The following is a 144,179-nucleotide window of genomic DNA, read 5'->3' as shown; positions in this document are numbered from 1 at the left end:
GGACCAAAAGTTTGCTGCTAACCCTAAACAGTACATAGGGGCCCCTTTTAACACCTACTCTGAGCAGGTACTAAAAGTGCTGAAAAAAATGGCGCATAGAAATCTCTTAGATTTCTTTGCACCATTTTCTCCGGTTGGGAATGCCCCCTTTGCATAAATTATGCCTGGCACAGACATAATGTAGCGTAAAGGGTTACAAAGTGGTACACTGCATGTATTGCTCCACTTTGTGAATATGGCGCAGGGGATAAGGCCACAAAGCGCCGCCTTAGCGTAAAAAAAAAAGGTTGCTGAGGCAGTAATAAACTGGTGTCATGCCCTCTTAAATTAGGGCCTTAATATGACATTTCCACTACAGGCTTGCTCTTTCCATTGGCTATTCTTGTGCATGACTCATAACCACTATCAGTGTTCTCTGCTGTCTTTTCTATGTTGGTCTTTGTCTTTTTTCTTTTCTATATAATACCTTTTTTAGAGCTACTTCACCATCTTAACTTCGTCCTTACTTTCTCATTTTATGGACTATGATTGCTTTTCCTTCTTCCTTTTCTTGTTCTGTTTACAGTTATGGATATTCCAACTGGATTAAATCTGTTTCTCTTAATTTTAAACATGTATATCATCCAGTTAAACATGTGAACATTTTAGATTACTTAGCTAGACATAAAGCTGATATTTGTTTCCTTCAAGAAACCAATGTTGACCACAAACTTTTATCATACATGCATAAGAAATGGGTAGGTCGCATTCCTTCCTCTCGAGACTTAAGTAAAATAATGAAGTGGCAATTTTATTTTCCAAAAACGTTTGTATACAGATAATGGTTAAGCATTCTGATACAGATGGTAGATATTTATTTGCTAAAATCAGAATGTATACTATTATATTGCATTTAATCAGTATTTATAGTCCAACAGTTGATGGTGCCATTTTTGGGATAATATCTCATCAGAAATTGTTAGATTGAACAATGTTCTGCTTATTGCTGATGGTGACTTTAACTTTATATGCAAACCTCTATCAGATAGTCTCCTTCACTAATTGTAGACAACCCAAAGATTTATGTTGACTAAAAACTTTGTTTAACATTACTAAGCTTGTTGATATATGGCACTTGCATTTCACAACTCATGAAAATGTTATCTTTATCTCTAGTCCTCATAACCCATTTTCACAAATTGTTTATTTATTATCTTCAAGATCATTAGTCCATTTCATCACTGAACACATAATTGGCAATATTGACAAATCGGACAAATCTATGAAGCATATTGTCTTTTCAACCCCGATGGTTTAACATCTGATGTAATATGATGGGATGCTTTGAAAGCTTTCATTAGGGGAGTAACAATTTTTATAATGGCACACAAAAGAATGTCCTTTTAGGCAAAACTATTTGGAAGCACAAATAGCTATGTTTGAATGCCTGTTTCTCACATCCAATAACAACTCTTTTTGTTATGAATGTGATTCTTTGTTAAGTAAAAGAGTTGAAGTGCAGGTTTCAAATAAAAAAGCTAAATTACATTTGAATGCCAATGAATCTTGGAAATTACGAGTAAATTGTCTTTGCATTTAAAAATACAGAACTAAACTTCATGCTATTCATGGGAATGATATCAAAACTGCATTATCCATTACTGATAATATTAATGAATGTCTGGAATTTTACTCATGTTTATATTGCAAACCTGATCCCATTGATAACCACCTTATAGATGTGTTTATGAAATCTTGTAAACTTCCATTAATTTCTCAATCTGACAGATCCAAATTAGACCTTCCCATTTCTAGTAAAGAAGTTACATTAGCTAATAATTATTTACAACCATGTAAATACCTATGGCCAGATGATGTTCCTGTGGAATTTTATAAAGCATTTTCTCATCAGTTCACCACTTACTTGTTTTAGTTATTTACTAAATTTAGCAACACTGGTATAGTTTTGGGTTGTTTACTAAAGCATTGATTACAGTCCTTCCTAAACCAGATAAAGACCATACCAATGATTTCAATTAATGCCCTATCTCCTTAATCAATCAAGACTGTAAACTTTATGAAAACATCCTTGCTACTAGAATATCCCAGCTTTTATCAACTATCATTCATAGAGATCAAACAGGTTTTATGAAAGATAGACATTTTGTTAATAATACAAGGATTTTGTTCAAAGTTATTGATGCTATTCCATCTTTATCTTAACCCTCTGGCCTTTTAGCACTTGATGCTGAGAAAGCTTTTGACTATGTTCATTGGTAATTTATATTTTGCACTCTCCATACATGTAATTGTGTTGAACATTTATGAAAAGGATATCTGCTCTATACTCAGACCCCTTTGCCAGAATCTTTATCAACTGACACTTTTCCAATTATTTTCATCTTGTTTTGGGCACTAGAGAAGACTGCCCATTTCACCTTTTTATTTTTTACTGGCTCTGGAACCTTTACTTTCTCGTATCGGAAATTCAACTGGAATCCATGGTCTCACCATTAAAAACATACAGATGAGGTTTCACCTTTTACTAGTGTTCCAAAAATTCCCTATACCTAATATTCTCACTCTCATTTAGTGACTACAGGGAGTGCAGAATTATTAGGCAAGTAGTATTTTTGAGGATTAATTTTATTATTGAACAACAACCATGTTCTCAATGAACCCAAAAAACTCATTAATATCAAAGCTGAATATTTTTGGAAGTAGTTTGTAGTTTGTTTTTAGTTTTAGCTATGTTAGGGGGATATCTGTGTGTGCAGGTGACTATTACTGTGCATAATTATTAGGCAACTTAACAAAAAAAAATATATACCCATTTCAATTATTTATTATTACCAGTGAAACCAATATAACATCTCAACATTCACAAATATACATTTCTGACATTCAAAAACAAAACAAAAACAAATCAGTGACCAATATAGCCACCTTTCTTTGCAAGGACACTCAAAAGCCTGCCATCCATGGATTCTGTCAGTGTTTTGATCTGTTCACCATCAACATTGCGTGCAGCAGCAACCACAGCCTCCCAGACACTGTTCAGAGAGGTGTACTGTTTTCCCTCCTTGTAAATCTCACATTTGAGGATGGACCACAGGTTCTCAATGGGGTTCAGATCAGGTGAACAAGGAGGCCATGTCATTAGATTTCCTTCTTTCATACCCTTTCTTGCCAGCCACGCTGTGGAGTACTTGGACGCGTGTGATGGAGCATTGTCCTGCATGAAAATCATGTTTTTCTTGAAGGATGCAGACTTCTTCCTGTACCACTGCTTGAAGAAGGTGTCTTCCAGGAACTGGCAGTAGGACTGGGAGTTGAGCTTGACTCCATCCTCAACCCGAAAAGGCCCCACAAGCTCATCTTTGATGATACCAGCCCAAACCAGTACTCCACCTCCACCTTGCTGGCGTCTGAGTCGGACTGGAGCTCTCTGCCCTTTACCAATCCAGCCACGGGCCCATCCATCTGGCCCATCAAGACTCACTCTCATTTCATCAGTCCATAAAACCTTAGAAAAATCAGTCTTGAGATATTTCTTGGCCCAGTCTTGACGTTTCAGCTTGTGTGTCTTGTTCAGTGGTGGTCGTCTTTCAGCCTTTCTTACCTTGGCCATGTCTCTGAGTATTGCACACCTTGTGCTTTTGGGCACTCCAGTGATGTTGCAGCTCTGAAATATGGCCAAACTGGTGGCAAGTGGCATCGTGGCAGCTGCACGCTTGACTTTTCTCAGTTCATGGGCAGTTATTTTGCGCCTTGGTTTTTCCACACGCTTCTTGCCACCCTGTTGACTATTTTGAATGAAACGCTTGATTGTTCGATGATCACGCTTCAGAAGCTTTGCAATTTTAAGAGTGCTGCATCCCTCTGCAAGATATCTCACTATTTTTGACTTTTCTGAGCCTGTCAAGTCATTCTTTTGACCCATTTTGCCAAAGGAAAGGAAGTTGCCTAATAATTATGCACACCTGATATAGGGTGTTGATGTCATTAGACCACACCCCTTCTCATTACAGAGATGCACATCACCTAATATGCTTAATTGGTAGTAGGCTTTCGAGCCTATACAGCTTGGAGTAAGACAACATGCATAAAGAGGATGATGTGGTCAAAATACTCATTTGCCTAATAATTCTGCACTCCCTGTATTTGTTTGCTTCTGCACTAATAAGACTTAAAATGTACATTGTACCCATATATGCTAAACAATACAGACATCAAAAGGCAAAAAGAGAAAATAAACTATTTAGATATCCAATTTTCACAATCTATTAAACAATCAATTTCATTAAACTGTGAATACTTTCTTTCAAGAATTACAGAGAAATTTCATAATTGGTCTTTATTACTTCTCTTGTGGTGGGGAAAAATTAAATCCATTAAAATGTTTATTGCTCCTCAAATATTTGATGTCCTATCTATGATTCCAATATATTTACCTATCACATTTTATAAAAATTTAGATAGAACTTTATTTGCAATAATGAAACCCCATGGTTAGTGTATGTTAAACGCTAACAAGCCAAAGATAATGGAGGTCTTGGTTCGCCAGATTTTCAAACATATCACAAAGCTTTCATTTTACAAGATTCTCAAAGGTTTTAACAGATAGACTCACCTCATTCAGCCAAATGGGTCCAAGTTAAATGAACTCTCCCTTCATTATAATCCATGTCTAACTCCAATATTATAGTCAAATCCTCGATCATTATTAAATCCACTGAATCAATTCTACAGCATTTTGACGCCTTATTTCAGTCAACTATTTTGGATTCTCTAAAATGTACTCATAGCTTTAAATTCTGGAAATCATGGCTTAATGCTGATATTTTCTATAACAGTGGTGTTTGTGAAAATGATATCTTTTAATCCTTTTTGGAATTACAACATAAGTTTTCATTACCTTCTATTAATAATTCTAAATATGTTTTTTATGTAACTCTATTCCTGGTTGTTTTTCTACTAATTTACCAGTTATCAAAATTACTGATTTAGAGATGTGCATCAATACTTTCATTGCTTTCAATTCTTCTTCACATACGGTCTCCAAATTCTATAAAAACGTACACATGTGAGACCAATGTACTTTTTATTAGTAAATTTAAAAAAAAAACAGCAATGTTTGCCAACAAAGTGGTTGGCAAACGTTGCTGGTTGGCTCCCTGCTAGCCTACATCAAACAAATACTTTCCTCTTATTTATCTGTCTATGAACACCATGTAAATTATTTAAAACCAAACTACTAGACTCTCCATTGTTTTGGCATTGCAATGTAATTGATAGGTCATTGAAACATGTATTGTTTGAATGTACTATGATTCCAGATATTTGGAAAGATTTATGAGTTATTATTATAATAATTATTTCTGATAATCTGCCCTATGACATTCTTATCTGTTAATCCTTTTCTCTGAATTCTACATTATTTGTTATACATAACACATTGTTTAACTTTCTGTTACATTCAGCTATCAAAACAACTACAACTAATTGGAAAGGTTTATCTTTATTATCAATTCACACTTGGTGGTCCTGGATTACATTTACACAAGAAGGAGCCCATTTATCTATCGAGGGTTTTGAATAGGTTGTTTCTCATTATCTTCCTTCAAAATGAACCTTTTTCTGTATTCTTTTATGTATTATCTGTTTCACTTTGAAGATGTTAATAAATTTTTTTGAACAAGAGAACAGACTCCTCCCACCTTCCCTGAAAGACAGCTAAATCACACTCTCTTCACCCCCTGTGAAAAATACCAATATCAGACTCTGATGTGATGGCAGATACTGCCCATTACACATATTACACCTCACTCACCTATATCCTGACATATCTTGGAATTGACTGGCTTGACAGTCTTCAGAAATAAGGTGAAATTTAACACCCCAGTCGAGTGTTGTGAGGACAAGATGAGGTATGGAAACCTTTGTACAATGTCACTGTCTAAACTGGGGTTCTCCAATAGCCAGGCTGGTAAGTCACCTTAAACTTGAATTCCTCAAATAACAAGCACGACCAAAGCTGTGTTGTCACTAGCCAGCATGTAGATTTAAAAAAAAGTCAACATGTAGATTTAAAGAATTGCAGGCTACAATGATCAGGTAACACTGCAACCGATGTGCTCAGCCCAGTAGAAGAGGTTTCCATTCAACAAAGGATTCTTTTACAGCAAGCAACGTCTTATCAGCAGTTGTATAGTTTACTTCAAAGGAGGATAATTTGTAAGAATAAAAAGCCACAGGATAAAGTGGTGCCATGGTGCCATACAGCTGTATCATTGCAGCCTCAATCGTTACTGTAAATATATCTGCTTCTGCGAGGAATGGCTGTTTCTCGTCTGAATGGGGCAGCACAGGGGTTCTTGTTAACCATTTGGTGCTATTGATGTGACCTCCACTTTTGTTGACGTGGCGGTCACATTAAAGCAGCCAAGGCAGGTAATCCCTCTTATGTTGGCACTAGAGATATTGCCTTTACAGGTCTCAGCTACCAGACAGTGTATGTACAGTCTGTTGTTAGATGTAGTGTCAGCTTACAGTCCATTTTACCATTGATTGACTTGCTAGCCTTTGTGAGCTTTACTTCCTCTTCGTATGTTTGTCCTCCTGCAGAATAGAATTATTACTTGATTACCTGTGTCTTTCCACTGCTTACTTTTCATGCACTACATTTTCTTATTGCTTAAGCTTAAGCACTCAACAAAAGTGCATGTGTTTTCCAACTGCCTCCCTTATGTACTTCACCCATCTGCTGTGTCTCATTTCACTGCCTGTGTGCTTCCCTCTATGCCTCCCCACCCATGCTGCTTTCTTGCTCTTGTGCTTCTCCCACATTGTGGTCTCTATTATCCAATTCCTTTTCCCATCTCCAAAGTCCTCTCTCTCTGTTTGCTTACCTTCCTGCACAATCATTGTTGCTTATCCCCCAAGCCTGTGTTGCTTCTACGTGCCTTCGATATTGCTACCACCTTGCCCACCTGTTGCTTTCCCACACTTGCCCTCCATTATTCCACCCCCTTGATGTTGCTTCCCCCTTCTGCATCCCTTTCCCTCCACCAGAGTTCCATCTCCCATCCTCAAACACCACAGGTTTTGGTGCAGATTATGTAGCTGGGTAACTCGTAATGACCAGTGCCCAGTACATCCCTTTTCACTTGCAATATCTCGTAATCAAACTATAAATCACAAGGGCATATCTGCTCATGCAAATATGTCCTCATATAAAATATAATGCATCCTGCCTTAGGGCTCTAAGACCTACTGTAAAGGTGACATAGTATATGTAGTGACTCTGGCATGGCACACGAGTGTGCCATGTCGTGTTTTCACTCATGGTTTGCACCATGTCACGCAGCCTGCAATGGTAGTCTGCATGCACTTTGTGGGGGGTCTCTTAGGGTGGCATAATACATGCTGCAGCCCTAAGGGACTCTCTTTAGTACCCATGCCCTAGGTACCAGGGGTACCATGAAATAGGGACTTACAGGGGTGCTGAAGTGTGTGCCAACTGTACACAATTGTTAGTGTACCTCATTTTAGGGAAAAAGTACTGGCACTGGGGACCTGGTTAGCAGGAATCTAGTGCACCTTGAGTCACAAAACTTCAGTACCAGTGACAAAAAGAGGGGGTGACCCTGTGAAAAAGGACACTCTCCTACACTGAACTGAGCCCAAAATCCACATCTCCTCACATTGCAAAAAAGGATAGGTTTGGATATGAAAATTTTACCTCGCTATCTTGCATTTTGGGGGCCTTCTCTTTCACAGGCACTAGGCTCACCTGCACAAATGGGGTACTGTGTTTATTGGGAAATGTGTGGGAATGGAGGGTGGTAGGAATTTTGAGGATCTCCAGAGACTTAAGCACATTCTCTCACAGAACTGTGAGCAAAATAGGTGCTTTTTGCCCAGGTTTGAGGTGTGCAGTGCACTGTGGGTGAAAAACGTTGGTGGGATTCATGCAAGCCAGACCACCTGGACACCTGGGGTGTCTAGTTTTCAGAATTGCTTGTGTTTGGAAGATTTCTCTAGATGGCAGCTGAGCCCAGGCCTAAAATCTACAGCTACCTACATTCCAAAAAAGTGTTGGTTTTTATTGGGACAATTTGATCTCACTGTGTAGTAGGAGAAAAATGCACATTTTAGTTTGAGGTTTGAAGACCATTGTGGGTAAGAAAAGGTAGTGTGACCTATGCAAGCCAGACCACCTGGGACTTCCCTGTGGGTCTAGTTTTCAGAAATGTCTAGGTTCAATAGAGTTCCCTGAGTAGCGGCAGAGTCTAGGCTGAAAATCCACGGCTACCCACATCACAAAAAACACTGATTTCTATTGGAAAAATGTCAAGTTGCATTTTGGGACCTTTCCTGTGTCAGGTAGAAGGCGCACCCAAACAAGCAAGGATCTGTGATGAGAATATGTGTGGGAATGCTTGGTGGTAGGACTTTTTTGAATCTCCCTAGGTTCTGTAACTTTATCTGATAGAAATGTGACGAAAATGCATGTTTTAGACAACTTTTGAGGTTTTCAGAGCATTAAGGGTGAGAGGACTTCTCTAGGTGTCTGGTTTTCAGAAATGTCTTGGTTTGATAGGATTCCGTGGTTTACATCTGAGCATGGGGCCCAAATTCCCCTGCTATTGTGATTGCCATAAAAGGGTTGTTTTTGATCCAGAAAACTTGATCTCTCCACATTGCATTTTGGGATCTTTTCTGTTGCAGGCTCTAGCCCCACTCACACAAGTGAGGTAAAGTTTTTATTGAAAGCATGTGAACACAGAATAGTTGAACATTTGCTATTACCAATTAGACTCCTTTCCATTGTAGCTTCCAAAATATAAGCCAGCGTGCAAAGAACAACACATTTGCGAAATGAAATGCCTTCTGGATCTCATGATAGTATTGGTAACACCAAATTTACACTGGTCTTAAATGCAGTAGCTTATGCACATTTCATAAATGCATAGGTTTTCTTCATACTCCTTTTTCATTCATTAGATCTTGCAATATGAAATGCTGCATGGTTGGTACACCATGGAAAATTATTACAGGCTGCAGCTCAGTTGTTGGCTCTGCATATTGCATGTTTGATGGACAAAAACCATATACACCTGTCACCAGAAGGGTTTAACAGATGCAATGGTTTGTTACTTTTGCAAAGCAGCCACTGGGGCAAAAAAATACAGATGAAAACATTGTCACCAATTGCTCTTTTTCCATACTAATTTTTATTTTATAAAAATTCTATATTTAGTTTATTTTGGTAAATAATGTGCAGTCCACACAAATGACCCCTTGCTGAATTCAAAATTTTGTCTAGTTTTTCAGAAATGTACCTATGGGTTTGACACCTGTTTTCACCACAAACCGCAAGGACTGAAATCACATTAAATAGAAAAAATGTACTACCGGTTGGAAAAATACAAAATCTGTAGTAATTTCTTTTTTTTTTAAACTACGCTCATTCCTGAAGTCTGAGAAGATGGTGTTCAGCAAACCTTTCATTGATGCCATTGGAAAAAAAATGCATACACTTACTTGCACAGCTCTTTTCCCATTTAAAAAAAAAAAACAAGATGGAGCTATATTTTGGCTACTTTCTCAGTTCCCTCCCTGTGAATCCATAAACCCTGGGTATCTTTAGAATCCCTAAGATGTGAAAAAATGGAAGACCGAGGTGGGATCTTAGCAGTCAAGAAGTTAACGCTGTTTGTAAAGAGACAGATGATGTTCAGCCTCCAAGATCCACCTTTATTATTATACAGATTAGTAATACGGTCTTCAACCCTGGAGCATTCTGCAATGAGGCAGCAGCAGAAACTTGCAGAACCTAAGTAACCATTAACTGTTCTGCAAAGTCTTTGGTGAAGGTCTGTTTTCACTTTTCTAAATTCATACGGATCCTCCCAGGGGCAAGGATAAACCCCAAGAATTCTACTGAGTGCACGTGGAAGATACATTTGCTCAGTTTTGGGAACTTGTAGTTTTCTAACAACTTTTTAATTCACTCTTGCTGTAAATGCCCTTCCTAATAAGAAAGGACCAATGTATGATCTAGATAGATAATTTTAGCTGTATCCAAGGACTTTTGCAAAGCTTTGATGATACAAAACTGACGCAGCCATGGTATTACATACACTAAAGGGCATCAGACTGTACTCGTACAACCTTAAACAAACCAGTAGGCTTCTGGTCACTCATCACCTATTCAGATTACTAGAAAAATTATTAGAAGTGCCCAATAAACTCAGACTTAACCTTAACTTCTATGCATGCCTATAAATCGAGGTTTCCTGCTTCTGGGAGGACATGTCCCTGTCGACACAGAAAGAGGGGCTCTGACACTAGATCTACCTGGAAAATTAATACTTTGTGATGAGGTAATGTCTCTGCATTATATTTAAGTAAGACTATAGAGAAACCAAGGAATGTCCAGTTCTGGCCCCCCAGTCTGACATGGCAAAGTAACTGAGAAAACAAGCTACCGATTTCTACTTGTGACTGTATATACTGGGTTGAGATGTTTCAGAAAATATTATTTTGGGATGATGTACCCCAGCCTCCTTAATAAACACAATCTGGTTAGGTCACATCAAAGTTATAAGAGAATATCTGCTGAACCAGTGGACGCTATGGTACAATCGACATGCACTTCCCCAGAGGATCGTGTGCCAAGTACAAACAGCATCACACTGTCATCTTGTGCTACAGGCTCCGTTTTTCCGTCACTTGGGTCAGAGCTGACACCAGAATTTTTTGAAGTCTCCGAAAAAGTTACAGATTTCTCCTGTTTGTTTGACACAGCTCCAGGGGTAATTGTACTTTGTACTGGAGGAATTTCTATTGAAGTTATAATTATCAGTCAAATATGGACATGTCTGTTCAATTTTATAACTTTGTATTTCTTTTCTAACCTTATTGTTTTTTTGTATAGTTTGATATGATTGTATTCTGATATAGTTTTCTCTACGTTTTCAGTACTGGTTTTGGCATTAGATTAAAACTGATTCCGTGATCTATTTTTCCACATCAAACAAGCTGAGCCTTTAGTAATAGAGGACAGCATGTTTTTCTGGAGAGGGCCAATTATGACCACCCAAAAGAGGCAGGGAAAAAGCAATAGGTCGGAGATGGTTTAAAAATACACCAGAGGACGAACAAACACGCTACACATATTATCAATGGGAACCGCCCCAAGACCAACTGACCCACAAACTAACCCCATTTTTGTTTATCATCCCACATCCTTTGTACAACTAAAATGCCTTTATTGGGTTAAGTACCTACATTTGTCACAACTGAGAGGACCAATTGTTTGGAATGTCAAACTGGATTTCCAAGATTCTTAGGAAAGTTCAATTGAAGGCCTTCTTTAAAGGCAGTACTGTTACATCGAAGACATCACACTGTACGAGTTCCTTTTATGAGGCAAGTATACTTTTATTGTATACACGACCCTGGCCCGGCTGTCACCTACTCCAACCGCTTCTCTTCAATCCCCCACATTCCAGAACTCCCACTGTTGCTGGGAGACAACCGGAATCCAGATGACACATCACCTTAAGAATATAACACATCTCCAATCCTAAATATAATAAATATATGCTAACTTTTACTAATAAGCCTAATGCTAATATATACATGTACATATTATTATTATTCTTTTTTTTAATGCAACATATTCCGACTATATCACACTAACCGCACACAAAATCCCTAAGTAACCTTGACAGCTCCTTCACTCTAGCACTGGATCTTTTGTACACATTTATTTCTTTCTCCGAACGTACCTCATTATCCATGTCACCCAATCGTGCCTCATTCCTTTCCTTTCCCATGAAACCATCCCTTTCATTCTTCTTCTTTAACCATTCATTTATTTCCTCCTCCGAACACTTCACTACCCTCCTTGCATTCCACCAATTACCATCTGATAACTTGACACAATTTCCTCTTACGTCTAACACACTCTTCGGCTCCGACAACTTGGATTCCCCTTTCCTTGCCGCATTACCTACCATCACTCTCAACCACACGCCCTTCTCATATATCTTCTGTCTTCTTATAACCTTACTGTTGTGTCTCGATACATATTGCTGCTGATACGTCTTTACCCTTTCCCTGACCTGTTCATGATTAACCACTATTTCTTTATGTCTTCCCATCCATGCTGGCACAGCCATAGTACATGGCCTCCTTCCCTTCAATAATAAAAATGGAGACTCGCCTGTCACACTATGTGGTGTTATTCTGTAATTCCACAGCGTGTCCCTAATTTGAGACTTCCAAGAGAAGTTGTTGTACAAGGCTAATTGAATATTCTCTCCCACTACTCAATTAAACCTTTCAACCATGCCATTTCCTCTTGGATGGTAAACTGGTATCCTACAATGTTTGATTCCCCAAATCTTGAGGAAGCTCATAAATTCACCCGAAGTGAATTGTGGTCCATTATCACTAACCATTTCTCCGGGACACCCTTCTCTTCTAAATATTTCTTCACAAAATGCAATAACATTACTTTTCTTCACCTCCCTTACAAATGCCACCTCAGGCCACTTGGAATAATAGTACATCATGACAATGGCAAATCTCTCCTGGCCACCCAAATACTCAAACGGCCCACATATATCTATAGCTACCCTCTCACATGCTCTCACCGGCATTTCTTGCGAATCAATCTTCGTTTCCAACAACACATGCGACTTGTCACTACACGAACACGCAATGCAATTCCTTACATATCTTTCCACATATTTGTCCATACCCGGCCACCAGTAATCTGCACAAGCCTTTTTTTTCATTGCAGATATGCCCCCATGTCCTTCATGCATTAACTTTAGCACTCTCTCTTTCAACCTCTTCGGTACCACTAATCTGTCACCTCTCCTCAGCACACCATCCATAACTGACAATTCTTCCCACACCTGCTTAAATTCACTAATATCAGCATCTATATGTTTTTTTTCCACTTCACCCATCTTCGGTATTGCTTTCACAATTTTACTCAGCAACACATCCTCCCGAACAGCAGTTACCCACTCTTCTTGATTAATGGACCTCCAAGTTCCTGAGTTGTCTGCCACCACCCATTCATCTTCAACAAATTCATCCTCATCATCCACAGGTAGTCTTGACATGCAATCTGCGTTAATATTTTTTATGCCTGGTACATATTTCATCTTAAATGTGTATTCCTGTAATCTATACATCCACTTTGCCACTCTTGGAGTTGCTTTTCAGGCCCCTTTGGTAGTGAACATGTCTATTAAGGGTTTGTGATCTGTCCTCAATTCAAATACCGTGCCCCACACATATGTTCGAAAATGCTGTACACTCCACCAGCATGCTAATGCTTCCTTTTCCACTGTAGAATATGTTGGCTCTGCTCCTTTCAATGTTCGTGACGCAAATGCCACCACTCTTTCATTTCCTCTATGTTTTTGCAACAATGCCGCTCCCAATCCGTAATTGCTAGCATCCGTTACAATTATCGTCTCATCCTCTGGATCATATGGTTTAAGTGGAATGGCTTGAACTATGGCTTCCTTAACTACCTCAAATGCCTCCTGACACTCCTTGGACCATTGAAAACGGCTTCCCTTCTTCAGGAGAGATTTGCCATTGTCATGATGTACTATTATTCCAAGTGGCCTGAGGTGGCATTTGTAAGGGAGGTGAAGACAAGTAATGTTATTGCATTTTGTGAAGAAATATTTAGAAGAGAAGGGTGTCCCGGAGAAATGGTTAGTGATAATGGACCACAATTCACTTCGGGTGAATTTATGAGCTTCCTCAAGATTTGGGGAATCAAACATTGTAGGATACCAGTTTACCATCCGAGAGGAAATGGCATGGTTGAAAGGTTTAATCGAGTATTGGGAGAGAATATTCAATTAGCCTTGTACAACAACTTCTCTTGGAAGTCTCAAATTAGGGACATGCTGTGGAATTACAGAATAACACCACATAGTGTGAGAGGCGAGTCTCCATTTTTATTATTGAAGGGAAGGAGGCCATGTACTGTATTATGGCTGTGCCAGCATGGATGGGAAGACATAAAGAAATAGTGGTTAATCATGAACAGGTCAGGGAAAGGGTAAAGATGTATCAGCAGCAATATGTATCAAGATACAACAGTAAGGTTATAAGAAAACAGAAGATATATGAGAAGGGCGTGTGAGTGAGAGTGATGGTAGGTAATGCGGCAAGGAAAGGGGAATCCAAGTTGTCGGAGCCGAAGAGTGTGTTAGACGTAAGAGGAAATTGCGTCAAGTTATCAGATGGTAATTGGTGGAATGCAAGGAGGGTAGTGAAGTGTTTGGAGGTGGAAATAAATGAATGGTTAAAGAAGAAGAATGAAAGGGATGGTTTCATGGGAAAGGAAAGGAATGAGGCACGATTGGGTGACATGGATAATGAGGTACGTTCGGAGAAGGAAAAAATGTGTACAAAAGATCCAGTGCTAGAGTGAAGGACCCGTCAAGGTTACTTAGGGATTTTGTGTGCGGTTAGTGTGATAGTCGGAATATGTTGCATTAAAAAAATATATATATAATAATAATAATATGTACATGTATATATTAGCATTAGGCTTATTAGTAAAAGTAAGCATATATTTATTATATATAGGATTGGGGATGTGTTATATTCTTAAGGCGATGTGTCATCTGGATTCCGGTTGTCTCCCAGCAACAGTGGGAGTTCTGGAATGTGGGGGATTGAAGAGAAGCGGTTGGAGTGGGTGACAGCCGGGCCAGGGTCGTGTATACAATAAAACGATACTTGCCTCATAAAAGGAACTCGTACCGTGTGATGTCTTCGATTGTATACATGACCCTGGCCCGGCTGTCACCCACTCCAACCGCTTCTCTTCAATCCCCCACACTCCAGAACTCCCACTGTTGCTGGGAGACAACCGGAATCCAGATGACACATCACCTTAAGAATATAACAAGTACCTCCAAGTCCTAGTCTGGAACAGGTGACTTACAACCACCATCGTCCAGTAAGATCCCAGCAGAAATATTGACGCTTGAGACACTGGTACTAAAAGACTTTACTGACCTCCAACAAAAAGTATTTTTACCACTTACAATATTTCAGTACAGCAACGTTGTGCATTCCACACACACGGAACACATCAATCATCATAAATCCTGCAGACTAAGGAGGTGACGTAGTCTTAAAGGACAGAGAAACTTAAAAATCAGAAATACATTAGCAACTCTTCAACTCTGAGCACTATATCAAGCTCAATAGGGACCCTACAAAAAAAATCTAATTGGAAATCCTTACATTAACCACTGCAGCAAAAAATGACAACCCATCTGAGTACTACCAAATTGCACATTTGAATGTAAAAATCCCAGAATGCCTGTCATCTACACCATCCCTAAAATACATAAATATCTCAACATCCCTTCGGCAGACCAGAAGTTTCAGGGTGTGGTTCTATATTGGAGCCAATAAAACATTATGGCCCTCATTATGACCTTGGCGGTTGTGTAAGCGCCACCCCAGTGATGGCGGTAGTACCGTCGCCTGGCCAGCGGTAATGACCGCCAAATAATGACCATGGTGGTGATCCCTCCCATAGACAGCCAATGTACCACACCAACCACCAGTGCGGTACAAACACTGAACACGGCGGTAGCAACTTCCAGGCAGGCGGAAGACAAGGGTCCGCCCACCATATTATGACATAGCACACTGCCAGAATTTCCGGGGCGGTAGCAACGCCACCGAAAGCCTGGTGGAAACACATCATATAAAAGGAGACACTCACCTCCAGGGACACAGAGGAATCAGCAGCCGCCATGGAACCTGAACTGCAAGTCTTCCCGATGCTGTACCACGCCATTCCCATCCGGGAGCACCAACGCCGATGAAGAAGATGACGGTGAGTACAGCAGCCTAGCACACAAGAGAAGGAGGGAGGGAGACAGGGGAGAGTTACACACACACGCACAACACACACCATTCATACTCACCACACACCCAGAACCATCTGCAGAGTTAAACAACAGTAAAAGAACCCAGGAACAAAGAAAGCCAGGACACATACCTCTGTTCCAACCACTGTAATCCTGTTGGATGAAGAGCCCAAAATATATACAGCAATGCATATTCACATGCAGGGCCAATGGCCAGTCCAAAGTTTGAATAAGCCCACAGGGCAAAGCCCAAGCCCCACTTTGACTCCTGACAACATCAGGACTTCATTGTGCAGGGTCACACGTGCAGCTACATCGCATTCCCACAGGTAGATGAATTGCCCACTGTGAAGGCTGGATTCTATGCAATGAGACACATACCACATGTGATTGGGGCCACTGACGGGACACATATTGCCTTAGTCTCCAACCCCCTCTCCCCCGGGTCAATGAACAGGTGTGTAGGAATAGGAAGAGTTTCCACTCACTCAATTTCCAGATGGTGTGCCTTGCTGACCAGTACATCTCCCATGTCACTGGCAAGTATCCTGGGTCGGTGCATGATGCCTTTGTCCTGAGGAATAGCAGCATCCCACAGCTGATGGCACAACTACAGAGACACAGAGTGTGGCTTATAGATGAGCCTGAGTCCCCACCCAATGTATGTCAGTGTATGCCTTCAGGAGTCATACCCCATGCCACTGTGCAAGGCTAATGTGTGTCCCTCACTTCTTACAGGTGACTCCAGCTACCCAAACCAGTCCTGGTTCTTGAACCCTGTAAGGAATCTAGTACATTGGCTCATTGGTCGCCGGAAGGCCAGGTTCAGGCTTCCTCTATCCCATGCTACTCCTCTGAGAAGGTCTGCAAGGTTATTGTTGTGTGCTGCATGTTGCACAATTTTGCCCTCAGACACCATGTGCCCTATCTGCAGAAGGATGGGGTGACAATGCACCTGTGGCAGCAGTGGACACTGAGGACAGTGAGAAGGAGGAAGAGGAGGAGGATGTGGACAACAGAATGCAAATGATACTGCAATACTTCCACTGACACTCAGGTAAGTCTGTTGAACTATTTATTACACCTCTAAGTTTCATGCTTTGTAGCTGTAGCATAATGCCAGCCACTAACTTTGCATCCCACCTGACTGACACCTATGCCTTCCCTTATTGCAGATGTTGGTGTGGTTTCAACAGTGTAATGCTGTGATGTGTACAGACTGTTGAGACACATATGTAGTATGTATCAACACATCACTGGACATTTGCTCAGGATCATGCAGTTCAATACAGTCCAATACATTGTACATTTCCTTCAGATAAAGCACTATTACTCAAGTTGTGTCCAAGGGTGTTTATATGAATTTTTTCTAAACTACGCAAGTGCAATGGAGTAGGGTGATGGTTGGGAATAGTCCAGTGTAGTGGGCCAGTCTGTTGTAGCACTGGTCCAGTGTCCAAGAGGCCATAGGAAGGGAAGCAATGGCAGTTCAAAGTGGACAAGATGACACAGTGGAACAGGAGGGGCTCATTTCCTGGAGGTGGTCTTGGCAACTGTCTCTGGTGTCTGTCTGGGTCGCAGGGAACGTTTGCAGGGTGGTTCACCTTCTGCAGGGGGAAGGGTGCTGGTGGCTGTGGGTCCTGTGGCAGGGCCTCTTGTCCACTAGCTGCAGCAGATGTGGAGGGCTGCCGGGTGGAGGGGCTAATGGAAGGGGCTCGCTGGTGTTCTCTGTCCTCCCGCATGGTTTTGGCAATGTCACCCAGCACCCCTACAATGGAGGCCATGTTGGCATTTATGCCCTGTAACTGCTGCATGACCTCTTGGTGGTGTACCCCCTGCAGCCGCTGGTTCTCCTGCATGATGGTGATCACCTGACCCATCCTGTCCTGGGATTGTTGGTATGCCCCCAGGACATTTGTAAGTGCCTTCTGGGCAGTTGGTTCCCAGGGTCTGTCCTCCCCCTGGTGCACAGCTGTCCTCCGAGTGTCGCTGGCCCCTTGTGCCTGTGTCCCCTGAACAGTGTTCCCACTCCCACTGACACCAGGACCCTCATTGTTGTGCCTGTGTATTATGGACTCGGGTCCCTGTAGAGGTGGGCACACTACTTGATTGACGTGCCCTGGTGACAGAGGTGTTGGGGTGTTGGCTGGCTGCTGTGATGTTAGATTCAGAGTGGGGGGCTGAGGTGGACTGGATGTGGGATTGGGTAGCCAACTGACCAGTGGTCCCAGATGGGCCAGGGAGTTCATCCAGATCCAGAGCTCCTGAGTTGCTGTCATCACTGGGGGCATCTTCTGGCGGGGGACTGGGTAGCCGTGGCACCTCCTCGCTGCTGATATTGGCTGGGGCATCTATGGGGATGTAAGTGATGTGTTATGGTACATGTCAGTGACATATTTAGCATTACTAGCTTTGCTATGTGATTGCTGTTGTCCTCCCATCTTTGGTTGTGTATGGTGATGGGTTGTGGGATTGTTAGTTCTCCATGCTCTGCATGCATTGGTGGTGGGTGTGCATACAGAGCTGGGAGGGATGTGCATGCAGTGGGTATGGCATGCAGGGCATGCACTGTGTGGGATGGAGTGGGGTGATGGGAGTCAGTATGAGGGGTCAAGATGGCATGCAGGCATGGGGATGATAGGTAGTAAAATGTTGACTCACCAGTGTCCAGTCTTCCGGCTACTCCAGTGAATCCTTCAGGATGCAAGATTTCCAAGACTTGCTCCTCCCATGCTATCAGCTGTGGGGGAGGAGGTGGGGGTCCACCGCCAGTCCTCTCGATGGCGAGCTGGTGCCTTGCTGTAATGGAATGCACCTTCCCCCATAGGTCGTTCCACCTCTTCCTTATGTCGTCCCTTGTGCGTGGATGTAGTCCCACGGCGTTCACCCTGTCCACGATCCTCCGCCAAAGCTCCATCTTCCTGGCAATGGATATCTGCTGGACCTGTGCTCGAAACAGCTGTGGCTCTACCCTGCTTCCTCAACCAGGGCCTGGAACTCCTCATCTGTGAACCGGGGTGCCTTTGTGAGAACATGGGAGTTGTGTGGTTGTGTATGTTGTGCAGAGTGTTATGTGTGAAGTGGTGGGGTGTGTGGTGTATGGTGCGTGACGGATGATTAGGTATTTGTGATATGTGCATGCAGTTCTCTTTAGGATTGGCGTAGCAAAGTGTACCCATCTTCTTGTGTTTGCAAAGGATTGTGGGTGATGTGGGGGGTGTTTTATAGGGCTGTTTGTGGGTGTGTAGGGTGTGTGTATTTGTGTCAGGTGTGTTTTTTTTGTTCTGGCCAATGTTGTCTTGTTTTGTATTTGGGTGGCCATTTCCGCTGCGGCGGAAGGCGCCGCCAATGGTTTACCACCGTTGAATGTCCGCTGTGATGATTCGTGGGTCATTATTTGGAAGGCGTTGTATTGGTGGCATAACAGTATGGGTTACCACGTTCAGTGGGTCTGCCGGATTTGTGCTTGTGGCTTTTTTCTGTCAGTTTTGTATGTATGTGTCATAATCTGGCGGACGGATGTCCGCCTCCGTGGCAGTATGCTGGCAGCATTCAGCACGGCGGTATTCGGTATTTACTGCCAATGTCATATTGAGGGCCTATGTTATTTCATTAAACCTTACTACTCTCTTAGAGTGCTACATTTGCAATAGTATGAATTTCATAAATTTGACTGAAAATATGCTCTTCTCACTCTGGACATAGAGTTCCTCATTACGTGTATGGCGGTCCTGGGACCACCAGACTTGCGGTGGAGGTCGGACGGCCACGAAAGCAGCGGTCCGGCCTCCACATTACGACCCTGGCGGATCCGCCACAATCTGTCTGCCAGCGCTACCCTGGGAATTACGGGTCCCCCCTATCCGTCGGCTTTTGCATGGCGGTCCCACTGCCATGCAAAGGCTGGTGGAGATGTGGTGCTGGGGGCCCCATGGGGCCCCTGCACTGCTGATGCACTTGGCATGGGCAGTGCAGGGGCCCCCATGGACAGCCCCATCACGTTTTTCACTGCCCGAATCACAGGCAGTGAAAAGTGCGACGGGTGCTGTCACACTTGACCAACACAACACTGCAGCCGGCTCGATTATGAGCCGGCATCAATGTTATGGCCTGTTTCCCACTGGGGAAGAAATGCTGTTTCCACCCGCTGGCCCAGCAGGAAACTCGTAATAAGACCAGCAGGTGCAAAAATGGATTGGCCTCCGCTGCCCGCCAAACTCATAATGCGGGACAGAGTCTTTGTATACTAATATACAATGGACTGATGGTGTCAGTGTTATATACAATCCTCTTAACACTAGGTCAATACCACATCAAGTGCCCAGATTATTTATCATTTCCTTTCTCAGTCTTGAATTCACACAGATTTTTTCCAGTTTGACAAGGAGTTCTTTCTTCAGACACGAGCACATTCATGTGCATGGTTTTCACTCTCAATTTTGTGACTACCAACTACACTCCATTGCCTCCATCTGTTTCTACACCCTCTGAATCCTCCGGAAGATTTTCAGATGGATCCCAAGCGACCTCCGCAAGACTGTGACACACTCTGATCACAAGCAGTCTTGACTACGGCAACGTCCTCTATGCAGGAACCACGAAGAAGAATCTGAGCATGCTACAACAAATCCAGAACGCCTCCGTCAGACTTATCCTGAACATCACCTGCCAAGAACACATCAAAGGGCACCTGAGAGACCTCCACTGGCTCCCAGTCGAGAAAGGGATCCACTTAAAGCTCCTCATACACTTTTACAGGGCACTCCACAACCTCGGACCCAGCTGCCTCAATCACTGCATCACTTTTTACCCCCCTGCCAGACGGCTTTGCTCCTCCTATCAGTCTCTCGCCACCGTACCCTGAATAAGGAAGCCCTTAGCTACAGGAAGATCTTTCACCTACCTTGAGATAAAATGTTGGAACACCTTGCCCCTCCACCTCAGGCAATCACCATCGCTACCTCAATTCAGGAAGGACCTTAAGACCTGGCTCTTCTAATGAATCTTGAGGACCTACCTTACAGCGCCTTCAGACCATATGGGTGAGTAGCGCGCTTTAAAAAAGTTGATTGATTGATTGTGATACTGTACATGGACAACCTTAAACAGACCAATATTCTTGCCCCCCACCAACCCTTTCGCAAACACATTTTATTCTGGAAAAGATATATTGCTGACATTTTTCACATATGGTAGAGGACTCATCCCCTCTTTATTCAGTTCCAGAACTGGCTGAATCAAAACTGCAAAGAAACAACATTTTCTATGCTCTGCCACAGTACTGAGATCTCCTTTTTGGACCTACTGACTTTTTTTTCATAGAGGAAGAAATGCTCACTGACAAATTTTTATAATGGGATATTGTTGTAACAAGACTGTTGAATTTTGTCAGGCAGCACCTTCGAGCCTAGGGGACTGAGTCCGATCCCACACTGTGTGACAGCTGTCAGCCTAAACCTTTCCAGCTAGTTCGCAGCACCTCACGAGTACCTGAGGTAGAAGTGATTTGTGGCAGCCCATCGCACTACACTCAGACTCCTCAGGGAAGTTGTGGTGGATCTTACCTTTTTCTCAGTTACACAAGTCTCATACATGCAAGGACAAAACAGAAGCAGGATCTTGTTCAATGGGCTTCAGTGAAGCAACTGCATACTGTGTAAAAAAACATGAATTGCAATTATGAGGATAGTGAAACACAGCATCCTTACTGCAGTGACCAAAAGAGTGAAACACAAGAAGAGTCCCAACATACTGTCATTATAGTGTGCCTAACATTCCTACCTACACTTCTAGTTTCTACACAAGAGCAGGTAGTAGTGGTAGCCCTAATCTACCCTTCTGGTACCCAGAAGGAAGCCTAACTCCCACACCTGTGCAGAGGTAAAAAAAAGAGGTCTGTTGATCTGCTGAGGGTTCTCCCATGTAGATGAGGGGGAACCAAAAGGTTTCGGCAGAAACTGAGACAACATCATGAGATGGCAAATTAGCTGGAATGTCCCCTCTAAGATAATGTGGGCAGTGTGATGTTTTGGAATCATATATCTGTTATTCTAAGAACTGCCTCGATATGCCAACATGTATTTTTCTGTGTAGTCTAGACAATGTTCCCTTTGGGACAGCAATACCCAGCAAACATTGTGTACATCCTTGAGTTGAGCACATGATAAAAATGTTGTGCAAAGAAATGAATAACAGATTCTGCTAGCAAGGACAACTGATTTAAGGAATAAAACACATCTCCACTAAAATGAAGCTTTGCTAAAATAATAAAAGGAATAAAAGTGACATGTAACTAGGTAAAAGGAGACACAGGCATCAGGCCCAGAGCTAAATAATGTGCCAGTGTAAAATGCTAAAATAACCTCTCGACAGGGGTTACCCAGACGCTAGGAAAAACACTTTCAGAAAAGAGCATGGTATTGTCCTAGAGACATATTAACACCACAAGCCAAATAAAAACCACATAGATTAGAATATGCAACAATATTAACGCCAGCATCCAATTTTATATCAGAATCTAGTAAGAAAAACTGAAATGTGCTATCATGTGGGGATCTTTCATTTGACCCTCCTATGTTTGTGGACAAAAAAGGCAAACATTTGAAAGACCAACTTTTTCACTCAGCAGTCGCCCAGGACCTCGAAAAGACCTTGGTCACCCTTATGGATCACTCGGGCAGCTTATCCTCAATGGGACAATACAATGTGGACACAGCAGTGTATGTCAATTCACAATTCAATCTTAACAGTACCATTTAACATATGCTCAAACTGCAACACAAGTAATACAGTGAATGCCATATTTTGCCCATGTTAGCTACTCTACATTGGCCAGACAACTTAAAAAATAAATAGCCGCCTAGGCTCAGATGCAGGGTCCCAACCTCCCCATTATTCGCACACTTTATTAAATGCAAACATTTAGAGGATGACATAAGATGGTAGGTTATCTCTGGGATGTACATTCCAGATATAGGGGGCCATCTGGAACAGCTTCTGAACAGAGAGGAGCTCAAGTGGATCATTAAAATGGATAGGATGAAATCTGAACTGAACCAGCAAGAAGACTGAACCAAATACTACTCTACTGCGGTCCCCACAAAGATAACTGAACTGTTTTGTATTTCCCACCTGCATTTCTCTTTTAGTGCCTACAATGAATATGGACCACATATATCTCCAGAGAAACCATTAGACTACTTTGTTACTCAAATTGACATTACGGCCCTCATTACAAGTGTGGTGGTCTGAAGACCGTCACACTCGTGGTGGCGGTCTTACTGCCACTGCTGCAGATTGGCCAAAGCCAAACCGCCACAATGCCGCCAATTCCGCCAGGGCGGTTGGACAGCTGGGCCGGAGGTGAGTATCACGGGCCCGGCGGCAACCGTAAGACCGCCGACGGCATTACAAGTTGGCACACCACCAGGCTTTTAGTGGATGTTGCACCACAACGAAAACCCTGGCGGTAATGCAACTGGCGACAGGAATCTCCCCCACCACTCATCCGCACTCCGTCATACACGACCCCCACTCATCCGCACACCTTCATACATGCACCCCCACTCATCAACACACCTTCATACACGCATCCTCACTCAACACACCTTCATACACGCACCTCCACTCATAAACACACTCCCTGACATACACCCACACTCGCTCGCACGCACCCATCCAAAGACCCTTACACGCACCCATACAAACACACACCTACTCCCTCGCAGCCTGACACCCCTTCCCCTCCACTTCCATTCAGACACACACAGCCTCCACGTACACTTACATACACGCACGCACACCTGTAACGCTACACATACACGCACACACCACACACATGCACACAACCCCTGTCCGGACGAGGTGGAACTCCAAGAGGGGATGGATGTTGGCGTTGCCACCGCCAGTGCTGCACCACCATGCAGGAACTGCTGTGCTGTATTACGTCTCGTAATACGGCGGGCGGAATCCTTGTGCCGGTGCTGGGGGTGGAACCGCCTCTCATCCGCCATCAATCAGACCAACGGTATCCGATTTCTGTCCTTAAAGGAGTCCTAATACGGCAGTCTTTGGGTGCCCGCTACATCGGCGGTCTTTCCAAAAGACCGCCAAAGTCTTAATGAGGGCCTAAGGGTAAGTTCCCAATCACATATGGCTTTTGTTTTCGACATTTCATGCATACAATGGATTTTGTACATTTGCAATCTTGCATCAAATGATGTATTTTGTGTAGACTAAACCTATACATGTGCTGTCTCCTTTATTGTTTATCTAGCTTCCACTTTCTTTGCTACCTTCATACCTCCTTGCCCTATATGTATTGACTCAATACCACTATCAAGGCCTGTGGGATCCCACTGTTTGCGATCTGTTCACAGACTTCATGGACATCACTCCAACGGCCTTAATACAATGAGCACCAGCTACATCTTGGTTTCTACTGGTGTTCCCAACAAGCACACATGCTGAAGTTGAGCACTTCAGGCCTCCTCCATTCACAAGGTGTTTTCCATCCCTGCCTACATCTTACAACTGAGCCAAAGAATGCACACTGATATGCACCTTCAGTGTTCTGCTATTAGTCTATGCTTTCCAAGTGCAATAGTCTAAAGCTCCATGCTTCAAGAAATCATTCTCTAATTGTCACCCCTCAGGCCTCACCGCCATTATTCCATACAAAATTATTGTAGCATCCTCCTGCTCTTGCCCAACTGGCACTAGGCATTCCCCCAAGTGAGCTTCTTGCAATTTTACGTGTCCACACCAAGGGTTCTTCGCATTAATCTAATTTTCTTTTTTTCTTCTTTTTTCTTTCCTTTATGCCACACAGTCTTAAATATACCCTCTTATTAAAACTGTAATTTGATTTTGATTATTATGTTGAATTGTTGTATTAGGGACCATTGTTATTTTGTTTACTTAATTATCCCAGATCCTCAGTAATTCTCAGGTTCCTCTTGTATTATGAAAACTACTTTTGTATCCCTATAGCAGCAGTAGGATAGCCAAATGAGCCTCAGGTAGCAGTTGTAGACTGTGGGTGCAAGTGGAAATCGGAAGTCCTTTAGTCTTCTTTCTCAAGCTGTCAAGCAGAATTTCCTTTCTTCCTTCTGATGTTTCTCTAGGGCTAGAAATATTCTACAGAGGTAGTGGTGAGTGCCAGTCTCATCTGTGCAGTAGACAGTGGTTGAAGAATTACATATACCCAATCCTGGAAAATTTCCCACTGAAAACCAACCCTCTTTTGCAGCACTTCCTTTCTCAGCATACTGTAAATCTTCCCAAAGTCCCACATTCAGGCTAACACTAGCCTGCTTTCCCCTGTAGAAACAACTTAATGACCCTACCATCCATCACCACTGCGCTATGAAATTGAGGCAATATCGCCTCTATCTTTCCTGGAACCAACTTTTCCTCCTGCTGTGGACACAAATGAATATCTGAACTGAATTGTTTCACTCACCTGGATCAAACATTAGGAATTTCCACTTAAATCAGGAGGTTATTGTAACAGGAATTTGTGGTTTTTGGACCCACCCAAATAATGCATCCCTGATATGCAATCAGTGTTGACACTACTTCAGACTTCCTGTTCTCAAAAGTAGCTGTATTGTCCTCGGTGGGGGGAGGGGAAGGAGGTGGCATCTGTAACACTAATTGCAATAACTCAAGCCCTGTTTTAATTCCAGCTTGTTCTTGGGCGGCACAAAGTACATGTTTTAAATGTTACATTTCCACTACATTACGTTACAATTGAAACTGCTCTCAGAATGGACACCCACTTACAAAACAACACTACATTGGCTAATACGAAAAACACCCACCTGACATTCATATACACACCACACCACACCCACCCACAGCACTATAAAAAACACACCCACAGTACCCACAACCCTTTACGAACAACAGTTACTGCCAGGAGATTGACACGAACAGCACAGAGAAAAGTAGACACACACACCACATACACCCATACATCCCTCACGCACCCCACATCCACACCCCACCACATTACTCATCACACTCTCACCAACACACACCACACAACACCCATGTCCCCACAAAGGAGCTATGGTGGAGAATCATGGACAGGGTGAATGCCGTGGGACAGCAGCCAAGAACAAGGGACGACATCAGGAAGAGATGGAACGACCTACGGGAAAAGGTACGTTCCGTGGCAGCAAGGCACCAGCTCGCCATACAGAGGACTGGCGGTGGACCCCCACCTCCTCCCCCACAGTCCACAGCATGGGAGGAGCAAGTCTTGGCACTAATGCATCTTGAGTAACTCTCTGGAGTAGCCAGAGGACTGGACACTGGTAAGTCAACATTTACCACTTATCACCTCCTATACATGCATGCCATCACACCCCCTCACCCTCACTCCCATCACTCCACTCCATCCCACACACTGCACCTACACATCTGACTAACCCCAATGCTTAGCCCTACATGCCATACCAATTCATGGACACCCTTCCCAGCCCTGCATGGACACCCATCGCCAAAGCATGCACAGCATAGGGAAATTAAGAATCACACAATACATCACCATACACAAGCAAAAGGTGGCAGGGCAACACCAACGATAGAGGGGAAGCCAGGGATGTACAATATGTCACAGATATGAAGCATAATACATCACTTACATCCCCACAGGTACCCCAGCCAATGTCAGCGGAGAGGAGGTGCCACGACAAACCAGTCCCCCAACAGAAGATGCACCCAGTGATGACAGTAACCTGGACTTCTGGATTTGGACCAACAACCTGGCCCATCAGGGACCTCTGGACAGTCGGTCACCCAAGCCCACTCACAGTCCACCACAGAGCCTCCCCCATCAGTATCCAACACCACAGTACCCACCCAGCATACCCACACCTCTGTGCCCACCCGTAGAGGGACCCCACCTCATATCCGAGACAATCAGGGACCTGGGGTCAGTGGCAGTGGGCACACCATTCAGGGGACAGAGGCACAGGCCAACAGGGACACTGGGAGGATCGCTGTGCACCAGAGGAGGACAGGCCCAAGGAACTGACTCTCCAGGAGGCACTCACTGAGATCCTAGGAGCCTACCAACATTCCCAGGACACGATGGGCCAGATCCTTGACAATGTGCAGGAAAACAGGCGGCTGCAGGAGGGACAGTATCAGGGGATGAGGGAGGACTTGCAGGCCACTAACACCACCTTTATCTCCATAGCAGGGGTGCTGGCAGACATGGCCAACATCATGAGGGAGGCATCAGCACAATAGCGGCCCCCTACCACTAGCCAGTTCATTGACCAGTCCTCCACCTCCGCTGCAGCTAGTGGGCAGGAGGCCCCGCCACAGGACCCACAGGCCACCAGCACCCTTCCCCCTGCAGAAGGTGAACCACCCCGCAAATGTTCCCTGCGAGACAGACAGAAGCCAGAGACACTTGCCAAGACCACCACCAGGAAATTAGACTCTTCTGATTGTCCCCCTTGTGTCCTACCCTGTCACCTTGTCCACTTTGAACTGCTTTTGCTCCCCTACCCATGGCCCCTTGGACACTGTACCTGTGCTACAAACAGACTGGAACAATACCCTGGACCTTCCTCCATCATCACCCCATTCCATTGCACTAATACCCTTGAACACAACTTGACTACTAGTGCATTTATGGAAACAGTCACATCTAGTGCAAATGATCTGAACACTGTGGGAGCATAGAAATAAGGACCTGTAGCTGTCTGTAGTCAGCACATCAGTACACAGTTGTGATGTCACCAACATCTGGAAAATGACAAGCCATAGGTGACAATAAGTTGAGATGCAAAGTAAGTTAATGCCATCATGCTACAGCCACACAGAATACAGCAATAAAGGAATGGTCAGTTGCACTGTCTCAACTGTGTGTCATTGGAAGTACTGACGGATAACTGATGTTCTGTTGTCCTCATCCTCAGCCTCAGCCTCTTCATCCTCACTGTCCTCAGGGTCTACTGCTGCCACAGGGGCATCTCCAGTCTCCTCCTCCTTCAGAAATGGTACATGCCGTCTCAGGGCCAGGTTGTGCAACATGCAGCATGCCACCACTATCTGGCAGACCTTCCCGGGTGAGTAGCCAGGCCGAAGGTCCTCTCGATGATCCTTCTGGTTCACCCATGTGCCTTATTATAACATTCCTCTGCCCCTGTCCTTGCATTCCTCACAGGGGTCAGCAGCCACAATAGGTTTGGGTAGCCAGAGTCACCTGCAAGTATTGAGGGACAACATTTAGCCACACACAATGCTATAGGGATGACACCTGAAGGCATACACTAACATACAGTGGGTAGGGACCATGGCTCACCTATTAGCCACACCCTGTGCCTCTGTAGTTGGGCCATCACATTTGGGATGCTGCTATTCCTCAGAACAAAGGCGTCATGCACTGACCAAGGATACTTATCATTGATGTAGGAGATGTACTGGTTCGCCAGGCACACCATTTTCACATTCAATGAGTGGAAACTCTTACGATTCCTAAACACCTGTTCATTCTGGTGGGGGGGGGAGGCAAACGCAATATGTGTTCCAATTATATTGGGGATATGTCCCATTGCATAGAATCTGACCTTCACCGTGGCCAAATCTTCCACCTGGGGGAAAGCTATGTAGCTGCACAAGTGTTTTATCAGGGCAGACAGCACTCTTGCCAGCACGCTTGAGAACATTGGCTGTGACATTCCTGCTGCCAAGCCCACTGTCACTTAGAAAGAACCTGTTGCCAGGAAATGGTGCACTGATAGCACTTGCACAAGAGAGGGGATCCCAGTGGGATGATGGATAGCAGATATCAGGTCAGGCTCCAATTGGGCACACAGCTCAGTTATTGTGGCTTTGTCCAGTCTATAGGTGAGTATAATGTGCCTGTCCTCCAGTGTAGCCAAGTCCACAAGGGGTCTGTACACGGGGGTATGTCTCCTCCTCCTATTCATCCGCAGCAGTAGGTATCTAAGGGACACAAGAGTGAGTAGGCTGTCATAATTTGAACAATGGAACCACACCTTCAGTGTACATAGTGCATTTATGTGATGGGACAGTGCGAATGGCGAGGTATGTGCTAATCTAGGCTGTGACACCGTTAAGGTTGATATGGCCATTGTCTGCCACCATGAAATGGCGACCGCCTGTCCTGTATGTAGGAAGAGGTGGAAGTGAGGTAACTCCGCCGACGGGTGTTGTGGCAGAAGGCAGTCTTGCACTGCCGTGCAATCCCTCATTGGATAATATGGGGCTCTATGGAGTACAGTGGCCAATGGGGATCTGCGTTGGTGGTAACAGTGTACACCACCGCAGACGTGACTGCCATTTGCTATCTGATTCCTCACTTGTTTCGTGACCTTCAACAGGAGAACATCTACACTGAGTGTGCTGCTGTGACCTGTGTCTGGAACCTACCATGGCCCGTGTGACAGGGGAAATGGCCCTTGCCTTCACTTCGGAGGAGTTGGAGCAATTGGTGGATCGGGTCCTACCCCAGTACGGACTGGTGTATGGGCCTCGAGACCAACAGGTGAGTACACTTTGGGCACGATGCATGTGGGAAGCATGCATGGCGATGTGTTTGCTAGCATTGTGTCATCAGGGGGGAATGTTTTGTGGTGGTGTACATGGTGTGCGCCGCCCGATGTGTGTGCCAATGGTGACGGAAACAGGATTGGTGGGCCATATGTGTGAAAGGCTGGATTTTATGGTTAACGGTGTTCTCCTGTCTGTATTACCTCTGCAGGTCAGCGCCCATCAAAAGAAGGGATTATGCCACGCCATCGCCAAGGATTACGGACCCTGGGGGTCTATGGCAGGCGGAGCACCCAGTGTCTGAAACGGTGGGAGGACCTGAGACGCTGGGCACGGAAGAGTGCGGAGGCCCAGCTGGGGATGGCCTCCCAATGAGGAAGGGGTACCCGTCGGAACCTGACCCCCCTGATGGCCCGCATACTGGCGGTGGCCTACCCAGAGCTGGATGGGCGCTTGAAGGAATCACAGCAGCCACAAGGGGGTGAGTACAGTGGGCATTATTAAAATATTTGGTAGGTGGCATAGGATCCGGGTGGTGAATGTGAGTTAATGGGTGCCCCTAAGGCCAGGCCAGACATTGCAGCGTAAGTCAACTCTAGGGTAATGGGTGTATGGCAAATGCAGGTAACCTAGCTTGTTAGCATTCCATGTCAGTCAGGGCTTTGTGGGTACCAGGAGGAGTGCAGTTGGTGGTGTGTGGCCCTCATCTTGCCGTGGCATCTAGCCAAATCACTGGCAGTGCAATGCAAGACAACAACCAAGAGTTGCACAGTCAAACACAGGCACCACACATCATCCCACAAGCACTCGCAAAAACACCAGACATTTGCAGACACAACCATATCCACTGCCTCCACTGTCTCCCCCTCCTCCTCCACCACCCTCACCATCTCGCCCACACTCACACCTGCCTGCACTGCATCACCATCCACCACCAGCATCACCACACCAAGCAGCACACACACCTCACTAGCAGACACCTCCACAACATCCATGCATGTGTCCCCTGTGTCCTCTCCCTCCCTGTCTGTCCCCCCTCCCAAAGGACACATACGCAAGCACTCATACACCCAACAGCCATCCACCTCACATCAGCACAATGTCAGGGTGACACCACCACCAGTGGTCACGGGGACACCACCACCAGCTGAGGAAGTGCATCCCTCACCACCAGCAGACGCTGCCCAGGAGGCATCTCCACCTGCCACCACAGTTGGTGTAGATGAGCATCGGGGAGACTTGCAGTTCCGGTTCCATGGCAGCGTTGTCCTTCCCTGTGTCTCCGATGGTGGGTCTTTGCTCTTCTGTGATGCGTTTCCGCCAGGCTTTTGATGACGTTGGTATCATCCCGGAAAACGTGGCGGATTGATGGGTTAAAATATGGTGGGCGGTACTTTGTCTTCTGCCTGGCTGTTGACGGCTACCGCTGTGGTGAGTGTTGTTTCCGCCCTGGAGGTTGGTGTGGTACATTGGCTGTCTATAGGAGTTATCACTGCCATGGTCATAATTTGGCGGTAAGCACCACCAGCCTGTTGGAGATATTACCGCCACTTTATCCCTCACTGCCAGGGTTATAGTGAGGGCCTATATGTTTATTAATGAATCAGAGGACAAAAAAAACAAAAGGAAAAATAACTTTAAATGAAGTGTGTGCTATTTTCTCACACAAAGTTACAAAAATAGGCTTTTATTTATTACTACTCCTTCTGAGAGAGGAAGGTAACTTGGCCTAAGCATTGAAGACAGTTTTTGGCAACTTTTCACTGTGGGGACAATTGTTTCTTTAATATTTTGTTTGTACCATTTGTATACAGTAAGGCCCTCATTATGACAGTGACGGTAAGTGCCGCTTACCGCCATGCTGACTGCCACCAATATACCATAACCGCGGAGGTATACCCCTACGGGTATTATGACCCACACATAGAAATCCCCCAGTATACAGACACACACACAAGTCCGCCAGCCCAAAGGTCAGTGATAAACTGGAGGTACCAAAACCCACACCGTTACGCCAACAGAAATCCGCCCTCAGCATTATGACCCACGAACTACCGCAGCGGACATTCAACTGCGGTAAACCATTGGCGGTACATACCGCTGTGCTCAAAATACACACACACTAACAAAACTACACCACATTGGACAATTCACACTACACACACCTGACACACATACACAGACCACACCCACAAACCACTATAAAACACACACGCACATTACCCACAACCCTTTACCACTACAAACAATTTACAATAGAGGGAGAGAGACACGCCAGGAGCACCCACAGAACGAGAGCCACAGAACACCATCACCCATACACCATCCCCACACCTCACAGCACACACCCCAACACATCACCCCACACACCCTCATACACACCACTTACACTACACCCATGGCACCACAAAAACACCCCAGGTTCTCTGAGGAGGAGCTAAGGGTCGTGGTGGAGGAAATCATCCGGGTACAGCCAAAGCTATTTTGAGCACAGGTACAGCAGACATCCATTGCTAGGAAGATGGAGCTGTGGCGGAGAGTCGTGGACAGGCTCAACGCCGTGGGACAGCACACCAGAACAAGGGATGACATCAGGAAGAGGTAGAACGACCTAAGGGGGAAGGTGCATGCCGTAGTTGCAAGACACAAGATAGCTGTACAGAGGACTGGCGGTGGACCCCCACCTCCTCCCCCACAACTAACAACATGGGAGGAGCAAGTCTTGGCAATCATGCATCCAGAGGGCCTGGCAGGAGTAGCAGGAGGACTACTCTCTGGTAAGTCAAATCTTTACTACTTTCACCCCCCCACCTGCATGCCATCAAATACCCCCTACCCTCACCACTATCACCCCACCACAGCCCACCCATCCCAGTAACCAGCACTGCATGCACCACCAATGCATGGACACCACTCACAGCTCTGCATGGACACCCATCACCACAGCATATACACTAGTGACAATCACTTAGCCAACCAAATCACAAGTTACACATGCCAAAGCTGCCTTGGTAATAACAACCATGGGGGAAACATACCCATGCACAAGATGTCACACGCAGTAACAATAACACTGCTTTCACATACCCACAGGACCTCCACACAACGTCACCGGAGAGGAGGTGCCAGCAACATCCAGCCCCCCCCCCAGTGGAGGCCCACAGTGATGACAGCAGCTCTGCATGCCTGGATCTGGATGACCAACCTGGCCCATCAGGGACCTCTGGACAGTCGGTGACCCAGGCACAGTCCCATACCAATACAGAGCCTCCCCCTCAGGAAACACCACCATAGCACCCACCCAGCGGGCCCATCCCTCTGTCCCCAGGATACGTCAATCAGCAGTATGTCCACCACTACAGGGAACCCAGGCAACCCCACAAACACAGGACGATCAGGGACCTGGGGTCAGTGGCAGTGGGCACACGGTTCAGGGGACAGAGGCACAGGACAACAGGGAAGCTGGGAGTACTGCTGTGCGTCAGGGGGTGGACAGGCCCAGGGAACCGACTCTCCACGAAGTGTTTAACCTAAAAGAAAAAGTAGTGCTTGAAAACAAGCCATGGAAGCATACAAGCCAGCCAATCAAACGTCATGGTAAAGAGTTAATGCTAAATGGGAGGGACGAACACAAGACTGACACAATGGGGCACAAATAAGAAGCAGGCAAATAGTAATGGGAGCTCCAACCAATGTTAAGAAATGGGCAGACTGTATGTTCTTGGTAAGCTTGCAATATGTCTTGTAACAGACAACACATGTGCTATCTAGTATGCAAGACCTGACACACCTTGCTGTAAATAAGCTCTTCCCAGACAGGAACTAATGCAGCCTATGCAACACTCCTATGAACAGAATGTTTCAGTTTCCATACAGATTGCTGATGTATCAGGAATTATTATGACCTGTGATTCCTATGGGAAGGCTCAACCCATGTTATGAGATCTCATTCCTGTCTTTCATTATTGCTGTAAAAAAGAAACATTCACAAGCACAAACATACACCCTGGCGGAAGGCGGAGAAGCAGCCGTAAGACCGCCAACAGGCTGGCAGTCTTTTTTTGGGAATTATGACTGTTAGAAATGGGGTCTCTGATTGACAGTCAGGTTACCCCCTGTTCAAGCAAGGACCCTCACTCTAGTTAGGATAAAAGAGAATCACCCTCAGCTAACCCCTGCTTACCCCCTTGGTAGCTTGGCAGAGCAGTAGGCTTAACCTCAGAGTGCTGGGCGTAAAGTATTTGTACCAACACACACAGTAACTTAATGAAAACACTACAAAATGACACAACACCAGTTTAGAAAAATAGGAAATATTTATCTAGGCAAAACAAGACCAAAACGACAAAAATCCAACATACACAAGTCAAGTTATGATTTTTTAAAGGTTTAAAATAAAAAGAGTCTTTAGGTAGTTGTAACACCACACTAGCGCTGCTAGCGTGAAAATGTACCTGGTTTGCGTCAAAAATAACCCCGCACGGGCGGTGTGCGTCGAAAGTAACCCTGCACGGCTGTGTGCGTCGAAAACAATTCGGCACGGCGGTGCGCGTTGAAAAAGCCAGCCACACGACGATCCGAAAGTCCCGCGGCGCAGGGTGCGATCTCTCAGCCTCCGTCAGCGATGCTGCGTGTCGTTTCTCCTGCTCCGGGCGTCGGTTTTTCGGTCGCGTTTCCTGCGGCGTCGTTTCTCAGCTGCGGAACCGGCGTCGCGTCGTTTTCTCAGCCGCGATCGGATTCGCGTCGATCTTTTCTCCGCACGGTGCTCGGTGCGTGTATTTTTGTCCTTAGGCTGCCAGCCTCTCCTTTCAGGGTCCCAGGAACTGGAAGGGCACCACAGAGCAGAGTAGGGGTCTCTCCAGAGACTCCAGGTGCTGGCAGGAAGAAGTCTTTGCTATCCCTGAGACTTCAACAACAGGAGGCAAGCTCTACATCAAGCCCTTGGAGATTTCTTCTTCAAGATGGAAGGCACACAAAGTCCAGTCTTTGCCCTCTTACTCAGGCAGAAGCAGCACTGCAGGAAAGCTCCACAAAGCACAGTCACAGGCAGGGCAGCACTTGTTCCTCAGCGATCAGCTCTTCTCCAGGCAGAGGTTCCTCTTGACTCCAGAAGTGTTTCTAAAGTTTGTAAGTTTGGGTGCCCTTCTTATACCCATTTTAGTCTTTGAAGTCACCTTTCTTCAAAGGGGACTCACACCTTCTTGTGAAATCCTGCCTTGCCCAGGCAAGGCCTCAGACACACACCAGGGGGTTGGAGACAGCATTGTCAGAGGCAGGCACAGTCCTTTCAGATGAGAGTGACCACTCCACCCCTCCCTCCTAGCAGAGATGGCTAATCAGGAAATGCAGATTACACCCCAGCTCCCTTTGTGTCACTGTCTGGTGTGAGGTGAAAAACAACCCAACTGTCAAACTGACCCAGACAGGGAATCCACAAACAAGGCAGAGTCACAGAATGGTTTAAGCAAGAAAATGCTCACTTTCTAAAAGTGGCATTTCCAAACTCACAATCTTAAAATCAACTTTACTAAAAGATGTATTTTTAAATTGTGAGTTCAGGGATCCCAAACTCCACATGTCCATCTACTCTCTAGGGGAATCTACACTTTAATCATATTTAAAGGTAGCCCCCATATTATCCTATGAGAGAGAGACAGACCTTGCAACAGTGAAAACGAAATTGGCAGTATTTCACTGTCAGGACATATAAACCACATTACTATATGTCCTACCTTATCCATACACTGCACCCTGCCCTTGGGGCTACCTAGGGCCTACCTTAGGGGTGCCTTACATGTAAGGAAGGGGAAGGTTTAGGCCTGGCAAGTGGGTACACTTGCCAAGTCGAATTTACAGTGTAAAAATACACATACAGACACTGCAGTGGCAGGTCTGAGACATGATTACAGAGCTACTTATGTGGGTGGCACAACCAGTGCTGCAGGCCCACTAGTAGCGTTTGATTTACAGGCCCTGGCACCTCTAGTGCACCTTACTAGGGACTTACTAGTAATTCAAATATGCCAATCATGGATAAACCACTTACATACAATTTAAACAGGAGAGCATATGCACTTTAGCACTGGTTAGCAGTGGTAAAGTGCTCAGAGTTGAAAAGCCAACAGCAACAGGTCCGAAAAAAATAGGAGGCAGGAGGCAAAAAAGACTGGGGATGACCCTGCATAAGCAAAAGTCCAACACGACCCCCTACCAGCCTAAAGCCAGGGGAGAACAATCAATACCTTGATGTACTTCCCTGATTGGGGCGATAGAACAGGGACCCAGGCCCACAACAGCAGGGGCATGTTCCAGTTCTACGCCTTCCTGACTCCAGTTGGATCCCTCTGTCCATACTCTCAGGGCCCACTAAGCTAACCCAGGGGGAACCCTTCTCCACATCTACAGACACCATCTGTGTAACACCTAACTTTACTTTGCTCACAGATGTATTGCAATGGGCAGATAGTACCACCAGGGCCAACACAGTGGTGTTGCCCACTCCACCCCCGGGGTGTGACTCTCGTCCTCCCCCCCCCAGGGGCAACTCTGTCCACCAGGACAGCAAGCCACAGTGGCCCCAGACAACTGTCAGGGATGAAAGCCCGACCTCAGGCCTCTCTAACCACTGTGACTGTGGAGAGTGGGGGGTGGTAGCCCCAGGTGCCTGGCACCCTTTGACCACTCTCTCTTCCACCAGGTCAGGGATGTTAACCTGACCCTGGTCCTCTCCTCTGGGGCTCTGTACCCTTCCTGCAGAAGCGGCACCCCCAGAGTCAAAAACTGTCAGGGTGCTTGTAGAAGCAGTCCTGCACAATTCTTCCATCAGTGCAGGGATGTTAACCTGCAACTGATCCTCCAACCTGGGGTCTGTACCTTCAGGTTGGACCAGGGCCAGGGGTGAGGCTTCCCTCCCCCTGCCCTCTCTTCTGGGGTCCTGAACCACCCAACTAGGAGTGGCCCCCCCAGAAGACAACATGGTAGGGGCACTGTTAGCAGTAGCCCCTTCCTCCAGGTCAGGGGGGACACCCTTAACCTGGCCTCCCAATCCAGGGTCTGTACCCACAGACTGGATCACTGCCTGGCAAACCAGGGCTTCCTGGGGGGCATACCTACCCCCTACCAGGTCAGAGTTTACCCTCTGAACCTGGTCATCCAACCCAGGGTCACCACCCGGCGGTTGAACCACTGCCTGGCACACCAGGACTTCCTTGGGAGCACACTTACCCCCCATCAGGTCAGAGTTTACCCCCTGAACCTGATCATTCAACCCAGAGTCACCACCCTGCGGTTGAACCATTGCCTGGCACACCAGGACTTCCAGGGGGGCACACTTACCCTCCTCAAGGGACACACTGTCCCGAAGGGCCACACAAGAGTCTGGCTGGCGCAGGTCTCCTGACCTCTGCCCATGTGACAGAGTCTGGATTCCCCCCAGCCCAGAAATGGTCTCACCAAGGTCATTCATGGGGGGCTCTGCTCTCAGAGCTGACCCCTGACCCTCCAGGTTCTCCACTGGGGTCCGCAACCCCCTCTCAACCCTCTGTCTGGACTTCTGCACCCCCTCACTAGGAGTGGTACTGCCAGACACCAGAACTGGTGGGACGCTGGCTACAGCCGCCCCCCCAAGTTCTCCTGACACTGTGGGGTCTCCCTCAACAGATGGCCCTATGGTACAGGCTAGGCTCCCCTCCTGGTGTTCCCGCAGGGAACCCTCCAGGACCTGGGACCGGATCTCGGGCACCTTGGGCCTCAACCCATCCCCATTCCCTCTCCTCTGAGACTGGACATGGGGTCCCTCACCCATCCCACTACACTGGGACCTACCTGGGACACTACAATCCTTCCCTACCTCACCTGGTTGGGAACTACCTAGACCACTCCTCTCAGGAGCACCCCCAAATGCCTCTTCAGACTCTCTGGTACTCACCCAGAAGTCTGCCTCCATTGTAAGCTCCCTGGGGTCAGAGAACTCACACTCCACCTGGTGTTGGCATAGCTCTGGAAAATAAGGACTAGACATATGCTCTCCAGCAATTACATCACTCAGCCCCTCACATGAATTAACCAAAGTACCCTTCACCCAACCATCCAGTGACTCTGCTTTGAAAAAGCACCCCACATCACCCTCCTGAGACTGGTGAGACAGTACCTGACTGTCCCTGACACTCAACCCACACTCTTCTGAGATGTTTTCACACTCCATAACCAGGACTTCTACCTGGGGGGAACCCCTCTCCCTGTCACTCTCACCTAGAGTCAGTAGAGTGTCCCTCCCACCAGTAGGAATATGACTCCCCATGCCAGTTCCCCAATCCACCTCAGGGACCCTGTGCATCACTGGAGCTACCTCATACCCCTGAACCTCCTGGCGTGTGTTAACTCCCTCCTTCAAGTAGGGCACCACCTCTCTGGGCATGTGCACTTCTGCAGCATCACTGGATATACAATTGTTGCTGCCACCATTCCAGCTGGACTCAGCCCTCATGACTTCCAGCTCTTTCAATTTAAGCTCGTAAGCATAAATCATTTTTTTAATCTCTAAGTTCCTCCTCCTTTCTTCCAACTCCCAATCGAGCTTTTTCAGCTCCCATTGGTACTCCCTCTCTGCCTGTCTGTCCTGTAACTCTTCAGGAGTCAGACCCTTGGGTGACACCCTGCCACCCCTCCTGGGGACCCTCCCCCCAGGCGTAACAGGTTCCTCCACTACACCACTGTGTATCCTCTGCACTTCCCCCCCCATATTCTCCTCCTCTGTGTGCCTTCCAGCCTTCTTGATTGTCACCCAGGCCCTCTGTGCCTGTTGCAGCTCCCCCTCCCTGGTGGAGCTCTCAGTGGGACAGTCAAGATCTTTAAGGAACTGTTTCAATTGAGCAACTGAGTACTCCTTCAGTTTCTCCATTTCAAACACAGCTCCAGCTGTTGCATCTCCAGATTGAGACATGATGGTCACAAGTGCAAAGTTCCAAAAGGCAGAAAAAAATAATTTCCCAATGAAGTAAAAAGAATCAGTCAAGGGATCAGCAAAATCATGGGAGTAGAATAAAAAGAGTCCTTAAGAGAAAAATCAAAAGATCACCAAACAAGTAGTATGTGGTCACGTAGTGGTCTGAGATCAAAACAGTAGTGTACACTTAATTACTGTATGTCAAGTACAAATACAAGTCCAATCCCGACCGCTGGTCACCAATGTTAGAAATGGGGTCTCTGATTGACAGTCAGGTTACCCCCTGTTCAAGCAAGGACCCTCACTCTAGTTAGGATAAAAGAGAATCACCCTCAGCTAACCCCTGCTTACCCCCTTGGTAGCTTGGCAGAGCAGTAGGCTTAACCTCAGAGTGCTGGGCGTAAAGTATTTGTACCAACACACACAGTAACTTAATGAAAACACTACAAAATGACACAACACCAGTTTAGAAAAATAGGAAATATTTATCTAGGCAAAACAAGACCAAAACGACAAAAATCCAACATACACAAGTCAAGTTATGATTTTTTAAAGGTTTAAAATAAAAAGAGTCTTTAGGTAGTTGTAACACCACACTAGCGCTGCTAGCGTGAAAATGTACCTGGTTTGCGTCAAAAATAACCCCGCACGGGCGGTGTGCGTCGAAAGTAACCCTGCACGGCTGTGTGCGTCGAAAACAATTCGGCACGGCGGTGCGCGTTGAAAAAGCCAGCCACACGACGATCCGAAAGTCCCGCGGCGCAGGGTGCGATCTCTCAGCCTCCGTCAGCGATGCTGCGCGTCGTTTCTCCTGCTCCGGGCGTCGGTTTTTCGGTCGCGTTTCCTGCGGCGTCGTTTCTCAGCTGCGGAACCGGCGTCGCGTCGTTTTCTCAGCCGCGATCGGATTCGCGTCGATCTTTTCTCCGCACGGTGCTCGGTGCGTGTATTTTTGTCCTTAGGCTGCCAGCCTCTCCTTTCAGGGTCCCAGGAACTGGAAGGGCACCACAGAGCAGAGTAGGGGTCTCTCCAGAGACTCCAGGTGCTGGCAGGAAGAAGTCTTTGCTATCCCTGAGACTTCAACAACAGGAGGCAAGCTCTACATCAAGCCCTTGGAGATTTCTTCTTCAAGATGGAAGGCACACAAAGTCCAGTCTTTGCCCTCTTACTCAGGCAGAAGCAGCACTGCAGGAAAGCTCCACAAAGCACAGTCACAGGCAGGGCAGCACTTGTTCCTCAGCGATCAGCTCTTCTCCAGGCAGAGGTTCCTCTTGACTCCAGAAGTGTTTCTAAAGTTTGTAAGTTTGGGTGCCCTTCTTATACCCATTTTAGTCTTTGAAGTCACCTTTCTTCAAAGGGGACTCACACCTTCTTGTGAAATCCTGCCTTGCCCAGGCAAGGCCTCAGACACACACCAGGGGGTTGGAGACAGCATTGTCAGAGGCAGGCACAGTCCTTTCAGATGAGAGTGACCACTCCACCCCTCCCTCCTAGCAGAGATGGCTAATCAGGAAATGCAGATTACACCCCAGCTCCCTTTGTGTCACTGTCTGGTGTGAGGTGAAAAACAACCCAACTGTCAAACTGACCCAGACAGGGAATCCACAAACAAGGCAGAGTCACAGAATGGTTTAAGCAAGAAAATGCTCACTTTCTAAAAGTGGCATTTCCAAACTCACAATCTTAAAATCAACTTTACTAAAAGATGTATTTTTAAATTGTGAGTTCAGGGATCCCAAACTCCACATGTCCATCTACTCTCTAGGGGAATCTACACTTTAATCATATTTAAAGGTAGCCCCCATATTATCCTATGAGAGAGAGACAGACCTTGCAACAGTGAAAACGAAATTGGCAGTATTTCACTGTCAGGACATATAAACCACATTACTATATGTCCTACCTTATCCATACACTGCACCCTGCCCTTGGGGCTACCTAGGGCCTACCTTAGGGGTGCCTTACATGTAAGGAAGGGGAAGGTTTAGGCCTGGCAAGTGGGTACACTTGCCAAGTCGAATTTACAGTGTAAAAATACACATACAGACACTGCAGTGGCAGGTCTGAGACATGATTACAGAGCTACTTATGTGGGTGGCACAACCAGTGCTGCAGGCCCACTAGTAGCGTTTGATTTACAGGCCCTGGCACCTCTAGTGCACCTTACTAGGGACTTACTAGTAATTCAAATATGCCAATCATGGATAAACCACTTACATACAATTTAAACAGGAGAGCATATGCACTTTAGCACTGGTTAGCAGTGGTAAAGTGCTCAGAGTTGAAAAGCCAACAGCAACAGGTCCGAAAAAAATAGGAGGCAGGAGGCAAAAAAGACTGGGGATGACCCTGCATAAGCAAAAGTCCAACACGACCCCCTACCAGCCTAAAGCCAGGGGAGAACAATCAATACCTTGATGTACTTCCCTGATTGGGGCGATAGAACAGGGACCCAGGCCCACAACAGCAGGGGCATGTTCCAGTTCTACGCCTTCCTGACTCCAGTTGGATCCCTCTGTCCATACTCTCAGGGCCCACTAAGCTAACCCAGGGGGAACCCTTCTCCACATCTACAGACACCATCTGTGTAACACCTAACTTTACTTTGCTCACAGATGTATTGCAATGGGCAGATAGTACCACCAGGGCCAACACAGTGGTGTTGCCCACTCCACCCCCGGGGTGTGACTCTCGTCCTCCCCCCCCCAGGGGCAACTCTGTCCACCAGGACAGCAAGCCACAGTGGCCCCAGACAACTGTCAGGGATGAAAGCCCGACCTCAGGCCTCTCTAACCACTGTGACTGTGGAGAGTGGGGGGTGGTAGCCCCAGGTGCCTGGCACCCTTTGACCACTCTCTCTTCCACCAGGTCAGGGATGTTAACCTGACCCTGGTCCTCTCCTCTGGGGCTCTGTACCCTTCCTGCAGAAGCGGCACCCCCAGAGTCAAAAACTGTCAGGGTGCTTGTAGAAGCAGTCCTGCACAATTCTTCCATCAGTGCAGGGATGTTAACCTGCAACTGATCCTCCAACCTGGGGTCTGTACCTTCAGGTTGGACCAGGGCCAGGGGTGAGGCTTCCCTCCCCCTGCCCTCTCTTCTGGGGTCCTGAACCACCCAACTAGGAGTGGCCCCCCCAGAAGACAACATGGTAGGGGCACTGTTAGCAGTAGCCCCTTCCTCCAGGTCAGGGGGGACACCCTTAACCTGGCCTCCCAATCCAGGGTCTGTACCCACAGACTGGATCACTGCCTGGCAAACCAGGGCTTCCTGGGGGGCATACCTACCCCCTACCAGGTCAGAGTTTACCCTCTGAACCTGGTCATCCAACCCAGGGTCACCACCCGGCGGTTGAACCACTGCCTGGCACACCAGGACTTCCTTGGGAGCACACTTACCCCCCATCAGGTCAGAGTTTACCCCCTGAACCTGATCATTCAACCCAGAGTCACCACCCTGCGGTTGAACCATTGCCTGGCACACCAGGACTTCCAGGGGGGCACACTTACCCTCCTCAAGGGACACACTGTCCCGAAGGGCCACACAAGAGTCTGGCTGGCGCAGGTCTCCTGACCTCTGCCCATGTGACAGAGTCTGGATTCCCCCCAGCCCAGAAATGGTCTCACCAAGGTCATTCATGGGGGGCTCTGCTCTCAGAGCTGACCCCTGACCCTCCAGGTTCTCCACTGGGGTCCGCAACCCCCTCTCAACCCTCTGTCTGGACTTCTGCACCCCCTCACTAGGAGTGGTACTGCCAGACACCAGAACTGGTGGGACGCTGGCTACAGCCGCCCCCCCAAGTTCTCCTGACACTGTGGGGTCTCCCTCAACAGATGGCCCTATGGTACAGGCTAGGCTCCCCTCCTGGTGTTCCCGCAGGGAACCCTCCAGGACCTGGGACCGGATCTCGGGCACCTTGGGCCTCAACCCATCCCCATTCCCTCTCCTCTGAGACTGGACATGGGGTCCCTCACCCATCCCACTACACTGGGACCTACCTGGGACACTACAATCCTTCCCTACCTCACCTGGTTGGGAACTACCTAGACCACTCCTCTCAGGAGCACCCCCAAATGCCTCTTCAGACTCTCTGGTACTCACCCAGAAGTCTGCCTCCATTGTAAGCTCCCTGGGGTCAGAGAACTCACACTCCACCTGGTGTTGGCATAGCTCTGGAAAATAAGGACTAGACATATGCTCTCCAGCAATTACATCACTCAGCCCCTCACATGAATTAACCAAAGTACCCTTCACCCAACCATCCAGTGACTCTGCTTTGAAAAAGCACCCCACATCACCCTCCTGAGACTGGTGAGACAGTACCTGACTGTCCCTGACACTCAACCCACACTCTTCTGAGATGTTTTCACACTCCATAACCAGGACTTCTACCTGGGGGGAACCCCTCTCCCTGTCACTCTCACCTAGAGTCAGTAGAGTGTCCCTCCCACCAGTAGGAATATGACTCCCCATGCCAGTTCCCCAATCCACCTCAGGGACCCTGTGCATCACTGGAGCTACCTCATACCCCTGAACCTCCTGGCGTGTGTTAACTCCCTCCTTCAAGTAGGGCACCACCTCTCTGGGCATGTGCACTTCTGCAGCATCACTGGATATACAATTGTTGCTGCCACCATTCCAGCTGGACTCAGCCCTCATGACTTCCAGCTCTTTCAATTTAAGCTCGTAAGCATAAATCATTTTTTTAATCTCTAAGTTCCTCCTCCTTTCTTCCAACTCCCAATCGAGCTTTTTCAGCTCCCATTGGTACTCCCTCTCTGCCTGTCTGTCCTGTAACTCTTCAGGAGTCAGACCCTTGGGTGACACCCTGCCACCCCTCCTGGGGACCCTCCCCCCAGGCGTAACAGGTTCCTCCACTACACCACTGTGTATCCTCTGCACTTCCCCCCCCATATTCTCCTCCTCTGTGTGCCTTCCAGCCTTCTTGATTGTCACCCAGGCCCTCTGTGCCTGTTGCAGCTCCCCCTCCCTGGTGGAGCTCTCAGTGGGACAGTCAAGATCTTTAAGGAACTGTTTCAATTGAGCAACTGAGTACTCCTTCAGTTTCTCCATTTCAAACACAGCTCCAGCTGTTGCATCTCCAGATTGAGACATGATGGTCACAAGTGCAAAGTTCCAAAAGGCAGAAAAAAATAATTTCCCAATGAAGTAAAAAGAATCAGTCAAGGGATCAGCAAAATCATGGGAGTAGAATAAAAAGAGTCCTTAAGAGAAAAATCAAAAGATCACCAAACAAGTAGTATGTGGTCACGTAGTGGTCTGAGATCAAAACAGTAGTGTACACTTAATTACTGTATGTCAAGTACAAATACAAGTCCAATCCCGACCGCTGGTCACCAATGTTAGAAATGGGGTCTCTGATTGACAGTCAGGTTACCCCCTGTTCAAGCAAGGACCCTCACTCTAGTTAGGATAAAAGAGAATCACCCTCAGCTAACCCCTGCTTACCCCCTTGGTAGCTTGGCAGAGCAGTAGGCTTAACCTCAGAGTGCTGGGCGTAAAGTATTTGTACCAACACACACAGTAACTTAATGAAAACACTACAAAATGACACAACACCAGTTTAGAAAAATAGGAAATATTTATCTAGGCAAAACAAGACCAAAACGACAAAAATCCAACATACACAAGTCAAGTTATGATTTTTTAAAGGTTTAAAATAAAAAGAGTCTTTAGGTAGTTGTAACACCACACTAGCGCTGCTAGCGTGAAAATGTACCTGGTTTGCGTCAAAAATAACCCCGCACGGGCGGTGTGCGTCGAAAGTAACCCTGCACGGCTGTGTGCGTCGAAAACAATTCGGCACGGCGGTGCGCGTTGAAAAAGCCAGCCACACGACGATCCGAAAGTCCCGCGGCGCAGGGTGCGATCTCTCAGCCTCCGTCAGCGATGCTGCGCGTCGTTTCTCCTGCTCCGGGCGTCGGTTTTTCGGTCGCGTTTCCTGCGGCGTCGTTTCTCAGCTGCGGAACCGGCGTCGCGTCGTTTTCTCAGCCGCGATCGGATTCGCGTCGATCTTTTCTCCGCACGGTGCTCGGTGCGTGTATTTTTGTCCTTAGGCTGCCAGCCTCTCCTTTCAGGGTCCCAGGAACTGGAAGGGCACCACAGAGCAGAGTAGGGGTCTCTCCAGAGACTCCAGGTGCTGGCAGGAAGAAGTCTTTGCTATCCCTGAGACTTCAACAACAGGAGGCAAGCTCTACATCAAGCCCTTGGAGATTTCTTCTTCAAGATGGAAGGCACACAAAGTCCAGTCTTTGCCCTCTTACTCAGGCAGAAGCAGCACTGCAGGAAAGCTCCACAAAGCACAGTCACAGGCAGGGCAGCACTTGTTCCTCAGCGATCAGCTCTTCTCCAGGCAGAGGTTCCTCTTGACTCCAGAAGTGTTTCTAAAGTTTGTAAGTTTGGGTGCCCTTCTTATACCCATTTTAGTCTTTGAAGTCACCTTTCTTCAAAGGGGACTCACACCTTCTTGTGAAATCCTGCCTTGCCCAGGCAAGGCCTCAGACACACACCAGGGGGTTGGAGACAGCATTGTCAGAGGCAGGCACAGTCCTTTCAGATGAGAGTGACCACTCCACCCCTCCCTCCTAGCAGAGATGGCTAATCAGGAAATGCAGATTACACCCCAGCTCCCTTTGTGTCACTGTCTGGTGTGAGGTGAAAAACAACCCAACTGTCAAACTGACCCAGACAGGGAATCCACAAACAAGGCAGAGTCACAGAATGGTTTAAGCAAGAAAATGCTCACTTTCTAAAAGTGGCATTTCCAAACTCACAATCTTAAAATCAACTTTACTAAAAGATGTATTTTTAAATTGTGAGTTCAGGGATCCCAAACTCCACATGTCCATCTACTCTCTAGGGGAATCTACACTTTAATCATATTTAAAGGTAGCCCCCATATTATCCTATGAGAGAGAGACAGACCTTGCAACAGTGAAAACGAAATTGGCAGTATTTCACTGTCAGGACATATAAACCACATTACTATATGTCCTACCTTATCCATACACTGCACCCTGCCCTTGGGGCTACCTAGGGCCTACCTTAGGGGTGCCTTACATGTAAGGAAGGGGAAGGTTTAGGCCTGGCAAGTGGGTACACTTGCCAAGTCGAATTTACAGTGTAAAAATACACATACAGACACTGCAGTGGCAGGTCTGAGACATGATTACAGAGCTACTTATGTGGGTGGCACAACCAGTGCTGCAGGCCCACTAGTAGCGTTTGATTTACAGGCCCTGGCACCTCTAGTGCACCTTACTAGGGACTTACTAGTAATTCAAATATGCCAATCATGGATAAACCACTTACATACAATTTAAACAGGAGAGCATATGCACTTTAGCACTGGTTAGCAGTGGTAAAGTGCTCAGAGTTGAAAAGCCAACAGCAACAGGTCCGAAAAAAATAGGAGGCAGGAGGCAAAAAAGACTGGGGATGACCCTGCATAAGCAAAAGTCCAACACGACCCCCTACCAGCCTAAAGCCAGGGGAGAACAATCAATACCTTGATGTACTTCCCTGATTGGGGCGATAGAACAGGGACCCAGGCCCACAACAGCAGGGGCATGTTCCAGTTCTACGCCTTCCTGACTCCAGTTGGATCCCTCTGTCCATACTCTCAGGGCCCACTAAGCTAACCCAGGGGGAACCCTTCTCCACATCTACAGACACCATCTGTGTAACACCTAACTTTACTTTGCTCACAGATGTATTGCAATGGGCAGATAGTACCACCAGGGCCAACACAGTGGTGTTGCCCACTCCACCCCCGGGGTGTGACTCTCGTCCTCCCCCCCCCAGGGGCAACTCTGTCCACCAGGACAGCAAGCCACAGTGGCCCCAGACAACTGTCAGGGATGAAAGCCCGACCTCAGGCCTCTCTAACCACTGTGACTGTGGAGAGTGGGGGGTGGTAGCCCCAGGTGCCTGGCACCCTTTGACCACTCTCTCTTCCACCAGGTCAGGGATGTTAACCTGACCCTGGTCCTCTCCTCTGGGGCTCTGTACCCTTCCTGCAGAAGCGGCACCCCCAGAGTCAAAAACTGTCAGGGTGCTTGTAGAAGCAGTCCTGCACAATTCTTCCATCAGTGCAGGGATGTTAACCTGCAACTGATCCTCCAACCTGGGGTCTGTACCTTCAGGTTGGACCAGGGCCAGGGGTGAGGCTTCCCTCCCCCTGCCCTCTCTTCTGGGGTCCTGAACCACCCAACTAGGAGTGGCCCCCCCAGAAGACAACATGGTAGGGGCACTGTTAGCAGTAGCCCCTTCCTCCAGGTCAGGGGGGACACCCTTAACCTGGCCTCCCAATCCAGGGTCTGTACCCACAGACTGGATCACTGCCTGGCAAACCAGGGCTTCCTGGGGGGCATACCTACCCCCTACCAGGTCAGAGTTTACCCTCTGAACCTGGTCATCCAACCCAGGGTCACCACCCGGCGGTTGAACCACTGCCTGGCACACCAGGACTTCCTTGGGAGCACACTTACCCCCCATCAGGTCAGAGTTTACCCCCTGAACCTGATCATTCAACCCAGAGTCACCACCCTGCGGTTGAACCATTGCCTGGCACACCAGGACTTCCAGGGGGGCACACTTACCCTCCTCAAGGGACACACTGTCCCGAAGGGCCACACAAGAGTCTGGCTGGCGCAGGTCTCCTGACCTCTGCCCATGTGACAGAGTCTGGATTCCCCCCAGCCCAGAAATGGTCTCACCAAGGTCATTCATGGGGGGCTCTGCTCTCAGAGCTGACCCCTGACCCTCCAGGTTCTCCACTGGGGTCCGCAACCCCCTCTCAACCCTCTGTCTGGACTTCTGCACCCCCTCACTAGGAGTGGTACTGCCAGACACCAGAACTGGTGGGACGCTGGCTACAGCCGCCCCCCCAAGTTCTCCTGACACTGTGGGGTCTCCCTCAACAGATGGCCCTATGGTACAGGCTAGGCTCCCCTCCTGGTGTTCCCGCAGGGAACCCTCCAGGACCTGGGACCGGATCTCGGGCACCTTGGGCCTCAACCCATCCCCATTCCCTCTCCTCTGAGACTGGACATGGGGTCCCTCACCCATCCCACTACACTGGGACCTACCTGGGACACTACAATCCTTCCCTACCTCACCTGGTTGGGAACTACCTAGACCACTCCTCTCAGGAGCACCCCCAAATGCCTCTTCAGACTCTCTGGTACTCACCCAGAAGTCTGCCTCCATTGTAAGCTCCCTGGGGTCAGAGAACTCACACTCCACCTGGTGTTGGCATAGCTCTGGAAAATAAGGACTAGACATATGCTCTCCAGCAATTACATCACTCAGCCCCTCACATGAATTAACCAAAGTACCCTTCACCCAACCATCCAGTGACTCTGCTTTGAAAAAGCACCCCACATCACCCTCCTGAGACTGGTGAGACAGTACCTGACTGTCCCTGACACTCAACCCACACTCTTCTGAGATGTTTTCACACTCCATAACCAGGACTTCTACCTGGGGGGAACCCCTCTCCCTGTCACTCTCACCTAGAGTCAGTAGAGTGTCCCTCCCACCAGTAGGAATATGACTCCCCATGCCAGTTCCCCAATCCACCTCAGGGACCCTGTGCATCACTGGAGCTACCTCATACCCCTGAACCTCCTGGCGTGTGTTAACTCCCTCCTTCAAGTAGGGCACCACCTCTCTGGGCATGTGCACTTCTGCAGCATCACTGGATATACAATTGTTGCTGCCACCATTCCAGCTGGACTCAGCCCTCATGACTTCCAGCTCTTTCAATTTAAGCTCGTAAGCATAAATCATTTTTTTAATCTCTAAGTTCCTCCTCCTTTCTTCCAACTCCCAATCGAGCTTTTTCAGCTCCCATTGGTACTCCCTCTCTGCCTGTCTGTCCTGTAACTCTTCAGGAGTCAGACCCTTGGGTGACACCCTGCCACCCCTCCTGGGGACCCTCCCCCCAGGCGTAACAGGTTCCTCCACTACACCACTGTGTATCCTCTGCACTTCCCCCCCCATATTCTCCTCCTCTGTGTGCCTTCCAGCCTTCTTGATTGTCACCCAGGCCCTCTGTGCCTGTTGCAGCTCCCCCTCCCTGGTGGAGCTCTCAGTGGGACAGTCAAGATCTTTAAGGAACTGTTTCAATTGAGCAACTGAGTACTCCTTCAGTTTCTCCATTTCAAACACAGCTCCAGCTGTTGCATCTCCAGATTGAGACATGATGGTCACAAGTGCAAAGTTCCAAAAGGCAGAAAAAAATAATTTCCCAATGAAGTAAAAAGAATCAGTCAAGGGATCAGCAAAATCATGGGAGTAGAATAAAAAGAGTCCTTAAGAGAAAAATCAAAAGATCACCAAACAAGTAGTATGTGGTCACGTAGTGGTCTGAGATCAAAACAGTAGTGTACACTTAATTACTGTATGTCAAGTACAAATACAAGTCCAATCCCGACCGCTGGTCACCAATGTTAGAAATGGGGTCTCTGATTGACAGTCAGGTTACCCCCTGTTCAAGCAAGGACCCTCACTCTAGTTAGGATAAAAGAGAATCACCCTCAGCTAACCCCTGCTTACCCCCTTGGTAGCTTGGCAGAGCAGTAGGCTTAACCTCAGAGTGCTGGGCGTAAAGTATTTGTACCAACACACACAGTAACTTAATGAAAACACTACAAAATGACACAACACCAGTTTAGAAAAATAGGAAATATTTATCTAGGCAAAACAAGACCAAAACGACAAAAATCCAACATACACAAGTCAAGTTATGATTTTTTAAAGGTTTAAAATAAAAAGAGTCTTTAGGTAGTTGTAACACCACACTAGCGCTGCTAGCGTGAAAATGTACCTGGTTTGCGTCAAAAATAACCCCGCACGGGCGGTGTGCGTCGAAAGTAACCCTGCACGGCTGTGTGCGTCGAAAACAATTCGGCACGGCGGTGCGCGTTGAAAAAGCCAGCCACACGACGATCCGAAAGTCCCGCGGCGCAGGGTGCGATCTCTCAGCCTCCGTCAGCGATGCTGCGCGTCGTTTCTCCTGCTCCGGGCGTCGGTTTTTCGGTCGCGTTTCCTGCGGCGTCGTTTCTCAGCTGCGGAACCGGCGTCGCGTCGTTTTCTCAGCCGCGATCGGATTCGCGTCGATCTTTTCTCCGCACGGTGCTCGGTGCGTGTATTTTTGTCCTTAGGCTGCCAGCCTCTCCTTTCAGGGTCCCAGGAACTGGAAGGGCACCACAGAGCAGAGTAGGGGTCTCTCCAGAGACTCCAGGTGCTGGCAGGAAGAAGTCTTTGCTATCCCTGAGACTTCAACAACAGGAGGCAAGCTCTACATCAAGCCCTTGGAGATTTCTTCTTCAAGATGGAAGGCACACAAAGTCCAGTCTTTGCCCTCTTACTCAGGCAGAAGCAGCACTGCAGGAAAGCTCCACAAAGCACAGTCACAGGCAGGGCAGCACTTGTTCCTCAGCGATCAGCTCTTCTCCAGGCAGAGGTTCCTCTTGACTCCAGAAGTGTTTCTAAAGTTTGTAAGTTTGGGTGCCCTTCTTATACCCATTTTAGTCTTTGAAGTCACCTTTCTTCAAAGGGGACTCACACCTTCTTGTGAAATCCTGCCTTGCCCAGGCAAGGCCTCAGACACACACCAGGGGGTTGGAGACAGCATTGTCAGAGGCAGGCACAGTCCTTTCAGATGAGAGTGACCACTCCACCCCTCCCTCCTAGCAGAGATGGCTAATCAGGAAATGCAGATTACACCCCAGCTCCCTTTGTGTCACTGTCTGGTGTGAGGTGAAAAACAACCCAACTGTCAAACTGACCCAGACAGGGAATCCACAAACAAGGCAGAGTCACAGAATGGTTTAAGCAAGAAAATGCTCACTTTCTAAAAGTGGCATTTCCAAACTCACAATCTTAAAATCAACTTTACTAAAAGATGTATTTTTAAATTGTGAGTTCAGGGATCCCAAACTCCACATGTCCATCTACTCTCTAGGGGAATCTACACTTTAATCATATTTAAAGGTAGCCCCCATATTATCCTATGAGAGAGAGACAGACCTTGCAACAGTGAAAACGAAATTGGCAGTATTTCACTGTCAGGACATATAAACCACATTACTATATGTCCTACCTTATCCATACACTGCACCCTGCCCTTGGGGCTACCTAGGGCCTACCTTAGGGGTGCCTTACATGTAAGGAAGGGGAAGGTTTAGGCCTGGCAAGTGGGTACACTTGCCAAGTCGAATTTACAGTGTAAAAATACACATACAGACACTGCAGTGGCAGGTCTGAGACATGATTACAGAGCTACTTATGTGGGTGGCACAACCAGTGCTGCAGGCCCACTAGTAACGTTTGATTTACAGGCCCTGGCACCTTACTAGGGACTTACTAGTAATTCAAATATGCCAATCATGGATAAACCACTTACATACAATTTAAACAGGAGAGCATATGCACTTTAGCACTGGTTAGCAGTGGTAAAGTGCTCAGAGTTGAAAAGCCAACAGCAACAGGTCCGAAAAAAATAGGAGGCAGGAGGCAAAAAAGACTGGGGATGACCCTGCATAAGCAAAAGTCCAACAATGACCATGGCGGTTTCCTCCCCTAATGGACGATTGACTTACCTGGTCCGTCGATCCACCGGGAGGGTACGGGATCCATGGGGGCTGCTCCGCTGACACCACACCGTCAACAGAACACCGCCACGCCGAATCACAGGACGTGATTCGTTGGGGGGTGTTCTGTTGACGTGGAGGTGGAGCAAACTCCACTTCCCCGCCGCCCGCCAGTATGGCTGTTGGCGGCTCTCCGTCCGAAAAAGGACGGAGAGCTGCCAACGGTCATAATACGCCGAGCGGCAAACCGCCACCACTGGCGGTCTTCCACACGGCGGTCCCTCGGTGGTCTTGGAAAAAGACCGCCGAGGTCAAAATGACCCCCATAGACTTTTGAAATAATATAGCACCTCTTCTGACAAGTGTTGAACTTGATTTGCAGTTCCTCATTGCTGCTTATCTGGTTTGGCTCAAATCTCTAGTATATTTTACAACAGTGATACTGAAAGTCCGGCCTGGGGGCCGCATGCGGCCCTCTAGATCTTTGCATGCGGACCCCTGGTCAATAGCCGCACTTGGCTGCTTTTTACCCGACTGAGCACTAACATTTAAAGAAATGTTAACTAAACAGGTGTTTATTTACAAGTTAATTGCAGTTAAAAAACGGATATAACTAGGTGGTCCTGCACCACTCAACTTTTGGAACACTCATTTTTAAAGACTTGCAGCAAAAAAAGTAAAAATATGATATGTCGCTTCAGAACTCAAAAAGTGTATTTTATTCACATGCCGAACCGTTTTACCTTAGTAAATCGGATTATATCAGTACATTGAAAAATGAGAAGTTTTTTTTTTTTTTAAGTGATATATTTTTTTAAATATGAACCTAGAAACATGCATTCTTCTCCTACCCTGGCAACAATGACAATAGTGAACTAAGAGGCAAGTCAGTTATGTGGCCCTTTAAGTGGCCTAGGTTTGCGTTATACATGAACAACAATATTGTTTATTAAATCAAACACAGGAGAAAGTTTCATACACCACTCATCCTGAAGTCCTGTATTTTGAGTCCTTTTATATGTGAGAATGGAGGGAAAGTGGAATAAAACAAATTGCATAGGATCACATAATTTGGTGACATGGGGAAGCCAGGATTAATCCCTAGTTTTCTGGTTTCCCTTTGTGCAATTCAGCCACTAGAGTTTTATGCTTTACACCCCTAGTTGGCCCCTTGGAAAATCTTTGCGAGTACCCATGTTTTCCAATCATTTTTACAAATATTGATGGAGGGGTATCCTGAGTTATAGCAGCTTCAAGTTCTGGCACGACACCGTTTTGCCTGTGCCATTATTCTTCTAAAATGGTGCAAAATAAATTGCGATCACAAACAATAAAAACATTTTTTCCTTAAAGTCTTTTACAAATACTCGAGGTGTAGCTGTTTAATTTTCAATACCCATATACTGTATTCCGAAGGGTTGCCTGTGTTCTGGATCAGGGAGGACCTGGCCTGGCAGTTTGGACTGAGCTGTTCCTATTAGAGCAGTGTCAAGAGTAGTTTGTATATGGCTGGGTCCAAACTGAGGAGCCATGGTGGGTAAAATACCGATGGTTTGGAATGCTACCCCAAGAGATTGTCATTCCACGCATGATCTGCAATGATATTCCTCCATCTATCAGGACAGTCCCAACACTTCTCAAATTTAGGAATGAGGGACAGGGACATTTCTATAAATAACACAACAAAGTAAAAGTCCACCTTCAGTCTCAGAACCCAGCCTCCCCGTCAATCACTTTTGATTACATTCTTATCTTTGTCTAAGTTTGTACTATACAAATACCACACAAATCCAGGCCTACTTTGAAGGTCATAGATGGAGCAGCATTCAAATACAGATTTCACGGCAAGTGCATAGAAATTACTCATGAATCTAATTCAGAGTCCCATAATCATTTATTTGATAATAACGGTCCCTAAATGAAGAAAATATAATTATGTGAGCTAGCCAATACGGTTCATCTTCATGGCATTATCAAATCAAAATACCAGTGACCATTAATCGTGGAAAGTAACCTCAAAAACTGCCAAGAGGTTCCAGAATGTGGCTTGGAAACCAGATGCAAAGTAATTAACTGTATTCTTTTAAAAAAAGGATCCCCAAGAAACTATTAAAACATTGAGAAAGGACACCGCATTCATTCTTTGGCAACCAGCAAATAACATTTCAGGCCAAGACATTAGTGAATGGGCTGGTTGATGGCATGGACGCCAGCGGTTCTGTAGATTGCGTGCCCCAGTCTGCGGACTTGCTTCTGTCTGGTTGCAACGGTGGTTGCCATGCCTGTTTTTGTAAACTCTTAATGATTTTCAAGTTGTTTTCTGTGGTTACTGGTGACAATTATTTTGCCTAGATAAAGTTCTCCAGATCAGACATGCGTCAGCAGATTTGCATCATATAGGGGGTCATTATGAGTTTGGCAGACGGAAAAGGCCGCCCGCCAAACTTTCTTGGTCAGGTTGCCGCCAATGCGCCCGCCTTCCCGCGGGACCCATTAGGAGTTCCCTGCTGGCCCAGCGGGTGGAATGGAAACAGCCCACAACATTGATGCCGGCTCATAATTGAGTCGCCGGCAATGCTGCGGTGCGTAGGGTGCAGCAGCACCCATCGCGCTGTTAGTTCGGCAAAGCAGACAAGTGTCTTTTGTATGTATGTACTAGATTTTAATGCTATATATGAGTGCTGTCCCTATCTATGACTATTAATGCATTTATGTGGTATTTATACAGTACAAATCTAGAAAAGGGAGCACAGTATACCGACAGAAACAAGCATACAGTCAGAAAGTGATTGGGACTTTTTAACATATTCCCTAACCATGATTTCCTCTTGCCGTACCTGAATCACTTCTTCTGTTTTTTTATGAAACATTACGTTTTTATAGCACTTTTGTAACCAGCGGCCATCGCTCCAAATCTCAATGGGGGGCGGACGAAGGTTACGGGGAAAGAACAAAAAACAAAAACTACAAAAAAAAGACACTTACCTTCTACTATGGCCATCTCCTGCCACCCCGCCCTCGCTCCTCTTCTTGTGGTGTCCAGCATTCACTGGAACCCCAGCACAGACTCCCCAGCAATCCTGGCACTGCTTTCATGCCGCTCAGACACAGCCCTGGGGTCTGTGCAGTTTCTCCAGTCCAGCTGTTAAACACAGCCAGGCTGGAGAAAAATAAGTCTGCATGTGTGTTTGGCCAGCTTGAGACGGCGGGTCAAACACACATGCGCACTTAGATGCACTCTCTCCTCCTCCTCACACCCACCTCCTGTGGCCCAGCCCCACCTCTCCCTGAACTGCTGCCTGAGCTAGCCGATGAAAAATAAAATGATAGTGGAACTATTGTTTCATTTTTCATCTCCGGAATCTTGGCCAGGGGGGCGACACTTCTCCGCCATTGTGGAGGAGCCGCCCATGTCTGTAACACATAACCCAATTGCTCTAAGGTAAGAAGTCACGTCTGGTTAACCTAGGTCTGATGCAAATTCACCAACACCTCTTATGCAGATTCTGGCAGCCGGAACGAGGTGATTCAACTAGGCATAGCGAAGAGCTGACAGGCTTATTTTTATGGAAAACCCTTGTTGCACCACAGGAGTCCTTACATGATCTTATTCATTATACATTGCCCATGCAAAATATCACTCTGCATTAATATGCAGATGCCATGCAGCTGTATTGGAAGGTATTTTCCAGAACTTCGATCCAGTGCCTAGGAAACTGCTTGGACACAAAGCACTCATGAATAGCCGGAACCTGGCAGTCCTGTAAAAGGAATACATTTCGATGCATGGGTTGCAAATTTTATGCCACACTTGCCTATACATTTTTTGCAACTTACACTTTTTTTCCCCAAGGTGAAATCAACAGTCTGTGAGCATACTGAATGTGCATCATGTTGTTCCACTCTTTGGCAACCAAAAGAGGTTTGCTCTGCTGCCAATGGGTCAACCAAAGTGAGCCCCGACCTGAATGAGGGTAACTTATGTCCTTACTTCCCAGTAAATGTTGAGACTGGTGATTCTGGCCATCTTGTTCTAATCCAAGAGCACATTTTTATACTGAACAGGCACAGGTAACTGCACTCTCAATCACAATTGCTTTGGACACTGAGGACCTCATTTATGAGGATTTGGCATAGGGCAGTACAGAAAGTCACCTTTCTGCCCTGCCCTATGCCAAAGTGAAAGGGTAGGTATGCATTTGTAATACATTGCATTGCTGTCCTTTTCCCCTGCACTGGTGTTGTTTTCGCAGCCTAGCGCCAATGCAGGCACGCTTGCAGTCGGCAGGATTGTTTTTGTGCAGGAAGGGACACCTCAGGAGATGTAAAGTTTTGTTACGTTCACAGGTTTACATGGTTTTGTAAATCTGGGGAAATGTCAAATTCCATGGCCGTTGCATGGCAACACCCACCATAACACCCATGGAATGCTTCCTGAATGCAGAGTAAGGCAATGCAGTGATTTGTGCTGCCTTACTCCATATCTGTGAGGCCATGCAAAGTGGCTTTGCGTGGCCTCATAGATATGATTTTGTTGTTTGCACAGCTGGAGCATAAAAAAAAGTGGTGCTAACATGGCGCCATGGGCTCATAAATTTGACTCCTGAGACTCTGAAGGAACTCTGAATAATATCAGAGACTATAATCATGGGGACCCTTTTTTGGGGTGGCTGTAGTTTAGAATCAGAGTTTTAACTTTTGTGACAGGAAATTCAGAGACTGTGGCTAAGGCTCATTCCCAACACAACTATTATCTAATCAGGTTTACAGTTAGAGATCACTATTGCACACCTCTTGGCTTGCATAAACCTCAAACTCCTGTCCATAACCTCCAAACCTATCTTCAAAGTTTTACACACCAACAAATCTATTAGAAATGGGGTATCTAATTGGCAGTTAGTTTGCACCCTGTCCAAGTAAGGACCCTCACTCTAGTCAGGGTAAGGGAGATACACAGCTCAGATAACCCCTGCTCACCCCCTTGCTAGCTTGGCACAAACAGTCACGCTTATCTCAGAGGCAATGTGTAAAGTATTTGCACAAACACACATAATAACACATTGAAAACACAAGAAAAGGACTCCACACTAGTTTAGATAAATTGCCAATATTTATCTAAATCAAACAAGACCAAAACAACAAACATCCAACATAAACAAGCAAAGATATGAATTTTTAAAGCAAAAAGAGTCTTAATCTATAGAAATCAATGGATGCATTGTTTTAGCACAAAGTACCTGTTATGCGTCAAACATAAATCCTCATGGACGTGCGTGCATCGGAAAAGCACGCAATGCGTCGATTCCTTACTCGCAAGTGAGGCCGTTTGTTGATTCTTTCTCCACCAGCCAAGCGATGCGTCGCTTTTTTCTTGCAGGGAAGAGATGTATCGATTTCCAGATAAGCAACCTCAGGTTGGTGGGGGAATGTTGCAGTTTTGAAGCCCATGGACGATGCGTGGAAAATCTGGATGCATGGCAGTGATGAATCCGCACTGACAAGTCGATGAGTCAATTTTACCAGCCAAGCAGTGATTTTTTAGCCGCTGTGCAGGTCCTGTGTCATTTTTTCTGCCGCTCCGGTGCGTGTATTTTCATCTTGGGTTCACCAGCTTCTCCTTTCATGGGCCCAGGGACTGGATGTGGCACCACATGGCATGGTAGGGGTCTCAGCAAGAGAGCCCAGGAGAAGGCAGATGAAGTCTTTGATGTCCCTGATATTTCAAAGCAGGGGACAAGCTCAGTCCAAGCACTTGGAGAAACTTCACAAGCAGGATTTCAGAAAGCAAAGTCCACTCCTTTCCCTCTTCAGGCAGAAGTGGCAGTAGCAGGCCAGCACATCAATGGAATAGGCAGAGTGGCAGGTCCTCCTTAAGCATCCAGCTCTTCTCCTTGGCAGAGATTCCTCTTGATCCTGATGTTGTGAGGTCAGCAGTCCAATACTTACTCTCATTTCTGCCTCTGAAGTAGGCAAACTTCAAAGGAAAGTCTTTGTAGTGCACAAGACCCTGCCTTTTCCTTGCCCTGCCCCAGACAAACACCAGGAGGTCGGAGTCTGTATTGTGTGAGGGCAAGCACAGTCTTTTCAAGTACAGATATCAGCTCCTCCATCCCAATCTAGCCCAAGACGACTCATCAGGATGTACAGGACACACAGCAGCTCCCTTTGTGTCACTGTCTAGAGTGAATTCACAAACAGCCCAACTGTCAGTCTGACCGAGATGTGTATTCAGCATCCAAGCACAGGCACAAAATGGTTAAGCAAGAAAATGCCCACTTTCTAAAAGTGGCATTTTCAAACAGACATTTTAAAAACTAACTTTACCAAAAGGTGTATTTTTAAATTGTGAGTTCAGAGACCCCAAACTCCAAATATCTATCTGGTCCCAATAAGAAACTGCACTTAAAAGATATTTAAAGGCAATCCCCTTGTTAACCTATGGGAGAGATAGGCCCTGCAATACTGAAAACCAAACTTGGCAGTATTTCACTATCAGGACATGTATAGCACAACAGTACATGTCCTAACTTTTAAATACGCTGCATTCTGCCCAGGGGTCTACTTAGGGCCTACCTTAGGGGTGACTCACATGTAGTAAAAGGGAAGGTTTGGGCCTGGGAAGTGGGTACACTTGCCTGGTTGAACAGGTAGTTTAAAACTGCACACACAGACACTTCTGTGGCAGGTCTGAGACATGTATACAGAGCTACTCGTGTGGGTGCCACAATCAGTTCTGCAGGCCCACTAGTAGCATTTGATTTACAGGCCCGGGCACACATAGTGCATTTTACTAGGGAATTACCAGTAAATACAATATGCCAATCATGGATAAACCAATCACCCTTACAATATAGACATAGAGCATATGCACTTTAGCACTGTTTAGCAGTGGTAAAGTGCCCAGAGACCTAAAGCCAACAAAAAGAGGTCAGAAAAAATAGGAGGAAGGAGGCAAAATGTTTGGGAATGACCCTGCAAAAATGGCCAGGTCCAACAGATCCAACTTCCTATCAAATAAAATCACATCCATCACTCAAAGCATGAATCGGCTAATGTGACAAATCCTCAAGACAATCAATTAAAAGATAAAAAGTATTTTCTGGTGGCATGAACCAGCCAGTGGTTACTTGTCAGTAACTTTAAATGGGCACTATTGTTTACATTGCACCCCAACTGGATACCCAAGTTACTCCTTTTAGGAAACTGAGGCTAGGTTGATAGCAAAGGTGAATAGCTAAGGCTACTCTATAAACTTGTGCTATCACCTCTAGGAAGAATATAATTTTATTAATAGATAAGTAAAACAAGACAGTGAAAATATTATGGAAAGAGGGGATACAGCATGACAAAGTAAACAACACAAGAACTTGGACGTTTGGTCAGTGCTATCACCTCTAGGAAGAATATAATTTTATTAATAGATAAGTAAAACAAGACAGTGAAAATATTATGGAAAGAGGGCACTAAGCAAAGTACAAAACAAGGAGATGCACAGTATCAATTTTTATGATCTGTCTGCTCTCTCAGTGCCTCTGAGTGCAAAGCTAACTGATTCAATTGGTTTGAAACCTCACATTAAGTTTCCAGCAAAACACTCAGGCTTGATAAGTCCCATTTGAGGGCTGTGATTTACCATAGTATCCAACTACACCTTCATGCAATGATGTCTCCAGAACAGTAATGGCTACATAAATGTTTCAAACAGTTCCAAAATCACGATGACTTGCTGCAGCCAATGAGGCAAACCCCATAGGCCTGCGGCCAAAAGGAAAAGCTTATATCCCTCTTAGGCTAGATGGGGCAAGTAAGTTCCTAATATCTCAGGACATCCAGATAAGGTATTGGCTCCTAGATTATCTCTTTCTTGGATGTGTCTCTGCAGCTCGATGAAGGAATTTATGTTATTATTTGTTTTGGGGCAAATCAGTTCACCAAGCCAACATCAAAGAACATTTGTCAGTCAGCGGGGTCTCATGCAGATGTTCCTGTAGTTCGGGTCAGCTCCAATCCTTGAGAGGGCACTCAGACCTTCATCTTTGGCTCATTCCACATTAGAAAAGTGCTCCAGGATACAAGGCTTATCCTCTGCCCAAAAGGAAGACAGTAAATAGCAAGGTCCTATCTCTTGTAAATGCTTTGTCAGGACTGAGTTACAGAGTCCCCTCAAAGTTCAATGAAGTATGGGTTTAATTGCTGGGGACAGTATTTATGGACACTGATGAGAAGCCACAACCATCCAAAGTACAAGGTGAGTTTCAAAGTTCAAGTACGTCCTTCAGTCAGGAGGAAGTGAATCTTTGATATCTGACCTGATCATGGTGGGTTTTTTTCAGGCAGTTAGTGTAGGCCAGGCTGGTCAACACGGGTCATGGACATTTGTGTATTATAGCCTGATAGGTCAAATATTGAGTGCCAGGTGACAGTTTGTACAACTTAAAACAAGGGTCTTTGTGAGCTTTGGGTAGGCTTTCAACAAAAGAAGGGTTGATCCTTTACAAAACAACGTTTCCTGGGGTAATCATGCTCTTTATGAAACTATCATCACGGCCCACCATAAAGCTCCAGCTTCTGGGACACGGGCCTGAAAAAGGGGCATACAGATGTCATGTCCACCATAGATAAAGCAAGACAATCATACATTTATGGTTGACCACACAGACCTGAAACACAAATACCACACACACTACGTAAATAAGGGAAGATAAGGACCCTAGTTATAGGAGCTTGTGCTTTTGCAAGGGTGGACCAGTACAGAACATCCCCACTAGTAATGCAGGTAACTAAGAGCCTGTAGCCCAAACAAAAATAAAATTCCACCACCGTCCACCACCCACCTCGTAGCCTGATATGAATGGGTTGTAGACACCCTCACTATTTTGGGATTGCCTACTGGGTGTTGTTAAAATAATACATGGCATTCTGCTATCCCTGTATTATAAATCTGGCACTACCTTTTTTTACAATTGCCAACTTGGGATGCACCTAGTTGCCGTTTATAAAGAAATGACGTCAGAACTTGTTGGACCTGGCCCTTTTACAGGGTCATTCCCCAGACTTTTTGCTTTTTGGCTCCTTATTTTTCTGATCTTCGTTGGCTGACGTTTTGACTATGAGCACTTTTTCACTGCTAACCAGTGCTAAAGTGCATGTGCTCTCCCTTACAAAATTGGTATGATTGGATTATACCTAATTGGCATATTTAATTTACCTATAAGTCCCTTGTAAAGTGGTATCCCTATACTCAGGGCCTGTAAATTAAATGCTACTAGTGGGCCTGCAGCGCTGCTTGCGCCACCCACTGAAGTAGCCTGTCAAATCTATCTAAGGCCTGCTAGCGCAGAGCCTGTGTGTGCAGTTTCCTGCCACAGGGACCTGGCATCTAAATTTACTTGCCAGGCCCAGAACTCCCCTTTTACTACATGTAAGTCACCCCTAAGGTACGCCCTAGCTAGCCCTTTGGGCAGGGTGCCATGTATGTAGAAGGCAGGACATGTGCCATGTTGCGTGGCCTGTCCTGGTAGTGACAAACAGCCTAACTTGGTGTCTCACTGTGAGTGCTGCCTCCTCATAGGATTGCATTGGAAATGCCCTGCCTTATGTGTAAGGGGTATTGTCTGATTTATGAGGGGTAGCGTAGGCATGTTTGGTATGGTTGTGATAGTGGTGAGAAATGCTGCTTACTGGTGTAGGTGTATTTTTTATTACTATCACAGAAATGCCACTTCTAGAAAGTGCGCATTTATCTGGGCTTATGACTTTGGGGTTTTGCAGCTTGTCTCCAATCCACATCTGGGCAGACTGACAGTTGGGGCTTTGTGCATACTTCTCAGACAGCCTGAACACAGGGAGGGTGGAGGTGTCACAGAGGTACATCTACATATTGTAAAGCCTTCCTGGGCTGAGAGAAGGGAGAGGCGGGGCACACCTGCATTTGTAAAGACTGTGCCCTGGCCTTCACACAATAGGGTTGTTAACCCCCCACTGATATTTGGAGCCTGTGCTGAAAGGAGAGAGGGGGCACTCCCAGAACCAGTTCTAACTGGCTGGAACCTCCTCTCCCTGCCATTGTAAGACACACTGTAAACACAGTATTCCCCACAATTTGAACATTCTTGGACTTTGAAACTGGACACAGAACGCTGATGAATGGACTCACCAGGAAACCACCTTGGACTGCTGCTGCTGTGCTGACCTGTGACCTGCCTGGTCACTAGAGAGAACTGCCACCATCTGCACCCCTTGTGCTGGCCTGTAGCTGGGCCCACCGGCCCTGTGCTTCCTCGTGTCCTACTTGCTCCCAGGGGCAGGGTGCTGTGGCCCCTGACCTCTGCACCGATCTCTGCAGTTTCGCCTTAACGCTTGGGAAAAACGCTCTCTCCTGACTTGCTGCAAAAGATCACCACCGCAGCCCGTGCTTTAGATTTGCCCTAGCGCTTTATTTCTGCCAAAAGTCACCGCCGCAGCACAGGTTTATAAAAGAGCTCCTTGCGCTCTCCACTGCACCTCTTCTTTGTTTAGATCACCGCCGCAGCCCGGGCGCCGCATTTTGTCTTCAGCACGAGGATCGCACTGACTCTAGTGCCCCTGGGGTACTTCCAGGAGTGAAGGAAGGAGCTAGCCCGCTCCTATTGTGTCCCAGGGTGACACACGCTTTTCAGAGCGCCCCCGGGGCACACCTTGGCTCCAATTATCCACGCTGCTCCCCTCGCGGATGAGGGAAGGCAGAAAAGCGGCTTGTGCACCGGACCGGGTGCGGCCGCCTTCGGAAGCGGGTGAAGAGCCTCAACGGAGGCCCCTGCTTCCACACTACCTTGTTATGCAGCCGCACCGCGGACAAGGGCGGCTGCTTCCCTCCAAGCAGGAAGCTGGGAAGAAAGGGAGTTCCCTTTCCCCCGGTCACTGCGCTAGGGGCGCGATCGCCCCATACTGCTCTAATCTTTGGTGCTTTGGGCCCCCCCATCAGAGAGGACCATTAGAGGCCAGGGGGGCCCCCCAAGGATCACGGGTCCCCAGAGGGGTCCGTTCTTTTCACGATAGAGAGGGTGAAGACCGCCCCTCTCTCCCAAGAGACCTCAGTGGCCCCCGTTTTGCGCATAGGAGCTCCGGGGCCCCATTGTCCATCTTCTAGGCACGGTGAGTGCCTCTACTATGGAAACCAGGTACGTTTTAGGGAATCTGGGCTCTAGGAGCCTAGTATAGACTTTTAGATGTTTTAGATTTCCTACCTGTTTCTTGCCCCTACATATATGTGCTAATGTTCCTTTTTATGGGCATGTCTAGCTGATATGTATTTGTATGACTTGTGAGATATTACCTAATGTTCCTTTTATGGGTATTTAGGAATTGTTCACAACAAGTGCATATAACTCTTATGGTAATTCCTGAATACTGCTTATGTTTCAGAATCCTGAGTACTTACGTGTTCTAATGTGACAACTGCATATTCTTGCAGAGTATTAGTAACTTGTGTAACATTCTGACAACTGCTAAGGTAGCAGGGTATTACTTACGTGTAATGTTGGTCTAATTATGTTTTGTGCAATACAGATTATTTTTACATAGCTCAGTGTTGTGTTTACTTTGTGGTGTACCTTTTGCATCACGTGTGTTGTGTGTGTTGTGCAAACGCTTTACACATTGCCTCTGGGATAGGCCTGACTGCTCATGCCAAGCTACCAAGGGGGTGAGCAGGGGTTATCTTGGACGTGTAACTCCCTTGCCCTGACTAGAGTGGGTAGGTTCTGCCTGGCTGAGGTGCATACCCTAGCCAACTAGAAACCCCATTTCTTACAGAACTCAATTGTAATCACTTGAGTTCTGACATAACAATGCCTGCTGATGGAGCCAGCAGCCAAGGGGAAAGGTAGGTCAGCTCACAAAACATAATTAAAGCAGCTTTTTCAAGACATTGTTTTTCTTTATTCTGCACTGGTTTTCTAGCCGTACACTGACATGCAGACAGGAGATATTCATAGCAACACGTTTACTTTTTACACTCCTTAGGTAATTATAGAAAAGTTCAAATCTTTCTGTGTGTTTCTACACATTCTGAGCTACTGCACCTTTTTTTTGTTTTAAACTGACTGGCTTAAACTAATTCATATATCTTTCTGCAACAAATATCTAACAGCTTTTGATGTGTCTACTTTTACAACAGAGATATTATTGTTATTCTTTGTGGTGCAAACATGCTCTGTCTTTCATATGAAGGAGCTACATACCAAGGAATTAAGTTGTTTATGGGAAAGGTGATGGTGTGACCATGTAGTAAAGGAATAAAGTAACCACGCTGTGCATGATAAGGCCTTGTTCCTCTACATGGCCATGGAACTACTCGATGGCTTGCGATATACTTGTTATGTACGTCAGGGAGTACTTTATCCCATCGTCCGGGGTAGTAAGCGCTATATAAATACGATTACAATTACAATACAATAAATAATGCTTACTACCCCTGATAAGGCATTGAAGTACCTCATTTCAGAAGATGTGTGCTCTAACATTGAACAGTTCTTACTGATCACCAGTGGACTCAAGGATTATCCATAAAGAGACAAGTATATAATAATTCAAAGGGATAAAAACAACTCACAGCTTTAAATGCCATACAGAGAACTTCTCTCCTGACAGAAATCAAGAAGACAAGATGTAGGAGGCTGGCCTGGCTTATAGTGGATACCTGATGGTACTTACACCTTGTGCCAGGTCCAGTTGTCCCTTATTAGTAGATTAGTAGTGTTCTAGCAGCTTAGGCTGATAGAGGTAGCTATAGCAGATCAGTTAAGACTGAACTAGGAGACATGCAAAGCTCCTACTATACCACTTATATCATATAGCACTATATCATAAGAATCACAATACTCAGAGTTACTAAAAATAAAGGTACTTTATTTTAGTGACAATATGCCAAAAAATATCTCAGAGGATATACGCCCTTAGGAGGTAAGTAAAATACACAAAATATACACACAAACCAAAATCAGGTAAGTAAACAGTTAGGAAAGTAGTGCAAACACTGTAGAATACAATAGGATGCAATAGGCCTAGGGGCAACACAACCATATACTAAGAAAGTGGAATGCGGACCACTTAGGGACCTCAGGCCTAGTGTAGTGTGTAGAGGGTCACTGGGAGTGTAAGGAAACACTAAGGGTGTCCAAGATACCCCACCCCAAGACATTGAAAAGTAGGAGTAAAGTTACCCTACTTCCCCAGAAACACACTAAAGTCGTGATAGGAGAATCTGCAAAGACCACAACTGACTGCAAAGCACTGAAGACGGATTCCTGGACCTGAGGACCTGTAAAAGAAGGGGACCAAGTCCAAGAGTCAGGAAAGTGTCCAGGGGGGCAGGAGCCCACTAAACCCCGGATGAAGGTTAAAAAAACTGGCTGCCTCTGGGTGGAAGAAGCTGAAGATTCTGAAACAACGGAAGATGCCAGGAACTTCTCCTTCGCACAGAAGATGTCCCACAGCGTGCTGGAGGATGCAGAGTTGATTCCACTCAGAAAGACCGCAAACAAACCTTGCTAGCTGCAAAGGTCGTGGTTAAAGAAAATGGGTGCTGCCCGGGCCCAGGAAGGACCAGGAGGTTGCCCCTTGGAGGAGGAGACAGAGGGGGTGCTCAGCAACACAGAGAGCCCATGCAGAAGCAGGCAGCACCCGCAGAAGTACTTGAACACAGGTTAAAGAAAACTGAGCACAGTAGTCGTCTAAACACTACAAAGGAGGGTCCCACGAAGCCGGTGGTCAACTCAGTGAGTTGAGCAATGCAGGACGGAGTGCTGGGGACCTGGGCTGTGCATGAAGGATTCCTTGCAAAAGTGCACAGAAGCCCTAGCAGCTGCAGTTCGCGCAGTACACATGATTACTGTCTGGAGTGGGAAGGCAAGGACTTACCACCACCAAATTTGGCCAGATGGACCACTGGACTGTCGGGGTCACTTGGATCCAGCTCCTGTGTTCCCGGGACCACGCTTGTCACGGTGAGAGGGGACCCAGAGGTCCGGTGAAGCAGAAGTTTGGTGCCTGCGTTAGCAGGGGGAAGATTCCGTCGACCCACATGAGATTTCTCCTTGGCTTCCAGCGCAGGGGGGAAGGCAGACAGCCCCCAGAGCATGCACCAGCAGGAAACAGTTGAGAAAGCCGGTAGGATTAGGCGCTACAATGTCGCTGGTAGTCTTCTTGCTACTTTGTTGCAGTTTTGCAGGTGTCCTGGAGCAGTCAGCGGTCGATCCTTGGCAGAAGTCGAAGAGGGAGGTGCAGAGGAACTCTGGTGAGCTCTTGCATTCGTTATCTGAAGAGAAGCCCACAGGAGAGACCCTAAATATCCCTCAGAGGAGGACTGGCCACCTAGCCAGGTATGCACCTATCAGCTGGGGTCTCTGACGTCACCTGATGGCACTGGCCACTCAGAGGCCTCCATAGTGCCCTCAAACTTCTGCATTCAAGATGGCAGCAGTCTGGGACACACTGGAGGAGCTCTGGGCACCACCCCTGGGGTGGTGATGGACAGGGGAGTGGTCACTCCTCTTTCATTTGTCCAGTTTTGTGCCAGAGAAGGGGCTGGGGGATCCCTGAACCAGTGTAGACTGGTTTATGCATGGAGGGCACCATCTGTGCCCTTTAAAGCATTCCCAGAGGCCAGGAGAGGCTACTCCTCTCAGGCCCTTAACACCTATTTCCAAAGGGAGAGGGTGTAACAACCTCTCTCAGAGGAAATCCTTTGTTCTGCCTTCCTGGGACTGGGCTGCCCAGACCCCAGGAGGGCAGAGGCCTGTCTGTGGGTTGGCAGCAGCAGTAGCTGCAGTGAAAACCCCAGAGAGCTGGTTTGGAAGAACCCGGGGTCCATGCTGGAGCCCCGGGGATGCATGGGATTGGCACCCCAATACCAGATTTGGCATGGGGGGACAATTCCATGATCTTAGACATGTTACATGGCAATATTCGGAGTTACCATTGTGAAGCTACATATAGGTATTGACCTATATGTAGTGCACGCATGTAATGGTGTCCCCGCACTCACAAAGTCCGGGGAAATTGCCCTGAACTATGTGGGGGCACCTTGGCTAGTGCCAGGGTGCCCTCACACTTAGTAACTTTGCACCCAACCTTCACCAAGTGAGGGTTAGACATATAAGTGACTTATAAGTTACTTAAGTGCAGTGTAAAATGGCTGTGAAATAACGTGGACGTTATTTCACTCAGGCTGCAGTGGCAGTCCTGTGTCAGAATTGTCTGAGCTCTCTATGGGTGGCAAACAAAATACTTCAGCCCATAAGGATCTCTTGGAACCTCTATACCCTGGGTACCTAGGTACCATATACTAGAGAATTATAAGGGTGTTCCAGTGTGCCAATTAGAATTGGAAAAATGGTCACTAGCCTGCAGTGACAATTTTCAAGGCAGAGAGAGCGTAAGCACTGAGGTTCTGATTAGCATAGCCTCAGTAACACAGTTAGGCACCACACAGGGAACACATTCAGGCTACAACTATGAGCACTGGGGTCCTGGCTAGTAGGATCCCAGTGAGACAGGCAAAAACAAACTGACACACAAGTAAAAAATGGGGGCAACATGCCAGGCAAGATGGTACTTTCCTACACAATACTTGTTCTCTTTTCCCACATCATTGTGGAACTGCCTCTGTCTGACCCTCAACCTGAGACTGCCCCATTCTCTACTGATGTTTGTGAAATAAATCTTGTTCCCATCCCTACTATGGCTGCACCATGTAAACTCTAACCCTCTTTATTTTCTGTAAACTAAGCCTAATTGCAAGCACCCATTGCCACTATGCGTTACATCATTGATATATTAATGGTTCCCAAAATTTCAAAAAATAGAAATCTTAACAAAATCTCCCTATTTGGCAGCAATACACTGAACAAGGGTGTTAGAGCTCAGACAACCCCCTTTCTAAAAGCACTGAATGTAAGAAACAACAGATACATGGTTGCAGTAAAATTGTAATAGTAAATGTATTTATATAGAGCTGATGGCCCCTGACAAGGCATTGAAGCTCTTTTTCGGAGAGTAGCACGCTACTCCAGAACCCAAGATTAGTAGTTAGTAGGTTAGTACCAGTTTGTTTTTAATTTTTCATGTGCACTAGTTATGCACATGAAAAAACAAAACACACACACATTCTCTCTCACATACTAAAAAGTAGTAAAAATGTGCACAGATGTTCCTAAAGTCATTTTATATCATTTAGAAGAGATTGCCATGTGGAGACCTGGGTTCAGGTCCCCACGGTGCAATCAAGTCCCCACAGCGTGAGTATGTTATCATACCTGAGTCCCCACAAGGATAGTAAAAAAAAAAAAAAGCACACACACCCCTCCCTGACCCTCACTTGGTAAAGTTTTGTTTGTTTAATTAAACCCCTCTATGTAAATACGTGTATGTCATTTAAACAACGATATTTACATGGTTTGCTGTCCACATTTATCTTGAGGAACATTATTTATGGTTTCAAATAACTATAATTAACATGCACATAAGTACACACATGCCACATATTGTAATTATTAGTAGCAGGTGTGACCCTCTATATATGCACCTACATGCACATAGATGCAACGCATTACATATGGTCTGATATACACATGTATTGTGTGGTGTGAATGTTTAATTCAGCATAATTTAGGATAGAAAAGAAGCAGCCAGAATCGCCATCCCGAAGCGCTTCTTTCTATTCATGTTAAACAGCTGACTATCACCATGAGCCCTTGCCCGTCTGGTCACAGTGGTTTAATCCTCGTTTGGAATGCGTCGGTCATTGTCTGAAGCAGGCAGATTGTGCCTGGCGTTGGCCTGGCAAAAAGAGATCGGGGACAGGGGGGGTCACGGTGGAAAACCTCAGACAGCGGGGCTCTTCGTGGCATTGTTTTAAGTCCTGCAGCTATTCTCAAAGCTCGTTTCATTCTGCATTTTGAATGACGACATTCAGACTTCTTTCAATTGGATGCTTAATTAAAGTATAATTACCCACACAAAACTGGGAAATGTGAGTAAGCGGGAATATAAAGTACACACTGTGGTCTTTTATTTTATTAAGGAAACACGTCCTCCGAGTGCTTTTCACACATTTTAGGCTTCGTAAGGCCAAACGCAGAAACGAAACGTGATTCAGCGTACACGAAGGGCGCCCCCACAGAATTACCTCGTTCTTTTAGGACACGGTATCGATCCAGCTCTGAAGAGCTCCGAAGCATCTACAGACTTGGAACCGGTGCTGCTGCCCAGAGTGGGCCCTCCGAAACCTCTCCCGTTTCAACGAATTACCCAGGCCATTAGCATGAAATGAGAGCTTAATGAACCTCCTGACCAGATGGAGGCCATTTACTGCTTCCTGTGCTTGTAGTAATGCGCGCGCCATTAGAGAGCAGTACCTCCCAGCAGCTGCTGAAAACAAACACCGCCAGAGCGACAGGATGCTGTCAGGCCATTCAGAGAGCCTCGAAATCATTAGGAAGAGGATGAGAACGCGGGAGGAGCAGATCTATTAATTCCTCCGAATAGCCAACTGGATGATGTACAGTTAATTGTTTTGAGTGCAGAAACGCGAGTAGTATTTCAATTCCCTCTGCTTTCCCGCTGGGATTTATAAGACTTGCAATGGCACTTGACTTATGTAATTGTATTTGAACGCGCGTCATTCGTTAATACACATCAACTTGTGGGATTCTTTTGTAAATTACGTTTTGTTACTATTAGGGGAGTGGCGTTACAGCCTGTACTTTATACTTTTGAACTGGAGAACCTGGATCCACAACAGCGTCGGCTCAATATCATGTGCTCTTAAGCAAATCAGTTAATCTTTCTATCCCAAAAAACAAATGTAACAAGCGCCCTAATCCCTCTTAGCCGATTTCGCGCTATATAAAACTGCAAAAATAAATGAGGTTCAGTGTAATGTTGTGGGCCCTATGCCCACATCCTAAGTAACGGGCAACGCAGACCAAAAACGAAACTTGAGGGGACTTCCCTGCAAAGTACATGGAGGGGTAACACCACCTACCAGTTTTGCTGAGTGGGCCGTTTTGGAGCTCGAGCTCCCCAGCACCACAGGGTTGCCGGGGCCTTTGTTACGCCACTGATGCAAACATATGGTCATGATAGGTACAACTGGCACAGGGCACATGCACCCGGCCCCTTTTATTAGTAGGGTCAGCCGACGGGTGACACCTGTGATGGATGGGTGTGGGGTAGTTGTAGACACTGCCCCTAGGGAGGGGCTGCGGCATCATGTGTCCAGTAGGACACCGCACCCCTCCCAAAATCCAAGAGACAGGACAAAGAGTCCAACCTGTGGAAACAAAACAAAAAACACTAGATACCACACAGTCCATCAGTCTCTAGAGTCGATAAGATAGTAGTGAGTACATGAATTAATGATGCTGACTACTCCAGAACATCTCTGCTCGCCTTCATAATTTAACTTTAGTGGTTCAGGACATGGATGCTGGCTCGGAGACGTCAGGGATATTCTGGCAGCATACCAGGTGGAATTATGTCCCCCTCCTAATGTTGGCTCACTCTGCTGATGATGATTCATAGTTGGTCTCAATGGTTCAAAATCAGGGTGCGTCGGGAGCGTTGTTGGAGTCCATCACAGAGTTTAACACAGGTGTTGCTTAAGCCGCTGATGACACTCTTGGCATACTGTGACCTGTTGGAGACTCTGTTACACCCACTTGGGGAGGGTCCTTAGTTTGGTTGCCACAGGACTGCCTGGGGTAAATGGGTCCCGGTCAAGACACGCTCTTCCCACCAGGATCAGGATTCAGGCAGGGTGACCAGGTAGTCAGTGGTTCTTCAGAGCGCACCTGGTGCTTCTTGTCGGTTGGTACAGCAATGGTGTAGGAGTCCAATCTGGTTGTTTGATGGTTCATTGGTGGTAGTGATGATGCACTGGACGGAGGCTGACATGATGGGATTGACAGACATGGGGTGAACCTGAATGACAGGGGGCGACGACTTGCTTTGATGATTGCAGGCCTTCTTTCTTGGGTTGTCAACAACTGGGAGTGATGGTGGCCAGGTGTTACCTTTCTTCCTTTGTTGAGGCATCTTTATGCTTGGATGTTTCAGGTTGCTGAACCGTTGGTGACTGTGTCTGGATGTATTCGCTGGACCCCTGGGTCAGAGACTCGGTTTGTGCATGCTTGCGGTTTACTCTCGGTTCTTTCACTGTGCTGTCTCCAGGTCGTCCTCATTTTGTTCAGTGGCTTGATGCTTGTGTGTCTAGATGCACTCCGTCAGCTGTTGGAATCTTCTTGAGCGTGCCTTTCAGGCCTGACCTCTCTTGATCTTCCCTCCTGGGCTTGGCTGGTCATCAGGTTTCCCAGGGTAAACCGACAATTTACTTAACGCTTCTTCCTCGTCTCCCCCCTTGGTGCCTCTGCATGCACCTTCTTTCCAATAATGCAGTTGCGACTTCTTGCTGCGAGTCTCGGCTTCTGGGTTCAAAGGCATGCACCATCTTCAGAACAGGTCAATAGGGCCTCTCACTGGTCGACAGTCTCTACACCATGCGAGTGAGACTTCTAGTCAATAGAGTCTCTTCTTCGGGGTGCAGCTGCATGCACCTTCTCCAGGGTTGGTCAACAGGGCCTTGCAGTGGTCAACTGACTCCATAGTCTGGCCACCGGCCTCAGGTGTTGGGCTCTGGCTTCATGATGAGCAGGGGAGTTGCTCTTGAGTCGAGTGTAGCGTCCCACCACATGTCCCTTCTTCAGAGACATACTAGGAGCTTAACTTAACAGAAATTGACATCTTGAAAAATCATGTCCAAATAATCACCTCAAAAGACTTACTTGAAGGTACCATATGCAAGAAGGAGTTTCAATTCCTAAACAAGGAGAACCCAGTCATCCCAGCTCTGTATGGAGTGCCCAAAACTAAAAAATAAATACTGACAACCATCTGCTCCACCCTATCATCTCATCCATCAGTTCCATTACTGAACCATTATCCAAATATGTGGATACCTTCCTTTGCCACATGACCAAGAGCTCTGCCTTTTGTATTAGAGACATAGGAGACATGATAGCTAAAATTGAAAATGTGCTGCTCAATCCCCAGAGTGAAATCTTAGTCACTCTAGACATAGAGGCTCTATATACAAATATTCTGCAGAAGGAAGCAATAGAAGCAGTCTCAGCTCTTATGGAAAGAACATTTGCAGAAAGACCTGATGAGTTAATTTTAGAATGTTTGGAAACAGTGCTTTTTAAAAACTATTTCGAATTTAATTGAGACATCTTCCAACTGATAAAGGGGCCCAGTATGGGGGTTTATGTGGCCCAAGTATTGTGAGTATATACATGGGAGAATACGAACGAAAACACATATAGAGCGAAGTGGCACCCTTTTTTGAAAGTGTCAAATACCTGTCGTGGTTCATGGACAACATTTTCCTTGTCTGAACCAGAGAAGAGGAAGGCCTCGAAGAACTTATCTCATGACTAAACTCCAGTAATAGGAATTTGAAATGTACTGCTAAGTACAGTAGCCAAAAGGTGGAGTTTCTAGATATTTGCATTTCAGGAGAATGGGACTCCTTGCAGGTGAGTTTTTATAGGAAGCCCACTGCGCGTAATACTGTACTGCATCAAACTAGTTTCCACCAGAACTACCAAAAGGACTCAATTCCTTTTGGTGGGTTCTTAAGGATCAGACAAAATTGCTCAACCATAGAAGACTTCATGTGGCACAGGGATGATTAGAAAGACAGACTGCAGAAGAAAGGATACCATAAGCACCTTGTCAGAATTGCGTTCAAATGAGCTAGATATTATAATAGAGATGCTCTTCTGCAAGGCACAGATATGAGAAAAGAGAAATTGGTGTGAGAAAAACTGGAAGATACTGAATACGAATGAGGAAGAAGCCAAGGTGGAAAAACCTATTTTTGTGTTCAGGGGCAATTCCAGCATTAGGGATAAACTGGTGCACACTAGACTGAGACATAACACAGAAGAGCAACAAAGAACTGTGGATGGAAAAACTCAGATTCACTACAGTGAGCATAAGCCCACAATCGGGATAAAGAGGACACATGCACCCTTGGTTCAACACTGTTTGGATGAAAAACACAGAAAAAGACTTGAAGTGGCGCATATTGGAGAAGGTAAAGAAATGACAACGGCGCCCAATGATGGAAATCAGAAAAGAGAGGGGAACATATTGGATTTTTGCCAGTGAGCTCAGTGAATAGGAGCTTAAATGAAGAAATTATGTGGACAGTAACAAATGACCAAACAGGAAGGATACACTAGGAGAGGGGTAACCACCATACTCTCCCCCTGAGTCAGAGAGCATTTTCTTCATGTGTAGTCACCCCCCTAGGTCTTTGTAACACAGAGGACTATCTGTTAGGCCACCTACAAACAAAAGGGAGCAGCGAGGTTCCGATACTAGAGGGAGAAGAGGATAGCCACATATAAACAACATGGAGTATGACCCCTTGTGGGGTTTCATATTTTGATTTAATGCTTGCGGGCATCTTTTCTCGTTGTTCATACAATTGGGAGTACACACATGGATCTTTGTGATGCATCTTTAGTGTAATACATACCTGTATATAGTCCCACATTAGAGAGGTAAAACAGGTTGGTCATAACTAGTGACATGTAGGATGATCTGCTGCTAAGGTGTGGCTTACTTAAACATGACTGTGGGTATATACAATATAGTATAATAATTGTCAAAACCGGACTGATCTTTTGTTGGTGATAGGATACAATTATATGGATATCTGTGATGTGTCCTTATTTCAACAAACTCAAAGATGGCATTGTAATTTTTACAATCACAGTCTTTTTCCACATATATGGAGGGTAACTTTTCTTGTGGTGAGGCCCATTTGCCTCATGCAGTGAGCTAATTTTTCCAAATATTGCTTAGTTCAGGAATGTTCCTCTCTGTATTAAACAAAACTCGTACAGGGATGCCTGTGATATATTGTTACACACTCCGAGGTGGAGGCGAAACCTTTTTGACCACGCCTCGTTTTTCGAACCACATTAGGCGGCCGGAAATATGGTTCAGGTGAGGCACGGCACACTGCAAATATAAGCAAAATAGGCAGAGTGTTGAATCTATCTTGGGCTCCAGAGATTCTGCAGGAGCGGCTGACGGTGTTCCAACCTCGCCCAGGGCTAAAAGGAGATATCAGGTAAGGGATACCCTGCAATTTTGCGCTTCAAGTCTTTGTGGTATGCTATAGCTTAGCTTCCTTACCGCATTGTGGCCCATATTTATACTTTTTGACGCAAAACTGCGCTAACGCAGTTTTGCGCCAAAAAAATTAGCGCCGGCTAACGCCATTCTGAAGCGCCATGCGGGCGCCGTATTTATTGAATGACGTTAGCCGGCGTTAGCCAACCGGCGCTGCCTGGTGTGCGTGAAAAAAAACCACGTACACCAGGCAGCGCCGGCATAGGGAAAAATGGCGTTTGGGCGTCCACAAATGGGGCAAGTCAGGCTGAGGCAAAAAAATCGTCTTAACCCGATTTGCGCCATTTTTTTACGACGCCCATCCCCCATAGAAATGACTCCTGTCTTAGCAAAGACAGGAGTCATGCCCCCTTGCCCAATGGCCATGCCCAGGGGACTTCTGTCCCCTGGGCATGGTCATTGGGCATAGTGGCATGTAGGGGGGCACAAATCAGGCCCCCCTATGCCACAAAAAATATAAAAAAAAATACTTACCTGGACTTACCTTAATGTCCCTGGGGTGGGTCCCTCCAGCCTTGGGTGTCCTCCTGGGGTGGGCAAGGGTGGCAGGGGGTGTCCCTGGGGGCAGGGGAGGGCACCTCTGGGCTCATTCTGAGCCCACAGGTCCCTTAACGCCTGCCCTGACCCAGGCGCTAAAATCCGGCGCAAATGCGGGTTTTTTAGACCCGCCCACTCCCGGGCGTCATTTTTGCCCGGGAGTATAAATACGACGCAATAGCATCGCAGTCATTTTTTAAGACGGGAACGCCTGCCTTACATATCATTAACGCAAGGAAGGTGTTCACGCAAAAAAATGACGCTAATTCCATGGACTTTGGCGCTAGACGCGTCTAACGCCAAAGTATAAATATGGAGTTAGTTTTGCGTCGAATTTGCGTCGAAAAAAACGACGCAAATTCGGCGCAAACGGAGTATAAATATGCCCCTGTGTCTCTCTTAGGCCATGTGTAGATTTGTATTTTTTTTTATTTCAATGAACTTTATTGAATTTTATGTAAAAGAAAAAAACAAACAAGATCGCATGGGAAATCAGTTACATGTTTGGTAAAGTAGGAACACTGAGGAATAGACTTCATTGTATAACAGTACTCGTAAGTATGAAAAGAAAAATTCAAATAACTTAAAATACAGAATGAAATGTGAGCAGTAAGATTAATAATTGGCAGGTCAGAATGCGTATTAGTAGCCTTGAGAGTGCTCGAATCTAAGAAAGAAAAAGAAGGTGAAGAAAAGGCGTAAGACAAATAATTATAACCATAGGCATGACAGCCTAGGAATGTAAGGAGTATAGAGGAACCTAGTACCAACCTGGGAAAATCTGGCCATGAGCCAAAGGGTGTAACATGAGCAACATTGATAGAAAATCAAGTCAGGATATATATTGAGGGGTTCATGGTGGTTTGGTGCTGGTGAAATAATCACCTAGAGTTTTCCAAAGTGCTCTGGACTGTGGACTGTGGTTTCCAAGGGGAAGTTTGAAGGGAAACATTGTTGGCACCTCTTAAGTGAGAGATCCAGTTCATCCAGGATTGAAAGGAAGTGGTTGTCGTGTTCTTCCAATTTTTGAGAACGAACTTACAAGCAGCAGTCATTAAGTTATCTAAGAGGAGACAGTCATCAAGTGATTTGATTCTTGGGTTAAGAAACCCTTGAATGAGTGAGAGAGTCTGGTTTCAATTGAATTTCGAAGAGGATAAAGTCAAATATCTGGTCCCAAAAATGTGAGACAGCACAACAGAGGAAAAGCAGTTGATGAAGGTCGCCCTTAGCATTGTTATAATTCCAGCATGTTGGATCCTCTCTAAGAGATAGTTTCCGGAGACAGGAGGGAGACCAGAATGTTTTGTTAAGAAGCCAGTATTTTGTTTGGGATAGGGAGGGGGTGATCTTATAAGAAACAACTGATTTCCAAATCATCTCCCAGTCTTCTGGGGAAATAACTCCAGATGAGTCTCATTTCTTCATTGTGTTCAAGTTTGTATTAGTGCTTTTGGGCCTGAAGAGGTAATAAAATTTAGAGACTTGAAGCCCGGACTTATTAAAGGAAGAGATAATTGTGAGGAGAGACGGTTCTGTATTGGTGTATTTAATTTTTTTGGAAAGGTTAACTTTAACTTCAAGGAAATCAAAGAAGGCTATGTCCTTTAGGAAGTATTGGTATTGTAGTTCTCTAAAGGAGAATGGGGTTTTTGAGAGCCCAAGTGCTTCAAGAATTGAATACCTTTAGAAACCCATGAATGCCAGAATATGGGTGCACTTTGGACTTTGATTCTCGGGTTATACCAAAGTGAGGACATGTTTGAATAGGAGACAGGGACTTCAATCAGTTTATCACTCTTCAAAAGAGCTCTTATCACATTGTTTAAAAATACATTTAGCCATAGGGAGGGAAATGTTACTACTAGTTAGAAGCGGTGTACGGTCCAAGTCACCTCTTTTTCCACATTGAGCCAGGTGGGAGAGTAGTCTTGAGGGGGTAAGACCCACAACGAGCCTTGTCTAGCTAAAAAAGCAGATTGATCATTTCTAAAGCCAGCTATATTAACAACACCTAGAGTTGTGATGATGCAAAGTTATTCAGTAGTTTATCTAGTTTGTGATGGAAATCGTCAGACAAGGTTAAGGGAACCATGCTAATGAGGTAGTTGAAAATAGGAGTTATCATCATTTTGATGGTCCCTATGCAGCCTCACCAGGTAAAAAATGTAGGGTTCCAAACATCTAAAAGATTCTCAGTCTTTTTCAACGTCAGTTTCTCTTTGTGTTGGAGGGATTCCAGCAGGTCCGAGGTAAATTCAAGGCCTAAGTATTTTTTTGAAGAGGCGTTACCAGGACAGGCCAGAGGATACTAGTAGGTCCCGAGTGGGAAGATTATTAAGAGCATTAACTTCCAATTTGTCTCTGTTTAATTTATAACTTGCGACCAAAGCATATTCATCAGTTGTTTGTAAAAGGGCTGGAATTGATTGATTGGCATTCTCAGTCACAATTAAGATGTCACCTGTGTATGCTGCAACTTTAACTGGTGTTTTGTTAAAGGAGACACCAGATATGGAGCTTTTCATCTCTATGCTAGGAAGTAAGGGTTTAGGAGTGAAGATGAATAGGGATGGTGATAGTGTGCAGCCTTGTCTGGTGACCCTTTTGAGATTAAAGGAGGAAAACATTAGGCCTCCAGTTCTAACTTTTGCTGAGGGGTTACTGTAAAGGGCCACGTATGTTCCCCTAAGTTATAATTTAGCAAGGTTTCACGTATAAAAGTCCAAGATACTCTGTCAAATGCCTTTTCGGCATCCAATGCAATCGCTACATGTCCCAATTTGTTAACTTGGCCTTGTCAATAATGTTATCACTAGATACATTATTTTTCATGAAGCCTACTTGTGTATTACTGATCAAGCACAGTAAGAGAGGTTCTAGCCTCTTGCAGAGGATTTTGGCGTAAAGTTTTTTGCCCAGGTAATCAGTGAAATAGGTCTATAGTTTTTATCCAGAGATGTATTCTTGCCCTCCTTTGGGATCACCACTATGGTGGCTTCACTTGCCGTACCTAAGATGGAGCCAGAATTGGCAAAATGGTGAAAGACGTCAGTAACAATGGACCAAGGGAGGAAACAAAGGATTTATAGAAGGTAGCTGAGAAGCCAACAGGGCCTGGGGATTTTTTTGGTTTAAGTGATTTGATGGCTTCCTTGATTTCCTCTAGTGTAATTGGTAAGGTGAGGGATACTTTTTCTTGCTCTATAATTGCAGGGAGTTGTATGTTGTTTAAGTATTCCCTGCATTTATCACCAGAGAGGAGAAGGAGCTATCTTTATAGAGGGAAGTGTAAAAATATTTGAAGACTTCCATAATTGTTTTGTTTCATTTTATTTTTGAGAATGGTGATGCTTTGGTAAGACTGTCTATGTTTTAGGTAAGAAGCCAATAGTTTGCCTGCTTTATTCGTCTCACCAAGTTTCAAGCTTTTAGATTATATTAATCCATATGCCCGCCCTTTCACTCATGTTCCTGTTATATATAATTGTGTTGGTAAGGAATAAGAGGGTTTTGTCATTTGGATTGGTGATGTGCGAAGCTTCTAGGGATTTTATTTCCTTTTCGAGTTCTAAGAGACTGTTGTGTGTTTTGTGAAGTTTTGATTGAATCCTAGTTAAGGAGCCTCCAACAATAGCTTTGAGTGCTTCCCTATAAGTTGTAGGTGAAGTGTCCATGGTAGTGTTGTCCTTAATGTAGTTATTTATAGTGTTTTCAGTGATTTATTTGAACGACGCATCGCTAACCGATTCCTCATTGAATCTCTATATTTTACTAGAGTGCTTCTTATTGGTACCTAGTAGGGAAAGAGTGATGGCTGAGTGGTCAGAGACTAGCCTCTGTAGAATGTCTGTTTGGTCAATCAGATGGATATATGGTTTAGAAATAAGGAAATAGTTGATTCTAGAATATGAGTTGTGTGAGGAGGAGAAGAATGAGTAGTCCATTGTGTCAGGGTGTTGTAGTCTCCAGGTGTCTTGGAGGTTGAATCTAGAACATAATTTAAGAAGAGATATATGTGATTTGGGAGGAAGTGTTGTTTCTCTGGATTGTCCATGGTGAGATTAAAATGTGCATACATAATGATTAACTCCTCGTCTGGGGTTCGGCCTAAAGGGGTGATCAAGGAGTCCCAAAAGTCTGGGTCATTATTATTTAGACCGGACACATTGGGAACATGGAAAAAGCTAGAATTTTTTGAGAGTTTTGTTAGAATCCACCTCCCAATATCATCTGTTGTGTGTGAGTCTATAGTTAGACCAGAGTTTTTTTCTAAATCAGAGTTAGCACCTCCCTTTGTTTGCTGGTGGCAGGGGAACAGAGGATACTATTGACCCAATTATGTCCAAATTATGCAATTTCTTTGTCAGATATCTTGGTCTCTTGTAAAAGGATAATATCTGCTTTGATTTTGTACAGGTAGATTTCAATCTTTTTTCCATTTTACAGGGTGATTGAGCCCCTTGGCATTTAAGGAGACTAGTTTCAGTGGCATATCTAGAGGATTTTTATTTATAAGGTGTAAGAAGAGAAGTGATAGTGATATACATGAACAGAGAGAAAAGAAGAAATACACAGTTTGGGCTATCTCTTTGATCAAGAGTCAAGGGGAATGATGACAGTGGTTGCATGGGAATCCCTGTTCATAGTACTGACCCTTTATGATTGCAAATGATGAAGAGGAGAAGTACCTGAAATGACCATCGTAGGAACAGGAAGTAATTTGTCATGCCAGAGAAATTGTAAAGTGTTAAGAAATAAAGTACAAAGAAACACAACTAAATATAATCAAACAGCGCTGAAATCTCACAATCCTTACCCCTAACCTTCTTACCAAACTCCCCACCCTCCACATCTTAAACATTGAATGCAAGGGAGGCAACAGCAAGGTGAAAGCCCAGCCGCACAGCAATGCAGCAGTAAACTTAGTGTATACTGAGGTGCAGGAGAACACAATTAGACTCTGTGAGATAAAAGGACTAACCACTCATTTAGTAAACAGTAAGGCCAGAGAGGCACAAGATTTACCCACATATACTGTTTGGTGTGTATTCAAGACATAATGCAACTAGGATAATCCAAGGCTGCGAGTTAGGTATGATCTACATACCCCAAAGCCAGAAGGGTATCAAAGGAATTAGACTGTGGCATCAGGGTTATACTAATGTATGCATAAAATACCCAATCCTAGTTTAGAGAAATATTTGCACAGCTAAATGTTGGGCGTCTTGTTGGTACAAATTCAACAAATCTGTAAAATACAGTCAAAAACATAACAAATCACAATAGAGAATATGAGCATCAGTATTACCACCTGACAAAGCTGTGATGAGTTTTAAACAGCCCCATAAAAGTGCAAGCAAATCAAACTTATGTGACTGTAAGCTAGAATTGAGTAAAGCAAACAAGAAGTTGCATAAAAAGTAGCCTCAGGTCTAAGCTTTGTTTGGAGACGATTGGTGAGTGTCCATAAAACAGCTATCTCTTTCATTCAAAAAAAGTTGGAGAATATTGGAATTATTAAAGATGTGGTGTTTGCAATCATTGAGGACTTTTAATTTCATGAGGCCAATGAAGGAGAACTGGAGGTTGGAGTTCCTGAGTTTGGACCAAAGAGCAAGACTTCCAGAGTGAATTTAGAATAGTCTTGTGACATAAAAATCTTGTGACCATCCCTTAAAATGTGATTGTTCTTGCACATGAATGTTAGTATTAACTCCATGTGTTGGTACCTGTGAAGGTGACAGACAATTTGGCGTGAAATGTTGTTATTGGTAGGCTTGAGAGCAGGGACATGATGCTACCTTTCTAGTTTGAAGTCTTTCTTAAAAGATAATCCTGTTGTGTGGTATCCAACTTTCCAGAAAGGCTATGTGGGAGCCCAATGGGTCTTCTGATCTTTCCGGTACACCAAAAATATGTAACTTTCCTCTTCGGTTCCTGTCCTCTAACTCAGCAGTATCCTTTTTGCAGGGATTTGGTTGCAGTTTTCAACATCCTTGTGAGCGAGAGTGGAGTTGTCTTCTAAGGAGCTGATCCTGTCCCTCTGACAGTCAGTTTAGTATTGATCAAATTTATGTCACTTCTTATTGCACATAGTTCCTGCTTCATCACATCTGTATTGGCTTTGGCCAATTTTGCCAAGTCATAAACATCTGTGATTTTTTTTAAGGATCATATCAATGGTATTGCTTATATCGGTTTTCCCCTTAATAGGCGAGTCAGACAGTGGTGGTACAGCCTTGGTGCATTTAAGACCTTTGGGTTTCTTTTCTGCCAGGAGTTTTCTGACGATAGTTGTATTGCAGCTGAAATGCCTGCACCCCTTCAATGGACAAATGATGAGTACAGTGGCAATGCCTCCATGTAGAGTGAATTATTGATGAGGAGTCATATACATATGTGCTGTGTTATCACAATCAGTGACTATTAAGATGGGTGAGACTCCAGTCACGCGTTGAGTATGAAAATCACACTACTGAATTTGTGGAGTGAGAGGCACCAGGATGCAAAGGAATCACAGTCAGTCGTGAATGAGGATTACTTGCTGATCATGGGGTTCCATTCAGAGCTTCAATGATGACATACAGAAGCATATCATAACCAGTCATCAAAAGTGACCTGAATGTCACAGAAGCATGTACAGGATTTTGTGTGGTTACAATAAGACAGATTCTGTAACACTAAATAGATTGAGAGAGTCAATTTTGAGAGAACACACAGTTCTCAATGACTACAGGAGGTAGCAGGCACTCACACGCTTTATATTGAATGGAATCTGCAGATCATGGTTTCCAGGAGACCTAGTGGTGGGTGGCCATCGTAGAATCAGGAAGTTGCAGTAGCAAGCTTCTAAGGTAGTATAGAGGTTTAATGGCCCACAGTTAATGTAAAAACACTTTTCTTGCTGATGTGAGAGGAAACAGAGTGCTGCACATAAACACTTACTTGAAAGTTTGGTTTAAGTGAAGTCCTGTCGGGTGTCGATTCCATGGTGGCCATTTTAAATGCTTCATGCGGTTGGGTGGCAAACCATATGATTAAATGTGAAAAGCACAGTTACACCTTAGTAAAAGTAGCTTCCCAGGTGCTCCACTATCTTATATTGCTAGATCTGTTATTTGTTTGTGTTGTGAAGTAATCCAGCATTGCAGAAACCACAAGTTAAAGCTGCGATGGCAGGAGCAGCCAAATCAAGCCGCTATCCACTGTGCCGTCCAAGCCACGCCTCCGTAGATTTGTATTTTTTTAAATGTGGGGATAACTTGGGACAATCATAGAAGTAGGGCCTTCTGCAAGCAGTGCATCACCAGTGGTTATAGCAGTTCTGAGTGGCTCAGGGAGAATGTTTGTTATTAATGCACTGGTTGCTAGGAGTTAGAAGTCAAGCGTCAATGGAACTTAGACCACATGTGTGGTGGGGGTCTTTCTCAATTTAATCACATAAACCCTTATCTGGGTATGTAGGGCATGCACCATTGGTGTGGCTGTCAATTTTGAGTATCACAGATAGTGTTTGTTGCTAATACACAGGAGACCCTCCTTTGAGGAATAAATTGCTCTCTGCAGATAGGTTTGTTTCATCACACGTTTTTGAATATTATCTCTGTAGCTAATTTATATGCGCAGGTCTCTCCCCCTGACATTAGGAAAAGGTGTAAGTTGTTGTGTTCCCTCATATCATCTGGCTTTAGAGTATCTATTATAGCAATTTTGTATAGCGGTATGCATATAGGAGATATGTTTTCATTTGATCCTCAACGTGCGCTGTATGTGACAGTAGCATTTTGTTCCCAAGTAGTACGCTGTGGTCTTTCTTCCTTCTACTAAGTGATCTGCCTGTTAGTATTGACATGTGACGGATCCATGACACAAAATGAAGTATCAATATGACAACAGGCATGCCATATGATTGTAGCCTATAAGGGTTGAAATGTGCCCCATCAGCATTGATGTTGAGTCTTTCCTCTTGGTTACACTAATGTTTTGGAAGAAGTAATTCCAGATTGCTAGTCGGTACTAAAAGATGAACATACATAGCCTTATTAAACATCAAGTTTAATCACAGGTATTGGATACACCAGCACATAGTATATATCAGACACTAGCATTAGATCTAACAGTAAGTTGGCATCTCATTTATCAGGATTTTCTAGGACACCTACACTTAGTGGTTACACAAGTGTATAGTTCCAATAAGCACACATAAAGAGTGTGAAGTGACGCCAACATGTGCTTTCTAGAGATATGATGGTGTAGGTGGTGTAACTCGAATGGGAGAATACACACACTCTTATATAGTGAATGCATGGCCATTACGCCTCTCTCCAAGTTTAGGCTGTATCCATCATTGCTTCTGCTTTCTGTCCACATTTATTTCACAGTCTATCACGTGGTCTGATGTTTACAAGAAGATAAGTCAATTGGATATATTTCACCATCTCACTATATGTTGCAAAGGGGATATAAGGTACTCCTATGTAGAATTGCACTTTTTACAATGTCGTACTCCCTGGTCTAGCTGGTTCTGTGTGGGTTCGGCTTTTAAATAGTTTCAAACAATGGAACTAATCTGAGCTTGAGCAATGCTTCCAATAGTAGAAAAAGATTTACAGTAACTATGTAACTAGGGGCCTGTCTTTCGTGACTTTATTGTATTATTTTGCAGATCACCCCATATTGACCCACCTCATTCATATGATTTTAAATTATGTGGTCCTGAAGAAGGTGGATTGCAATTCTGTTTTACCCACTGAAACATGAGTTGACTGTTTTTCAAGAGATCTCAGTCAACAACACCACAACGGCAGAAATTTTAGATCTTTTTTCAATGTAATCTTGGAGTGTATGTTACATATGCCTGGATGGGACTGAGTGAACGATATGAGAGGATGTGTGTGTTGTGTGTTTGAATGAGAGTCGAAAGTGGTATATATGGGGGTGGAACAAAATTGTGGTTTATGTTAATACAATTAATTTGTACACGGTAAAATGTTTTTATGTGATATGTATATGTAATCTACCAAAACATTTGTTCCATTGTTTGTTTAGCAGTGTATCTTTAATGAACTAACAAATTGAAACATTTGTGGAAAATAAGTGTGAATAAAGTTTTGAGTATAATATTGGAAATCAGTGTAGGGTTTACCTACTATGTTGAAAAAATAATTAATACAAATTAACATATTTTTATTATAGTTCCTTGGTCAAGTCCTGAGCACTTAGAGCCATTATAGAAGACATACAGGTCATCTGGGATTTTGTATATTGTATATTTTGTATGTTGTTTGCCTTCTTCAGGGACATACTTTGAGCCTCTAGTCCATGGGTAGCTGGCCCTCTTATGGGTTTACTGCGGTCTTAGTCAGCGGCTGTTTGGGTCATTCTCTATCTTCATTACAGTTTTTGACTCACAATTTTCTTGTTAGCCAGATCAGAGTAAAACACTCGTTGGCTGTCTTCCTGAAAGATTTATATTTTTTGAGTTGTGATGTGCTGCTATTTCCAGTGGTTTTGAGATTTTGTTGTGCAGAGGTTTAAGAAGAGTTTCTTGATTAATGAATGATGCAAAGCGTATTCAGAAGTACAGCAGAGAATATGGTCACCGAGTGATCAATCAAAGACTTTTGCTTGACATTTGACACTGATGTGTTGATGTCACAATTGGAGACCTGAGCCAAAGTGTGTCATGCAAAACAAGTGGGTATTAAAATCATTATGGTGAAGTCCCAAGACTCTATGAGCCAGATTTACAAAGCCCAAGTGCCTCTTAGCGCTACACTAGCATAATTTGTTTACGCTAATGTGGCATTAAGGAGGCCATCCTCCTTCGCCATATTTACAAAGTGGCACAATGCATGTATTACACCACTTTGTAACCCCTTGCTCCACATTATGCCTGGGTCAGGCATAATGTATGCAATGGAGACTTTCCCACGCAGGGAAGCCCGTAAAAATGACACAGCAAAATTTATATTTCACTGCACCATATTTAGCATAATTTTTAACACCTGCCTGAGGCAGGTGTTAAAATGACGCACCCATTACTTTCAATGGGCCTCCCTTTAGTATGCAGGATTAGCACCACAAATTGTGGCGCTAATCCTGCAAAGTACCGCAATAGCATCTAAAATCTTTGACGCTATTGTCCTAATGTGCACCATGGTGTGCCCTATTGTATATATGGCACTTCCATGGTGTCATTATGGGGCGCAGGGGGGTGCAAGAAAAGAGGCGCATCAAAGCTGATGCACCACGTTCTTGTAAATATGGCCCTATACTTTAGTTGCATCAGATGCCAGTTGGTTGCACAGTGAGTTTCCCTTGAGATGGATTTCACCAAGGAACATCACCCTCTGGAATAGAGGTTGGAAGTCACAATTTCCTCTGTAAATGCTCAAGTGTATCTGTTTGCGATATGTCATTGAGAGGATGAAAAAGTAGTTGCAGCGTGAAGTGATTTGCTTTGCTACATGTGTTAACATCTCTATTGACATAAGATCAATCAATGTTCAAAAAAACAAAACACCTTTATACACAAACAATACATCTTCATACACAACTAATTCATTACCCCTGTTGGATTCCCCCCCATCATGAACTCTCGGTCAACCCCAGCATGTAGGTACATGGCCAGGCAGGCTCTGCGGCCCAGGCCTGAAGGTTGAGTGACATTTCACAGGTGGGGTAACACTTAGCCGACAGCCAAACACGCAAGCTTAGATCAGATCACACAGATAGGCAGCAACACTACAATGATTCCCAGAGATTGGCCCCAATAAAGCATAAGTGGCCAAAGGCACACATGCATTCCCAAAACACCATAAAGTCAGATGCCACACATAGTTTGGTACACTCAGCTAATCAGGACACAGCACATGCAGTGACCACAAGCCCCTCAGGCCGGACATCTGGACCGGCCCACATGGCGTCCACGCTAGATCAAGGCCCACCTACATTCCTTATCTGGAAATCGTATCTACCACTCCCTTTCAACTGCTCGCATATATCACCAGGGAAAGAACGTTTTATGTGTCTATTGCTCCCCGAGAAATGTTCTGTTGAGAGACAGGCCTCGGTCACAGGTGCTGTAACTGCTGTCCTGGCTGTAATGTTTAATTAAACAGACCATTTCCTGTTTTTCCAGACCCCTCTTGTCTCTTGTTTTTTAAGGTAAAATCTCATTCAAGCAACACATGTCACGTGAAGTATACTTTGGACCACTGCCAAATTTTTAAAAAAATAAGCAACAGGGCCTTTGTCAAGAGCCCACTATAGCTTGCACCACTCATTGTCCCCGCTAGCTCTGCCAGTGACAGGACATCACAACTAGCCATCACACTCATGCAAGTGTAATAATCCAGACTTTAAAAATACATTAAAAATGACTGATATATGTCTCTCAAGCTATAGCTATAGCTTTGGGTGGCTGGTATCAGTGATTCCAATTTATATTTATTTATTAAATAATTGCTGTTGTGCTCCTCACAAAATTAGACAAACAGTGCCATCAAGTGGCAGGCTGTCATAAGACACGGTGGTGAGAATAAAGTGCTGATGGCAAGCACTGGAAACGACAGGCTCCAATTAAACACTGCTTTGGACCTCCTAACCTTTTAATGATTCATGATGAATGAGTGAAACAACATCACCTCTGCCACATGATATAGTCTACCTTAGAATTTACACTATAGTTGGAGAAGTGTGTTAAGTGAGGTGGTGTTGTGTACTAGTACACTCCTGATCACACCTGGAAGATTTCGTTTAGCCTACAGGCCATGTCACTATACCAACTTACTATCTGGAGTTGTAAAAATGGCAAAGTGTCTCCTGAACCTTTTCTAACCTTACTCATCCATTCTCAGAAAGAGCATTACTTGTTAGAAACTGCAAGCATTTTCTTTGATTCGCTTCTGCCTAAATTCATACAAACAAGACAACAGGGCCAGCAGTATTATAGGCTTTTATTAGAAGCCAAACTAGTGATGAACATTTGCAAAATAACAATTCTTCTAATTATAATGAGAAGAGAATCTGAATTTCATTATAGACACGGAGGCTACCATTATGCATTACTCCTTTAATGCCACTCCACGTAGCACTTTAAAGTACATTAGATCGTAAAGAAACATTCCGGAATGGAACATCTACAACACATATTGAGTCCATCTAGTCAACCTTCTGCCTCTTTTAAATGGAAAACCGAAGAAGAACAGACGAACCCTCGAAAAAATCATCCAAATTAAACATCTTCTTAATGAAAAACCACTATTAATTATTCTCTAAAATAAAGAGGAAAAAGAAAGATTAAATATACCAAGTAGAATACAGAGCACCCTTGATACAGTATATATAACTAAGCATATAACTCAGAACATACTGTGATACACGTTTTTAACAAATGTAAAAGATTCTCATGAGCCAAGTGTATACATATTCAAAGAATGTTTGTTTAAAAAAAAAGAATTTAATAGATCTAATCAAATTTAGGGTGAAGAGGGTGAGATAATGGTAGCCTCCGTGTCTTTAATGAAATTCAGATTCTCTTGTCATTATAATTAGGAGAATCGCTATTTCAATACAAGACCGGAGGCTCCCATTATGCATGTTGGTAGCCTCTTAGTACCACATCAGACATATGTTCGATTGGTTTAAAGTAAAGCTTGGCAAAAGTAGAGGAATTAGACCAATCAGCACCTCTTAGAATATCTTCATGCCTGCTTCCTTCATAAAAATACATACTAGCCATAGCCCCTCTTATTGAATGAGCTTGGAGTTTTGACAAATCAACACTAGTCGATTGCATGGTCCATTTCACTTATCTTGCAATTGTGGCGGTGGTATCTGCTTTAAATGGTTTGAGAAAGGAAATTAAAAGTTGGTCTGTGCCATTAGGCCGAAATTCACTCAGTCTTGAGTCATACACTTTCATGCAGTTCGTCACCCAAAGCTTCGTACAAGCTTCAAATTTCAGGTAAAATATAATATTGGACATAATTTGTGTTCTTCTAGTAATCTCAAAGGTAACCCCGAAACTGTCAGAGAGTCTGTTAATTACCTCCAAAGCCTTGACATCTGAGACATGGCGACAAGACATTAGGCATAGTAAAGAGGCCAGTTTCATAGAAAGTCTCTTCACATCCAGATATCTGTTAGCGGGCCAAGACTTAAACATGGATAGTACTAAATTAACATCACATAAAGAATCATATCTAGTTCTAGGAGGTCTCCTCAACCTGATGGTTTTGAGTACCTTTCAAACTAGAACATTCTATCTTATTGTTTTGCCATTCACCAAGCTATGACCTGCCAAAATGGTGGATCTGTAGCAATTCAGCGTTCTGTAACTGAGGCCTCTGTCAAACTGTTCGACAAGAAAGTTTACTACTTCTACTACAGGTGCCTCCACAAGATCCAGATCCCTTTCCAAGCACACATAAACCCATTTCTCTAGATTCCTCTATATCTATTATGGGTCCCTGGAGCCCAGGATTCTTGTAAGAGTTGTTCAGCCCTTCCCAGAAGGCCTGACATCTCTTTAGATCTCCTGACACTTTCCAGGCAAGAAGGTTCAAAGTTCCATTCAGTACCAGGGGGCGTTCCTTTCCATCTGCGTTTATTAAAAGGCCTTGAGCAGCGAGTAGCAAGAAGGGCACTTGATAAGCCAATTCTACAGTCATTGGAAACCATGCCTGTGAGACCCAAAAAGGGGTTATTAGGACAATCGAACACCTCTCCTGTCTCACCTTCTGCAGAACTCTCGGAATCATAGCAAATGGAGGGAACGCATACGCATAGGTTTCCTTCCATGATTGGAGAAATGCATTGACTGCTCGAGCACCTGGATTTGGCATCCAGCTGAAGTATTTCTTCAGTTGGGATGTCAATCGGTTCACAAAGAGATCTAGTCTCAGGGGCCCCCAAACCTGAGATAGCTTTCTGAAACAAAGTTTGTTCAGTTTCTAGTCGCTGAAGTCTTTCAAAAACCTTGAATTCCAATCTGCAATAACATTGGCCTTCCCAGGTAGGTGTTCTGCTATCAGTTCAATCTTGTGTTCTAAAAAAACCATCCAAAGTTTCCTTGCTAACTCTGATAGGTCTTGGGATCTTTTTCCACCTAAGCAATTTATATACGCCACTGCAGAAACATTGTCCATTTTTAACAAGACTGCTCTGCCTTGTAAATATTTTTTGAAACTCATTAGGGCATAAAGTCCTGCAGTTAATTCTAAATAATTTATATGATACATTTTTTCTTCCTGAGACCATAAACCACAAGTCTCCTGAAGACCTAGGCTGCACCCCAGGCAGCTAGACTTGCATCTGACTCCAAAACAAAGTTCAGATTGCAACCGAAGATTGCCCTGCCATTCCAGGCATTCAGATTCTCTAACCCCAAGGACAAATCTATTTTTGATTCCTTGTCTAGAGACAACTTGTCACCATACCATAGTCTTTTTCCTAGTGCTCTTGCTTTTATTCTCTGTAAGGCCTGATAGTGTAATGGGCCTGGATAAAAGATGATAAGTCGTTCCGATGCCTAACGATAAGAGTCCTATGATTCTGGCTAGTTCCTTCAGAGAAAATGATTCTCACCTCAGAGCATACCTTTTTTCTTTTCAAATTTTGGTAATATTTCTCAATGGTAACAGAAGCATAACTTTCATAGCATCTATGGTGAAACCTAGAAACTCTAGAGATTTGGAAGGGGACAAAAGATATTTCTCCTTGTTTATGATAAAGCCCAAGCTCTCTAAAAGAGACATGACCATATCCAGATCTTTAAAAATCTGATCCTTGCACTGGGACATAAGGATGTCGTCCAAATATACTATCATTCGCAAACCTCTCTCCCTGAGATGGGAGACTACGGCTCTCATGATCTTCGTGAAGCACCATGGTGCTGATGAGAGTCCGAATGGAAGTGCTTAGAACTGGTAAAGCTGTCCTTGCCAAGTAAATTGGAGATAGGGTTGATGAACACTTGCCATCGGACTTGTAAAGTAGGTATATTTGAGGTCTAATTTCACTAGCCACTCCTTCTCCAATAACATATCTCTTAATAGGTGTATTCCTTCTATCTTGAAGTGTTTGTAAACTACAAACTTGTTTAGTTCTCTCACGTTTATCACAGGTCTCCACCCTTTGTCCACTAGAAAAAATGTACTTATAAAAGTTCGTTGATCTAAAGAGACCTGAACGATGGTTCCCTGCTGTAGTAATGATTTTATATCTTCATTTACGATCTGTTGCTGAGCGATAGATAAGTTAATTTCCCTTGGCAGAACTTCTTGTACTGGATCTTGCCAAAAATCTATTTTGAATCCTCTTACAGTTTCCAAACTCCAAGGATCTTGTGCAATTAGTTCCCACTTTTGGGGAAAAAATCTGAGTCGACCTCCCACTTTTACTACAGAAGAAAAAGTAAGATGACTTATAGTACTCACCCTGATATCCTGAAGAATTCTGTCCTTGAGTTCTAGGGCCTCTGCCACGAAACGAACGTCCTCTTTGGGAGTAAAAGTTTGTGTCCGATCCACCTTGGTAGCCTCTGAATTGATCTCTGGGAGACCAGTAGGTCGAAAATTGGGGCCTTTGTGAGCTGCGGCCAGCAGAAAGTACCCTTCTGCCGGCCCGACCAAAAACACCTGCATTGAACACTTTGCGCATAGTTGCTTGTGCTTTATCTAAGGTTGTAAAAGTCACTACATGTTTGCTAAGTGATCTGATCACGTCTTCACCGAATAAGAGCCCTCTGCGGTTTTCTGAGGGTTCCTTATAAGCGAGGTCCCCCAATTTGGGGTTTATTCTCATGAGAACAACTCTTCGTCTTTCCGCGTTAATGCTAGCATTTGCATTGCCTAATAAGCTCTGGCTCCATCACCTAAGTAGGTCAACATCTACTTGGAGGTATGTGCGTCCTCCACCATATCGATAATCCTTGCAAGAGGACCAACCACATCTAGGAGGTGGTCCTGACATGACTTGAGGGACCTCTCTAGGCCCTTTCTAGGGTCTCTGCCCAATTTAAAAAGAAAAGTAATTAGTTCTGAGTCCAGATTGGGGATGAGGCAAACTTTGTCTTGAATGACAGGTCTAGAGCATTCGACTCTTAAAAGGTTCCTTGCTCCCCTTTCAAGTGGGTGTCTAATTCATTTTTTAAATAAATTCCGCAACATGCTCCAGGTGGGTACCACTCTGCACTCCTGGGATGCTAAATATTATGGGGGTGATTTTAACCTTGGCGGACGGCGGAGGCCGTCCGCCAAGGTACCGCCGTGAAATGACCGCACCGCGGTCAAAAGACCGCGGCGGCCATTTAAACATTTCCGCTGGGCCGGCGGGCGCTCTCCGAAAGAGCGCCCGCCGGCCCAGCAGAAATGCCCCTGCAACGAGGACGCCGGCTCAGAATTGAGCCGGCGTAGTTGCAGGGGTGCGACGGGTGCAGCTGCACCCGTCGCGTATTTCAGTGTCTGCAAAGCAGACACTGAAATACTTTGCGGGGCCCTCTTACGGGGGCCCCTGCAGTGCCCATGCCATTGGCATGGGCACTGCAGGGGCCCCCAGGGGCCCCGCGGCACCCCCTACCGCCATCCTGTTCATGGCGGGTTTCCCGCCATGAACAGGATGGCAGTAGGGGGTGTCTGAATCCCCATGGCGGCGGAGCGCGCTCCGCCGCCATGGAGGATTCAATGGGGCAGCGGTAAACCGGCGGGAGACCGCCGGTTTACCCTTTCTGACCGCGGCTGAACCGCCGCGGTCAGAATGCCCTCGGGAGCACCGCCAGCCTGTTGGCGGTGCTCCCGTGGTCGTGACCCTGGCGGTCACCGGCCGCCAGGGTCAGAATGACCCCCTATGTGGGTTGCACATTTCTTCCCCTAGGGGATCTATGATGACATCCTTGGAAGAGGATGTAGTGAAATATGTGTTTTGACCACTGACTTTGTGTTGCACCACTTTGTACCTGGATTAGCTGTCTAGTGTTTACCAGTTGCAGACTATATTTTGTATTCAGTTTAGCTGCCTATTGACTTTATCGTAGCAATAAACACTGCCCTGTTAAATCTGTTCGTACTTTTCCACATTGTAAACTGTGCTTGTTTTCATGCTTTTTCTCACCAAGGGCTTTGGTTGATAAGGATGTACTCAGACGGCAGGGAACGGCCTTGTTTTGATTTGACACCCCAAAGTTTTATTTTCAAGGCAGACTTAAACTAGCCAGCATGTTTGAATTGCTAAATGAGGTTTTTTTTCCAGAAAGCTCCTTTTGGTTCTTTAAGATATAAAAAGGCCCAGTCGACAGCGAGAGTGAGAGTGGCCTCAATCAGGATTATTGACGTTGAATGCCTGATATCTGTCCCGTGAGGGTGGAAATCTCTTTCTCGCAGTCGAACGGGGTCATTGTCCTGCTGGCATGAGAAAGATTAAGATCTTGGCAGGCCCTACGATGATGAATTTTTACTTCATTATTTGCTTTGCAATTATGATATAATATAAATACATATATTTGCTGTGTACATTGCACTGGAGAATCGTTTTGTAGTCATTGCTGTGACTATTTTTAAAAGTGTGCTTTAAACATGCTAATCTCCTTTTAGGAACCTCGTGGTGAAATAATAATAAATGTCTTCTTTTAACTAAGAGGTGCTTTCCAGAGATTTCTGTCAGCTCAGTCATTAGTGAAAGCAAAACATTTTGCGGTAGATCCACAGTCTAAAAAAGAGGTTGGAGGTTGAGAGTGCATGATTTAAAAGTGTAAATATGTTTTTATTCAGAGAGTTAAAGGAAGCACCGCAAACCATGTTTGAAAATGCATGTCAAATTAAAATGCCTTATGATGTCTTAGCAAATGTGTTTCTTGTTTATCAGGACTTTCTAAATTTTGATATGGGTGCTTGGATAAAACAAGAGTACTGAATGTTTTTTCATGTTTAGAAAAGGTGCTTTCTAAAGGCCAAAATAAATTATTACAAGATAAAGCTGAAATCTACCAAGCTTTTTACAGGAGAATCTGCCTTTTCACATTCCAGTAATAAGGAGGTTAAAAAAGGTGGGGGCCAGTGTGACTTGCTTGAGCAGAACATAGTTTGTGCACAGAGTTGCCCACAGTTTTTGACAGGAGTTGAAATGCATTCTTTCAAAAGATTACACTCAGCAAGAAGTTGACGATGTTACAGGTATATTCAGACAACTTTTGCAGAGTACAATTTGTACAATTAATTCAGAAAAGACACAGGGACTGTTGCAAAAAGTGCAGTTTCTATGAATTCAGTGGAATCCAGAACATAGAGAGATGTTGTTACAGGTAAAACAAAATATTTTGGAGTTTGCTACTATTCGCACTAAGCAAGAGACACAGAGTTTCATGAGATTGTTTGATTTTTGGAAACAGTATGACCCTCATCTGAGTAAAATCTTAACCCTTTGGTACAAAGTAACCAGGAAAAAACACGAGTTTGAATGGGGTGAGGAACAGCAGTGTGCTTTTGATGTGGCAAATGAAATAATTCAACAGTCTTTAGACCTGTGGCCAGTGCAGGGGGTCCTACAGGTAAAACAGTCACCAGTGAAATGGAGTGTGTCATTTGAATTCTTGTCCCCTGAGGATGGGAAGCATGTTTCGTTTACTAATGGTTCATTCAAATATGTGGGTACCAAAAGACATTGGAAAGCAGTGTCTTACTATCCAGTTACCAAAAAGTTGTTGACCATCACAGGACAAGGAAAAAGTAGCCAAAATGCAGAGTTGTACATTGTGTGTCAGGCTCTAAAGCAAGAGCTGCCTGGGACTTGTCATTTTTATACTGATTCTTGGTCCACTGCCAATGGATTAGCCATTTGGCTTCCCACATGGCATGCACATAACTGGTTCATTCACTCAAAGGAGGTGTGAAGTAAAGAGTTGTGGCAGGAAATTTGGGAAATGTTAGAGCAGAGTAAAGTCATGGATGCTCATTGTCCCATTGACTCACTGAACGCTGGTTCAATTCCCTTGCAGATGACAAAGACAAAAGTTCAGAGCAGAAGTTTCAACCCAGAATTCTGACTTGGTGGGCATGGCTAAGTGGGCGCATCAGAAATTTGGACACCTGGGAGAAAAAGCCACTTACAGGTGGGCAGAGATTAGAGGTATGCACATTCCCCTGGATTTGATCAAATCTGTGATTTTGCAATGTCCTATTTTTCAGTACAGAGACAGAGATCTGTCCCACAAACAGTGAAAGATCAATTGGGGAGAGGAAAGTTACCAGAACAGATAGGAATCAAAGCTATTCTGTTAAGTAGTGGAGAAGCTGATTTATTCATACAGATTGGAGACATAATTATCCAACTTGTCATAAGTTCAATGTATGGAGGATTGGTGCCCCAGCCCTTCTGACAGTGCAAGGAAAGGAAAGTTCAGCAGATAAAAACCTCAGTGGTAAGGTGTGGGTTGAATCCCCAAATGGCCATCCAGAACCTGCAGAATTCATAGCCAAGGGCCCTAATAATGTCATGCTGATTATAAAAAAAGGAAAGGAAAAATCGGAGCACATTTCAGATGACAAATGTTACTTGCAAGAAAAATCATACATGTTTCTTTTACAGATCTTACTACGACTTGCCACTGACCATGAGTGTGCTGTGTGGTCTCCCTTCGGGCGTTTGCATATGGGGTCCGGGGAGTGACTGCACTGCCAACTTGAACCTGATTGATCACCATTGTGCAACACTTCTGCTGATTTTAAAGTACAAAACCTATGGATCCATTTAGCGCAAATTGTGCTTCACAGATCAAAGTTCTGCATGGAAACAATACAAAGTACCATGGATGTTCTGTCAACCTGTTTGAATACATTTTCCACTAGAACTAGCCCATGGCTTGTTATCATCTGATGACTGCTGCCAGTCTCATTAAGCATGTTTAAATTTCCAGTCGGCTGACTATTCTCGTACGGGAACACTTCTATTCCAGCAAACCTTACAGGTGGACTGTGTACCTTTACATGATTAGAAATCATGATGCTTCGATCAAATTCTATACCAACTGGCTATCCTAGAGACACTATTCAATCAGTTATTATCCCAATCAGAATATATAAGCTTCAGTCTTTTCATTGTAGGTGTGTCTGGTTTAACTGTTTATAAGATCAATGCGTTAATCCACTTCCATTGCTTTATAGTGATTGCTTTTATCATTTCATTATGTTGCTGTTTACAATGCATATCTGATTTGCTTATAATGTTTTCTTTTTTTTCTTTTTAAATAAGAGAGAAGTACACAAAGTCATTGATCAAAGGGTGGAATGTAGAGAAATATGTGTTTTGACCACTGACTTTGTGTTGCACCACTTTGCACCTGGATTAGCTGTTTAGTGTTCACCAGTTGCAGACTACATTTTGTATTCAGTTTAGCTGCCTATTGACTTTATCGTAGCATTAGACACTGCCATGTTAAATCTGTTCGTACCTTTCCACATTGTAAACTGTGCTTGTTTTCGTGCTTTTTCTCACCAAGGGCTTTAGTTGATAAGGATGTACTCAGACGGCAGTGAACGGCCTTGTTTTGAATTGACATCTTGGGATTGTGAACCTGGGGACCCCCACAGAATCATTATTGGAATCTGGGGACCCCCGAGTCATTACTGAAAGCTGGGGACCTATTCTGTTAATAATATTTAATTTTCTAAGCAGTCGCGGACCCCTGAGGAGGCTATGCGGACCCCCAGGGGTCTCCGGACCACATATTGGTAACCATTGCTTTAAGATATAAAAAGACTCAGTACGACAGTGAGAATAAGAGTGGCCTCAATCAGGATTATTGACCTCGGATGCCTGATATCTGTCCCGTGAGGGTGGAAATCTTTTTCTGGTGTCCCCCGCAAAAACAGGTAGTTTTGTATTTGATAATTTTGATGTGTCCATATAGTGTTTTGGGGCCTTTTCTTTTGCAGGCACTAGGCCTACCCACACAAGTGAGGTACCATTTTTATCGGGAGACTTGGGGGAACGCTGGGTGAAAGGATATTTGTGGCTCCTCACAGATTCCAGAACTTTCTGTCACTGAAATGTGAGGGAAAAGTGTTTTGTTGGCCAAATGTTGAGAGGTTTGCAAAGGATTCTGGGTAACCGAACCTGGTGAGAGCCCCACAAGCCATCTTGGATTCCCCTAGGTGTCTAGTTTTAAAAAAATGCACAGGTTTGGTAGGTTTCCTTAAGTGCCGGCTGAGCTAGAGGCCAAAATCCACAGCTAGGCACTTTGCAAAAAACAGGTCTGTTTTCTTTGGGAAAATGTGATGTGTCCACGTTGTGTTTTGGGGCATTTCCTGTCACGGGCGCTAGGCCTACCCACACAAGTGAGGTACCATTTTTATCGGGGAACGCTGGGTGGAAGGATATTTGTGGCTCCTCTCAGATTCCAGAACTTTCTGTCACTGAAATGTGAGGAAAAAGTGTTTTTTTGGCCACATTTTGAGGTTTGCAAAGGATTCTGGGTAACAGAGCCTGTTGAGAGCCCCACAAGTCACCCCACCGTGGATTCCCCTAGGTGTATAGTTTTCAAAAATTTGCAGGTTTGGTAGGTTTCCCTAGCTGCCGGCTGAGCTATAGGTCAAAATCCACAGCTAGGCACTTTGCAAAAAACAGGTCTGTTTCCTTTGGGAAAATGTGATGTGTCCATGTTGTGTTTTGGGGCATATCCTGTCGCTGGCGCTAGGCCTACCTACACAAGTGAGGTACCATTTTTATCGGGAGATTTGAAGGAATGCTGAGTGGAAGGAAATGTGTGGCTCCTCTCAGATTCCAGAACTTTCTGTCACCAAAATGTGAGGAAAAAGTGTTTTTTTGGCCAAAGTTTGAGGTTTGCAAAGGATTCTGGGTAATAGAACCTGGTGAGAGCCCCACAAGTCACCCCACCTTGGATTCCCCTAGGTGTATAGTTTTCAAAAATGTCCAGGTTTGGTAGGTTTCCCTAGGTGCCGGCTGAGCTAGAGGACAAAATCTACAGCTAGGCAAAAAATACGTCAGATTTCAATGTAAAAATGTAATGTGTCCATGCTGCATTTCCTGTCGCGAGCATTAGGCCTACCCACGAAAGTGAGGTAACATTTTTATCGGAAAACTTGGTGAACACAAAATAATGAAACAAGTGTTATTGCCCTTTGTCTTTCTCGATTTTTTTCTTCTTCCAAATGTAAGACAGTGTGCAAAAAAGACGTCTATTTGAGAAATGCCCTGTAATTCACATGCTAGTATGGGCACCCCGGAATTCAGAGATGTGCAAATAACCACTGCTTCTCAACACCTTATCTTGTGCCCATTTTGGAAATACAGAGGTTTTCTTTTCTTGATACCTATTTTTCACTCCTTATATTTCAGCAAATTAATTGCTGTATACCTGGTATAGAATGAAAACCCATTGCAAGGTGCAGATCATTTATTGGCTCTTGGCACCTACGCTTCTTGATGAACCTACAAGCCCTGTAAATCCCCGCAACCAGTAGAGTCCGGAAGACATAACGGTATATTGCTTTCAAAAATCTGACATCGCAGGAAAAAGTTACAGAGTAAAACGTGGAGAAAAATTGCTGTTTTTTACCTCAATTTCAATGTGTTTTTATTTCAGCTGTTATTTTCTGTAGTAAACCCTTGTAGGATCTACACAAATTACCCCTTGCTGAATTCAGAATGTTGCCTACCTTTTAGAAATGTTTAGCTTTCTGGGATCCAGCATTGGTTTCACACCCACTGGTGTCACTAACTGAAAGGAGGCTGAAAGCACAAAAAATAGTAATAATGGTGTATGTCCCAGTAAAATGCCAAAATTGTGTTGAACAATGTGGTTTTCTGGTTCAAGTCTGCTTGTTCCTGAAAGCTGGGAAGATGGTGGCTTTAGCACCACAAAGCCTTTGTTGATGTCATTTTCAGGGGAAAAAACACAAGCCTTCTTCTGCAGCCCTTTTTTCCAATTCTTTTTTAAAAAAACTAAGGGGGTCATTCTGACCCTGGCGGTCATTGACCGCCAGGGTCAACGACCACGGGAGCACCGCCAACAGGCTGGCGGTGCTCCCAAGGGCATACCGCCGCGGTCAGAAACGGAAAACCGGCGGTCTCCCGCCGGTTTTCCGCTGCCCTGAGGAATCCTCCATGGGGATTCCGACCCGCTCACCGCCATCCTGTTCCTGGTTTTGACCGCCAGGAACAGGATGGCGGTGAGGGGTGTCATGGGGCCAAAGGCATGGGCACTGCAGGGGCCCCCGTAAGAGGGCCCCTAAAAGATTTTCCGTGTCTGCCATGCAGACACTGAAAATCGCGACGGGTGCTACTGCACCCGTCGCACCCTTCCCACTCCGCCGGCTCCATTCGGAGCCGGCTTCCTCGTGGGAAGGGGTTTCCCGCTGGGCTGGCGGGCGGCCTTCTGGCGGTCGCCCGCCAGCCCAGCGGGAAACACAGAATAACCGCGGCAGTCTTCTGACCGCGTAGCGGTATTCTGTTGGGGGAACTTTGGCGGGCGGCCTCCGCCGCCCGCCAAAGTTAGAATCACCCCCTAAATATTCGCTGTATTTTGGTTAATTTCTTGGTCTCCTTCAGGGGAACTCACAAAGTCTGGGTACCTCTAGGATCCCTAGGATGTTGGAAAAAAGGACAACATTTGGCGTGGGTAGCCTATGTGGACAAAAAGTTATGAGGGCCTAAGTGTGAACTGCCCCAAATAGCCAAAAAAAGGTCTGGCACCTGAGGGGAAAAGGCCTGGCAGGTAAGGGGTTAACTATTCTGTGCCTCTGCCTGACTCTAAATACGCATGTGGGGTAGATGACAGCTGGGCTTTGTGCATTCATACTAGACAGTCACACACAAAGGGAGCTTGGGTGTGGTATTTGCATATTGATGGCCCATCACCAGGCTGATGGGTCTATCCTGGGCTAGATGGGAAGGAGGAGCTGACACTTACTCCTACATAAGGCTGTGCCTCTCCTCACACAAAAGGATGGATAACCCCCCCTGTAGTGTGCCTAGAGCCATAGAAGGCAGAACAGGGACCTTGTGGACTTCAAAGGAAGTCCTGGAAGTTTCTCCCACCTTTCACAACCAGGGCACCAAAGCATAAATACTAGACGCAAAACCCCACCAAATCAGATCTCTGCTGGAACCAAGAACACTGCCAGGCAAAGGATTGCTGTGCTGCCAGGAGGGACTGCCACTCTGCAACTGCATTGCTGTATTAGCCTACCGCTGCTGTGTGCTGTACTGTAGGAGGGACTACCACATTGTTGTTTGCTCTGCTGTGTTGGCCTGCTGCCTGCTGCCTGCTGCTCCTATCCTATATTGAGAAGGACTGGATTTGCTTTCTACATCCTTGAATCCAAGAGTCTCCAAAGGATTTCTGGCATGCCCCCTGTACTCATGCAGTGTCAGGGACATCAAAGACTGCTTGCAACTTTCCTTGTGGGTTCTGCAGCTGGCCTCCCCTCCATCGCGGTCAGCCTGGATTGTGGATTTGCACCGGTCCCTCGCAACCTCAACTAACCTTTTTACCAATATGGACTGTTTTCACATTTAGGGCCTGATTTAGAGTTCTGCAGATGGGTTACTCTGTCACAACTGGGACGGATATCCAGTGCACGAAAATATAAATCCCATTGAGTCTTTTTGTGGTGTTTTTATTTTGTTACTGTAAATAAGTGTGGCACAACTACTTTAAACATTGCCTGACTGCTCTGTGCCAAGGTACCAGAGAGTAGCACAGGTTAATATAGGGAGTGTAACTGACTTAACCTGACTAGGATTGCAATCCCTACTTGGGCAGGGTGCAAACCTCTGCCAACTAGAGACCACATTTCTAACACTTAGGTTCTGATTAAAAATCTATCAAAGGGTTCATTTTTACAACCCTGAAAAGCCAAGTCTGAACACCAGGCATAAAAAGCTTGAGGATACTCTATCCATTAAAATATAAAAATTTCAATTAACTTTATATAAAAAACCTAAATCCAGGTGCACCACTGCACCTCCTGATTGCAGAAACATTATTTAGCATTAGGAATTTATGCATGTATTTAGAGAACACTCTAAATTGACTGACATCTATCCCAGATTACAATGAGTGTAAACAACTGGGTTTCTACATCTAAAACATAAATTATAGAAATAGAAATAAGATTGCCAAGTGAAAATCCCCACATGGATGGGAAATAGCACCTACCTAGACAGACCTTTCCACAGAGTTGGGGGTGGCAAAATGAGAGGTGGATCGGAACGAGTGGCTATGCAAATTTTGTGTAGTCTACAAAGTCTGACCTTTGTGGTCATCTAGGGCCTGATTCACAAAGATAACTTACACTTTTGAGTAACTTACAATTTTGAATAAGTTCACTACTTTTTCGCTATTAACAAAATTCAAGTGTAAAGTTACTAAAAAATGTAGGAATAAATTACACATGAAAATTACTCAAAGTTGTAAGTTACTTTTGTGAATGTTATGTTATGTGTATTTGTATAGCACAGACTTCTCCAAAAAAGGGCATCTAGGCACGGTCCAGGAGCTGTATGGGCTGAGCCAGGGTCAGGGCTAGGTGAAGAGCCTGGTCTTCAGTTTCTGATGGAATTCAAGAACTGAGGAGGATGCGCAGGCTGATGTCGTGACAGGATTTAGGAGCGAAGTATGAAAAGGCACGCCCACTGGATCTGGGTCTGCATATGCAGGTGGTGTGTGTGAGTAATAATCCTGCTGATACGAGGTGTCTGGTAGGTTTGTGGAAAGTTATGTGGTTGTTTATGTATGTGAGGCTACTTATGTTTAAGACTCTGACTTTGCGAATTAGGTATTTGAATAGTGCTCATTTGTGGATTGGGAGCCAGTGGAGCTCTTTGCAGTATGGGCAGATATGAGAGCAGGGTGGGATGTTGAGGGTAAGCCTGACTGCCCCTGCAGTTTGTAAATAACCCCTGGGCCCTTCAGTTTGGTGGAGAAATATAGGTTACACTTTTGGAGTAAATCTACAGTTGGATTTTGTGACTATCCAAAAAGTAGTAAACTTACTCAAGAGTGTAAATTACTCTAAAGTGTAAGTTACATTTGTGAATCAGGCCCTGTGCCTGTAATATAGGAAAGAAAGAATACATTTCTCATATCTGTAAGGGAAGAGATATCCCCACAGCAAAAACATTCTTGCAATGGAGAAATGATGTAATGAGTATTATCCAAAATGCACTTTATACCCCAGCCTAAACTAGAGGGCTGTCCTCGAGCGGACAATCTACCTAGTTTGGGAAGAATGGGCGTGCCTGGGAATGCATGAAAAAGTTAGATTTGCTGTTTTAACTGTGCAGAATTCTATGAAATCCCAAAAATGAGTAATTATTGAACAAACTTGTCAGGACGTCTACACACCTAGATTCAATCTTTTTTTGTTAGATTATTGTAGACGGGTCGCGGAGACCGCGTCTTACTTACCCCGAATCCGCCATTACTCGGCAGGCTCCCCGGAGACGACGTTGCGTTCCCCTGGCAACGAGGGGACGCCACGCCGTAACAGCTACGACGACTTCCGGGTTCCGGCAGAGGAAAAGAAAAAGGACAACGATCCTGGGAAGAGACAGAACGCAACGGAGAAGCAGAACGAGACGGAGAGAACGCCGACCGGGAGAACAGAGTCACCAGCAACCCCATCGAGGAAGCAGGAGTCAGACCGTAGAAGAAGTGAAGAAACGCGGGAAACGGCGAAAGGAGAGACGCCGGAGACGCGAGAATGCCGCCACGACCCCGGAGGGTCGTGGCTTAATAAGGTACGGTCCCTCCTAGGGACAGGAGGGTTACGGGGAATCACGGGCACTGGGAAAAGGCCTCAGGGAGGCGGGAGGAAGGACGGGGAGGGTGAATAAGTCACAAGGGAAGGGGAAGGAAGGGAACCAGGCACTATACGAACACCAGGAGCCCTAAACCCCACCTCTGACCACCCCCTCATGGACCTACCCTGCTTGCTACCCTTTCCCTCACGAGCACAATAAACAGCCCGTTCCCGCAGAAGGACTTACCTGTTCCTTTCTTTTCTCTTCATGCCCGGAATCCGAGAGAGACGCCCACATCCTTCACAACCGGGATAGACCAGAGGGAGAGGAAACCTGAGAAAGAAAGAAATTGAGAAGAGCAGAAAACCCGAGGCTTACCAAATATCTATAAACATTGAATAAGTGAATATCTTGTGAATAAAACAGAGAATAAAACTTCAAGCCTAAAACGCATATACCCCTTCTCTGACTCTACTTGATCCGCTCGTATAGCAGCCTACCACAGTGGTGTCAGAAGTGGGATATAATTCCCAGGTGGGCTTACGAGCGTGCTTCATCATGAGTGAATCCCCATCCCTCGAGGATATGATTAAGCAACTGGCAGAAGGACAAAGACATCTGCAGTTGGTGTGGGAAGCACACCAAAGAGAGGCCAAGGAAGACCGGGAGGCCTTACATTCGGCCTTAAAAAGTCAGGCTACAATCTTAGCCAATAACCAACTAGTACATGAGACCGCATTACAAAAGTTAACCGATACAATAGCCACCAGTAAGGTGCATCCAAACGTTCCCAGTTCGGTCCTACAAAAGTACCAGGAGGGGGAAGACCCAGACTCGTTTTTTACTAACTTTGAGAGGGTAGCCTCGTCTGCTCAATGGCCAGAGGACCGCTGGGGTCAGTATGTGGCACCCCTGCTTACTGGATTCCTACAGACTGCATACCAGTCCGCCAACCCTGACGGTACTACCCCTTACAAAGATATAAAAAAAAGTATCCTGGGGCGAGTCGGACATGATACGGAATATTATCGTTTAAAATTTAGAAAAATAAAGTGGAGTACGAACAAAGACGCTCGCTCCTTCTACGTCCGGGTGAAAGACTTGGCTCTAAAATGGTTGGGACCCATAGGGACAACCCGGGAAGATGTCATTAAGACAATTATTTTAGAACAGTATTTAGATTCCCTGCCCCCTAGTACTAAGAACTGGATCCGTCAACACCCAAAGGTGGACACTGAGGTTGCTATTGATTTGGCTTGTGCTTTCCATTTTTCAGCAGAAATTAAACCCTTGTCTCCGAGACCTTTCCAAAAACCTCCCACCCCTCCATCAAAACCAGTTCCCAGGTATTTCCCAGAAGAAACCCGGTTCCCTAAACCCGTAGAACATCACCTTATGCTGTCCCCACAATGTTTCCACTGTGGAGAGTGGGGCCATATTGCAAGAATATGTTCAAAGAAAGCTGAAGGACCGGAACCCATGGAAATTGGGGTCACACGACGTAGAGTTCTATGTACAGGAAAAGGGAATGAGAAATTTAGATACGCTGTCACCATAAATGGACAGGTCATTTCGGCATTAATTGATTCAGGATGCAGCCAATCTGTAATCCGGAAGGGTCTAATCCATCTTGATACTTCCGTTACCGACAGCTGGGTCTCCATCTGTTGTATACATGGAGACAAAGGAAGTTATCCCCTCACAATGGTTACAATTGAATGGGGTCCCTTTCAGGATATGGTTTCGATAGGGGTTATGGATCGATTAATCGAGGACTGCATTATAGGGACTGATTATACTCGATTCTATGACCTATTAGACCAAGTCCGCGGACCCACTGTGACTCCCGAGTGGTGGACCGAAGCCCCTTTTTCCGATTCCTCCATTGAAGTTCCACCCCACCGAAAGAAACTCACACGAAATGAGAAAAGACTTGAGAGAAAACAATATCAGGAAGCCCGAAAGATGAAGGAAGTTCCTCAACTAGTAGCAGAAATTAGCAGCAGGCCCATCTCCTTCCAAACCAGCCAGAGAGAAGATCCTACCCTTTCCCACGCCTGGAGCTCGGCTAAAACAGAGATCACCAATGAGGTAGGTCCCTATTTTCTTGTCAAGAAAAACCTCCTATACTGAATAACTATAACTGTTACGGGAGAAACCAAGCAATAATTAGTAGTCCCTGAACCATTTTGAGCCCAAGTACTGTTTTTAGCCCATAATCAACCCGGGGGAGGTCATTATGGTCGGGAAAAAAACAGAAGAATATCTTATGCGAAAATTCTATTGGCCCGGAGTGTATGCTCAGATACGCAGATACTGTTCCCAATGTCCTAGATGTCAATTAACTGAACCAGGAATGCCCCGTAAAGCACCACTATACCCTTTACCCATTATTGATATCCCTTTTAAACGGGTGGGTATGGACCTCGTAGGGCCCCTACTTCCCTCTTCTAAAGGACATACTTACATTTTAGTCATAGTTGACTATGCGACTAGATACCCCGAAGCCATACCCCTCTCCAGCATGACAACCAAAACAATAGCACAAGCCATGATAACAGTGTTCTCCCGAATAGGTTTTCCCCAGGAAATACTGACAGATCAAGTTACACCCTTTATGTCAAAACTCATGAAACAGATATGTCAGATATTAGGGATCACCCAACTACGGACCTCGGTCTATCACCCCCAGACAGACGGGTTGGTAGAACGATATAACCGCACTATAAAGACATTGCTGCGGAAAACTGTGGACGAGTCCGGTCGCAACTGGGATCAGAAGCTTCCCTTGGTCCTGTATGCCATATGAACCCACAAACAGTCTTCTACAGGACACAGTCCCTTTGAATTGGTTTTCGGGAGACAACCTCGTTGTCTCCTGGATATGGCCGCCGAGACGTGGGAGGAAGAACAGGAAGAAGGGAAACCCCTGATTGACTATATCCACCAACTCAAAAGTCAGTTACAGACCCTCTGGGACGACGTCCATAGTCATTTAGTCACGGCTCAAAAACAACAAAAATCATACTATGACAAGGGAAGCAAAATACGTTCTTTTCTCCCCAACGATCAGGTCCTCATCATGCGACCTACATCTGATCATAAACTGATTGCTAAATGGCAAGGACCCTATAGGGTTATTAGAGCAGTCTCTCCTGTTACTTACCTATTAGAGATAAACACCTGCCCGAGGAAAACCCAAATTTACCATATAAATTTATTAAAACAATGGAGACCTTCAGAAGAGACTGAGGAACAAACAGACACCGGTTGTTTTGTCTCCTCTACCAAAGAACGGGAACTAGATCTATGCCCTTTAAGAATAACACATCCAGAAGAGAAACCCAATATTAATAAGGAGCTAACCGAAACTGAAAAAAAACAATTATACACCCTAATCGAACAACATCCCCATTTCTTCTCAGAAATACCGGGAAAAACTTCATTGATATATCATCACATTAAAACACCTGAAGGACATGTAGTACGTCTTCGTCCTTATCGCATCCCTGAAGCACGAAAACCCATCATTGAAAGCGAAGTCGAAACAATGTTAGCATTAGGGGTCATTGAACCCTCTAACAGTCCCTGGAATTCCCCGGTAGTGTTGGTTCCTAAACCAGACGGATCGATTAGATTTTGTATTGATTTTCGCAAACTTAATGAGATCTCCCTGTTCGACACCTACCCTATCCCCAGAGTGGATGACATCTTAGAGAAATTAGGGAAGGCTCGTTACTTATCCACCCTTGACTTAACCAAGGGTATTGGCAGATACCCCTCCACCCCGATGCCAAAGAAAAAACAGCCTTTTCAACCTCCTCCGGTCTTTATCAATTCACGGTTTTACCTTTTGGTCTTCACGGCGCTCCCGTGACTTTCCAGCGGCTGATGGATCGAATCTTAAAACCCTTCCAGACCTTTACCGCAGCCTACAGAGATGACATTGTCATCTTTAGTGAAACCTGGCAAGATCACTTATTGCATCTGCATACAATCTTCTCCGCCTTAACTGAGGCCGGTTTAACTGCCAACCCTAAGAAATGTTTACTAGGAAGCACTGAAGTCTCATATCTATGTTATGTCATAGGGAGCGGCACTCTACAACCGCAGAAAAGCAAAGTTGAGGCCATACTCCAAGCAGCTAAACCAAGAACGAAGAAAGGCCTACGATCATTCCTAGGCTTAGTAGGATACTACCGCCAATTTATCCCCAATTATTCTACCATCGCAGCCCCTCTGACTGACCTCCTGACTAAACAAAACCCCACGAAACTGGCCCCATTTACCGACTCCCAACAGAGTAGTTTTGATCGATTAAAACATTCCCTTACCACAGACCCAATACTAAAATGTCCCGATTTCTCAAACAGTTTTCACTTATATACTGATGCTTCGGACGTCGGTCTCGGAGCTGTACTCACCCAGCCCGATGGAGAGGGTTTTGACCACCCTGTGGTTTTTCTAAGTAGAAAACTGTTTCCGCAAGAGACCCATTACCCAACTATCGAAAAAGAATATCTCGCCATCAAATGGGCTGTGGACTCCTTGCAGTATTATCTTTTAGGCAGGTCCTTCGTTTTATTTACTGACCATGCCCCTTTCACCTGGCTTGCCTCTCACAAAGACACTAACTCCAGAATCTTGAGATGGTTCCTAGAACTGCAACCATTTACGTTCTAGGTACGCCACATCCCTGGTTCCCAACAAGGTCCTGCCGACTACCTCTCCCGGTTTCCTCCTTCGTCCTCCTCGGTCCTCGAGCAGTCCCGATCATAGGTAGGGGACTGTAGACGGGTCGCGGAGACCGCGTCTTACTTACCCCGAATCCGCCATTACTCGGCAGGCTCCCCGGAGACGACGTTGCTTTCCCCTGGCAACGAGGGGACGCCACGCCGTAACAGCTACGACGACTTCCGGGTTCCGGCAGAGGAAAAGAAAAAGGACAACGATCCTGGGAAGAGGCAGAACGCGACGGATAAGCAGAACGAGACGGAGAGAACGCCGACCGGGAGAACAGAGTCACCAGCAACCCCATCGAGGAAGCAGGAGTCAGACCGCAGAAGAAGTGAAGAAACGCGGGAAACGGCGAAAGGAGAGACGCCGAAGACGCGAGAATGCCGCCACGACCCCGGAGGGTCGTGGCTTAATAAGGTACGGTCCCTCCTAGGGACAGGAGGGTTACGGGGAATCACGGGCACTGGGAAAAGGCCTCAGGGAGGCGGGAGGAAGGACGGGGAGGGTGAATAAGTCACAAGGGAAGGGGAAGGAAGGGAACCAGGCACTATACGAACACCAGGAGCCCTAAACCCCACCTCTGACCACCCCCTCACGGACCTACCCTGCTTGCTACCCTTTCCCTCACGAGCACAATAAACAGCCCGTTCCCGCAGAAGGACTTACCTGTTCTTTTCTTTTCTCTTCATGCCCGGAATCCGAGAGAGACGCCCACATCCTTCACAACCGGGATAGACCAGAGGGAGAGGAAACCTAAGAAAGAGAGAAAGAAAGAAATTGAGAAGAGCAGAAAACCCGAGGCTTACCAAATATCTATAAACATTGAATAAGTGAATATCTTGTGAATAAAACAGAGAATAAAACTTCAAGCCTAAAACGCATATACCCCTTCTCTGACTCTACTTGATCCGATCGTATAGCAGCCTACCACAATTATATTGCTAAATTACTACTGTTTTTTTTAATGCTTTTGGTCTCAATTAAGTGTCTCTCTAGTTCAAGGCACAGATCCACTTGCAGAAAGCAATTAGACATATGCATAGAAAATAAACGAGCGAAAACATGCAGAAATTAGTGCAGTAGTATATCAATCCTCATAATCATCCAGCATATGTGCACTAATGCAGACCTTTATTAGTGAAACCAGATTTGCAATTAGTGCACCTTGCTTCCCAGCCATTTGGAATCAGGCCCTTTAAGGGCTAGCAGCCTAATACAATGTCTTACTTTACAAAACAGTTTGAAACTCAAAGAATGCTGACCATCACGATGATGTCTCTAGGTAGCATCTAGATACCATCACAAGGATGTCTCCAGATAGCAGATGCAGAATATTTAACTGTTTAGCGAAAAGGGGCACCAGGGCAAGGGCAGAGTCACCATAACAAGCCAAGGAAGGCTCCTTCATATGGTGCTCCAACTTGAGGAGGTGGATAATAGGACATGGTTTCGGCTTGGTGGACTTCTACTCCGGCCGTCACAAGTGGAAGAGCAGTGGTGCGTGATGCCTAAGGCCTTCGCTTTCCATGGCCCCACTATCTTTCATCACCTTTGTAGTTATAGATTTGTTATGCACGGCTCTCAGTGAGTGTCATCATTGTGAACACCAGATTCTAAACTTCGACTTTTCTTGCTATTACACAGCTACTATGGGTAACACATTTTGTTACCCACTGTTTCTGTGTTAAAACAAAAGGTCTTTGTAAGACCATGTCAGTGCAGTGCTGACTCTTTGCTCTCTTGGAAGGCAGAGGGCACAGCTTCGGAAGGGGAGGGAAGGGGAAGTTGCCACAGTAGTTGGTGGGTTAGGTGGCTGGAAGTCAGTAAATGTTAATGTTCTCCAGCATTTGGAATCGAGAGGACAAGCCATGTTTTGTATTGCTCCACATTACTCCTCTACCCTGTGAAGCAATTAAAAGCAGGGGCAGATGATTTTGGGGGGTATATATATGAAAATTATACCTGGCAAAAAAGTGAATAACAGAAACTTATCTCACTTTAGAGTTGAGCTTTAGCTTTGCTCTTGTGTGTGTATTGGGTGTTACTCATAACCCCTCAGTAAAAAACCTCCCTGTTATTCAATGTTCCAATTTATAATTCTGTATTGAAATTAGGTGTGGATGGTAAACTCCGCTCCGCCGATGGAGTTCGCAGAGTTTTGCGCACTTCACGCTCCAAGTTGAGCAAAAATGTTGCCAACTGCTGCGTGGTGGAGTTTACCGCCCACCCTTGCAACCCTGGCATCTCATTGAGGCAAAGGTGAGCAGCAGCAGAAAATAGCCCACTGAAAATACAAAGGTGAGCTCTGAAGCATGGAGAAACAGGATAGGGCATATTACAATAACACATCAAGAACTTGCAGCACCAAAAGGAAGCAGACCTGCTTAAGAGTGACCCAGGGTCAACACAGAGAAAAATAGGTGCACAGCTGGAAGGTGACACAGCACACACAGGTACTCACAACAACAGAGAAGGGTGAGCCTCAGGACTCTGCACAGGGGGAGCATCTCCATGCTGGCGGGTTGCCAGTCTGCCAGGAAGCACTGGGGATGGGCGGTGGTGAGGGAAAGAAGATGCCAATGAAAACAAACATGATGTCAGCAAATGTGTGAGGTGCCTTGAGAACAATGCAGTTGATACAGGAGTGTATGCAAGCCTGTGGGGGCCTTCTCAAAGCTGGTATGCTAGATTATTGAAAAATAAGGTAGGTAGGGACACCCAGAATAAGAAGCCAGTGCTTGGGCGGATAAATGTAAGGCTTAATGAAGGGTTAAACAGTAACGTCAGAGTGAATCAGTGGGGGGCCAGGAGCACTCTGGAGAGGTGCAGAGTGGGATCTCTCAGCAGTGCAGTGAAGGCCTGAGAAGTGGTGCTTGCTGCCGGCCTGGTGTTGTGAGGGAGCAGCGGTTTGATGATGCATGACCCAGACAGTGCAAAGAAATTAGAGCTCTGTGTGGTGCAGAGAGAAGGTAAGGCACAGACACCAACAAAAAGGCGAGGTACTGCCACTGTGGGGGCTGCATAGAGAATTCAGAAAGCTGTGGCCAAGAAATATACGCAAGAAAAAAAGTAGAAGTAGGGGAGCCCATGTGCCCCTCTAGGCAAGCTACTCATGATAAGGCTGATGTTTCTTTCCTCTCTCCCCAGTTCTCCTCTCTTTTACCCCAGAGTGCCAGTGTCTCTCTAGAGCCCCGTTGGCTGACCAGAATTATGCTGCTACTGAACTCCATGGAATTCTGCCCACCCCTAATTTAAATGCAAGCATTTTTGTCATTGTCAATAGCAATGAGGAAGGCTACATGCTCACACCACTAGATGACTGCAAACACAGTGTTTTTTTGTTTCGCTGGACTCCATTGTTTTAATACTTAGGAACAGTTGCTTTTTGGCAACTGAGAAAAATGGGAGATGCACCCAGGTGCCACACATCCGGCTACTATCCACTCTTCCAGTAGCTACTTAAATGTGCTTGGACATGGAGAACCAATCAGGACAGATTATTCCCTCCACAACCAGGAAAAGGTGGGGTGAAACTCTGGCAGGACATTCAGCCCCTTGCCTTTTCAGCTGTGCATGAAACGAGACCTCAGCTATGCACTTACCAACACTCTTACACACAATGTAGCATATTTAAAAGCCCCCAGTGCCTCTTTGTGCAACATTAGCGTCATTTTGTTTTACCCTAATGTGGCGTTAAGGAGGCATTTTTGCCACACCATATTTCCAAAGTGGTGCAGTGCATGCATTGCACCACTTTGTAACCCTTTGCGCCAAATTATGCCTGTGCCAGGCCCACAAAAATGGCACAGTGAAATTTACAAGAATTTCACTGTGCCATTTTTGGCATCATTTTTAACGCCTGCTCAAAGCAGGCATTAAAATAACGCACTCATAGTACCCTATGGGCCTCCTTGCACTTTGCTGCACTAGCGTCAACATTTTTGACTGTAGTGTAGCAAAGATCCACAATAGCATCAAAAATTCTGATGCTATTGGTCTAACTACCGCCATGGTGCCCTGTATGATAAATATGGCACTAACCATTGTGTCGTTAGGTGCCAGTTGTGGGTCGCAAGAAAAGTGGCGCATCATCTATGATGCCCCACTTTCTTGTAAATATTCCCCTACGTTTGTAGTCAAACTGACAGCAAGCAGCATGCCCAGGCCACGAACGATCTCCTCCCACTACGATCTCCTCCCAATGATGAGCCACACAGACCCTGAGCAAAATAGTGAAATCCCAACACCTCTTTTCGTAAAATAAATAGAACAGCAACCACAGTCCAGTCAACTTCAGGTAAGCCCTTCCCACCTATCTCCTAGGATTATCATGGAGGCCAGGATCCTGTCAACCCCTTCTTCCACTCTCAGGCACTCCTCAAACATACAGAGACCCACACCCTCAAGACGCACATGATACAGATAAAACAGTCTTGAAAAATATACTACCTGAAGGTGCAGCATGAACGTCCCACATATCGGATTTGTCACCACATTATCTACCTTTTAACTATTTTCCCTTAAACCTAAATGACATTGAATGAAGGCTGAAGGACCACAAGATGATGTGGCGTGATGCTGATATCGGCTTCATTTAATTACTTAATGGAACAGTGTATGTTTGAATAACAGTCCTCTCCAGTAGTTTTAGAGCTGCGTTTAATTTTGTAATGATTTACAAAATGGACATTGACGTAGGAAACATGTCAAATCCTCTACTGTGTGTTTATTACGAAAATAAACTCAGTCAAGCGAACCATTTGCTTTCTCACTGGTCTTCTGAATCAGAAGCAGTTTATTTGATCCCATTTTCAGCAAATATTGATTTAAAGTTCAGAAAGTAAGTTTCATAAAAATACATGAGCGAGTTGAGCAGTATTGTAGATAAATATACACAAAGACTGACAGATTGGTCAGATATATAAACCACAAATGTGGAAATATAGGAGGAGCATCGTCCCGTAAGAGAGGCAGCTTTCCGGTATCTTTTTGTAGTCCATAAACTGAGGTTTCCCAGTGGTGCAGTCTACAGATGTGGGTGAGTGGTTTGTTGCACAATGTAAATACCAGCAGCGCGGAGTGTAGTATTTACGGGGTCTGATAAATAGAACATCTATCTGACTTTACTGCATCCTTTCACCCAGTGAATTTCTGCAGGCTTTACCAAAGAAAACTGCACGGGTGTTGTGTTTACCGCACAATTTCTAAATTTGGTCGCTACACAAGAATCCGAATTTACAGATATACTCGGAATTTGAACCCAAGTGGCACTTCTAACATGTTACCAACTATAACAATTTGATGGCAGCTAATGGACTTTTGGCAAAGGGGAAGTCTCAACATTTCAGGAATTTACTGCAAATTCCCTAGTTGCTGAATGCCTGCTACCCAATATTCGTTAGGCGGGTTCTTTTACACCTTCTTGCAAACTGAAATTTTACAATGCGTCTGATTAGTAAATCAGACACATCGCAAAATAAAGCCCAGATAAAACACCAGTGGTAGTGCAATTTGCACATTCCGATTTGCAACGGAGCTTCATGCATCTGACCCTTTGCTTTCTGATTTCGGCCAAGAGCTCGCTCCCCCACGTCCGCAGCACCACCTCGGTGTGCCCGTGTCGCTGATCCCCACTCACGCTGCTGCTAGCGTGTTCGAGGCCCGTCTATAGGGCTTCTGGTAAGCTTTGTGCCGTTTTCTGTATTTGTGACTGTATTCTGTGCCCTGGTCAACTCTGCCTTTTTTGCGTCGCTAGACTCGTGCGCATTGTGCCGTGTCCGCCGTATTTGTGATTGTATTCTGTATTCTGTGCCTTGCTTCTCTGCGCTTTTGCCCCCATTTGTGCCTTTTTTAGACTGTTGTAATCCGCCTGTGCATTGTGCCGTTTCACAGTATTTGTGATTGTATTCTGCATTCTGTGCCTTGCTTTTTTTGTGCCTCTGTGCTTTTTTCCAATTGCACCTTTTTTGCTGCATTCCGCTTTTCGCCCCTTGTGTGCTCCCCCTTGCCGCTTTTCCCTGCCGCTGCCTCCCTGCGGCCCGCCCCCCTCGTGTCCCCATTCGCCGCTCCCTCCCGCCTCCCGCCTCCCAGCTGCTCCTCCCTCCCTTCTTAATGGCTGGCGCTGCGCATCGAGGGTGAGCGACCTCTGACCTGATTTCGGCCAAGAGCTCGCTCCCCCACGTCCGCAGCACCACCTCGCTGTGCCCGTGTCCCTGACCCCCGCCCACGCTGCTGCTAGCGTGTTCAAAGCCCGTCTAGAGGGCTTCTGGTAAGCTTTGTGCCGTTTTCTGTATTTGTGACTGTATTCTGTGCCCTGGTCAACTCTGCCTTTTTTGCGTCGCTAGACTCGTGCGCATTGTGCCGTGTCTGCCGTATTTGTGATTGTATTCTGTATTCTGTGCCTTGCTTCTCTGCGCTTTTGCCCCCATTTGTGCCTTTTTTAGACTGTTGTAATCCGCCTGTGCATTGTGCCGTTTCACCGTATTTGTGATTGTATTCTGCGCCTTGCTTTTTTTTGTGCCTCTGTGCTTTTTTCCAATTGCACCTTTTTTGCTGCATTCCGCTTTTCGCCCCTTGTGCGCTCCCCCTTGCCGCTTTTCCCTGCCGCTGCCTCCCTGCGGCCCCGCCCCCCTCGCGCCCCCATTCGCCGCTCCCTCCTGCCTCCCAGCTGCTCCTCCCTCCCCCTCCCTTCTTAATGGCTGGTGCGCCAGAGGCGCGCCAGAGGCAAGCCCATCTGCGCCCGTCCGTGCCTGGACCGCGCCCAGCGCCACCCCCCCTGGCCCGCACACCCCTGCACCACCAGACATCGCTACTCAGCCAACCAGCTCATCGCCCTCAACCCCGGCCGCTCAACAACTTGTTTCCAGTCATCCCCAAAGAACACCAAGGGACCTTTCTCCTGCCACGCCTGCAACTTCACCTGCGACAGAACAAGGAAACCTGCCACAACCTCAACAAACCACCTCCACTGCATACTCCTCAACACACGCTCCGCACGCAAGCATGCCATCGAGCTCTGGGATCTGCTCGACACCACCGCCCCAGACGTAGCTTTCCTGACCGAAACCTGGTGGAATGACTCCTCAGCACCCGACATCGCCATAGCCATCCCGGACGGCTACAAGATCACCAGAAGAGATCGCCCCAACGGAATCGGAGGAGGAATAGCCATCGCCCACAAATCCACCATCAAAATCCACACCCACACAGACGACACCCTCAAGACCGCCGAACACCTACACTTCCGGATCCACACTGACCCCAACACCACCCTCAGGGGCACGCTCATCTACCGACCCCCAGGACCGAGAGCACCCTTCAGCGACTCCATAGCCGACCTCACGAGCACCCACGCGCTCACCTTATCGGACTACATCCTCCTTGGAGACCTCAATTTCCACTTGGAGAACAACAACGACGCCAACACTACATCTCTGATTGACAACCTCTCCAACCTCGGTCTCAGACAACTGGTCAACACACCCACCCACATCGCCAGCCACACGCTTGATCCAATCTTCTCCGAAAGCAACCACGTCACCTTTAGCCACACCACCGAACTCCACTGGACCGACCACCACTGCATCCACTTCACATTCAAGAAGCACATCGAACACCACCGCACCCAACTACCACCACACCGCCGCTGGAGCAAAGTCACCGAAGACCAACTGACCAGCACCCTCGCCCAGAACCCGCCCACTGACTCCACTGACCCAGACACCGCCACTCGCAACCTACGACAGTGGATCAACGACTGCGCCAACACCCTCGCACCACTCAAGAGGTCCACCGACAACCAAGAAAAGAAAAAAGCCGCCTGGTTCACTGACGAACTCCTCACCTCCAAACGCACCTGCCATAAACTAAAGAAGAAATGGCTCCTCGAACACACACCCGACAGCCTGGCAGCTCACAAGGAGGCCACCCGCAAGCACCACAAGCTAATCCGACTTGCCAAACGTTCCCACTTCACAGAACGCCTGAACAACAACGCACACGACAGCAAAGAACTCTTCTGCATCGTGAAAGAGCTCTCCAACCCCAGCGCCAACGTCAACGACATCCCACCATCCCAAGAACTCTGCAACGCCCCATCCATCTTCTTCTATCAGAAGATCGCCGACATCCACGACAGCCTCAACACCACGCCACCGTCAGACCCCACCCCCGACAACCCTACCTGCGCCAACAGCCTCACCGCCTGGACCCACGTAGACGGCGTTGAAACTTGCAAGATCATGAACTCCATCCACTCAGGATCCCCTTCAGACCCATGCCCCCACCACGCCTACAACAAAGCCGACTCTACCATCGCCCCCCAACTTCGAAAGATCATCAACTCATCCTTCGAAACCGCGACTTTCCCAGACAGCTGGAAGCACGCCGAAATCCACGCCCTCCTCAAGAAACCCAAGGCAGACCCCAACGACCTCAAAAACTTCCACCCGATCTCCCTCCTCCCCTTCCCGGCGAAGGTCATCGAGAAGATTGTCAACGCTCAGCTCACCAGCCACCTCGAGGACATCTCTATCCTGGACCCCTCCCAGTCCGGTTTCAGACGCATCCACAGCACCAAGACCGCTCTCCTCGCCGCCACAGATGACATCAGACAGCTAATGGACAACAGCGAAACATCAGCCCTTATCCTCCTGGACCTTTCCGCAGCCTTCGACACGGTCTGCCACCGCACCCTACTAACACGCCTCCACGAAGCCGGAATACAAAAAAAAGCCCTCAACTGGATCTCCTCTTTTCTCTCCGGCAGAACCCAGAGAGTCCGACTCCCACCCTTCCGCTCCGAAGCCACCAACATCATCTGCGGCATACCCCAAGGCTCCTCTCTAAGCCTGACGCTGTTCAACGTCTACATGGCCCCCCTCGCACAACTGGCCCGTCAGCACAACCTCAACATTCTCTCCTACGCCGACGACACCCAGCTCCTCCTCTCCCTCACCAAAGACCCACACACCGCCAAAGCCAACCTCCACGAGGGAATGAAGTCCTTCACGGAGTGGATGAGAAATAGCCGCCTGAAGCTGAACTCTGACAAGACGGAGGTCCTCATCCTCGGACGCACCCCCTCGGCCTGGGACGACTCCTGTTGGTCCTCCTCACTGGGACCCCCTCCAACGCCAGCCAACCATGCACGCAACCTGGGATTCGTCCTCGACTCCACCCTCACCATGTCCAAACAGGTCAACGCAGTTTCCTTCTCCTGCTACAACACCCTCCGCATGCTACGTAGAATCTACAAATGGATCCCGACGGAAACCAGAAAAACGGTGACCCAGGCCCTCGTCAGCAGTAGACTAGACTACGGCAACGCACTCTACACAGGCATCCCAGCAAAAGACATCCGACGCCTCCAACGCATCCAAAACGCCTCCCCCCGACTAGTCCTCGACGTACCCTGCCGATGCCACATCTCCCACCACCTGAAAGACCTCCACTGGCTCCCCGTGGACAAGAGGATCACCTTCAAGCTCCTCACCCACGCTCACAAGGCACTCTACAACGCCGGACCAGCCTACCTGAACAACAGACTCAACTTCTACGTCCCCTCCCGCCAGCTCCGCTCCGCCAACCTCGCCCTTGCCATCGTTCCCCGCTTCCAACGCAAGTCCTCCGGCGGTAGATCCTTCTCCTACCTCGTCGCCAAGACCTGGAACACCCTCCCGACCCCCCTGCGGCAGACCCAGGACCTTCTCACCTTCAGGAGACTCCTCAAGACCTGGCTCTTCGACCAGTAGCAGCACTCCCCCCCCTCAGCGCCTTGAAACCCTAACGGGTACGTAGTGCACTCTATAAATATTGTGATTGATTGATTGATTGATTGATTTGCTCATTTCCCCAACAAGACAGTGCAAACATTTAGTTGTTTCTTTAATTCTTGGAGTTGGTTTATGGTAGCATCATTTACTTTGACCTCGCTTTCAAGTTCACGAGGCACGTGTAGATCATTGCGTTTGTTCTAATTGTCTGGTATTAAAAATTAAAGAAATGAACAATTCCAACTGTGAAATTGACTCCCTCTCTCATGGTAAGCAGCAGGATAAGGTGTATGTCCCTCTGTGGTATTCGAGATCATTCCATCCTATGAGTTCTTCTAGGCCTGATAAAAATACCAGGTAATGATCCCAATCCTGTTGTTAGATCATTTATTGATTTCAAACTGCAATTCACAGCTTGATTAGGGTGAGAAATAGTGGAAGAGATTCCCCAGCACAACGTTCTGTTACTTTCAGTCAGATGCTAACATATGCAAACAAACTCACTTCAGTTATCTCAAAGCCATCAAGACCTTGCTTGTCACCTTTGAGTGTTGACACAATTTGAACACTAATGACTGGCTAACCGAGTATACATGCTCTATAGCCATTGAAAGAATTCCTTATGGTATGAGTTCTTCAGTGCCTCCTTTCAACTTGGTAAAGTCCATCAGCCGCTAAAGAGCTCACGGTCAATCCCACTATTGAAGAAGCCGAATGCAGATCTCAGGTTGCAATCTAGCTATCGCCAAATATCTGGCCTCCCACGATTTGAAGGTTATTGAGCTTGTGTTAAATGCCCAGCTTTTTAGCTGCCTCCGTAGTTACTTAAAAATTGTATTCTAACACTGATGAGAGACTGAGATATGATTTATGTACTTTTGAGAATCTTTTCCTCACTTTTCGGGACATACACTCGCTTGAAATTGCCTTGACCTCCCAGCAATGTCCGAGATGGTCGGTCATAAAACACTGTTCTACCGACTTACAAGTGACACAGGGTCTATTGTATGTCTCTCAAATGATTCACCTCTTTCCTGTACATTACATCTCACCAGGATAAAATTGAGCAAATACTTTTCCGCCAACTGACACATCTGTTTTGTCCCACAAATGTAAGCATTATCAACAACACCATACATAGGTGGTCATTACAACCCTGGCGGACAGTGTTAAAGGTGCGGTAATACCGCAAACAGGCCGGCGGACAAAAAAAGGGAATTACGACCCTGGCGGAAACCGCCAACTAAGACAGCCACTTTAACACACCGCCCGCCACGGCGGTACAGACAAACAGCGCGGCGGACACCGCCAACAGACAGGCGGGAGACAATGTACCGCCCACACTATCACAACACACCAATCCGCCACCTTTTCCGGGGCGGATTCACCGTGGATAAAAACACGGCGGAAACAGCTTTTGCTATGGGAAAACGCTCACCTCAACACATCCCACGAGGAACGAGGACACCATGGAGCCGGAACTACAAATACTCCCTGCCCTTGTATTCCTGCTCATCTACGACCAAAAGCGACGTAGGCGCAGAAGATACCGGTGAGTACTGCACCTACGACACGGGGGAGGGGAGAGGCAAAAGTTAGGGGGACACCCACCAAACACCCCCATCCCCACCCTCGCATTAGACAACATACACACCAATGCAGTCACAAAAATCACAGTAACAACCCACAATCCCCCCAGAAGAATGCAAAGACAAAGCGAATTGCGGTCAAACTTTGTATTGTGCCAATATACTACTCATACAAAAATATACTGATATATATCACGAAATCTGTCAAAATTAAATATACAATACAAGAAGTAGTGCAGATATGTACACAACAATGTCCGTGCACAAACAGTCCAAAAATGCATGGGCGAGACCCACAATAGATACCTGACCAAAATCCGAGAGAACACTGCCGGGGCATCAGATAGAAACAATACAGGCAACTCAGGGGGAAGGGAAGGGGGGGCACCTCAGCCAGATGAATGCGAAGCCAGATCCACGACGGGGCTACATGCCCATGTATGCCATCCTGGGGAGTGCAAAGCCATAGTCTCTCAAGTCTCTACAGTGGGTGGCTTGCCCACTGTACCATCCTGGGGAGTGCAAAGCCACAGTCTCACAAGTCTCTACAGTGGGTGGCTTGCCCACTGTTCAATCCTGGGGAGTGCAAAGCCATAGTCTCTCAAGTCTCTACAGTGGGTGGCTTGCCCACTGTTCAATCCTAGGGAGTGCAAAGCCACAGTCTCTCAAGTCTCTACAGTGGGAGGCTTGCCCACTGTTCAATCCTGGGGAGTGCAAAGCCACAGTCTCTCAAGTCTCTACAGTGGGTGGCTTGCCCACTGTTCAATCCTGGGGAGTGCAAAGCCACAGTCTCTCAAGTCCTACAGTGGGTGGGTTGCCCACTGTTCAATCCTGGGGAGTGCAAAGCCACAGTCTCACAAGTCTCTACAGTGGGTGGGTTGCCCACTGAGCCATCTTGGGGAGTGCAAAGACACATCTTCGCAAGTAGATGCAGTTCTCTACTGGTACTGGGTGGGACTGGTGCCCAGACTGGATGAGCCTCCCCGTGAAAGTACATGTCCTGTCACTGTCCCAGCTGCACATGGGAGAACGATGCCTGATGTGCCGGACTATTCATACCCACACGGTCTTTGCCCTGTTCAGCGGTCTTCACCATGGCAGTCTTTGCTCTGTTCAGCGGTCTTCACCATGGCAGTCTTTGCTCTGTTCAGCGGTCTTCCCCATGGCAGTCTTTGCTCTGTTCAGCGGTCTTCACCATGGCAGTCTTTGGCCTGTTCAGCGGTGCTTTGCCATGGCGGTCTTTGCTCTGTTCAGCGGTCTTCACCATGGCAGTCTTTGGCCTGTTCAGCGGTGCTTTGCCATGGCGGTCTTTGCCCTGTTCAGCGGTCTTCACCATGGCGGTCTTTGCTCTGTTCAGCGGTCTTCACCATGGCAGTCTTTGCTCTGTTCAGCGGTCTTCACCATGGCAGTCTTTGGCCTGTTCAGCGGTGCTTTGCCATGGCGGTCCTTGCCCTGTTCAGCGGTCTTCACCATGGCAGTCTTTGGCCTCTTCAGCGGTGCTTTGCCATGGCGGTCTTTGCCCTGTTCAGCGGTCTTCACCATGGCGGTCTTTGCCCTGTTCAGCGGTCTTCACCATGGCGGTCTTTGCTCTGTTCAGCGGTCTTCACCATGGCAGTCTTTGCTCTGTTCAGCGGTCTTCACCATGGCAGTCTTTGGCCTGTTTAGCTGTGCTTTGCCATGGCGGTTCTGGTACGGACATTGGTGTATGGCATGACGAACTCCACACTGGACATTGGTGTGTGGCATGACGATCTCCACACTGGACATTGGCGTGTGGCATGACGAACTCCACACTGGACGTTGGTGTGTGGCATGACGATCTCCACACTGGACATTGGTGTGTGGCATGACGAACTCCACACTGGACGTTGGTGTGTGGCATGACGATCTCCACACTGGACATTGTTCTGTGGCATGACGAACTCCACACTGGACGTTGGTGTGTGGCATGACGAACTCCACACTGGACGTTGGTGTGTGGCTTGACGAACACCACACTGGACGTTGGTGTGTGGCTTGACGTTCCATCATTGCCCACGGGGCTGCGGGATCCTGGACCCTCCTGGGCTGTGACTCTGGCGGTGGTCTCTGGACCAGTGACGATACTTGGGCCCTCCTGGGCACTGACTCTGGCGGTGGTCTCTGGACCAGTAACGATACTTGAGCCCTCCTGGGCAATGAGTCCGGCGGTGGTCTACTGACCAGTGACGATACTTGGGCCCTCCTGGGCAATGACTCCGGCGGTGGTCTCCTGACCAGTGACGATACTTGGGCCCTCCTGGGCTGTGACTCTGGCGGTGGTCTCTGGACCAGTAAAGACGGTGCTGGCAGTTGTGTCAGGACTGCCGGAAATGATGGCGCACTTCTCCGCCGTGACACTCACAACAGGCGGGGGAGACTTCCTCTGGACCTTCCCCACCTTCTTTGGAGTTACAGCTGACTCACCAATCGCCTTGGATCCCATTTCACTTTTTGTCCCACCAGGAGTCTTGACATGGTCCCGTCGTCCACTCTCCAATTTCAGAGCCTTTACAGGGGGTGGGCTGACAGTGCCTTGGCTCCGGGTCCTACTGCCTGCCCTGGTGGACGGGGCACTCCAAAAACCTGGAACGCGCACCACTGGTACTGGAGGCTTTTTGGCTGAGGCGCTACGACGGGACTGATGAATTGGAGGGGGGGGGTGGGGGCAAAAAGGTCAATTTGACATAGGGACAGTTTCTGACGTACACTGGGATGGGTAGCTGGAGGGGCTCTGGGAGTGGAGGTAGAGGAGGTGGTTGTAGGAGGTGTCACTTTAGCTGTTTTGGGTGCAGGTGCAGGTACTGGAGGCTGTCGTGAGGTGGATGGATGTTGGGTGAGTGATTGCCGGCGTTTGGGTACTTTGGGAGGGGGCGTCACAGACACACTGGGAGAGGACACAGGGGACGTGTAAATGGCAGTGGAGGTGGTGAGTGCAGGTGAGCGGCTTGTGGTGCTGGGTGTCCTGGTGCGAGTCCTAGTGCCTGTAGATGTGGTGCATGCAGGTGTGTGTGTAGACGACACTGGGAGGGAGGAGGGAGAAGAGGAGGAGGGGGACACAGTGGAGACAGTGGATGTTGCTGTATCTGTATGGGTGTGATGATTGTGTGAGTGCCTGTGGTGTGTGTGGTGCCTATGTTTGCTTGAGCTACTTGTGTGTGTTGACTTGTGTGCATGCTGGTCTGTAGGTGTGCTTGGGATGGGCTGGGGTACAGGGGAATGGGTCTGGGTGGAGGAAGTTGGAGGGGGTAGGCTGGACACAGGGACAATGGCTGCCATCAGTGCTGAGGCCAGAGATTGCAGGGTTCGCTGAAGGACAGCCTGACCAGAATGAATGCCTTCCAGGAATGCATTACCGTGTTTCAACTCTCGTTCTACACCCTGGATGGCATTCACAATGGTAGACTGCCCAACAGTGAGTGACCTGAGGAGGTCAATGGCCTCCTCACTGAGGGCAGCAGGGGTGACTGGGGCAGGGCCTGAGGTACCTGGGGCGAAGGTGATGCCCACCCTCCTGGGTGAGCGGGCACGGGGCGAACGCTGAGGGGCTGCTGGGAGGGCGGTGCTGGTAGGGGAGGTGGCGGCTGTACCTATGGAAGTGGGGCGCACAGATGGTGCCGCCACCACAGGGGAGCTCCCATCGGCGGACGAGTCCGTGTCGCTGGTTGGTGATCCGGTGGCCGACGTGAAGCTCCCCTCGCCCTCCGTCCCACTGGTGAATTCAGAGTCTGTGGTGTGGCCCTCCATGGCTATGTGGGATGCAGATCCCTCGTGCTCCGGTGCCACTGTACCTCCGCCTGTTGATGCTGATGTACAGAAGGACAGGGAGAGCAGAAAAAGGGGGGAGACAGAAGAAAGAGAGTTTTAGTGCATGGCATACCGCTACCGTTGGCGGACAAGACAGACGCAGCAGCCCCATGCATTACGCCGTGCTCCTGCCCTCTGCACATGCTATTTCTGGGATATGGCCTACATGGCAATGGTAGAAATCTGCCCACATGGATGGCAAAGGGGCAACTATACATCAATTTGCCTTTTTTTTAGCTGGGGTAGAGTGCCACATGGCCTACATAACGGAGGGGCCTTGCCTACCTAACTCGCCCTGGCCTAGGGACACCCACAGCCCACCACCCCCACCCAGACAGCTCCACTGCACGCAAAGTCCATAGGATGAGGTTGTACTCACCCCCTTGTGTCTGCTGTGATGTCCTTAAGCGCCCAGCCAACTCCGGGTAGGCCACCGCCAGGATCTGGAACATCAGGGGGGTCATGGTGCGACGGGCACCCCTCCCACGTTGGGAGGCCATCCCCAGCTGAGCCTCCGCCGTCTTCTTGCTGCAGCGGCGAATGTCCTCCCATCTCTTCCGGCAGTGGGTGCCCCGTCTCTGGTGGGCCCCCAGGGTCCGGACTTCCTTGGCGATGGCACGCCAAATGTCCCTCTTCTGGTGGGCGCTGACCTACATGATATGCACAAGGAAAGAATTACCTACTGCACTGTCGTTGTAATTGGCCCCCTCCCAAATCTATCCCAGTGGCCCATTCATCCCCATGCATGACTGTTCTATGTACTCTGCCCCCTTCCCTCATCCACCCAGCCCTCTCCACCCAGGCCTAGCCCATACAACGTGCTCCCTGTGTACTAACCTGTTGGTCTGGAGGACCGTAGAGTAGCGTATACTGGGGGAGGACCCCATCCACAAGTTTCTCCAACTCCTGTGCAGTGAAGGCAGGGGCCCTTTCCCCAGACGCAGCCGCCATCGTCGCTTCCAGACCGAGGTCACAGCAGCACTAGCAGTGTAGGTCCTCTCCTGTCGAAGGTCAGGTATCTAGTGATTGAAGAGAGAGAAAATGGTGGTGACGTCCACGGCGGTGACGTCTGAGGCGGTGCGCATCATCACCGCCAGCCCACCTGTTCATTGGCTCCTGGGACCCATAGGGTCCTATGTTAGCCAATGCAGCATTGCGCCGCGCTCTACGACCGCCTACCGCGACGTTGTCCAACGCAAGCGCAGTTACCCCACAATTCCATTGTCCCAGTTTAGAGGTCAGGCAGCCGCCATTTCAGGGGCCCACATGGCTTCAATTACTACTGCGTCACACATACCGAGGCCTACACTCAAAACCTTTCACGGATGGGTTAATTGTCTGGTGTAGTCTTGTGTGTGACTGTGGGTACATACCTGGAGGAATGCTGACAGTTTCTTCGCTGTTGTCCTTCTTAGGCACCGTCAGTTGGGACATATTGGAAGATGGCGGAATCCGCCGGTGTACCGACCGCTGGTGGACCTGTTGACAATGGAAGAGCGACATGTCATCGTGACCTACCGGTTTGACTGTGCCACAATCCAGGAACTATGTACCCAGTTGGAGCCAGACCTGATGTCACCAATCCACCATCCGACTGGAATCCCCTCTGACGTGCAGGTGCTGTCAGTGCTCCATTTCCTTGCAAGTGGGTCTTTTCAGACAACAGTGGCCATGGCATCAGGGATGTCCTAGCCTATGTTTTCCAACATCTTGTCCAGAGTGTTGTCTGCTCTGCTGAAACACGTAAGGAGATACATCATTTTCCCTGAGGTGGCGGATTTGCCTACAGTGAAAGGTGACTTATATGCCCTTGGACATATCCCCAACGTCATAGGTGCCATTGATGGGACCCATGTAGCTCTGGTCCACCCCCGCAGGAATGAACAGGTGTACAGGAACAGGAAGAGTTATCATTCGATGAATGTCCAGATGGTCTGTTTGGCAGACCAGTACATCTTGCAGGTAAATGCAATGTTCCCTGGCTCAGTGCATGACGCCTACATCCTGCGGAATAGCAGCATCCCTGATATGATGGGTGAACTCCAGAGGCACCGTGTATGGCTATTGGGGGACTCTGGTTACCCCAACCTGTCATGGCTACTGACCCCAGTGAGGAATCCCAGGACCAGGGCAGAGGAACGGTACAATGAGGCCCATAGGCGGACTAGGAGGGTGATCGAGCGGACCTTCGGCCTCCTGAAGGCCAGGTTCAGGTGCCGCCATATGATAGGTGGGTCCCTATTCTACTCACAGAAGAAGGTGTGCGACATCATCATCGCCTGCTCCATGCTCCATAACTTGGCATTGCGACGCCAGGTGCCTTTTCTGCAGGAGGATGATCCAGATGACGGTGTTGTTGCAGCGGGTGAGCCTGTGGAGCCTGTGGACAGTGATGAGGATGAAGCTGATGAAGATGAAAACGACAACAGGGAGTCAGTCATACAGCAAAATTTTCAGTGAGACACAGGTGAGTACATTTTCATGTTTCTCATAATATTGAATTTCACATGTCTACCTCTATCCTGTACCTACATTTCACTCCCTATTTGTTAACTGAGTTGTCCCCTTCCATTTCAGTTTCAGTAAAGTGGTAACCTACGTGTCAACAGCTTGCACCCTTGAAAGGCTTGTGATATGCCATTACGACCCACGAATCCACACGGCGGTCATTCAAACGCGGTATTCCATTGGCGGTACACACCGCCACGGTCAGAATACACACACATCACCAAAACACAGCCACATTGGACAATTTGAAATACACACACCTGATACACATACACACACCACTCCCACACAATCAACCAACTATAAAACACACACCCACATCACCCACAAACCCCTGCGACCATAATTACTGAGAGAAGGAGAGAGAGACACAGCAGACAATCCAAAGCAAGACACACTGAGGCACACTACACCATCACACACACCACATAGTAGCACAAAGCACCACTCACCAACATACTTATCATCACATACACCACTCCACACCACACCCACACCACCCCATGGCACCCCAAAGGCACCCACGCTTTTCGGACCAAGAACTCCGGGTCATGGTGGAGGAAATCCTAAGAGTGGAACCCCAGCTCTTCGGCTCGCAGGTGCAGCACACCAGTATAGCTAGGAAGGCGGAGCTATGGCAGCGGATCGTGGACAGGGTCAACGCGGTGGGACAGCATCCCAGGAATAGGGAGGACATACGCAAAAGATGGAACGACCTACGGGGGAAGGTCCGATCGATGGTCTCCAGGCACAACATCGCGGTCCAGAAGACTGGCGGCGGACCCCCACCCACCCCTCCCGAATTCACATCGTGGGAGCAAGACGTCTTGAACATCCTGCATCCTCAGGGCCTCGCAGGAGTAGCCGGAGGAATGGACTCTGGTAAGTCCAATCTCAACTACTATATCCCCCCCACCCCACCAGCATGCCAACCCACACCCCCACCCTCACCCCCAACCCCCCAGCACACATCCTCCCTGACAATGTCTCACCAGCACAACCCACCCATCCCAACACCAACTCCTGCATGCCAACACAAATCATGGGCACCCATCACCTAAGCATGACCACTGCACTAACCCCCCCCCCTAACTACCCTCACAACACCTCCCTCAAGGGAATGCCTGCACTGGGGGACAAGGGCACCCATAACACGCACGCTATTGCACACACAGAAACAATAACCAAACTCTCTTACCCCATGCAGGACCCGAACGACAACACACCAGCCAGGAGGGTCCAGAAGTGTCCATCCCACCACCGGAACAGGCCCACACTGAGGATAGCAGCTCTGTCGACAGTGAACCTGATGACCAGCCCGGACCATCGGGGACCTCTGGGCAGTCGGTTCCCCTCAGGCAGCCACAGGCCACACCAGACCCGACCCCCTCTGCCAACACCAGCACAGCTCCCACCCAGCGGGCCCATGCCTCTGTCTCTAGGACAGCTCAATCAGCGGTGTGTCCGCCACTACAGGGCACCCAGGCTAACCCAACACCCCAACAACAACAGGGACCTGGGGGCAGTGGTAGCGGGCACACCGTCCAGGGGACAGAGGCCGGGGGAAACCGGGCAGCTCGGAGGGCTGCTGTGCGACAGGGGGGGGAGGAGAGGCCCAGGGAACCCACTCTCCAAGAGGCCCTCACCACCATCATGGGGTCATACCACCACTCCCAAGAAACGATGGCGACGGTACTGGCCAGGTTCACTGAGATCCAGGCACAGCAGGAAGAACGCTACATGGGGTTCAGGGAGGAGCTGAGAATCATCGGGACCGCAATGGGGACCATCGTCCTGGCCCTCCACAGGATAGAGGACGCGTTGCGGGACCATGGTGCACAACACAGGGCCCCTGTCACTAGGCCGGACCAGGAACAGCCTACCACCTCCGCCGGCGCTAGTGGACAGGAGGTCCCAACACCTCGACAGCCCCCCAGAACCCCACCTCCTGCTGAAGAACAACCACCCCGTAAGAGGAGCCTGAGACCAAAAAAAAAGACAGAGTAGGATGTCAAGACCCCCGCCAGCAGGACATACCCCCTCAAGTCTTCCCACTGTCCCACATTGCCACCCTGTCCAACCATGAACTGCCTATGCTCCATCCTTCCACAGGCAAAAGAACAATGCACCTGTGAGACTGAGAACTGGACTCTGCCATGGATATTCCTCCACCCCCACCCATCACCCTTAGAATCACATGTACCGATATCTAGCACTGTAAATAAATCACATTTTGCACACAAATCTGTTTTGAGTCATGCTGTATTATTAACAAATGTATTACATATTACTGTTCAATTTCTGTTCTGTCAATTAGTCATGACAACATACCAATGTCAATACGCTGTATTTCATGTGCGAACCAAGCAGAAGTCAGGTACTGAGTCAGACAGCACTGAGAAGGGAAGGGAAAGGCAAAAATTAATGAAAAACATCTGTGGGGAACTACAGAAAGTACAGATGCAGGAGGCTATAAGCAATTGTGAAATGGCGTGGGTGATTCTTACCTGGGTGTTACTGGAAATACTGTTGTATCACTCTGTCCCTATTGTCTGTGTCGTCCTCAGAGTCTTCCTCCTCTTCACTCTCCACAGGCTCCACGGCTTCTACATCACCACCATCTGGACCATCCTCCTGCAGGAAAGGCACCTGGCGTCGCAAAGCCAGGTTGTGGAGCATACAGCACGCCACGATGATATGGCACACCTTCTTTGGTGAGTACATTAGGGATCCACCTGTCATATGCAGGCACCTAAATCTGGCCTTCAGGAGCCCAAAGGTTCGCTCAATCACCCTCCTAGTACGCCCATGGGCCTCATTGTACCGTTCCTCTGCCCTGGTCCTGGGATTCCTCACTGGGGTCAATAGCCACGGCAGGTTGGGGTAACCAGAGTCACCTATTAGCCACACACACTGTCTCTGTAGCTGGTCCATCACATAGGGAATGCTGCTATTTCGCATAACATACGCGTCATGCACTGACCCTGGGAACTTGGCATTTACATGGGAGATGTACTGGTCAGCCAAACAGACCACCTGGATATTCATTGAATGGTAATTCTTCCTGTTCCTGTACACCTGTTCATCGTCATTTGGGGGGACTAAAGCCACATGGGTCCCATCAATTGCACCAATGATGTTGGGGATGTGTCCAAGGGCATAGAAATCAGCTTTCACTGTAGGCAAATCACCCTCCTCTGGGAAAATGATGTAGCTCCGCATGAGTTTCATCAGGGCAGACAACACTCTGGATAAGATCTTGGAAAACATAGGCTGAGACATCCCAGATGACATGGCCACTGTTGTCTGGAATGAGCCAGTTGCAAAGAAATGGAGGACTGACAGAACCTGCACTAGAGGGGGAATTCCTGTGGGTTGGCGGATGGGGGACATCAGGGCTGGCTCCAGCTGGGCACACAGTTCATGGATGGAGGCACGGTCAAGTCGGTATCGTAGTATTATATGGCGTTCTTCCATTGTCGACAGGTCCACCAGCGGCCGGTACACGCGAGGATTCCTCCTTCTCATCGCTAGTCCCAGCGGACGGTGCCTAGGAAGGAGAATATGGAGTACAGAGTCAATCCACTCACAGGTACGTACAACACAGCTTGCACAGTACAGGTAAATTTATGGTTTGATATGTTTGTATGTGTGCCATTGCAAGGCCTAGGCCTGTGTGACGCATTAGAAATTAAGCCATGTGGGCCCTTGAAATGGCCGATGCCTGACCTGTGAAGTGGGACAATGGGATGTGAGGTCACTGCGCTGGCGGGGCACACCGTGGCGGTAGGCGGTCGAAGACCGCTGTGCGAAGACGCATTGGTTAACATTGAAGCCTATGGGTTTCAGGAGCCAATGACGATGTGCGCCGGCGGTCGCGGGACGCACCGCCGCGGTACGCACCGCCGCGGGCGTGACCGCCATTTTCTATCAGCTCAATCATTCGAGACCTGATCATCCACAGGAGAGGACCTATACTGCAAGTGCTGCTGTGAACTCGGTCTGGAAGTGACAATGGCTGCTGCTACTGGTGAAAGGGCCCCCGCCTTCAGTTCAGAAGAGTTGGAGAAGCTCGTGGACGGGGTCCTCCCCCAGTATGCGCAACTCTACGGTCCTCCAGACCAACAGGTGAGTACACTCAGTGCACATTGAATGGGTTATGCCTGTGTGGAGGGGGGGGGATGTAAGTTGGTAGGGTGTGGAGGGAATGGGGAGTGCAACGCACGACAGATGAGAGAATGGGAACCATGACAAGGTTGGGGAGGGGGGGGCATGTACTCCAAACATGCAGATATGTGACGGTTTCTCTTTCCCACCCTGTACATGTCAAACAGGTGAGCGCCCACCAGAAAATCGATATTTGGCGTGCCATCGCCGAGGAAGTCCGGAACTTGGGGGTCCACAACAGACGGGGCACCCACTGCCGCAAGAGGTGGGAGGACATCCGCCGCGGAACGAGGAAGACCGCAGAAACACTGCTGGGGATGGCCTCCCGACCTAGGAGGGGTGCCAGTCGCACCATGACCCCCCTGATGTCCCGGATCCTGGCGGTGGCCTACCCTAATTTGCATGGGCGCTTGAGGACAGCACAGCAGACACAAGGGGGTGAGTATCCGCACATTCTCCCATCTGTATGCGCATTGGAGGCGTCTGGGGGGGGGAGGAGGGCTGTGGGTGACATTAGGCCCGGGCGCTCTCTGTAGTGTAGTCCGCTCCCTTAGGCATGGCCCTGTGCCCCCGCCCCCCACCTCTGTAGGGTGCCAAGTGCAGCTACCCATGCTCCAGCATCACCCATGTGCGCGTGTGTTGTCCCTAGACCTGTTTGCCTAGTCAGAAGTACTGAGTAGTGTACCCCAAGTTCGCGACTTAGTGCACGAGGCACCTGTGTCTGTCCTCTCCGCAAAGGGTATTGCTAAGGCATGCACTCAACTTTGTTTAATTTCTCCCCCCACCCTAAATCTTTGTCTTCTTGTGTTTTAGCATCATCAGGCGGAGGAGATTTGGCGTCGGAGCAGGAGGGAGCTGCAGGTCACCAGGCCCCGGTGGGCACTGACACAGACACCGAGGGCACCAGTGATCCGGAGGGCGAGGGGAGCACCACAACGGGGGCCGGTGGAGACACCAGCGACACGGACACGTCCTCGTTTGGGAGCTCCCTAGCGGGGGCGGCACCATCTGTGCCCCCCGCAACAACAGGTACAGCCGCCACCCAGCGCACCAGCACCGCCCTCCCAGCAGCCCCTCAGCCTTTGCTCCGTGGCCGCTCGGCCAGGAAGGCGCGCGTCTCCTTCGCCCAAGGCACCTCAGCCCCTGCCTCTGTTACCCCTGCTGCCCTCAGTGCGGAGCTCATTGACCTGGTGAGGACGCTCATTGTTGGGCAGACTACCCTTCTGAATGCCATCCAGGGGGTGGAAAGGGAGGTGCATCGGAGCAATGCCTACCTGGAGGGCATTCATTCGGGTCAGGCTGCCCATCAACGAGCGTTCACTGCTCTGGCCTCAGCACTGACGGCAGCCATTGTCCCTGTCTCCAGTCTCCCTCTTCTATCTGCCTCCACCCTTTCTCTGTCTCCTGTACCTCAACCTATCCCATCCACATCATCAGACCAGCCTGCACACACCTCAACACCCAAGGCCAGCTCATCCAAACATAAGCACCACAGAAAACACAAGCATTCACCCAAGCAACACACAGATGCAGACATATCAACAGTCACTACCACCTCTGTGTCCCCGTCCTCCTCGTCTCCCTCCTCCCTCCCTGTGACGTCTACACTCACACCTGCATGCACCCCAACATCAGCCAGTTCTTCCACCAACAGCAAACCCTCCACTACAGTCCGCACACCTGCAGTCACCACCCCCACTGGCATTTACACGTCCCCTGTGTCCTCTCCCACTGTGTCTGTCACCCCCTCTTCCAAGACACATAAACGCAGGCAGACACCCAAACAACAGCCAACCACCTCACCACAGCCTACGTCCCAGTCACCTGCACCCTAGGACAGCACACCTGGCTCTCATACAACCACATCCTCTTCCTCCACTTCTCTCACCACTACTCCTACCCCTTACCTTGGTCCCAAGAAAAATTACCTCTCCAGTTTTGACCTCTTTCCCTCCCCCGACCCACCCCCTCCAACTGGGAAAAGTCCCAAGGGCACCTCAGCCACCACCAGCCCAACTACTACAGTGCAAGTGGTGCATGGCATGTGGAGTCCACCCTTTGGCGGCAGTAACACTTCGGTGAGCAGCAAGGGGACAGCCAGCCCCCCCCAGGCAAGAGGACCCGGAAATTGAAGGGCCGCCGTGAGCGGACAGAGACGGCTGCCCCCAAGGAGGTGACTCCGGCCACTTCACCGGCCACAGCAGCCAGGGGAGGCAAGGGCCCGAGAGCCCCATCTAAGGAGCGGAAGGACAGCAGGGCGGAGAGGACAACCACCAGGAGCGCGGAGCAGGAGGGCCCCACAAGCCCCATCCCGGCTGCAAGGGACGACACCAAAGGGCCCAGGACTCACTCCCCGAAGGGGCCTGACACAGCACGGTCGGAGGGCGACTGAGCAGGGTGTCCAGGCCAGGTATGACTCCCTTGACATACTGCAAGAGCACCGCTGAAGAGGGCCCCGCCGTGAAGACAGGTACCGCTGAACAGGGCCCCGCCGTGGAGACAGGTACAGCTGAACAGGGCCCCGCCATCTCAAGCACCGCTCCGCTGGGCCCTTCCTGTCAAGCACCGCTCCGCTGGGCCCCGCCGTCTCAAGCACCGCTCCGCTGGGCCCTTCCTGTCAAGCACCGCTCCGCTGGGCCCTTCCTGTCAAGCACCGCTCCGCTGGGCCCCGCCGTCTCAAGCACCGCTCCGCTGGGCCCTTCCTGTCAAGCACCGCTCCGCTGGGCCCCGCCGTCAAGCACCGCTCCGCTGGGCCCCGCCGTCTCAAGCACCGCTCCGCTGGGCCCCGCCGTCTCAAGCACCGCTCCGCTGGGCCCCGCCGTCTCAAGCACTGCTCCGCTGGGCCCTTCCTGTCAAGCACCGCTCCGCTGGGCCCCGCCGTCTCAAGCACCGCTCCGCTGGGCCCCGCTGTCTCAAGCACCGCTCCGCTGGGCCCTTCCTGTCAAGCACCGCTCCGCTGGGCCCCGCCGTCTCAAGCACCGCTCCGCTGGGCCCCGCCGTCTCAAGCACCGCTCCACTGGGCCCTTCCTGTCAAGCACCGCTCCGCTGGGCCCTTCCTGTCAAGCACCGCTCCGCTGGGCCCCGCCGTCTCAAGCACCGCTCCGCTGGGCCCTTCCTGTCAAGCACCGCTCCGCTGGGCCCCGCCGTCAAGCACCGCTCCGCTGGGCCCCGCCGTCTCAAGCACCGCTCCGCTGGGCCCGCCGTCTCAAGCACCGCTCCGCTGGGCCCTTCCTGTCAAGCACTGCTCCGCTGGGCCCCGCCGCCTCAAGCACCGCTCCGCTGGGCCCCGCCGTCTCAAGCACCGCTCCGCTGGGCCCTTCCTGTCAAGCACCGCTCCGCTGGTGCACCGCCGTCTCAAGCACCGCTCCGCTGGGCCCCGCCGTCTCAAGCACCGCTCCGCTGGGCCCTGCCGTCTCAAGCACCGCTCCGCTGGGCCCTTCCTGTCAAGCACCGCTCCGCTGGGCCCCGCCGTCTCAAGCACCGCTCCGCTGGGCCCCGCCGTCTCAAGCACCGCTCCGCTGGGCCCTTCCTGTCAAGCACCGCTCCGCTGGACCCTTCCTGTCAAGCACCGCTCCGCTGGACATCGCCATGTCATGCACTGCTGCGCTGGGTCCCGCCGTCTCAGGCACTGTTTATGGTTCACTGTGCCCACCATGCCTCCTCCTTGACCAGTGGACTCTGTAATCCACCTGAGAGACTGTGGCTTTGCACTCCCCAGGATGGTACAGTGGGCAACCCACCCACTGTAGAGACATTGAGAGACTGTGGCTTTGCACTCCCCAGGATGGTCCAGTGGGCAACCCACCCACTGCAGAGACTTGAGAGACTGTGGCTTTGCACTCCCCAGGATGGTACAGTGGGCATGGTGGCTCCTCGTGGATCTGGCGTCGTGGACTCATGTGGCTGTGGTGGCCCCCCTTTCCTTCCCCCTGAGGTGCCTGTAGTTTTGACATCGGATGCCCCTGCAGTGTTCTCTCCAAAGGACTCAGGTCTCGTGTGTGGGCTTTGCCCTTGTTTCGCAGAACCTTGGCCCACGGACATGTTAGATTCGTAGGATGTGCAGGACTTGTTACTTCAGTGATACACTGATGTGTATATCTTTTTGGTTTTTGTAAATATTTTTCACGGTTGCTCAATTATTTCCAGGTGCTTTTTTTGTATATGAAAATTTATTCCAAATTTGGTTGTGTCATTGTATTTTTAAAGGGTCTTTGTGTGGTGTCACTGTGACTTCCTGCTCTGCATTGGTGTGTACATATTGGGGGGGGTGGGGGGGTCGCATATGTGTATGCCCGTAACCTTTCTTCCTCCCCCCTCCCGTGTGTCGTAGGTGCAGTACTCACCGTTGACGTCTGCGCCGGAGTTCGTACTCGTGGTAGATGAGCAGGTAGACGAGAGCAGGTGTGATGTTCAATTCGGGTTCCATGCTGTCCGGATTCCGCGTGGAGTGTCTCGAGGTGAGCGTTTTCCATTGGAAATGTCTGTTTCCGCCGTGTTTTTATCGGCGGTGCTCCCGCCCCGGAAAAGGTGGCGGATTGGTGGGTCGTGATAGGGTGGGTGGTACATTGTCTGCCGCCTGGCTGTTGGCGGTGACTGCCGCGCTGTTTGTTTGTTCCGCCGTGGCGGTCGGAGTGTTAATGCGGCGGGCTGTGTTGGCGGTTCCCGCCAGAGTCAGAATTGCATTTTTTTGACCGCCGGCCTGTTGGCGGGTTGGCCGCCGCTTTATCACCGACCGCCAGGGTCAGAATGACCCCCATAGTGCTTAAAAGCACAAACGAACCAACTGTGGTTATCCAGCGTGCTGGACCGGGGCAAAGTCACAGGTTCCGGCTGACCACAATGGAGCATGGGTCAGATATAAGGATCAAGTTATACCAGCTGAACAAAGTATCTTAAGACCTGATTGTGGAGCTTTGTGAGATCCCACTTCGAGGATGCATCGCAGAGTGGTTCTGACAAAGCTGTGATGCGAGGTCCTGTGTCATTGTCCAAGATGCCGCTGACATGAGGCCAGCAATGCAAAGTCCTGCATTGAGGATGCTTCGTGCACAGACAGTTTAGAACAGATGTGATGTTCTGCAATGTCACTATCGGCATGTCGACAATGAGGCGCTTGGATATAAAGTCCGGCATCAAGGATGTGTCACACAGCAGTGGTTCCAAAGCGGAACTGTGAGGATATTAATCTTGTTGCATTGGTTCTGCTCACAGGACCACAGCTGTGCTGGCAGAGCACCTACAGGCTCACTCACAAGGGTCCCACTCTGGAGTGGTACCACTTGGGGGAAAAGACTCACAGCAGACTTAGTTCAGGTGTTGGGTTTCAGTTAGTTGGAGCCTTTTCAGTCCCTGTGACTCTGATCAGGAGAATACCCAACTAGCCCTCAGAGTTACTCTTCTGGTCCTAGGTTCAAGATGCAGGTCCAGTACGTTTTACACTCAGGCAATGAGTAGAAGGGTAGCAGAGTAGCAGCCCTTCTTGCAACAGAGCAGCACAGCAGTCCTCCTGAGTCTTCCACAGGTCCAGAGGAGAAGAGTTGGGTCTGAGGGTCCAATATTTATACTTGGTGCCAGCTTTGAAGAAGGATAAATGTAGGAGGCTGGCCCTCTATGTAGTGTGCAAAACTAATCACACTGTGTAGGGGGTCCAGGCAACCACACGCTGGTTTCCAGAGGCAAATACTAGATCACCTAATGCACTAATTTTTGAGGTAGCTTGGTCGAGCAGTTAGGCTAATCTTGGGGACGTGCAAAGCATTTATTGTACTCACAGTATCAAACATGCATCTCTCACATTCGAAGGAATAACTCGAGACCAATTTATAACATTACTTCAGATTTTTATATACATTTTAAGACCAAAATTATCAAAATTGGTTAAGTACTTTTTAAGATATGAATTTTTGAAGTTTTAATAAAAGCAGTCTTTCTGTGCGTAATTACGTACCATTGGAATCAATAGACAGTCACTTTTAAAAATGCATATAAAATCACACATTTGGGTTACCAGGTTTTGCTTTTGCAGGCTGTTTGAGATCGTCGGTGGGCACACTGTGCCAGCTGGAGGGGCTCAGACGGCTCCTGGATTCAGCGGGAGCAGCGTTGAAAAGTCTCTTGGGGGGTGCAGGGCCACTCAGGGGACCACTTGGAAAAGGGTGGTTCTTGAAGATTTAAAGGTGGTGCTCTGGGGTCCCCTTGTGGTGTCCAAGTTGCAAGGTGTGTGGAACCGGGGGGATACAGCTAGTTCTTCATTGCAGGGAGCTGGGCGGCCAGGTGCAGAGCGAGTTGTTGATTCAGGAGCTGTGTGCAACAGAGTCCTTTGGAGCTGAAGGTAAGTCTCTTTGAGGGTGGCTTACAGGCAACTGGGGCACCTTGGTGGAAGGTCTAGGATATTCCAGAAGTCCCTCGACTTGGGCTTCCTCCTGATCCCTTTTAAGCTCTGGAGGAACTGGTTTTCTTATTGTCCGACTTCAGCTGACCAGTACTCAGGGTATTGGTACGGTACGGCCACCAGAGGGTGCAGTGCCAACAAATTTGGCACACTTGCAGGGTTTGTCCTGGCGGTGGTCGGTGTGTCTTTGGGTCTGGCTACGATTGGCTGCACTATAGTGACCATTTCCTGTGGGAAGAGTCACTGCCCTAAACATAATGGGCTATTTTATTTCCATCAAAGATGGAGGAGAATGAAGTTGAGGGCCCACCTGGCAAGCAACACCTATGGGGTGGTGCATTCCAGGTAAGGCCACTCCTCCTACCCTTTGTTAGGTTTCCCACCTTTGCTCCCACCAAAAGTGGTGGTTTGCAAATGGGGATGGCAGCTACTGTTAGCAGCAGGCTTGGGGGTCAAATTTCAAAGGTGGTAAGCCCATTGAAGCTCACTGCCAGGACAGTGCACATTCCTGAGGGAGGGGGTGTTAGCTCCTCCACCCAGGAAGGGCATTGTCTTACAAACCGGAAATGCAGGGCTCTCCCCAAAGGTTTGTATTTTGTCTGTCTGGAGGTGGCAGCCTGACAAAACCAGTCAGCAACCATGCCAGGATAGTTAGCTTATGCAGGGGGCACCTCTTAGGTGACTCTGGGTACATTAAGGGATAAATCCAATACTAGCACCAGTTTGGATTTATCATTCTGAGTTGTTTGATGCCAAACAACCCAGGATTCATAGTGGCCATCATGTAGCTGGGAAACTCATGTTGACCAGTGTCTAGCACATGTATTAAAATGGCTGCTCTATTCACTCACATTGCCCCAGGTTTGGCAAGGACACAGTGGGGACATATTGCCGATGCAGCTATTCTCTCACATATAATATGGAACACCCTGCTTTAGGGCTGTAAAGCCTGCCAGAGGGATGTCTTACCCATAGTAAATGCAGTATATGGTGTACAGGGCACACAGGCAGTGCTAGAGGGTAGCACAATCAGTGCTGCTGCCCTCAGGGACCTACCCATAGTACCCCATGCCCTGGGCACATTGATGCCCACCTACTACGGACTTACAGTGGTACCTAAGGGTGTATCCAATTGTGCCACTGCATTATAACAGATTTAGGGAAAGAGCTGTGGCCCAAGAAACCTGGTTAGCAGGGGCCCTGGGCAATACACTTTCTAGGACACATCAACATTGGGCAATAAGTGAGGGGATTATTATGTGAAAAAGAGGCCCTCTCTCACGATAAGGTGTTTGAGGTTTCCATCCCAGAGGTGTTTGAAATGTCCTGCCTCCCCGCCCCAGTCCCTGCTTGTCTGGGGCACAAAAGAACAGTGTCAAACTTTTTGTGAGTGTGTAAGGTAGAGCCTTTGTGATATGCAAGTGTGGTAAGTGGCAGCTCGGCCCCATATCAAGACAGAGATGGCCCATCTTGACAGCACCTATTCCCACTTTTGTCTCACTGTGTGAGAGCAATACGCAAAGATCAACTGCCAGCTACACCTAGTCATGTGACCCAGGATACAGACTGCAGGCACCAAATGGTTGGGACAAGAAAATGGCAACTTTCTAAAAGTGGCATTTACAGAATTGTGACTTAAAATTCTAACTTACCCTTAAAGAAGGTTTTTAAATTACAATTCTTTAGACACTAAACTCAAGACTCCTACCTACTCACAAATTAAATGAAATAAAGTAACCAAACTTCATACCTATAGGAGAGGCAACCTTGCAGTAATGAAAAACAAATGTAAGAGTTTTTCATTACCAGGGTAAGTAAAAGGTAAAAGTACATGTCCAACGTTTTACATACCCTCTACCCTGACCTATGGGCTATTTAGGGCCTACCCTACCAGTGATTTAAATGTATTAAAAAGAAAGGTTTAGGCCTAGCAAAAGTTTTATTTTTACATGTCAAAATGGTGGTTTACAATTGCACACAGAGGCTGCAATAACAGGCCTGGGACATGTTTAGAAGGCTTCTTAAGTGGCTGGCACAATCAGTGCTGCAGGGCCACTAGTAGTATTTAATGTACAGATCTTCCATACATATAGTACCATTTAACTAGGGACTTACAAGGTAAATTAAATGTGCCAATGGGGTATAAGTCAATTGTTACCTTATTTTAAGGATTGAACGCGCACACTTTAGCACTGGTTTGCAGTGCACAGAGTCCTAAGGCCAGCACAAAAAAGGGTTCAGCAAAAATGGAGGCGTAAGGCGGCAAATGTGAGGGAAGTACACCCTAAGGCTGACACGTCTAACAAATAAGCATCAAAACCTTTAGTGATTTGACAATTCATGGATTGAAAAGTGTTGATAACTGAATAAACCAGAGCCGATTATTTCATAGTAATTCCATGGCTGATATACTTCTCTTAAGGCCATGAGACTCCACCACACTCCTATATCATTGCCCCTTTTGTGGGCCCACCATTATTACTCTCTCAGAGTGTCTGCGGCCTTGATGTTTTTCGAAATTCTCTTTATCTCTAAGTAACAACTGTGCCTCTGCATTTCCACCTCCAGGAGAGATGGTGGCAGCACCACCCCATCCCCCTTCTCTTACTACATTAAAAAACAGAAAAAAAGGCTGAGTGGAGGGACGTGAGCACACCCTCTATTTAAGATTTTTTTTTTAAATCAAAGATAAGGAACAAGGAGATGGGCCTCACCATGAGGGCCATGGGAACAATTCCAGTGTCTTTTTTGACACATAGTTGACCTTTATCAACGCATAGCTTGCCTCCATTTCTTCCCTCTGTGACTGTTGACACTCCTCAAAACCACAAAGGGGGACCAGTGGAAAGGCGGCAGACAAAACAAAATACAAGAGTTGAAGTAGGGAACATTACATTGCAGAAAGGTCATCTGAATAATTTTAGTGGCAATAATCTTTTCAAGATGCATTGACATACAAACTAATTGCCCAATACGTCCGCGGCTGAACAGCATAACAAAAATGTGCTTTAGCATCTACGCATCTATTCCAATGATCACTCGTTTGCTAGTCATGGTGACCTCAAGATGCACCGTTACAGCTGAAAGAAAAGAGTCAAGGAAAAGAATTACAGGCATATTGCTGCCTGACAAAAGGTGGTGGGGATATCTAATGGTTCCGGGGTGTAAATCAATGACCTAAAATGACAGGTGTGTCCTCTGAACTGCTTTGCTTCCACACATTTATCCATTTCTGTGTGCTATGTTTTTGTTGCCCCACAACACTCAACAACATTCCACTGGTAAAGTATCACTTCAACACAATACACACATTACCCTCACGGTTGTCAAGTGCTCTGCTCCTAGTCCTCGAGCTCCCTTCCTACCTGACTGTGCATGTCCACCGAAGCACCACATGCCAATCTACTGGCAACATGTCGCTCTCAAAACCTTAGTTGTAGTTCTCCATGCTGCGTGCCTGGTTCTCCTTTGCCTTTCCCTACTAACCTTACCATGTCCAACATGAAACGTGCCCTCAACTACATATCATGCATGCTCATCTAAGTATGTCGCAAGGAGGTCCCGGGGGGGTCGCCGAAGGGAGTGGTATCCCCCCCGGGAGGTTTGGAGAAGTGGATTAGCCCACCGGCGCCGTTGGGCGCCTTTTGGGCTATGGGGCGGCAGGTATTTATACCTGCCATTTTGGGGGTCGCCTCCATTTTGTTGGTGGCGACACGTGTAGGTAGCAGGGGAGTTTGATTCCAGTGGGTGTTCGGTAGTGGTAGAGGTTTAAAAAACAAACAACAAAAAAACACAGAGAAAAGAGGGCAATTAGTGCATTTTTTGCTCCTTAATTTAGTGGGGCTGTAGAGTTAGTTGCTACACTTTTGACCGTGCCCGTGCTTACCTGAAGCAACGGTCTTTTCCGTGGCGGTCGAGGATGTCCGACTTTAAGGTGCAGGAGGCGTTGCGGCTTTTGAGGGAGGCGGGACGCCTCGACCTCATCCAGGGTGGAGTTGGTGGCCCATCGCGTCCTCCGCGACGCGCTTCGGGTAGAGTGGCAGCGACGGTGCTGGCCTGCTCCACGATGCGTGGAGGGGCCAGAAAGCAGGCGGTAAGTAGGCGGGGCAGGGGGAGGGTGCGAGGCCGGGTGGGCGGGTAGGTGCAGAGGGGTCGAGGGAGGGTTTTGGAGACCCACAGGGTTGTTCCCCTGGGGTCTCCGTCAACGCGCGGCGCCGCGGTGCACGCCCGGGCCTCTCTGGGGGGCGCGGCCGCGGCGGGCATGAGACGAGGGTTCGGCCGGGGCCCCGCAGCTCGGGGGTCGGCTCACCTGCTGGCGGCGCGACCTGCGGCGGTCGGGGGTAGAGCGGGCGCACTGCGTGGTGGCGGCGGCCCGGCCTGTTTCTCGAGCAGCCAAGAATAGTGGAAAGGAAGTGGGGGGCGAGGCCCCATGCCGGGGCCCCGCCACCCGGGACACGTCAGTCGGGGTTGTGCCCATTGAGGAGGCCCAGTCCGCGGGGGGCCCCCTAGGTGAGTATGGGGTTTCGGAAGATAAGGCAGGCAGCTTAGAAACGGTGGGAGGGGCCAAGGGGCCAGAGAGCTGGGAATGGAGTGAGGCGGAGGATGAGGATGATGCGGAGGAGAAAGGGGGGTGGGGGGTGGAGGAGGCAGGCGTTACTCTCCGCGTTCTTCCTCCCCGGTGAACTTACGCTAAAGCAGGTGCCGAGGTCAGTTCTTTCGTGGGGGGGGAGGTGGAGGACCCATTGCCCGGCTGGGGGGGGTGTTGACAAGGGTGAGTTTGTGGAGGTCAGGGACTGGGAGGTTTGGCAGGGTGAAGGAGCGGGGCAGATAGACCTCACTGGTATTATGGATTTTTCGTGGCAGGGTGGAGAGGAGCTACGGCAGGACCTGGGCGGGTCATGGGCGGCCCGAGGACCCCGGGAGGAATCGAAGACGGGGCCAAGCGCAGCCAGCCGTAGGACATCCGTGGAGGTGGAGTATGGCACGACTGCGACCAAGGGGGTTTCCGCAGGAAGCAGTGGCGGAGTGGGTTTTGCGTCCCACGCCATAGCTGGTCGGCGGGAGCGACAACCTGGTGCGACGGTTGCAGCAGCAGAACGGCAGACCAGGGTTGCGGCGCACGTACAGAAGCAGGGTTTGGGAAACTTTCAAGAGGTCATGGAAGAGGGGTTGGAATTGATGGACGAGCTGGGCTATGACGAGGACAGTTTGGAAGAGGGGGAGTTGCGGGACGAGGATGAAGGGGCATGGTGGAGAGCGCGGGGGGAGTCTAACGATATTCTTCAGTCATTTCAGGTTCCAGCCCAGGAGCATCGGCAGCAGGTCCCGCTGCGCAGGAGGATGCGAGACCGTCAACACTTCTTGTTACCAGGTAAGAAACGCGCGGCGGAGTCTGTTTCGGTGGCAGTAGAGGTGAAGATTGGGGAAGAGCAGGAGCGGTTGTATAAAGGGGTATATGTAGCCAATATCGGAGTCGGGCCTGGCCCAGAACAGGGTAGCGGGGACCAGGCAAAACAGGGTGTACAGAAGAACGGAGGGGCTGCGTCAGATGGGAAAGAGGAGAAGGCGTCGGGAGAGGGGTCGGATAAGGCGGCGACCGGGGGGGAGAAGGTCAAGAAATTGCCTTACATGGGGATGGCAAAGCCTTTGGGAGCCCATTTAATGCTGGCTACGAAGGAGAAAATTTGGAAGGGCGAGTATGTGGAAATGTTGAAGTTGCTACATCGGGAGATCAGGGCAAAAGAAGGCTCGAAAGAGGAGGAGAACGAGTTGGCAAAACGCCCCAGGGTACCGGTTACGATAGAAAACTGGACGGCAGTGTTTTTAATTTACACCAGCGTGTATTGGGAGCACTTCCCTGAAAGGGCTGTGGCACTTTTCAAATATATGGATGTCATACGGAAGGTGTACCTGAACTATAGGGGTTACCCTTGGGTGCAATATGATGAGGAATTTCGGGCTAGAATGGCGGCTGACGAGGAGGTGAAGTGGGGCGAGATTGATACGGACCTGTGGCAGCATACCATGGGCCCTGCAAAATTTGGTAAGACTGTGTACACAGCCAGCGGGTTACCGATTACTTTCCGGCCCTTTCAAGAGTGCCCCACACAGGGTGGGGCAAGCGGAACAACAAACGGAGGGTCTGCAGCAGGTACTTTATCCGCAAAAACGGGGGCATGTTGGGATTACAACAAGGGGTTATGCACCCGCGAATACTGTAAATTTCGCCACGAATGCTCCCGTTGCACAGGACGTCACGGGGTCCTGCAATGTACCGTCCCGGCTGCCCAAGGAGCCGTGGCAGCTACCCAGGGCAACAGGCAGGGGGCAACACCGGGGGTAATCAGCAGACAGGGAGGTACCGGGGAGGACAAGGGCCATTGGGAAAAAGCTCGTACGCCAGTTAGGTTGGACAGGTTGGTCCCATGGTTGCGCGTTTATGAGGACAGGGGTGCGGCTGCGACCTTGCTACGTGTTTTTTCAGACGGGTTCTCCTTGGGTTACGAAGGGCCTCGGGTACGACGGTGGGCAGAGAACTTGCGGTCGGTGACTGGGAAAGAGGACATTGTTCGGGAAAAGCTACGGAAGGAGCTGGACGAGGGCCGCATGGAGGGTCCCTTTGCGGATTGGCCAATCGAGAATCTTATGGTTTCGCCTATTGGCGTGGTGCCAAAGAAAGAGCCGGGCCAGTATCAGCTTATACATCATTTGTCTTGGCCTGAGGGGTCATCAATTAATTATTTCATTCCGGTTGTGTCCTATGCTTCTGTGGACGTGGCCATTGAGTTGATACATCGTTTCGGTCAAGGTGCGTTGATGGCCGAAACTGACATTAAGTCAGCATTTCGGTTGTTGCCAGTGCACCCCAACGACTTCGGGTTACTAGGCATCCAGTTCGGTGGCCATTGGTATGTAGACAAAGCGCTTCCTATGGGATGCTCCATATCATGCGCCCTGTTTGAGTGCTTCAGCACCTTTCTGCAGTGGATTTTTACAATAACGACAGGGCATAATGCGGTGACGCATTATCTGGATGATTTCTTTTTCGTTGGGCCGCAGGCTACGGACCTATGTGCAGTCGTGCTGCGGCGTTTTCAGGAGCTCATGGCGGACCTGGGTGTGCCCCTGGCCCCTGAGAAAACGGTTGGGCCCTGTGCGGCACTAACTTTTCTGGGCATTGAGTTGGACACCAGCAACATGGTGGCGAGGCTGCCCGTTGAAAAGAAGGCGGTCATGATGAGGACCCTGACGGCAGTGCTGCGGGAATTGTGCAGGACGAGGATGTCGGAAGTGTTATGGGCCGCGGGAGACACAGAATGCTTCAGCTGCTGCTGAATTCCTTGGCGCCATCTACGCAGCGGGCTTATCTGCGGGCATGGAGAGAATTCACGCGGTCGGGAGCCTGCCGTAGGACCGGCGAGCGAGCGAGATAGAGTTGAAGACGTGGTACGCTTTATTTTGGACTTGGTCGAAAGATGCCAGTCCAGGGTCACCATTGCGGGGAAGTTGGCAGGTATTGCGTTCCTGGGAAAGTTGCTATGGGGTTACCCACCATCGGCAGGTGAGCTGGGTCAGCGTCTTTTGGAGGGGTGGGAGAGAGAGTGGGGTAGACAGGGGTTGAGGAGACAACCGTTGACATTGGGCTTATTGAAGGACGTGACGGGGGTTTTGGGTGTTATTTGTTACGATAATTTTGAATGCCTACTATTTCATACTTTGATGACTTGGATGTTTTTTGGAGCGTTCCGGGTGTCGGAGCTGCTGGGAGTCCGAGGGCGTGGGGCAGTGACGTGGGATGACGTGGTACTTGGGCGGGATCACTTGGTTTTACGACTTGCGCGGTCAAAAGCGGACCAGAAGGGTTTTGGGACGAGGGTGGTGTTGGCGTCTTACCCAGATCATTCGGTATGTCTCTTGAGATGGGTGTGGGAGCTGCACAGGGCGTCCTATGAGGAAGGACAACCAGTTTTTAGACACAGTTCAAAGGAAGTGGTGACGTCATATCAGTTACTACGGGTGCTGCGTGCCGGCTTGAGGAGCGTAGGACAGTGTGAGGTGCTATTCGGCACCCATTCTTTTCGGATCGGGATGGCGACGGAAGCGGGGTGTAGGGGCAGGCCAGACAGGCGAAAAATGGTTTTAGGGCGATGGCAGTCTCACGCGTATAAGCGATACGTGCGGAAAGGTGGGCCGGGCTTGATTGTTCCACAGTAACGGGTTTACCCCCTTGTTTTCCATCACAGGTTCTGTTCCGGGTCCTGAAGTGCAGTTTTTCCAGATGTGGGTCGTGTGCCACTCTTTCGTGAAATGGGCGCAGAGTCAAGCTTGGGCAACATCTATGGGGGACAATTTAGGGTTGGACAGGGACAGATACAGGGTAAGATGGCAAGGGAAAGGGGGGATGCAGTGGGGTCAGCTATTAGTGACACTGAAGGGACTGAAGGGTCAGGGGTCTTGGCCGGACGTGCTGCTGTTACACTTAGGTGAAAATGATTTGGTAAGACGGATGGGACTGGACATAATAAAGGACATGAAGGGTGACTTATTGGAGGTCCAGAGATGCTGGCATGGCTGCCATGTAGTGTGGATGGCGTTTGTACCGCGTAGGGTTTGGAGAGGGGCCAGGAAGCCGGCAGCAATAGAAAAGGCGCGTAGGAAGATAAACAAGGAAATGAGAGTTTTTTGCGCTACTCAAGGAATTACTTGGCTGGAACATGGTGATTTGAGGTTCGAGGACAAGGAGTTTTTTAGAGATGACGGTGTGCACCTGTCCTTTATGGGCATGGAGCTATACCTATTGCAAATGAAGGAAATTCTGAAGTTTCTTTTTCGTGAGCGTTGGGAGGGGGGGCAGAAAAAGGCGAGGTGTGCCTTTTTCTGGTGGCGGGAGATTGGGCCGGATCAGGAATGTGACAACAGGGAAGGGCGGCAGGGCCGACAACATACTCGCAGGTAAAAAGGGAGTGGAAAACAACAGGACAAATAAGGACAGATAGTTCGACTTTAGGACTAGTAACGTGGAAGTTTCGATGATGACAAGGGGATTTACAGTCGAAGGTTTAGAGGACATGCGGTTCAAATGAGGGGAGGGGGTGGGATGGGTAGGGGTGGGGGGAGAGGTTGTAGGAAATTTTATGTCTAGTGAGGTTTTAGTTTTGTGAGGCAGAAAGCCTAGGGTATAAGAATGTGAGTGCACCTGTTTCCAATAAAGCGGCCTTTTACACACACAAGCCGGTGTGGTATCCTTTTTCCCCAAGCTATACCATGCCACCGATCATGGACGTCATTTAGAGGTTTCCAGGGGTTTAGCCGCCACCTCCCGCTTACCCCTTGTAACACCTGGCACTGCCTGTGCTACCGCTGGCCTCAGGAGTGGCAAACTTAGTTACAGGACCACAGTGGCAGCTCCTCCTTGTGGCCATCGGTTGGACCTCCATGCTCCTTATTTTCTGTCTGTTTTCTGTCAATTATTTTATTACACTAATTAGTTCAATAACAACGGAGTACAATTAGCTGGAATATGACCTTCCTTGGCAGCTAAGCTAAGTAAAAAACTGCTTTTAAATATGAGAACGCTACATTGGAGACTGCGGATCCTCATAATTTGATTGACCCCAGGCAGATGAATTGTTATCATAAATTAATTTTATTTGTATAGCGCTTGTGTGACCTCTCAGCATTTGTGTGTGTGTTTGTTTTTGTTGGGCTGTTCATCAGCGTACCAGTCACACACATGATAAAAACATGTATACACTTTACTAGTGAACTCAGAATCAGGCCCTAACACTGTGATATTTCGCACATTTTCGTTCAATCAATGAGACGTTCTAGACGCGGGTTGTGCAGCAGTAGTCTTTCCTCCTTTTCCCTGTGAAAGTAATGGAACTTTCGTTCATCTGCGGAAGCAGGTGATTAAATATTTCCAGCATCCCCCTTTCCTATTTTTTTTTATTTTGATCAGTATTGGATATGCTACTGGTTTTATTATGTATATCCATGAAGATGAACAAGGCGCCTCCACCTTCCCGACACCAGAAGCAAGACGTCATCTCTCGGTGCCAAATGACGCCTCAATGCCATTATGAAATGCAGTTAAATTATTCATGCAGTATCAACTAATGGGCAAAAAGCAGATGCTCCCTGACAGCTAACTTCCGTAGCAAAAGACTTCCTCGGGATAATAGGATTAGAGGAAATCCAAGGTTACCCATTAGAGATTCTTGCCTGCTCACTGTCACCAAGAGGTGGGAGGTCCAGGCCGCTCCAGCGTCCTATTGATTCTTTGCTCAAAGCATTGACGCTTTGAGGCAGACAAAACTGGGGGTAGCGGTGCGAAAAGTTGTGTTATAGGGCTGATTAAATGTATTGAGCACATTCAAACTTCATTGGCGTCATTAATGGGGCACCAGGGGAGAAGCTGTGACCCCTGGTTTGCCTCTTGCAGCCTTTGGAAATGCCTTTGTGACCCCTGGCTTCAGAAGTGGCAAAATCGGTGCCACGAACACAGGTGGCTCCCCGTTCCTTATTTTTTGCTCGTTTTTTATTATACTAATAATACTCTAATACCAATTATTAGTGTAGAGAAAAGTGAAACCCACTTAGCTGGAGGGCCCTTGGT

The sequence above is a fragment of the Pleurodeles waltl genome, chromosome 1_1 (genome assembly GCF_031143425.1).
Source record: "Pleurodeles waltl isolate 20211129_DDA chromosome 1_1, aPleWal1.hap1.20221129, whole genome shotgun sequence".
Classification (NCBI taxonomy): domain Eukaryota; kingdom Metazoa; phylum Chordata; class Amphibia; order Caudata; family Salamandridae; genus Pleurodeles; species Pleurodeles waltl.
This window is presented reverse-complemented; position numbering follows the sequence as displayed.